We start from the raw sequence: 144,179 nt of genomic DNA, 5'->3' as shown, positions 1-144,179 counted from the left end.
GTCTGATGGCGTTCACAGCCTGGCAGCTGAACAGATTCTTTAATCATCACACTAAAGAGACATGTTCCCCATCCACAAAGCAATGGTACAGGACCAAACAACAGTAATGTGGTAGCTGGTAGTGTCTTTGGCGAGGAAAATAATACAGCAGTTATATGCAGAATATCTTACTTACTCTTCATCATATTTCTGCCTGAAAAACAGCATCTGTCCCAGGCAAAAAAAAAACTGACCATAACTCACCATGTGTATTTCCTTCTGCTCTTGTGTTGTTGTAATTACTGTCTTGAAAAAAATCCCAGCAACAATCATCTCTCAAAAAACAGCATTCCTCCCTGCGAGTGAGAGTTAGACAGGGTCTGCTGATGGCGATTATATCATTGTGTAATTTTGAGTGAAAAACTTAACCGCGTCACTTTCCAGGATGTATGATGGGTCAGGATCTCAATCATAACATAACTGCATCCATATGATCATAAACATTCAGAGGGTACATGTTTAGATTAACAGACGCAGGGGAAATACCTTGAAAAAGATTAACAGATATCAACGCCATCATGTGTACTGTCACACCTCTTTTGGATATGCAGCGCCAGTGGCTGTATGAAGTGGCAAACTGATGCGGCTTTATGCGGGAGCTGCTTGGTTCAGTGTGAACAAACAAAAGCAGAGAATTGGTTAGCCTTCGCTGCAGACACAATGCAGAGTCTCTGTATGAAAAGGGCTATTGTAACCTATCCTCTGTGCCCACTTCGAGGACCCCAGCTTCTTCTACCCCTACCTCTCCTGACTCTAGTTCGTCCTGAGCATCATGATCTCACCAGAGTTTTCAGCAAGGTGCTAGCCTTGTCACTTCGCCCACACAGACCCTACAAATGGTTTCCAGGTGCTTCACTAACTTCCAGCCATCTGTACCACCTGTCACGTCCAGAGAGAGAGTACATGGAGACATGCATCAGTGACTTGCTAACTGCTAGATTCATCCGACCATCTTCCTCTCTGTATCCTCAGCAGATACAGTATGCTCTGACCTTTCTTACAGGTTGCTGCAGTGTGATCAGTCCAATACAGTTTATTTTTCAGGTGAGCTCACAGGTACAGGTACTTGTTGATGTTTGATGTCACCATCTAAATGTCCATTCCCCGGATGTTCACCTGTGCGCAGGGTTGTCTGTGCCTGCACATCCTCCTCTCTACTGGGTGCAGGGTTTTTCTATGTGAAACAGAAGGACAAGACCCTACACCCATGCATTGACTACCGTAGACTAAATGACATCACAGTTAAAAACAAGTATCCTCTTCTCCTCATTGACCCCTTCTTTAAGCCTCTGTGTCATGCCTGTTTCTTCACCCAGTTCAGAATCAGAATTTCTTTATTTGTCTGTGTTTAATTTCTGTCACATCAGCCAAAAGACAGTAATATCACAATACATGATAATAATAGTAAAAAATAAATATAATAAAAAGTTACGAAATAGAAATCCATCCATCCATTTTCTTCCGCTTATCCGGGGCTGGGTCGCGGGGGCACATGAGAGTTCTCCTGGGATCAGTGCTGGTTGAACAGTCTGACAGCAGCAGGAAGGAAGGACCTGCGATACCTCTCCACACACTTCAGTCTATCACTGAAGGAGATGTCAAGTGCTGTGACAGTGACCTGCAAGGGGTTGGACTTCTTCACCAGTAGCAATGACAGCTTATCCATCATCCTATTCTCTCCCGCCACCTGCACTGGGTCAAAAGGGCATCCCAGTGAGCTGCACCTGTGTGCAGGGTTGTCTGTGTCTGCAGAAATCTACGACCAGCTCATTGGTCTTCCCGGCGTTGAGCCGGAGATGGTTCCGCTGGCACCAGTCTACAAAGTCATTAATAAGTTCTCTGTAGGCTCTGTCAATCCGTCCCTGATGAGGCAGACGATCGCAGAGTTGTCAGAGAACTTTTGTAGATGGCAGTGAGGAATTGTTGGGAGAAATCTGCGCTGTACAGGGTGAACAGGAAAGGTGCCAGGACTGTTCCCTGTGGGGCCCCTGTACTGCAGATAACCGTGTCTGGCACACAGTCCTGAGTCCTCACATACTGTGGCTGTGAGGTAGTCAAGGATCCAGGACGTGAGGTGTTGGTCCACCCCTATGAGCTCCAGCTTGTCTACCTGAAGTTCAGGCTGTACGGTGTCGAAAGCACTGGAGAAACCAAAGAACATAATCTTCACAGTGCTTCCAGGCTTCTCCGGGTGAGACAGCGATGTGTCCAGGAGGAAGATGATGGCATCGTCCACTCTGATGCCAAGTTGGTAGGCAAGAGGAGTGGGTCCATAAAAATACCCACCAGAGGGCGAGGATGGACGAGGACCAGCCACTCCAGGGTCTTCATCAGATGTGAAGTCAAACCTATTGAAGAATAGGTTCAGGTCGTACACCCACGTCTGATTCCCGGGAGCACAAGAGTCTGGTTTCTTCTGCCCTGAGATTGTTTTAAGGCTTTTCCAGACTCCACTGATGTTTCTCTGCTGCAGCTGGTCCTCCATCTTCCTCCTGTAGCTGTTCTTCCACTCTCAGATCTTCTTCCTCAGCTCCATCTGCACAGCCTTCAGCTCCTCTTTGTTGCCTGACCTAAAGGCCCAATTTTTCTCCTTCAGGAGAGCCTTTATGTCAGGATTAATCAAGGGCTTGTTGTTTGAAAAACACTGTACAGTCCTGGTGGATACAGAGTTATCCTGCACAGTTTATGTAGTCTGCTATGTAGCCTTTTAAACTGTCGATGTCCTCCCCATGAGAAACACACAGTTGGTCCCACACAGTTGAGTCAACGCAGTCCCTCAGAGCCTCCTCAGACTCCTCAGTCCATGCTTTAACTGTGCGGGTTTCCACTGGTTGCCTGTTAACAAAGGGCTTGTAAACAGGTAGGAGATGCACCAGATTGTGGTCATCTTAGCCGAAACATCCACTAGGGACAGGGGGGACATGTCTACCCCACTTTCCAAAATCCTGTTTTTGTCCCTCCCACTTTTATTTAATCCAGCGGAACGCAGTAGCTCTCAAGCATCCGATACTGGACATTAGGTCCACTTGATTAATCTACCCCGGCGTATACTGATGTGCTTATTTTACATTCATTTGATAGCAAACTCCACCCGGCTGATGCAACTCCAGCCTATGCCAGGTTAGTAATCAAGTAGACCCACTCTCGCTATGAGTTGCAGACAGTTTATGTAATGATGCTGCCTTCCAGTTGGAATTTCTGACCTTCTACTAGAAAAACTTCACTGGAACGCCACTTAAAGTCAGAGTTCCTACTCCATCTTCCCTCGACATCACAGAGAATCAGATGTCTCACGTCACGCAACTATGGTCAATGCCATGCACCTGGAATGCTTGGAGTTCGGAAATCGTAAATTTCAACTGGGAGATTCCAACCTCCAACTTTTCTGGAGTGCAGCATTAGAGTGGTAACGTCGTTGTAGAGTTTTGTGATGAAAAAACAAAGCATCGTCAACAACAGCAAAATGTGATGCTTTTCTTTAAAAGGAAGAAAGGAGATGTGAGTTGGTTGATGAAAATGCTATAGTCACTGAGCCAGAATAACGTCCTGTCTCGTTAACTGTTACCTTGATGTGAACTAGCTAATAGCCTGCCTAACTTGTCACTGTCACTTTGAAAAAACTGGTAGAATTTGGAAATCTACCTGCCACCTACCGCTCAAAAAGTTAATTTCCCACCTGATTCTTATATCAGCATTGATTAATTAAAGTTTCATGTTGCTGCTTTCATATCAGAGACCAGATGAGATGCCTGAGAAAGACAGGGAGGATGAGGCAGGGAGAAGCACTGAGCTGCAGGTGGGTTTTAGACTCTGTATAAAGGATTGGGTGATTCATGTTTATCCGTAATGAGGGTAAGAAGTTAACGTGATAAGAAGTGAACACAGTTTAATCCAAAACTCATTCTTAACTGTCACATACTGTCAGTGATGCTACAAATGAATTAAATTATTAATCAATTTCAAGGTGAAAAATGTAAATGTTTTCTAATCAGTAACATTGAACAAAGCTACTCTCTATTTTCATTTAAGATGCAGGTGGGGAGAGACCTGAGGGAGCAGGCACAGGCAGACACAGGAAGAGTCAATATAATTAGTTATATTATTATTATAATTAATAGTTGTATAATATATATACATTTACATGATATACATAAACTGTATATATGTCATATTTTGATAAATCTTTTATATGTTGTGACTGAAGTTACAAATGGAGCATTATCTGTTGATAGTTTCATAAATAATGTGCTATATAGATCTATCAGTCCTATTTTTCAAAGTATAGCTTATATCCCACAGCATGTGATGTTCACTAGGTATGTGCCTGCCTTTTTTCCCAAGCATTTTTACTGACAGAGATGAAAACTAAGCATGATAGCAATGTTCATCATAATGTGTTGCTTTTAAGTAGCTGGGAATATGATTAAAAGCATGTAGAAATGTGTAAAATGGTAAAATGGCCAATGTTACACCCTTGGTGGTCAGATCTTCCCAGGGGGGGTGGAGGTGGGTGAGTTGTATGCCTCCTTGCTGTTGGCATAAAATAAATCCAGTGAATTACTGTCTCTGGTGTGGCAGGTGACATACTGCATGAATGTAGGCTGGGTGGAGGACAGAGAGGCATAATTGAATTCAGAATATTTTAATATGTAAATATTCTTATGTCACTAGTTTAACTGCTGGTAACAAGAAGATCCATTCTCACTGTATGTGTACTGGTGGCTTTGCGTTTCAAGTACACACCTGTGTATGCTGAATATTGGACCAGGATTGGCTTCCAGACTATTTGTGAGGTCACAAATCATGCTCATATGCCAGCCTCTAAAGCCTCAGCTGTTCAGTGAGCACATAGAAAATTTACCTTAGAGCTAGGAATTTTAAACCAGCCCTTAGTTTCAAACTCTGTACATACTTCATTCCACATATTCAAACCTCAAACATTAAACTGGAGGAACATTAGGAAAATCCTAATTCCAAAAGATTGTAAAAGCCCTACAGCCATTTAACAGGACATTCAGATGTAATGCAATCCGTTAAGTTTGAATGGGAGAAATATAACAGATCACAATTGAATATTGCTAAGTGAAGTCTTTTTAACCACAGCTGTCACTCTCATATTTCCTCATTTGAAATATTTGCATTTCATAAAGGTGAAAAGGAGTACTGAACAGCCATTTTTCATGTTTGATGTGTATTGTCATTTACTGTAATGCATTTTCAAGCATGTAGTTGATGGTGAACCAGCAGACTGATGAGTCTGTGGACTTGTTCCTGCTGAGAGTGAAAGCTTTTCTGCATGGGAGAGTTGCTTTCTTGTCTCTTAGAGCCCTTTTCCTCACCTCCGTCCCTCCTCTTTCTGCTCCTTCACTCTCCCTTTTCTCTCCCTACATACTGGCTTAGAAATGAGGAGTAAGTCTCTCTGTTACAAGAGGTTTGGAATTAGTTTGTCTCCTAGCAACACCCCGTACAATACAACATGGTTTTGTGTGAGACAGAGACACAGTGTGAGAGTGATGTGTGTGTAAGAAGTGTGAGAGACTTTGGGAATGGGTTGATCTGTGTGTGTGTGTGTGTGTGTGCGTGTGTGCGTGTGTGTGTGTGACCATGCATTAATCAACTGAGCACACTTTTTCCACTGCAGTGCATGTTTCGTGGGTTTACGCTCATGTGGAAACCTGTTCCACTCCACGCGCTATCTCACTGTTCTCGTCTTCCTCCGTACTCCAACACACACACACACACACACACACACACACACACACACACACACACACACACACACACACACACACACACGGATACATTCTTCATTCACAGCAGACAGCTCTTCCTCCCTGGGTTGATGTTACATAAGCACTAAGAAGCTGAATGGAAACTGGTGATAAGCTGGTGTTTTATCACGAGGACAGAGGCACTGACCATGAGTGTCTGGGTGGGACACACTGTCTGTGGGTGTATAAGTGCAAGAGAATATCCTCTAAACAACCTAACCACTAGCACCACCCACATGGCCACCATGATGTCACTACCCCTTGCTTACAGCTACAATGTAGGTCATAGAAGGGAACTCCTCCAATAAGACCAACATTTTGTCTTGATTGGGAGAAATGTAGACTGATTTACCAATGGCAATATATAAGCAAAACCTTTCTGTTTTAGGCCTCACTGTTATCACTTCCCCCTTCCCCTGAGTGACATACTGCTCTCTGATGTAGTTAAAACCAAGGGCTATTTTTTTCTACCGGATAGGAAAGAGTTAAGTTGCCCAAGCTGGAACTGTGAAATCTGAGAAGTGATGATGGGAGAGGGAGAAGGAAGGGGAGATTTCTGGGGACCAAAAGGAAAAGAGGAAGACCCAGAGCACTCCCCTATGCCCTCCTCCTCTCTGACAGCTCATTGCCGCTCTCCCGGTAGCCCAAGCTTTCTTCTCCTTTCTCTGTCTTAAGTGTATTTTTGAGTGGCAGCCACCTCTTGATGTTGTTCGCTGAGCTTCTCTCCCTGTGAGCTGTTTTATGATCAGATTATGGGTAAACACCTGTGACAATATGTGTTTGTTTGCCTGTGTTTTTTTTTTTTTTGTTTGTTTTTTTGCTGGGGGACTCTTTTTACAGTTACACCACTCCAGACAAGGTTCTTTCCCTCCTGGTGTCAAAGCTTAGCAGTAAGCGTTTCCCACTTCCTGTGCAGCGCTGAATCAGCCTGCAAGAATGTACGAGCACTGACTCACACTTCCTCCTGGATATGACAGAGCTTCCTCTTCTCCACCAACTGATTTAGCCTTTCTCTCCTCCCTCCCTCCACCCATCTTCCTTTCACTCCCACCACCACCACCACCACCACCCCAACCACCCGACCTCCTTCCTCTAACAGTTGAAGGTTTGGGAGGCAACACAGAGTGGAATAAGTGAGTCCCGACTCAGTGTGCATGTATGTTTGCTAAAAGGCAGAACACTGACCGAGTAAAGCCGGGCACTGAGGAGGATAAGTCACCCGTCTCAGTCATCAAGCATCTGAGTCATTTGAATTTAATTTGTCCCGTCTATATTTAGATGCGTCAGTCTGGCCTTATGAACATTCATAGGAGCACAACAGATGGGTCTCTGTTGCATCGCTCAAGCTAACAACAGGACACCATTAATGTCTCCTGGGCAGGTTGAATGGCAGTTTAGCTCTTATTAAAACACTTAAGTATGATTATCATCAATGATCAAATTATAAAACAGTTTAATAATGTGGATACTTTAAATAAGGTACTTGCGGTGATGTCATGCCAGTTTTGGTAGAACAATATATTTGTCCAAGTTTTGAGACATTGGCTTGTATGCCATTACATTTGAAGGTGAATAGGATTTACTTGCTGTACCTCGTTGCACTAAAAGATTACATTTGAAGGATTCAACACCATTCCCACTTTACTCTGTAATCCACAGAACACACTGGCATCATTTTTTATAAAGTCGATGTCGTCTGTTAAAGTATAGGACCCTTTACACTAAAGTCAAGATTTCTTTTTCAGGGGGACACAAACTTCCTGACAACTCAGATATTTATAAAACTATCTGTATGGCACTGTGCCACTATGACCAAGAGAGAAAATCATTCAGTTTTCATTAAGTTATCGTTCACTTTTTTAGCAGTGAGTAGCCATGTGTATAACCATTGAATTTTTTTGATTGTTTCTGGAAGATATAATCTTAACATATTCATGCCAAAGTCAGTGATGATTAGCAACTTTTGCCAAACAAGACTACAGAGTGCCACACATGGGGCAACACAACTTGTCATCGAAAAAAAAAAATAGCAACAAAAGCTTCCTCTTTCATTTTGGAAAACCAAGTTCCCCTTTAAAGTTGAATTTAATTTTGCAATTCAATGCACCACCTTCGGCTGGTACTGTTTTCACTGTGTTTGTGTATGTGTGTGTCCGTGTGTGTCATCATGACAAAATGTGGTCCTATTTGAGTATTTTGCCTGCCTGCCTGCCAGCCTGCCAGCCTGCCAGCCTGCCTGCCTGCCTGCCTGCCTTCCCGCCCGTCTGCCTGCCCGTCTGCCTGCCTGCCTGCCTGCCTGCCTGCCTGCCTGCCTGCCTGCCTGCCTGCCTGCCTGCCTTCCCGCCCGTCTGCCTGCCCGTCTGCCTGCCCGCCTGCCTGCCTGCCTGCCTGCCTGCCTGCCTGCCTGCCTGCCTGCCTGCCTGCCTGCCTGCCTGCCTGTCTGACATGGACAGATTTAGTAAATTTACCAACTTCACAACTGTGCAAGACAAAGTCCTGACACAGGTGTGAAGCTAGAATCAAAATTGAGACTTTTTTTAAGATTACTCAATCAGTTTTAATATCCATACATTATATTTAAATCTATTTTGGTTTTTTGCATGTATTACTCTACTTTATGTTCACTTATTAAATATCCACCTAGAGGTCCAGATGCGTACAGCAACAAAATGAAGCATTCGCCATATTAAACCAAATTATCAAAACAAAATAAATTTGACTTTGAAAAGTGCATTGAGCTTATGGAGCTCTCAATGCCCCCAGCACCACCCACCAACCCAGCCACCAAGTTTAATTAACTCAACCTTTTACCTTTTACTTTTACTTTACTTGGGGCTGCAATGAACAATTATTTTGGTTGTCGACTAATCTATTGATAATTTTATCGATTAGACGATCAGTCATGATTATTTTGGCAGCATCTATTTTGACTTTGGTTTTACCCCATATTCTCAGAGCAAATTAAAAACCCATGAAACAGGCATTTGAAAAAAATAATATTTTGAAACACAACTAGATTTTTAATATATCATTTGAACTAATACTAATTATTACAGTTTTTAATTTTTTACACATCGTACAAATGAATTATTATTATCATGTTATAAACCATTGCATTAAGTGGAGGTTTACTATTCAGTGTTTTATCCAATTTATATCATTACTGTTTTCTACTGATTTAATATCCTACACATGAATTATTACTGATATCGTTGCTGTCAGACAGAAACCTCTTATTTGCAAATTTGACTTATTTTTTCATGATGGATTTTACTGGCCACCCTTCACGTCTGTACACATTATTAACCCATGACTGTGTTCAGAGAGCTCGTCTCTAGCTGGCCTCTTGTCTGATGACACATGGGAGCATGGGTTCACAACAACCGCACTTGTTGTTGTCATTCGAGATCTGTTGCATTTTTGATAACTATGAATTTTAATAAATCACTTTTTGGTTGTACACTATTAGATGAACATAATGAAGTAATGAAGTGTAGCGCAGTATTAGAGAAGTATAATGTTGTGTAGTGTAGTGTATTGTTGTGTAGTGAAGTGTATTGATGTGTAGTGTAGTGCATTGATGTGTAGTGTAGTGTAGTGTATTGATGTGTAGTGTAGTGTATTGTTGTGTAGTGCAGTGTATTGGTGTGTAGTGTAGTGTAGTGTAGTGTAGTGTAGTGTAGTATATTGGTGTGTAGTGTATTGTTGTGTAGTGTAGTGTAGTGTAGCATATTGGTGTGTAGTGTAGTGTAGTATATTGGTGTGTAGTGTATTGTTGTGTAGTGTAGTGTAGTGTAGTATATTGGTGTGTAGTGTATTGTTGTGTAGTGTAGTGTAGTATATTGGTGTGTAGTGTATTGTTGTGTATTGACGTGTAGTGTAGTGTCTTGTTGTGTAGTGTAGTGTAGTGTATTGTTGTGTAGTGTAGTGTATTGGTATGTAGTGAACTGTAGTGTAGTGTATTGTTGTGTAGTGTAGTGTATTGATGTGTAGTGTAGTGTATTGTTGTGTAGTGTAGTGTAGTATATTGGTGTGTAGTGTATTGTTGTGTAGTGTAGTGTATTGTTGTGTAGTATATTGGTGTGTAGTGTATTGTTGTGTATTGACGTGTAGTGTAGTGTATTGGTATGTAGTGAACTGTAGTGTAGTGTATTGTTGTGTAGTGTAGTGTAGTGTATTGTTGTGTAGTGCAGTGTATTGGTGTGTAGTGTAGTGTATTGATGTGTAGTGTAGTGTAGTGTAGTGTATTGTTGTGAAGTGTAGTGTATTGGTATGTAGTGAACTGTAGTGTAGTGTATTGTTGTGTAGTGTAGTGTAGTGTATTGTTGTGTAGTGTAGTGTATTGATGTGTAGTATATTGGTGTGTAGTGTATTGATGTGTAGTGTAGTGTATTGTTGTGTAGTGTAGTGTAGTATATTGGTGTGTAGTGTATTGTTGTGTAGTGTAGTGTAGTGTAGTGTATTGATGAGCAGTGTAGTGTAGTGTAGTGTATTGTTGTGTAGTGTAGTGTATTGATGTGTTGTGTAGTGTAGTGTATTGTTGTGTAGTGTATTGGTATGTAGTGAACTGTAGTGTAGTGTATTGTTGTGTAGTGTAGTGTAGTGTATTGTTGTGTAGTGCAGTGTATTGGTGTGTAGTGTAGTGCAGTGTATTGTTGTGTAGTGTAGTGTATTGTTGTGTTGTGTAGTGTAGTGTAGTGTAGTGTAGCATATTGGTGTGTAGTGGATTGTTGTGTAGTGTAGTGTATTGTAGTGTAGTATATTGGTGTGTAGTGTATTGTTGTGTAGTGTAGTGTAGTGTAGTATATTGGTGTGTAGTGTATTGTTGTGTAGTGTAGTGTGGTGTAGTATATTGGTGTGTAGTGTATTGTTGTGTATTGACGTGTAGTGTAGTGTCTTGTTGTGTAGTGTAGTGTATTGTTGTGTAGTGTAGTGTATTGTTGTGTAGTGTAGTGTATTGGTATGTAGTGAACTGTAGTGTAGTGTATTGTTGTGTAGTGTAGTGTAGTGTAGTGTATTGTTGTGTAGTGCAGTGTATTGGTGTGTAGTGTAGTGTAGTGTATTGTTGTGTAGTGCAGTGTATTGGTGTGTAGTGTAGTGTAGTGTAGTGTAGTATATTGGTGTGTAGTGTATTGTTGTGTAGTGTAGTGTAGTGTAGTGTAGTGTAGCATATTGGTGTGTAGTGTATTGTTGTGTAGTGTAGTGTATTGGTATGTAGTGAACTGTTGTGTAGTGTAGTGTATTGATGTGTAGTGTAGTGTATTGTTGTGTAGTGCAGTGTATTGGTGTGTAGTGTAGTGTAGTGTAGTGTATTGTTGTGTAGTGCAGTGTATTGGTGTGTAGTGTAGTGTAGTGTAGTGTAGTATATTGGTGTGTAGTGTATTGTTGTGTAGTGTAGTGTAGTGTAGTGTAGTGTAGCATATTGGTGTGTAGTGTATTGTTGTGTAGTGTAGTGTATTGGTATGTAGTGAACTGTTGTGTAGTGTAGTGTATTGATGTGTAGTGTAGTGTATTGTTGTGTAGTGTAGTGTATTGTTGTGTAATGTAGTGTAGTATATTGGTGTGTAGTGTATTGTTGTGTATTGACGTGTAGTGTAGTGTCTTGTTGTGTAGTGTAGTGTAGTGTAGTGTATTGTTGTGTAGTGTAGTGTATTGGTATGTAGTGAACTGTAGTGTAGTGTATTGTTGTGTAGTGTAGTGTAGTGTAGTGTAGTGTAGCATATTGGTGTGTAGTGTATTGTTGTGTAGTGTAGTGTATTGGTATGTAGTGAACTGTTGTGTAGTGTTGTGTAGTGTAGTGTAGTGTAGTGTATTGTTGTGTAGTGCAGTGTATTGGTGTGTAGTGTAGTGTAGTGTATTGTTGTGTAGTGCAGTGTATTGGTGTGTAGTGTAGTGTAGTGTAGTGTAGTATATTGGTGTGTAGTGTATTGTTGTGTAGTGTAGTGTAGTGTAGTGTAGTGTAGCATATTGGTGTGTAGTGTATTGTTGTGTAGTGTAGTGTATTGGTATGTAGTGAACTGTTGTGTAGTGTAGTGTATTGATGTGTAGTGTAGTGTATTGTTGTGTAGTGTAGTGTATTGTTGTGTAATGTAGTGTAGTATATTGGTGTGTAGTGTATTGTTGTGTATTGACGTGTAGTGTAGTGTCTTGTTGTGTAGTGTAGTGTAGTGTAGTGTATTGTTGTGTAGTGTAGTGTATTGGTATGTAGTGAACTGTAGTGTAGTGTATTGTTGTGTAGTGTAGTGTAGTGTAGTGTATTGTTGTGTAGTGCAGTGTATTGGTGTGTAGTGTAGTGTAGTGTATTGTTGTGTAGTGCAGTGTATTGGTGTGTAGTGTAGTGTAGTGTAGTGTAGTATATTGGTGTGTAGTGTATTGTTGTGTAGTGTAGTGTATTGTAGTGTAGTATATTGGTGTGTAGTGTATTGTTGTGTAGTGTAGTGTAGTGTAGTGTAGTATATTGGTGTGTAGTGTATTGTTGTGTAGTGTAGTGTATTGTTGTGTAGTGTAGTGTATTGGTATGTAGTGAACTGTTGTGTAGTGTAGTGTATTGATGTGTAGTGTAGTGTATTGTTGTGTAGTGTAGTGTATTGTTGTGTAGTGTAGTGTAGTGTAGTGTAGTGTATTGTTGTGTAGTGTAGTGTATTGGTATGTAGTGAACTGTAGTGTAGTGTATTGTTGTGTAGTGTAGTGTAGTGTAGTGTATTGTTGTGTAGTGTAGTGTATTGGTATGTAGTGAACTGTAGTGTAGTGTATTGTTGTGTATTGCTGTGTAGTGTAGTGTAGTGTAGTGTATTGTTGTGTAGTGTAGTGTAGTGATGTGTAGTGTAGTGTTGTGTAGTGTAGTGTATTGGTATGTAGTGAACTGTAGTGTAGTGTATTTATGTGTATTGTTGTGTAGTGTATTGGTATGTAGTGAACTGTAGTGTAGTGTATTTATATGTATTGTTGTGTAGTGTAGTGTAGTGTATTGTTGTTTAGTGTAGAGTATAGTAGTGTAGTTGACCCCAAAGCTGTGGAACACTCAACAATTTTCAACCAAATTGCCAAACGAAAGGCCTATTCAGGCCCTGTCCACACCAGACCAGGTTATTTTGCAACCAAGGTTTTGTTAAATAAAATTACGCGTCCACACGAGTGGCGAATAACTCCATACACACAACCATAAAATCCGCCACCAAGTGATGCAATATACGTGTAATACATTTTATTTGTAATACTTTATAATACATTATTTTTGGATAGGGACAATGCATATTGATGAATATCGAAAATATCTCTGTAAATATGCTGGATTATAGGAGAGCTGCTAATTTGCATCCGTAGTCCCTAAAAAATAAAAAGATAAATAAATAATACAAATAAAAGAGACAGCAAATAAATAGATAAAATACAAATAGGAGAGATGACACGCACACATACCACAACATATTACTCTGTTTTACTTTTAGTATGTGGGGCATTCCCTTATTGTGGTGTGAAGGCTATTCCAAATAGCCCCCCACACACACACACACACACACACACAACTGACAACACGTTCCTCCCATATGTAGTCCTCCTGTAGGAAATCTCACAGTCTCCTCTTTCACAGGCCCTGGTGCTCAAACCTCCCAGAGTCCTTTCCTTTATGAATTCCTTAAGCAGTGGTGGAGCAAGGCCATGGAGACTCTTACATATAAAACAAGCAAATCTAAAAGTTCTGAAATTATGAAAACTTAAAAAAATATGTTTTTTAAGGGCCTTGCAGATATGTGAGGAGCAGGATTTTTTTTATGTAGAGTCTTTGAGGCTTTATTATAGAGAGATTCCATCGGTTTGAGTGCTGTTGTACAAGTCAGTGACCAGCTCTACCAGCATATACCACAGCAATAGGTGGGGGTGTAAGGTAAAACGGGAAGGCTGTTTAAATAGTTTGAAACCGGAAAGGGGAAGCATGGCAAATACCAAAACACAAACAACAATGGCGACTCGCAAGGATGCATCATTTGTTTGCTAGCAAGAGGAGCAGTCTCCTTCGTTGCCCATCCAGGCGCCATCATTGTAGCGTTAGGATGAGCAGCTGGACATGACAGCCGAGTACAGCTGACAAGCAAGCCAATAAACAACAATTTGTCACGTCCATTTTTGCCAAGTTATCAAGCGAAGCGAGTTAACAACCTCTAACCACCTTCTAACTGTCATTACTCTCTGTGTTTACATTGTTGCACGTGCAATATTCACAAAGGCACACGCTCAGCTCTGAGGTAACCAGTGGAAATATTCGCGGTTGTCATATCCACACGCAACCGCTGAAACCCAATCGGCCAAAAACCTCACCCTGGACTCCGGCTTCAAACGACCACGGTTTCAGTGTTCCGAAAGCATGGTTGCATGTGGACAGAACAGTAAAACCGGGAACATAACTTCACGGTTGCAAAATTAACCGGGCTGGTGTGGACAGCTCCTCATGCTTTTGAGTAATCCTAATGTTTCCCTTCTCAGAGTTCTCTGTTTTGTTTTTGTTATTATCTGCTCTTTTACTTATTTATCTGTGTGTGTGATATTTTATTGTAACGCATGTAAATTAACACTGCTTGTTTTAAAATGTGGTTTAAAAAAACTTGATTTGCTACATATAATTAGGCAATAACAGTATAAATGTGTTCTAATCTAGACTTCTTGTCAATTCTTTCCTCAATAAAATGAGCGAATCAACTCGAGAGTTAGAGCACTGGAGCTACATCCTGGGAAAATACATTTATTAGCTTTCTAGGTGGGTGTCAGATCAGAAAAGCAATACTTTCATAACCCTCCATAAAACCAATACCTGCTGCCTGAACACACATTTTTTGTACTGTTCAAACAAACCAGAGTTAGCATGTTTTTTAGTAACCTTAAGATGTGCTTCGAGGCAGATTTTGGATATAACCAAGCCAGCTGTTTCCCTGGTCTGAACCTTTTCTTGAAAGAGACTTAACTATTAATATTGAGAATTTACTGACAAAAGTACATGCAGTAGGTTTGAGTTAAAACCCAACAACTACACATACTATAAATGTGAAGAACAGAAGAGGACCTTGAATAGGAAATCTGCCACATTTTACCACCGATCATGTCCCTCTGTAAAAGTAGGCCATTCCCTGACTACTCAAGTGTGAAACGGACCTTTTTTTCTCTGAGCACAGTGGAAAGTTTACCTTGTGACCAAGGTGTGCTGCTGTGCTGATTATGCAAACATCCCACAGCCAGCAAAAGCCTGTACACACACCCACACGCTTGCATGCATGCATTCACCTGACTCATATATGACGTCACGTGTGACAGGTGCCTCCGTGGATACAGCGAGCCTGAGGCGGTGAAGGTGAACTGGTGTGTGTGTGTGTATGCATGCGTTCTTTGAGTTGTTTGCGGTGTTTACACATAACAGTGCGATCGTTAGAGTGTATCACGCGTCAGGGGAACTGGGAAACAGCGAGCGCTAAGAGGAGCCAGTGATGTCACACAGTCATAACCAAGGAAAATGTTGTGCAATACCTGCGTCATTCTGCACCGGGACAACAGCAGGTCGAAGCTGGGAGCCGGCTGGTCAACCTCTAAACAACATCTGTCATGTAGGGCCTGCAAGCAGCTCAGAGGCAGTCGTGTAGTGCTGCTGGTTAGTCAAGGGCCAGTGACTTATACTGCATTAGTAGGTGGAAAGCACCGTACTGCACTTCTGATGACCAAATATTGTGGTATGTTTGTAAAAGGAAGTAACACAACCCCAAATTCATTTGGCTTTCCTGTATCTGCTTGTTACACATATGAACGCACTCATTCACTTGTCCCACTTAAAAAGAGACACATGATCAATTCTGTGCAGTAAAGTCAAAGTAAAACCAGTCTATATGTTCATTTTCCTCCTCTTTGGATGAGGAGAATAAGGCCAGGTCAGTAGTGAGTCACCCAGGAAGCATGCCCTACAGCAGGGGTAGGAGAGGAAATGATAGCCTTCTGGCCCAGTGTCTTGGACAGGTGAAATGATGTAATGAGATTATGTTGTGTCAACATTGTCTATAAAGAGAGCTTCTTCATTCACATCCATTGGAGCAATGGAGTTTCCCTCAGTTCCCAGGTAGTGAAGCACCTGTCAGGAAGAACGTTGGTTTATGACTTAAACAAACAAGCATCAAATCCACCTGTTTTTTCTTGCTGCCTGTACACAATTTTTTATTCATTTTTTTTTAATCTGCCCCTCAATCAAGTCATCATTACTCATCTTTATCATTCATATTGAGAGTGCTGACCTATAACCTAGTTTACTTTGTGTAATAATCCATCTATTCATGGCACCCAAATGTGACACAAAAATGACTAAACGGCGCCACTGTGGGCTGATTTCTCCACTGTTTCAAATTAGCAACGTGAACTATCAAATGGCTGTTATATTGACCTCTCTGCTGATTGATGATTGTCGGAATAGTCATGGCGACTCAAGCATAACATGGGAAAGAATTTCAAAATTTTGGACACTTGCCTAGAGTGCCAGTTGGGTTGCCATCTGCATTTTGCAGAGGCCTCCTTTCAAATTCTGCATATATGAGACTGATTTCACAGCTAACAGACATATTCGTTCAGGGACTGCTGTCTGGGAAGTGGGGAAGCCAACTTCAAGGCAGGGCTTGTTTTAATGTGGACATGGAAAACAAGCTAACAGTATTTGTGGACACTGCCACCATGTGGCTCCCCTCCAACCTGAGAGCTCCATTACAACCAACTGTGAACAAAGATGGGTGGTCCTTGCTTCTCCATTTCAGCAAAGAACTCTGATAAGATTCAACTGTACAAGGTAAATCTTAAATTATAACAGCTGGTAAATTCCTTCTGAAAAGGTATGTGTGATAGCAAAGCCAAAGTGTTTTTAAAAAAAGGGACAAATCAAGTCTTATGCAGTAACTTTCAGCAATTATGTAGTTGGTATAGTGCAAAGATTACCAACAGGTTAACACAGAAATACCAACAATTTAAACTAGGTAAGCATTGCACAACTTTGTCATTAAGCTAATAAATGAAAACAAACAGTTCCTATTAATATATAACTTTTTTCAGGTTGGGCACTTCAGAGCTGTCATGGAGAACATGAACAGTGCATATCGCAGTGATCTAAGGTTAGAATGGCTATGAGAGAATTTAATAAGGTAACACTTTACAGTAAGGTACACAATAATGTGAGTAGTTACTAAGACATTCATAAGGAATTAATTAGTAATGATTTGATATTTTCTGAATATTTAATAAGTAACAGAAAGGTACATACTATATTGATGAATCATTAGGTAATGACTAATTCTTAAATATCTCTCAGATGACATAATAACTACTTATTTCATAAGTTGTTTGAGTTGTGACTGTCAACCAGCCACTGTTGAGTGTCACAAATTGGACGACTCATTAATTGATAATTACTTAATCATAAGTAACTCATGTCAAATGAAACATATCATATCAGTTTCTAAGCAGTCCCTGATTGCTTCACGATTATGGAAATTATCATCCTGCAGAGTTCATTAATCTCTGAATGACAGACAGGATTCTCAAAAAATATTTTAATAATTATATCGGCACTACATGAACATTCATTTGCAAATGCAAGTCATATTCTCTAACACTAGTGATGATGACAGAGAACCTTATTTGGACATGCTGCTTAAACTACTTACTATTATGTTTCACTTGAAGGTGCACAAAAATTGGAACTTGTGATTAAGTAATAAATGATTAATGAATTGTCTTTAGTCTGCACCTCTCAGGTGCTGGTCATTTTAAATTAAGAACAACTCATGAAGAAACTCATGATCAGTATTGCTCTTCCACTTTCATCCCCCACTGGAGCACAAGCTGGGGGTCATCAGAGCTCTAAACCATCAGGCTGAGACTGTGCCCACAGAGAAGGAGAAGGAACAGAGGGGCACATCAGGGGAGCACTTAAAACCTGTGGTTACCCAAACGGGACCTTTGTCAAAACCTCTAAAAGATCCAGAGCACACAGGAGAGGAGGAGACAGGAAAAAGTAACACCATCATCATTCCTTATGAACATCTGAGAAACTCAGGAGGATCTTGGTAAATCGTGATAAACATCACATAACGATTGATTTTAAACCTACCAACACACTGATGCAGAAACTTGCTCCTCCTAAGGATAAAACACCCAGGCATAAACAGAGTAATGTAGTTTATGCTGTTCAATACAGTCAGGACTGCACAGATTTGTACGTCGGGGAGACAAAACAACCTCTCTATAAACAAATAACACAACACAGGAAGGCCAGCTCCTCAGGTCAAGACTCTGCTGTTCACTTACATCTGAAATAGACCAATCATTCCTTTGAGAACAATAATGTACATATTGGCCAAAGAAGACAGATGGTTGAAAGAGGTGTAAGAATCCATCTATGTCAAACTGTAATGACAGTCTTTGAACAGAGGAGGTGGCCTACGCCATTATTTATCATCCACCTGCAATGCAGTACTGAGTTCCCTCCCCAGACAGCTAAGCATTCACACCTGGGCTCACCTAGCCCTAGCATCCCGCATGAAGGCTGGTTGGATCCACGACCCACAAGTGGCCCTAACCACTGTGAAACTCAGAGCTCACACTTGTCCTTAACAACTCTCTAAGGACACTCCCACACTGAGTTTAGAAAACCGGCAACTCCCTCAAGCCTCTTGGATGAGAGTTGAAATGTCTTCGAGAACCTGAAACATATTCAGCTGCCTACAATACAGCACTAAGAACTTCTGAAGACAGCGGTCAATATGTTGATTCACAGATATTTATCATAAACTAATGAGTCACTATTATTATATCTCACAGTCTGTTCTCTATTTACTCATCATTATCAACTATTTAGTCCTCGAATCACAGTTATTCAAGAATTACTCAGTTGTTACCAATTAATTCTTTACTCATGCCTTTGTCACATTATTGTGTACCTTAATGTAAGGTGTCATCTTTGATTACTTCATGAAAATTCATATTAAATATTATACTGTTTTCATCAATTTCACACAGCTCTCAGAGGTCCAACAACACTGTATTCAATATGCACTGCCCCAAACCCATCCGTGGTCCTGAATTTCAGCTGTCTAAAAGTCAAGCACAAGTGAAAGCTGGTGACACAAATTGTGAATCGTGGTACTAAATTAACCTCATGTTTATCATTATCACACAACGTTAGCCAGTTGTTTAATTTTACCTGCTGTGCTAGTGTTAGCACTGGTGCTGCTAAGTGCATCAAACACACGGCACTGGTGAAGTATAATGCCGTGTTGTGTGGACAAATGCTTGGACATGCTAGTTGTATTACCGCCTCAGATCCCTCTTACAGGTATTTCAGGTGACGATCCCCGAGGTGTCGTCCTTCTTTGTGAAATGCTGCCAGACTTTGGATCGTTTTTGCTGGGATGACATTTCTCCACAGTGCATCGCATGTAGCAGCTCAGCTCACCTCTGCTCTGCAGCAGCTTGTGTGTGTGACGTCATCGCAAATTTGCGTGTGGGGTACGTTTGTTTACAGTGGCGGTGCAGCCCGGGAAGAATAGATAGCGGAATTGTAAAGGGTTTTTGTTAACGATTCCAAAGGATTGTTTGACTCAGAACAGGTTCCCAAATGAAACCGGTTAACGATGCGCATCCCTAGCTACACGTCCCTCTCAGGAAGACGGTGCCGCTTGCACTAGTGGTAGCATGCGCTAATGTTTTACGGTGTATGTATCGCTATGGCTCATGGAGGTGCTGTCGTTCAACCATACTGGTTATAGGGTTAGGGTTAGGCTAACCAGAATCAGACCCAGAAGGAGAGCCTCCTGAAGAAGTACAGACTCTGCAGCTGCAGCAGGACGTTTCAGAATGGTTAGTGTGTCTGAATAATGTTAGTTTGTTCTATGTGTTGTTACAGTTACCACCATGTAGCTAATGGCTAACAGCTAGTGAAAGCTGTGTTTGTGTCCAACACTTGGACACTGTTCACTTCGTCTCTTTTTTCTGTGACAACCACGCTCCCTCGTAATATTATTGACATCAAAATCGCTTAAAACGCCATTGCATATCGGACTGAAGCAGAGCTAACTAGTTAGTCAATTTCAAGCTGACTTCACCATACTCATAGGCAACTGTAAATACTATCAAACCGCGGTGACACTTACCTGTGGCTCGGGTGCAGTTGCTGGATCCGGTATGGTTGGGACTGATCCTTTCACGAGGGTCAGTGTTGAGGCAAAGCCAGCTTTGTACTGACCCTCGTTACTGAAGCAGTCCGATGTGAAGTGGTTAGCACATACACACAAGCTAACACGAACTGTAGCCGGCACGTTGTTTTTAAAAATTTAACACAATCACTGTCTCTTCTGTTGTTCTGTTGCTGGGACAGAATAAAGGCACTTATGTTGATTTTTACAACCAACAACAGAGCTATTTGCTTGTCTAACTCTGAGTGACAACTCTGCTATCTTACTTCCGACACGCCGAACTTCACCTCGGGGATGAACGCCCTCCTCTCAGATATCTCCTATCTCCCATCAGAGGAGGCCGGCCTATGATAATGATTCCTTTTGTTACGTAATGAAAGGAGCAGAATCTGAACAGCCTGTAGGAGCTCCGTGTTACCAGTGGGTGGGCTGCAGAGACCATGCAGGAATCACTTGTTTTCCCCATTCTGGGAGTTGACAGGCTCAGGTAGGACCAGCTTATATATGTAGAGACCTGAGGAAATGTCTTTTTCATAATATGGGACCTTTAATGTATTTATGTTCAGGACCAAACCAACAATAACTTGTCACACTGTCAAACTGTTTTACTTTTACATTTACTATTATTTTACATTAATTATTTAATGTCAGATTTAGAGATTCAGTTCTGTGCTAATTCTATTAATATTACGATAGTGTAATTAATATGTTATTAACTGACTGTAGCCTTCTCACTGGGAAAACCACATCCCTAAAAAAATGAACTGCTAAATAATTTCCCTTGTACATTTTAAACTATGACTCAACACCCAACACGCTGAACACCCACTAATTCAACCTCCTGTTGGAAATGGTTGATCATTTACAACAGAACATAAAAAGTCTCTAAGAGAAATGTATTTTTGTTATAAGTAAAGAGCTTCTGGAAGTGAAAGGATAGGAATGACTTAAAATTGTAAAGATATCTTTATGCCAGAGGAAGTCTAAATACATTAAGACAATTTGACTGTGTAGTTTTTCTTTCAGCAGAAAACTGTGTGATCGTATTGCTCTCTCTGTAAAAGTGATCAGAAGATCAGTTGCCTTTGACTGTGTATGGTCCTTACTGCTTCACAAGTTATACATGTGTTTTTGAGCACTTTCATTTCTTCCATCATTCCAGGCAGCTAGTTGTTTCAATTTCTTTGATCAAATAGCAGCCTCTGGAAATGTCCTTGTTAGTAGCTACAATTAGTTGTCATAACAATGCAAAAACAACACAAAACTGGTTGCTTTTAGTGATAACCAACAGAGAATAATCATCTGTATCTGCTCCTCCTCTCTGCTTTACCTCTAAAAATCAATTTTTCACTACCTGTTCAGCCTGAGACAGCAGACAGACACAGTTAGCGACTAACTGGGGATTATAGTGGCGCATTTAGCAGCTAAAGAACCAGATATTTCCCTTGGGAGGTAGTAAACACCAGAAACAGCACAAAGAGGTATAGGACTCATCATGTGTCCAGAAGAAACACTCTAAATTGCTCTGTAACAACCAGATATGTTAATAAGATGACAAGTCCACTGTATCAGTTTCAAAGCTGTTGAGAGTCAATGTTGCGATAACAACTTTTCTTCTTTCTCCCAAGTGGCCAAAAAAAAGAAAAATCTGTATCAGTTTTTGAAAAATGCATTTTCATTTGCTGGTACTAAGTTAAAGTGTAGAATGATTTGAATAATATCTGTTGACTTTCAGAAATTGTCATTCTACTCAGAGGCCGATGGATAGTTAATCAAGAACAACTCATGAAAGCGGTCAGTATGTTTATTCACAGATATTATGAACTGATCATTACCTAATTATTCATCAGTATATCATATCCCAGTCGGTTCTCCAGTAACTCATCATCATATACTACATTACTACAATACAGTTATTCAGGAATTACTCATTAATTAATCAAATCGTTCCTGGTTCATTCTTACTTGCTTCTCAGTTATTAAACATATTTTTGTGTATTGTATTGTGAAGTGTTACAAACATAAGTAAGATGCTCATTTCTAAATTGAAACGTTTTCTCAATTCAGAACTTCAGCTGAAGTTAATGTAAGGCTTCAGCAGTCGGGGTTATTCAGTTTAATTAGGTATCCTCCTGAGCTGTGGTGGAGGAATAGTAACAGAAAGACGGAATTTGGTACTAGAAAGACTAGAAGATTTTTGTGAGACAGATTCTGCCTCCCATAATTTACTTTTGAAATGCATTAGGAAGAGATCTGTTAAGAACAGCACTGGTTCTCTAGTTTAGTACTTTGACTTTGTGCAACTGACTATGTCTACTACATTTCCAAGAAAAAACTTTTTTTTTTTATTGTTTGACCAAAAAGTCCCCCTTATGATAAAACATATTTGCACCTTAGAGTAGTTAACGCATGGTTAATAGACAACATAGAGCACAATAAGAAACAACCTTGGATGCATGTCTTCATAAATGTTTTAAATGTGGTGTTTGAATGCCTGGTATGAGTGCAGCACTTCCAAATACAGTTTAAATTATTATTATGACTTTACCAATCCAGGGAGCAAAGGGCAAAACTGCAGTTTTCACAAGTTCAGAAGGAACATTGTGGATGATGAATCGAGATCTATGTCTGCCCATCCTGTATGGTAACTGTTAAAAACAACACCTCGCTGAGTGTGTGCATGTGTGTGTTCAAAATCACAAGACACTCATCAAGTTAACCCGGAGCTTCCTGTGAGTCACAGCTCCAAATCCCTCAGACTCATCCGGGAGGAATCCAGGGGACTTCTACCACATGGAGACCTTGTAGATGCCTTTGCAAATAGACGAAGGATGCTTCTTGAAAACATAATGGGGAGTTAGCTGTGTGCTTGATGTTGTGTGCACTTAGCAGACGAGACAGATGAATGTCCTCTGTACCCCTTTCAGTGATATAGCAGGAGTTTCATACAGAAGAAACATCCAGTCCACCTGTTTATTAAGATGGATGTGCCCCTTCGCTCCATAGCTTCCTTTTAGAGTGACATTAATTTTAATGGTCAACAGTCGTGGGAAGTAGAGCACAACCAACACCAACATCAAGGAATACGAAATACCTATGACCATATACCCCCTGATATGCACCAGTTTTTCCAGTGATCTCTCAAATGTGGTTGTCAAACACTTGTGGCAAAAACATGTAACAGAGGCAGGATATTTTACAGTTTAACAATAAACTGCATTGTTTAAATGACATCTGTGCACTGAAACAGTACATTTCACTGGGAATCTGATGAATTATTCCAAGAATATTTTTCTGTATTATAATCTAATAAAAAAACAAAAAACAAAACAAAAAAAAAAAAACAAGATTTCATATAGGAGCATATCAGACAACATATATGCTGGTACTGATATACTATCAGCCAAAAGATACAGGCCGGCCAATACCGGTCAGGCTCTGGTAGTACTGTACTTAACAAAAATTTTCAGGTATATGTACTTTGCTGGAAATATCTCAATTTTTTCTACTTTAAACCTCTACTCTATTGCAATGTAGAGGGAAATATTTCACTTTTTGAATGGAATAGCCATAGTTAAGAAAGATTAAGATTTTTAAAACAAATTGTATGACCAACCTAAAAAATATAATGCATTAGATTAAACTGCACAGGAGTTTATAGCTGTCATTAACTCCACCTCAGCCACCCACAATACCAACAAATTGCTTACGCTTTAATGCATGAATGAAAATGATCACATTTTAAAATACATAACAGATAGTAATGTGACACTTAGGGAGACAGACCATTCTGTATCAGCAGTACTAATACTGTTGGTGTTACATTTTCTACAGATACTAAGTACTCTGACCTGACCACATTTTTGATTGAAGAAGAGGTATTTGTAAGAGAGTATTTTTATCTTGTGGTATGTTTCACTTTTAGCTCTAAAGAAGTAGCCTTCTTATTATCAGCAGATGACAATTATCTAGTTGACAGTTGTATAAAGCAACAGTGAAAAGAGAGCTGTAGTAATAATTCCAGTTAGTCCTGTAAGGTTGGGAGTAGCTCAGTACGTTTCAATAAGTGCTAGTCTGTGTTTCCTTCCAATATAATAATAATAGACCAAGTTTTACTACACTACTTGATCTGAGTACTATGGTTACTGGTTACTTGTTGGCTACCTCATTTTCCCAGTTTTCTTCTGCCTGACAGGATGGAGCATCAAATCTTAGGGGGATTTTTACATTTTAACTAACTCTTTTTATTTAATTATAATTTAACATTTTAACCATTTTCAACACAGTATGCAGTGTTTTTCCATTGTTTATACATGGATCTAAATACTGAACAGTTCCACCAGCTATTTATCACATGGACTTCAAAAATAACTAATAACTTCCACAGGAAATTAGTCACTATTATGGTTACTCCTCATATGGGAACTTTTTCCGCACTTAATAATTTCATGAATGGACGTCTTAATGTGGTCACCTCAGATCATTTCGGGCATTTCTGGAAAGATTCTTTCTATATTTACATTTAAAGTTCCCGTGTCTCCTGCCTTACAGACAAGTTCAACTGTTTGTGGTAGTTCATTCATCTCAACAATAAACTCTGCTGTTTCCTCACGCCCCGGGAGATGCACGCAACGGCGCTGAGTCTATGATGAGTCACTGCCTGTTTGTGTGTAAGGAGTTGAGCAGGGCTGAGCCTCATCACAGCCATGCAACATCCACACACTTAAACGTAAGGGACAGTCTATATAGGGACTGATAATATGTCTGAAACAGACCGACAGTGGAAAACAGTTATTATTTATACAAAGAATCCTGCAAACAATATGTATAATGGTACATAAAAAGCTTTGAAAAAAATGGCTTATTTACCAATTTATAAAGAGTTAAATAAGAGGAGTAGAGTGAGTAAAAATAACCATCATTAATAAATGGTACATGTGAAGCTAATTAAAAATGTGTTAATTAATAGTATCCACTAATTATTGGTTAATAACAATTTACAAAAAATATTAATTCATAATAATTATTGTACATGTTTGACTTGTGTTTATAAAAAATACAATTGCTTAATAAATGTTTTATAAAAATATCATTGTTTGTTGACAGTCCATCCATCCAAGTTATTTTGCATCAATATGGCACTACTACCAGTACAATTTTTTTTATTTTTTTATTTCATGAGCTCATCAAGTATTTTTGATATCTTTTTGTATGAATTTGTAAGAATTGTGTATGAATTTCCTACAGGTGCCAAATACAAAAATTTAAATGTGACAGTGAGAGTGAAATTCACGAACTCTTTCTCTGATATGGAGTGGAGTACAGTTGTTGCAGGTTCACTAAAGAATGAATGAAATGGAAACACCTGAGTTCCAAAATCCTTACCATAACATTAATCTGAAGAGCAGCACTTCTCACATCTGTATTTTCATTCGAAACCTTCCCTACTTTTACATTTTATCTTCGTGTCACATAAAATTATCTTTTGGTATTTATAAGTGTGCTCATAGCTTTTCTGTGATATTTTACATTTCACTAAGACTTTTCTAAAGATTTTTTTCTTTTGTAAAGCACCTTTTTTACCTTTAGAATGAACTTTTTATTTTAATACACACAAGCAGTGACATGACCTTGATTATTATTATTATTATTATTGTTGTTGTTGTTGTTGTTGTTGTTGTTTATTCCATTATTATTCACCAAGAATATGACGTCATTCCTACTTTGATTCCTGGGTCATGTGGGAATATTATGAGCTGATGCAAACTGTAGCAGCTGGAGAAAACCGGAAGTTTGTCTGCTTTATAAATCTACAAGACAAGATTAATACAGGCTAATGTCAATCAGTCTGTCACTGACTTGTCAGACTTTAACTGTGTGCATTAACGGTAGTTGGTTCAGAGACATTCCTCACAAAGCCAGCTCTTCCACAAATGACTATGATTTTCTCTTGGCTGCTGAAAGCACTTGACCCACACAGTCTAAGAAATACAATTTTGCCCTTCTGTACATCTATTTCCTGTTCTAAAATACTTGCATATGTTTTCACTGTCAACTTGTGTGAGTCACTTGGTTTAGAGTTAAAACAAATATGAACAGAACAAATACATGCTGACTCACATCAGTGACTAAGACATCTGGAATACACCTTTAGGATTAAGGAGCAACCTTGATCCTCTTTAATAACGTGTGTGTGTGTGTGTGTGTGTGTGTGTGTGTGTGTGTGTGTGTGTGTGTGTGTGTGTGTGTGTGTGTGTGTGTGTGTGTGTGTGTGTGTCGGGGGGTGGCACATATGTACGTCTGTGTTTTCCAGGCACAAGTAAGCATCCATCTCCTTCATAACAACAGTGACATCTGCTGGCTCCAGACTACACTGGCTCCGATTACAATTCTGAGCTTCCTGTCTACAGTATATGAGGTGCAGATTGCCATCAGTATTTGGAACTGCATGTAATAAGAAATTCTTTCTGTATTTGGCACCAGTATGTGTAGATTGGTGCATGGCCTTTCATGACTTCCACTTCAAGTGGCTTCATCATTCTGCAGCTTGATGGGAGTCTCAGTTCATCATTGTCTTTCTCTGAATTATGTACAAAAACTACATTGTGCATTTAGCTTAGCAGGTGAAACTGGACTACTTTTACTGTAAGCCTCTACTTAAATACTTGTTTTACGGATCGCTACTTAACTTGGATGTTTGAACTTCAACTGTGCAGAATGGTGTCAGTGTACAATAAATGGGAACCATTCATGGATTTTTTTGTAACAATGTAACCCCCCCACCCTCCCTCCCATACACACACCTTTTTTTCTTTTTTTTCCCTTCTTCCCTTCTTCTTCCTTTCCTTTTTCTCTTTCTTTTACTATTATTTATTTATCTTTTCTATGTGCTTATGTGATTAGTTCAATTATTAGGTACAAACTATGTCTAAATACTATTTTTTTTTTCATTGTAGGTGTTCATTTGGTTTTTGTTTTTGTAAATGTTGTTTGTTCTTAATATACCTAATTATCTAAAATCTAAGGGTATACGCAAACATGTTCGAAGCCGACACCGATGTGTCCTGTTATAAGTGCCTTTGCTGCTTTTGTATACACATCAATAAAAATATAAAACAGAGAATGGTGTCAGTGTAGAGTTAAGTGGTGTGGAAAGTTCTGAAAATACAGTGAACTAAAGACATCCTGTGTTCAACCAAAGATACATACAAGATGCATTTTTTGTTGGAATGGGATTTCTCGATAATGATATAGATTACTGATAAAATACAGTAAAATAATAATTTTCAGCTTTTTTCTTACTAACTTTACCTTCCTGTCTATTGACTACTGTCCACTCTGGTATGATCAGTTCCAGTTCTTCACCCAGTGGTTATGGTGTTGTTGCTGCTATGGCTGCTGTCTTCCCTGTGGCCCACAACAAGACAAAATCATTGATAACTTCAATTATTTAAGACTTATCTTCTATAAAAGTAACAGTAACACTCCAGAGAGCTAACAGGAAATGAAAGCAGACTGTGATTGTGGATCATATGGACCAAAGGTCACACTGAAATCCCAGGTACCAAAAACCTTATGAGGAACTCAGGAACTAAACCTGCACTTTGATAGAAGCAACCAGGGACTGAATTTCGTTCCTGTTCAACCAAGAAAACGTCCCAAACCCTCATGCATACGTCCAATGTGTGTACCGCTGAATTCATACAATTTAAGTTATTTTAAACCCCTAGGTCGAGCGGACGCCTCATGAATTCATACATTTCCAGCATCAACAGGAAGAAAACATTTTAAACTAGCAAACTTGAATATTTTAGCAAGAGAAGTGTTTTCACAGCAAGCAGACGTGTTCACTTTGAACAAAAAAAAATATTTTTTAAAAAACAAGCTTACATGAGTTTGGGCTGTAAGTCACATGAGTGCAGTACTGTGCCCATTCTCATCTAAATGGTCTTACCAAATATACATCTTTAATGATATTAAAGCTAAATCATATGTAATTATGCCTAAAAATAACAGCTTTAAATCATTTAAATATTACAGTGATATGTGATAGGGTGAGTGGTGGCTCTGTCTCAGCCACTCTGGCCCCTGTCACTTGTTTGAGCACTATGTAACTCCAGCGAGGTGTTAGGCTATACAACAGTACATCACACACAGCACCAGCAATCTCTGAAGTCGGATTAGCTGTCTTCCTAGGTAATATGTCTTGTGTTGTTGCACATGCTTGATGTCTGGCTGTGTTGGCCAACTTGGACAAGTGACTCACTAGTTTTTGATCATAAGCCAAGTCAGCACATTTCAACTGAGGTTTAGCTGGAAGCATGTGACAGCCAGGTGTAATTGTCTCTGGTTCAGGTCACATAAGCTTGGCGTGCTGATATCTCTCAGAGTTTTATGTAACACTGCAAACTTTGACTGCCACATGGGGAAAAAAAATCCCTGAGAATGCACGATTACCACAAGACATGCCATGTTTTGTTTTAAGTTAGCACATAACAATTCATAAAATAATACATGGATTAATACATTACATAGAAGAAATTGTTATGAAACCCTGTGATTTGTGTTTCCGACAGTTGTGATGCACTCAGAATCTGTGGGGGGGGCATCAAATCACACAAAATACACATTTCTGCCTAATGTTTGATTTCATAGAATAATAAGAATAATAATGACGCTTCTTTTACATCTTATTCCAGTCTCTTCCAACACAGAGAAAAAGAAAACATTTCAGATTTTTTCTCCATCTACCTGATGCTAAAAATTTTTTTTACTAGTACATCAACACACTTTTGTTACAAATAGAACCTTATAAATACATCCAGATGTAAAACGCAAAGGATCAAAAAGACATGTCTAACTGCATCTTTCTTCTCAGTGATGGAAACTGTGTCCCACAGATAACCTAGAAATTTGTGCAAGACCAATCTCAGCTTTCAGCTTTGATATTTTCTTAAATGTCAATGTCCTCCCCTGCTCACTTTTGAAGGTAAGTGGAAACGGTGAAAAAAGCACAGCCTGCCAGTGCTGTTTTTAGAACCAAAAATTCAAAAGGGATCATGAATAAATTAAAGGGGTATTGGCTGAAATGGCTGTCAGGCCATCAGACCAATGGAGCCACCTGTGGTTGTGATAATGAAATAACTGTCATGCAAAATGCCTACAGGCCTCGGAACAGATGAATGATCCCACACTTCTGACTAATTTTGTTACAGCATAATGACTGTCATCTAGTGAGAACAATGAACACCATCTTATATCTGCTACAGTTATGTGGAAAAGGTGAGGGTGAGGGTTATATTGTTAAGTGATTCTGACACCATAAAAGACCATTTTAGAGTTATTATTATAAGCTAATTATTCATGCATTTCAAAGTCAATGACTAAGTGTTCATGTAAAAGATTGTCACATAGACTCAATCTACACTTGTGCTTGCCAGATTTTTTTTTTTTTGGGATTTGAGCCTTTTCCACCCAAATGCAGAGTAAAAAGGACATTGGTGACCAGAAGCCTAATGAACCAGCCATAGTTATTCGATCTGTACACTGCAGTGTTAATGCAATAGTGAAACAAAAACTGACTGATGTGAGGGAAAACTCAGGATATGTTTTCTCATATGCCTTGGTTTGATTCATTGGTATCTCCAGGAGAGGCTGTAATATTGGATGAATTGCTCTGTGGGTACATCTTAGAGCTGAGATCCTCCTGGGCCACAGGCATGCAGGGGTGCTGAAACACACAGGCTCCTGAAACTTCATCTTTCTTTTGGATCCTGGTTCAAACCCTTTACATAGGTGTAGATGAGCTGCTTTGGCAATGGGATGATAAAGGGATACATACACCCGTAACATTTATAGTAGGGCTAATCAATTACAAATTCAACTTGGCATGATTTTGAACCAGAAAATTAATATGGGCCAGAGCGTTTATTTGCAAACTACTGAAAAACGTGACTCTGCACTTCACTGCATCTATCTCCTGTGATCCACCAGGAAATTTTGCTGCAATGTTTTGATTTTTCTGCATTCTTCACATTTTAATTACCTTCACACCCTAACTGCAAATTAAACACACTGGCTTGAGATGGTTCCAAAGTTACCAGTCAAGGTACACAATCTGACCAGTTGGTCAGTGCTGCACTTGTGCAACACTCAACAGGGATGAGAAGAAACAATTTGAAACATTTCCTGGATGCAGTCATGTGATGTGTATTATGTGAGAATAGGTGACTTATACTGTATGTACATCTCATCTATAAACTAATGTGTGTGAGACATACATGGACATATACACTATATAGTGTATTTCGTTTACATATTTTTTGTCATGTGTCAGATTTATTCATGATGGCCCACTAGGAAGCCACTGCTAGGCCAGATGTGGCCTGCAGGTTGCCAACTAAATAGACTGGATTTATAGACCTCTGATGACTCGGCAGTGTTTGGATTGTAAAAGAAAAACTTAAACAGCTACATGAGAAATCAGACAGAACTAGGCTCTCAGGTTTCATGTTTTAGTTCAATATAAAGGACATGGTGGGTGCAATTCTGTATCGTTATCCACAAATACCATTAGCCAAATTCTGCTGCACCAAACCCAATCTCCATTTGTTCCTATACCGAAGATGTACATCTATAAAAATGCATTATAATTATATTGTCTTTACAAAAAAGGCTAAATAACGTTGTAAATCAGCTAGATATTGGGGCTGATTTGATTGATCTGTTGATTATTCACAGCAGCATGAAGATGTTTATCATACTGGTCACCCAGTGCAATAGTATTCATTTATATGATATCATATATTTAGAATATTTGGAACAATTTCATTTTGTTTGTTTCTGTCATACCACCTAATATATAAAGCAAAAAAAATGCTTTGTGGCATGAATACAAATTAACAGATTAGCAAACTAAGTTTATGGAGAAGTAGCCCTTATTTGAATACAAACATAGTTATTAAATCCAGTCATCTGCATTTTAAGAGATTGCAGCAGCATGTCTGATATGAACCCGCATCTTGGGGCTGAGAAATTTCCCCCTGCTGGGTTGAGCGATGGCCAAGATGCATTAATAGCTTTAATGGAAAGCACCTTTCACACACAATAATCAGAAACAATATCATGAAAACATTTCTGTAAGCCAAGCTTTTTACAGCACTTTTTAACAAAATTACGAAGAGCCTTACATGGATAAACACAAAACTAACCCAGGAGAGGGCCAAAGGAAAAATGTCAAATTGTATCATATATGCAATACTAAAATATATCATAATATTTAGAGTGTTAACAATGATGCAGGAAGGGGCTTTAGATTACAGATGTAAACAATAGCTGCAAAGAGCCACATACACACTTGCTACCATGTTCAAAACCTCACAAACACTCAATGTCCATAGCCAGTTTTAGCCTCATAGATAGAAAGCTGATGCTGCTTTCAGGACACTTCATTATGGACCACTGAAGTGAAGGACCAACAGAAGACCAGAGCTGTGCATTCGTCTTCGGCATCAGGTTATTATACACTTCCAGACACATCATAAATGTGACATTGGTGTAGAAATACACTGCTTCTTGCTCCAATAAGATATTGTGTGTGTGACTTTAGCTACATGCTGTGTCCATAGAAACTTGTCATATATGTTGTGGAATTCAGGACTCAGCTCCTTTGCCAAAGATTTGAGTAGATAGCTGCAGATCTTGTCTGGATATATATATATATATATATATATATATATATATACACTATATATATATATATATATATATATATATATATATATATATATATATATATATATATATATATATATATATATATATATATATATATATATATATATATATCCAGACAAGATCTGTGACACAGTTTGTGCAAAAGGCTATGTGCTTTAAAAAATTTTGTAGCACTCTGTTCCATGTTGAGTATAATAAGCCATATAAATAATAAACATTTGATGTATGTTTTGTACATTAGTAATTCATTTTACACATCATTTTTCATTATTTTTGGTAATAAATTAATTTAAGCAAAAAAAAAAAAATCTGACGAGCCACTTGGGAGCCGAAAGAGCCGGTTCTTTTTAGTGAGCCGAGCCATAAGAACCGTCTGTCCTAAAAGAGGCAGAATTCCCATCACTAGTGTTAGCCAGAATATTTGAATGATCCAGCTCCCAGGTCCCTCCTCCTTCCTCTCTGCTGGCTGCAGCCCTGCCTTCAAAGCCCCTCCCCACAGAGGAGTAACCACGGTAACAGAGGACATCAGATAACCAAGATGGCACATTCAAAATTACAACAACAACAACACTGATTGTTCTCTTTCTGACCAAAACAACTAAATTACAATGACGAGTGCCTCATGCAGATCACTGTAGATATCCTGAGGAACAACCAATATTCCTCACATCACGGTAGATGGAGTTACCAGCTAATCATTACCCGCTGCAACGCCATGCTTCCTCTCTGAAGCATGAGTAACATTATTTCTCTAAACCAGTTCAACCACTTCAGAGTGTCCTGAACACAAACATTATAACTGCCTGGTCACTTGAAAGACATTTTGCGAACCAGTAGCCAGAAATACAAAGCGAAACACCGGAGTTAGCATACAAGCTAATAAGCTAACAAGCTACGTAGCTGGACTGCAACATCAGCAATATGCGCTATAGCAAGTATTACTGTAACCGCCACCACCATAGCCTTGTGGTTAAAACATAGAATGAAACATATATCAAACAGGGGTCCTTACTTGTCCAGCAGAAAAGCCGCTAACTCTGCGTTGCTCTTGAGTCCTTACAAATCCCACAGCTCCCTCCACCTCTGAAATGACGCTCCGATATTTATCCTAGTTTCCTTTCTGGCTTGGTCCAATTCTTTTTTTTTTCACTGCTTTTCTTCATCAGTCTTGTTATTTCCGCTCTTTGACATGGGCAGTGGTGGGGCATTTTTCTGCTGTTGCCTCTCCTCCATTGTTTACACTTTGAGTTTGCGCTTGAAAGTATCTGACCAGGTGAGAGCAGACACTGCGCCTGTGTTGGGGAGGGTCACTGCCCAGTACCTGCTGCGCAAGGGAGGGGCATTAGAATGATTGACACTTCTCAGACACTCCCCTTAGCTCTGATTGGTTGTGTTGTTCCAGGAGCCTTAGATTATTGCAAATCAAATTACAGCCACAGTGTGGAGCCACAGACAGTGGATTATTACACAGCTGACCTGTATCTTATTCTACTGTCAGATCATAATGACAATTTTAGCAAATATAACACAAAATAGTTACAGGCTACAGCTTTAAGCACAGAATGATTAAGATGGTGTAAAGTGTGTTAAAAGAAGGGTAAAGGGATAGAAAGTAGGGAAGAATAAGATAGACTGACAAGTTTTTCAAAATCAGTAGTGGAAATGAAAAATAGTGAGAAAAAGAAAGTTCAGTAAGAGGAAGGAGATAAAAAGAATTAGGAATCAACCTTTTCCATATGCTGTCTCCACACCTACAGCCCTTCCTTCAACGACACCTCACCCACATGAGGTCAAGCAACCCAAGGGAGACTCTGAAAGGGAGGGGGGAGGGTACCCAATATATGATGACCTGAGTGGGCCACAGAATCCTGGACAGAGGTGGCAGCCTCAACAGAACAGCAAGAGGAGAAAGAGACGGGGTCCACATCTGATGCTTCAAGGACAGTGAAACAGAAGTGACTAGAGGAGCAGCCATGTTGATGCTGCAGATGGAAGGCGAAAGGACCCCTGAGCTTCATCAAGAAGGGAGATACAGAAGAATCCTAGTCACATGCACCACCTAAAGGTGTCTGTTCATTCTCCAGCATTCCCCTTGACTCAGCCATAGGAGACAGCAGAGGAAGGTCAGAGCGTTGAGCAGCACATAGACAAAAGCACAATTAGAGAGAAAAAAAAATGACGATTAAACACACACACACACACACACACACACACACACACACACACACACTGACATATTGCTGCTACCAAAGACGTTAGGACCACAGCTGACATCCTTATGTTATGCATGCTGTCTACTACTTTAACCCTCAGAAAAGCTCCAGTCACCTGATCACAGCATGAATATTGCACTAATAAATGTGTTACTAACAATGTCTCATTTCACCCTAAAATGTTGTACTGGCCTTAACCCATCAACTTTGCTCCTTACAGCTCAAGATATAGATCCACATCCATGTCTGGAAGTGGTTGACACTGTGTCAAACCCACAGCCAAGATGCATTATTTGACACACCCCTTATTAACCCTGACTCTGTCTTCTTTATAGATGGTTCTGTGATGAGAAATCCAACTGATGGGTCCCCTTGTGTCTCCTATGCAATATGTATTGAGCATGCCATAGTTGAAAATGCTAAACTTCCTGTCTGCTCAGGCAGTTGAATTTTTGTGATAACTGCTTTCATTCTAGGAACAGGGGAGAATGTCACAGTTTACACTGCTCTTTCACCTGCCTCCCCCTCTCTACAGATGCCCTTGTCTGTCCAACAGCCATGTTTTTTTTTTCCCATTGAAGATGTCTCTTTGGTTCAAACAGGAGCTGATGCTGAAGCAAAAAAGCACTGGCCTCTGGGTAGCCTCCCATTACTGCCGAAAGCCATATTCCCTTTTTGGCAAAAATGACTCATGGTCTTGACCATGTATCAAAAGGGAGGATGTTGGATATTGTAAGCTAACCAGACCCTGACAACAAAATTAACAAACTGAATGGCTGAAACAGATTTTTGTCTCCTTATGGGATACTCAAAACAGGATAACTCTGACAGGAATGGATGATGACATGCAAAGATATTGTTATCTTCCCTAAGGTGAAAGCTGCCCTCCCTGAGCCTATGTTGGTACAACTCCACAACATCCGGCCTGGGGATTGGATAGTGGTCAGGCCTGCAACATATACTCATACCTAACCCTCCACCCACTGATTCACTTGCAATCGCCAGTCAAACTGATGTCATTTATACTGATACTAAGTCACCCCATCCACCACAGAAGGATGGCAGTGGACAGTTATCAATAAGGGGGCAAGAAGACACAGAGGAGAAAAGTGGCATTGGCATGCCGACTACATAGTGCCAGGTGACCCCAAAAGAAGATCAGAACAGCCACAATAATGCAGTTGATCAAGGAATGCAACAAAAAGCAGCACTAGTTTGAACAAAATGATTAAGGATCTTTGGGGTTCAATACTGATGACCTAATTGATTTATTTTGTTGTATTTTTCTATTGACTGTAATGAAGAGTTATCATTTTGAGGTCAAATCAAATGATTTCTTGTTGTTGCTGTTATTGTTAATGGTTTTGTTTTATTTGCATGTTGAATGTAATTCCCTGAAATGTTATGTTGACACTTGTGTGGGAAATTAAATAGGTTTGAATTCAGTAATCAATGTATGGTAGAGAACATATCAGGATGTGAGAGGAGGGGAAATTCCCTTCCCCTAAGGAGCTTTGTTAGTATCAGAACAGGTCAGAAAGTCATATGAGGGGCAATTCTCTTTGCCTGCAGTATTTACAGGAAGGTAGATAGGATGACATTTACATTAAAATAAAAAAGAATATGGTCACTGCCCTGGGAAAGGCAGTATCAAAACAAACATCAGGGGGTCATTGAGTTTGGAAAGAGTAACTATCAACTGCCATAAAGCTTGTAACCACTGTATTTAAGGCAGAAACTTTTGAAAGACAGGCAAGAACACTTCCGGGCTTCCCTCCATGCCGCATATGTTAAAGAGATCTGATTCATCACACTGAGTTTAAAATTCTTTGGAGAATTAGCAACTCTCTACCTCAACAAGGAGAATTTCCCTTACAGGCTTTTTTGATACACCCATTAGACTCAGCCAAACACTACAACAGGAAAGTCTAAGCAGCCCATCTAAGAGCCCATTATCAATCTGAACAAGTCAGGAAAGTCACTTGGAGCCCTCTCAAAGCAGTTACAGGTATGAAGAAAAAATGGACAAGAAGTGTTTTTAAGTATAAAGTGAATGCAACAGCTGTGTCACTGCCACGATCAGGAAGACAACACAAACTATAACCTGCTGCTGACATCAAGGGTCAACAAAAACCCACCAAGAAGCAAGTCTGCAATGAATCCAGCAGTTGTTGAGATAATCGAGTCTGGACCGATCAACACCACCATACCAGGAGCCAAACACTTCATCATGACTGATGACTGAATTCATGTAGCGCTGCTATGCACTTGAGCTTTTCCATCACAACAGGATGATATGGTCTTATTATCCAGTGTCAGAGTGAATCAGTGCTGAAGACTGTTCTACCCTACTCCCAAACTTGTCATTCAACAAAACAAATAAACAAACACATAATTATTCATCAGGTGTGTTGCCTCATTTTTAACCATTCATTTGGGGAGGAGAAAATGCTTTCTGTCCCTCTTTTAATGTCACAGTTCCTCGTTTCATCTCCTGTAAATCGTAGCATCATCAGGTCTTTTAGCATGTGGTAAATGTCTGATCCAAAAACTGAGCTGCACACTGTTTAATTACCACACAAAATATCCTACTGAGGGGGGAAAAAAGATAGACACAAGATACACAAAACCTTGACTGATCTCACAGAAACATCAGAAAAGCTTTTGATTTCCCTCAGCTTCTTTGTTCTGATTCATTATTTTCTCCCAAGATTTTTTTTCCTTCACTGCTCTTAGACTTCATTCAGATAAACACAGCTCCCTACTGGAGCCGGTCAACTGGATGCACCATGGGGACATTTAATGAGGCATCATGTCTTTGTTATGTTGCAGGGTTCTGACTGTGGTATATTTGCAGTGGACTGTATATGGTGTAAATTCAGGACACAATTTTTAGGGATAACAGGCTCCCCATAATGGTGTGCACATGACCAGCAGCAGTAAACAAGACCTCAGCTGAGCTGAAAAAACAAATAATACAAGACTGAGTTTGTTTCTCTTTGAATTGCATACTGACTGTCTGCATTTGAAACTATGTCTTTAAATAAGGTTAACATTCATGGAAATGTCATCCAACACATTGTCCCTCTGTCTACAGCCATCATTAACTCATTAACACATCAGCAGGGAGCAGAATCTTTGGTAAACCTTACATGACTACTGAACATGTAAAACTGCTTGAGTGATCTGACTTCTGTATTGTTGTTACTTGCTCAGTAGTCCAAAACTGTTCTTTCTTTGCTTTTGGTTCTGATCCAAAGCAGCAGTAACTTGTTTTGACATTCCAACCTGAAAGTTGAACGGTTTAGAATCTGAATTTCAGTGCATTTCCAATTTGAAACTGTATATTTAATGCCATACTCAATCCAAGATATTGTCAAGATAGTAGTGACTGAAGACAGATGTAGTGCCGTACGTGAGAGACGGTTTTAATGGTCCTCCCCGTAATCCATTTGGCAAAGCCTGCTGTAGACGAGAAGACCAACAGAGATGGACAAAAGCCATGAACTTACCACTGGGTCTGCGTGTTCTTCATGCCACACACTGCAGAAGCAAGCCGTCAAACCTGATAAAAACATTGTTTTCAAAAATGTTATTATGTTATGTTATTGAAAACACAACTGAATGGCAAGATAGATTAAACTTTGAGTCAGAAGTTAAATATCAGTAGCTGCTTCCAGGTGGCGCTTTGCTTAACTTTTGCAAAGCTCATCATTCTTGCTTTATCAGTGAGTGCCTAAAGGTAGAAAACGGGTACATGCCTGTTAGAACACAGGTAACTCACAGCTAAACAGAAACATGTGCCTACAGTATATTCCACGATTCAAAAGAGGATCAGAAATGCCATTTCTGCTGACAGTTTCTTTTGGCTATTTTGAAGTGTGGAGGAGGAAGGATATTTCATGTGGAATGTACACACAGGCTACTTATTTCATACTTTCGTGAGGTTGGCTCTTATTTTCTTGTTACATACATTTACTAATAATTTTCATTTTGAATTCACACACTTATTGAATTTCTCATTCAATCATCTACAAATCCCCCCATTAACAATCTCTCAAAGACAGATTAGTAAGATTACACCTGCACAATTACTGAAATATTATCAAAATTGCAATATTGCTAGGTTCAACATCCATGTTACAGAAGCTACAATTAAAATGTGCAACAAAACAGCATCAAAATGAAGTACTGCAGTGCTGAAGAGAATCCCTGGTCTTCAAATCTTGTTCTCCGGATGTAATAAAACGTTTGGTACACACGCCAAAGATGAAAATCTGGATGCAAAATTTGTCACTTCACATGAATTATGTGGCAATTGCAGTATCTGTCAAAATAATTTTAACATTTTTTTTTAAAACCACATCATGCATCTCATCATAATAACAGCACTGACTAAGCCTGGAACAGACTGTTTACATCTGTACTTGCGGTGTTCCCAATTTTACTAAGAGGGTCAACTTCTACAGAGGAGCAGTAAGAAGCATCCTGACTGGAAACATCACAAACTGACATAGTTCATGCATGGCCCAGGACAGGGAGGCTCTGCAGCGAGTGACATGATGCTGTTCACAGACACAAAGGACACTAACAACACCTATCCCAGGTCAGTCTGCACACCCTGTTGTCATCTCACAAAAGATACACAAGTATCCACTGCCATACCACCAGACTATAGTGCAGCTTCTTTCCTTTGTGACGCTCCTGATTTCGTCCCCATGACTCAAGCACAAAATAATTGCTTTTTCAGTGTAAGATATTAAACCACAGCCTACATATTTCTGTACAACCATGTGCTGCATAATGACCATGGAAATAAACTTTGAGAAACTATAATAATGCTGAAAAACACAACAAAGCTGCAGATATAAATAAAGACAGTTTTTGTTTATTGACCCATAAAACATCCTTCAAACAATAATCCCATTTCAAGGTAAGGTCTCTGTACAATGCTTACTAAGCAGTTTTATTTATATAGAAAACTTATGAGGGACCGTGCTTAAAATCACAAGGCTCCTTCAAATTTAATGGCAGGTACTCCAGAAAAAATTACAGCATTCCATCAACAAATATTTTCAAGCAATAAATATGCATTTATAAATAGTGTAAATTTACATCAAAATAAAAAACACAAATTAAAGTTCACTCTTTTGTCTATGTGCAACCCCTTTTCTCTTTGACTTGGCTGTTTGTCTACAAATGATTTCCTCTCCCTCACCTCTGAGTAACCAGACTCATTGTAGTTCCAGCAAAATGAATCTGATGAATCATAACTGATTTTTAAAAAAATTGGGGAACGTGTTGCAAAGAACGTGTCACTCAGCTTTTCACATTACAAAAAACAGTTTCTTCTCTTGTTTTCTGGATCAAGGAGGTGTCTAACATACAAAAGACCAGCTATGCTAATTACTCATCTCATGGAGGGGAACAAAGCTCTTGTGTCAACTCACAAACATAATACAAAAATGGAAAAAGGAAACCATCAAGTCAGTAGTCTTTGTGTGACCATGTTGCCAGTTAAAACAGAATATGTACAAAACTTTAATTCATAATTTTTATGTGTTTTTGTGTATTTTCTAGATTAGTCCAGCTGGGCCAGCATTAGAACAGTCTGGTCATGATGACAGGAGGAGCTGCCTTCCCCCTCCAGTCCACTGGGGGGAGGCACACCACTCTGGGCAGGTTGCATAGACACACAGCTTTCACGCAGCTGCCTTATGGGATAGCTACAGAATGCTGTTTGAGGACTGCCGGCTTACTTCCTGAATATCAGAAAAAAAAAGTTTCCGGAGAGTTTCCAATTAAGTCCATTGTGGTTCCAACCGTCTTCAGAACAGCAGTGTTACCATCAAGAGGAGGAAGGCAGGGGACTTGCCTGGAGAGATACAGGAAGAGCAAACACACTGAGCTCTGCAGACACAACTTACATGGAGACACTTTAATATGAGCATGAGAAGCACCATTAGGAGTCTCCTTTACATTTAAAATTCACCCAGAGGTGAAAATTCAGTCATTGTCTACTCAACCGCATGGCACTGGAAAGTTGGGTCGAGTATTTGTCCATAAAACTTTTCTGGAGCATAAAACAGCATTGCATCATTCTCCAAAACAACTGAAGTAGCTGCATTTGTTTTAAACCTTAAAAAACAACACAACAACAAAACATTACATTTGTAGCTTAGCAGATACAGTGATGACTCTGTCTTACAAAAGGATGTAAATATTATCTTTCTATGAAAGCAAGGAATCTGCGTGTGTGTGTGTGTGTGTGTGCGCGCGTTCCTCAAATATCTCTGCGGATCAGGATCAGACTGACCTGAGAGTTTCAACATGGCTGCTGTTTGGTTCAAGGGTGTGCAACGTCGCATTTGTTTGGACTGCAATGATACCGTTAATAAATGATTTCATAAATGCTTTACAAATTCGCAAGCGTCCACCGGAGCCACCACAGTCACATGCGCACCAGAGCCAATCACTGCAGAGCTCAAACCCACAACATACCTTAAGAAACAAGCGGATTTAGAGCTGCAATGGCGCGAGCTGGACCGGGATTTTGCTGGTGGTTCGGTCCTGTTCTGTTCTGTGCATCTAAACTGACTGTTGTGAATTAATGAGACTAAACAAGTCCGGACTGAGTTTGTTCCGGTCTGAGGAGATCCGGAGACGCACGGACAACAAAGTGAAATCGGAATCCGTGGATGTTTGTGTGTAGCTAGCTGCTAGCCGCTAGGCCACCCACTCGGCCCACCTCCCAAGTCGATGGACTCACCAGCGTGTCCAAAACTGGACTTAGGGTAAATAATATCCGCCACGCTTTTTCGCGAACATTGCCGTCACATTTGCTTTGAGTCTGGTGCAGGAAGAAACGGTACAGAAACGGCCTTTTGTCACGAAAGTGTCCAAGCAGCAAGTTTGGTTGATGAGGAACGGGAAGTTGTGGGAGGGACGGAGGCGGATGAATGACAGGCAGCGACTGTCGGTGTAGAGACAGCCAGAGATATTGAGAGTTGAAAGATTTGTGACATTTAGCGTGTTTGGAGTGTGTAGTTAGTGTGTTATGTAGTGTTTGGTGTAGTGTGTTTAGTGTGTAGTGGAGTTGGTTTTTTGTTTAATGAGTCAAAACAATGAGGAGATGATGAATGTGGAGCAGGCAGTACAGCTCCTCATTCAGCTGGAAGGACCTCAGGCAGACCTGAGCATTGCCTGCATTTAAACGTAAATAGTTACATATAACTTTGTACATTTTTAAAATGTATGCACATATTTAGCAAACAACAATTTATATTTGCATTATAAGCAGTAAAAATGGTTTGTTAAACATATTTGTGGTTTTCAAAGATTTTATGTTTGTGATTTTAGGTCCATTGTGTTAATACAGTATCTCAAAATAAAAAAAATAACTGTACAGTCACACATGTGAGGTTGTGCTGAAAATAATGACACCAAGTAAATAGTTTTTAAGGTGAAATATAATGGCAAAATCAAAAATAGTCAAAAACGGCCAATTATACCCTGGAATGTCGGATTTCACAACAAACCTAAATATCCCTGATGTCCCACCTTCAAACACAGCCTCATTTGGCCATCCATGAAAAAGCTACTTAACCTCCCACTTTTCTATAGGAATACATACTTCCTACAGGCACTGCACTAGTCTCTTTAAATTATGTGCACTCTGGAAAACTTCTGGAGGCTTGAATTATAGAGGATGAGCTGAAGGCGGCCACTTTTGTTTTTGTTAAAAACAAGTATGCAGCCACTTCAGTTGCCTGTGATGCTGCTGCCTGTTACATAATGACCAAATTAACAATTTGGGTGCACTGTTCTGTTAAACTGATCTACTGAAAGTCTACACTCAGACATGTGCTGCTGGTAAGTCCCTGAGAACTCAGCTCTCTCATAGTGTTGTCACATTAAACAAGGTTAACATGATTTATGAAGAAAAAAAAAAAAAGGCTGGCATTCTTCAAACTTAAAAACAGTCCAAGCCCAGAAGGTAAAGTGATACCTCACAAATTCCTGCCCATTGCTATTTTTTATTTCAGACCCTTGCAGCCTCTCTCACTCAAACACAGAGGATGTCCACTAAGACAGGGCTTGAGGCCTTTGGGGGGGACATTGGGATTGCGTAGAACACTTCTAATGATTTTTTTACCCGATACTTACGAGTGTGAACTGGTCGTAAACCTGCATGAGGTCCTCAATCTTGTACTGCTCTAGCACCACGAAGTTGTCCAGGTTGGTGCTCCCCCTACGAGCACAGTCCTGGCAGTGCACCACATATGTTTTTCTGCTGTTGCTCTCACTGGTTACAAACAGCAGGTCAAAAACCTCCACCTAGGCACAAGTAAACAAAGAGTCAATAAAGTTGAAAAGTGTCATTAACACAAAAGAGGTGCAGCAGAAAGGATTTCGGTGTCGTTTAGGATGCTGTTTACTTCACAAATGCTGCAGTAATGTGCCGGCTCATTTTGGGTCCTCCCGTGCCACACCAGCTCTTTCCCAGCAGCCAACAGCAGCTCCCGCTGCATCTGACATTGCTTCAGAGTCCGTAATAAACAGTACCTGACACAGAGAAACACACGGGTTAGGAAACACACCCAATATTAGTCATTTCATAAACCGGTTTTAAAAAAATAAGAGGAACAGTGAACAGTCTCACTTGATCATCTCGAAGAGCTTGTGGTCAGACACTTTGATGTTTCTGGCCATGTTCCAGGAGAGGTGGATCATGGGCACAATGGATTTGACACTCTGCAGTTTGTTCCACTCGTAACGCTCCACTGCCAGCTTGTACTGATGGGCTGAGGACAAAGAACCAGACGCACTCTTCATTTTTATCTGTACAGTGCTGAAAACTTGTGCTTTCAATCTGCATTCATGCAGCTGTCCTAAAGCCTGGAGGGATCTAAATGTGTGCCCCAGGCTGTGCTCTATGCCAGCAGACATCAAGACCATTACCATCCGTAAACACATTTGGAACTGCATATTAATTTATTTTACTGACCTGTGAGGGGTCCAACATTCCATGCAATATTGTTGCACCAGCCAATGGCCTGAACCCAGTGAATGGTGCCTGTGTTAAGCCACACCAAGTCCCCAGGACGCTGGATGAAGCGATAAACAGGCACATTGGTCTCGTAAAGGTCCTCCAGGTTGGGCCACCAGGATCCCATCAGGAAGTTAATGTTGTTCCTGTAAGAGGAGGTCAAACAAAAACATATGTGGTTATCGGTGTCAACTCTGGGGACTGAAACTGGGGAAGAAACTATAAACTCATCATTCACGTGACCTACTTTTCACAGAAGTCGTTGATGACACCCCAGTACGTTTCAGGTACAGCAAACCACTCACAGTCTCCAGGACCAATGTTGATGTTCACTGAACAGAAATTGTTGTTTTCTTGGTGACCTACCAAAGAAAAAGTTTATGGTAACTAAAAGAGTAAGAAAAATGACAATGCCAACCACAGTGGTATTGATTTTGTGTATGTATACCTGGTGTCCTGCTCCCTGGCACCTTCATGTAGAGCTGGACAGTGTTCATGCCCAGGATAGTGTGTCCTACGTGACTGAGCAGGTTACCGGCTGACACCACCCTGGCAAAAGCTGGCAGTTTAGACAACTCCTGAAGCTGCTGTTTCCACCTGTTAAGAGCAAAGTATGACAGTAAAGGCGCTTTATTCCCTTTTCCCATCAATCAACATGATGTGAGGAGAAGATGTTTATAGTTCATGCCACCAGATATTTTGAGTGAAATTCAGTCATATGTATGCAACAGTTCACTCACTTCTTTTCATCGGACAGGTCGATGTTGGTGCCAAACTTTATGTGTTTGAAGGACCCTTTCCTACGCCGCATTGCACTGAGAGAGCATAAGGGTATAATGTAGATAATAACAGAAGACAAATGAATACACTGACAATTTCATCTGAGGAGGCAGAATGGCAGAGAAAACTCACCTATCTGAAGAACCTGCTTCTGTTTCCATCTCCTTCTTCTTCTCATTCTCTTCCTGTTAGAACAAAAGCATTTGATATATGATTAACTTTTAGAAATAGCGAGACCTCTGTTATTACAGCTGTACACTTTCATTTTCACCTCTGAAAGCAACACACACTACATTTGCACCATTCTTACATCAATAACAAAAATGGCTGGTAACATATACCATATTTACACCAAAATTGACAGGTGTATGCAGGGTTTTTTTTAAACATGGGTAAACCAGCTAAAAATAGCTGATTGACACCTTCCCTATTCCAAGTGAGCCAGTTTGCCTTGACAACGTTTGTCATTCTAAACACATTGGAAAACCATGAAGTAGTAAAAAGCAGCAGTGTGCATTGGATCAGGGATATAATATATCATTATTCAAAGGTTTATGGGTTCGTTATAAACGCACTGTTTCAACTCAGTTTCAGTATCAGTATCTACAGTATTACGTGTGTGTATGGTGTGTAACCATGTCCAACTGACCCGCAGAGACTCCTGGAACGAGGATGCCTGGTACTGAGCGTATTTGATGATGGTGGTGTGGGAGCGGCTGCTCTCACAGCGCCACATCTTCTTACTGCCACTGGGGTCCCAGTTCTCATCGGTGGGCTGAGCTAACTGGGTTCGCACCTCCACCAGATGGTCTGGATTGGCCTCCACCAATGTCTTAGTGGAGAATAGGCCCAGATCTGCATATGTACAATGGAAAGGAAAAAAAAGCCAAGTAGGAAGAGAGCAAGGTAAAAATTTATTTAAAAAATTACTTAAAATCTAAAAACAATCATAAGATTTATGTCAATTACTTTATTTTTTAGTCATAAACGAAACAAATTTCTAATATTTTGTTATTGTCATCTTCCAGCTGAGGGAGAACAAGCTCAGAGGTGATTTCATCTCACTGCAGCCCTGCAGTGGGGTTAGAGAGCAGGGCAGGTGGTTGTAGGCTGTGTGGTTCTTTCAATTTTGTCTTATTAGAATTGTGGCTTTATAACTTAAGAAAATAAAGAGAACAATCTGTCAGATTAGCACATTACATAAGAGGGCAGCAAGTCATTGTACCAGATGTTAGTAAAATCTTGGCAAAGCCAACTAGTTTTCTCTACAGCAAACACGTGCAATAACAGATTTCACTTGCAGGTGGTGCTGTTGTCATATATGTCAAATGTATCCACATACTTCCTTCTGTGATTACAAAGACACACCCACAGAGCCACGTGAGACTGGAAAAAACAGAAACATCCAGCTGCCCATGCTCACAGCGGCTAGCGCCATCACCGGCAAAATCAAACATCAGCTACATTAACTCATTTAGATGCTTGAAACTGAAAAATATCTTTGGTGCACTTCAGAGTGAGTATGTTTCTTGCATCTCTGGAACAGCCTCGTACCAAGCTTAAGTGCCCCAGCCAGTCCTCTGATGACGGTGACCGGGTTGGCAGGGTTGGTGCAGAATTGATGGAGGGGAGGGTAGAAGGCGTCCCTCTTGTTTTCTAGCTGTATGTTAGAGAGGAGACATGGGAGTGATCAGGGAACGTGGACTAAATCTACACATTAAAGACGAGTTGACTACGTGCGTTTGTATTTAGTGCTTACTGCTGCCAAAATACTGTTGCTCAAACATTACACACAAAAACATCATGAATGCTTCTCCTTCTATGGTGTGGCTGCACGCACATAAATACTGGGTGTCGGGGGATTGAGTTTGTCCTTTGGCAGTGGAGGAGAGGGCGCGCGAGGAGGCCGTGGTGGAGGGCACTTATCCAGGAGAATGCTGCTGGTCGACAGGCCGTTCTTCCCGAGGTTCCTGCGGGTAAGAGGTAACAGTCAGTTTATCAGCTCAGGTAAAAGTGACATATGCACAGAAAAGTACAACACATCAGAATGTGTAGAATTAAACCAAACTATGCATCTGCAAGCAAACACAGCATGTGTACAGCGCACTTTTTACCCCATGTAACCTTGTTCTGTCCACACAACACCAAATTGTGTTACATCATTTCAATGAACTTACAAACCTTATAACACAGAACAGACAGACTGATAAAACTCAGCTTTTGGACAGGTGGTTAAGTTAGTTGACAGTATCAGAACACCCCCCTCCCGCAAATTTTTTTCTCATTGGTTGTAGTATGACTACGTTTTTTCTACCTGCATGCTTTGAGCACTTCACTGGAGCTTGGGTAGATGGAAACCGAGGACCAGGGTGCCAGACCAGCAGGGACAGTGCATCTCTGAGCTCCTCCAGAAGACTGTACCTTCAGAGGGCTATATGAGTCCTCCAGCCCCTTCCCATTGACTGTGGGCCCCTGGCTGTCTGTGCTGGACAGGCTGTTAAGGCAGGAGAGGCTGTTGGAGCTGTGAGGGTCTGCAGAGTGTGGCGAGGATGTAGCGGTGGCTGAAAGTGGCGAGGATGCCACTGTCTGCTCTGACACTGGCTTGGCGGCACTGTGAAGACCCGGGTGGACGTTGTTGATTTTCTCTGAGGAAGGACCGCCGTTACTGTAGTTATTGTTATCATCATTACTGCTAGCATTGGCTTTTCCCTTTAGCAAGGCTGAGAGCTGAGGATTGTCTGAACTGAGCACGCCGGGGGCAGGAGAACCAGGCTGAGACAGGCTAGCAGAGCTGTCAGCCACCCGCTGCTGGACGTGATTAGTCAATCCCTGCGTGGGGGTGGAGCTGGGACTTAGGGCTGTCCCTGTGGGATGCCTGATGGCGACTTCCGGTCCTGATGGCAAGGTGGCAGCTGCATTGCTGCTGCCATTTTTGCCCCCTGAAAGCGTGGTGTCTTTGGTGTGGACCCCTGAGGTAGTAGCGGAGTGGGGAGGTGAGGACAAGTGGTTGGGTGTGGTTTGGGGAGAGGTGGGAGATAAAGAGGAGGCTGAGGAGGAGGCAGTGCAGGGCCCAGAGGAATGTCCAACCTGATTCAGAATGCCAGAGGAAGAAAATGAGGTCTGAGGGGAGGAGGAGGAAGAGAAAGGGGGTTCTCCATTGGGACCTGCCGAATGTGAACCTGGACCTTTTTGAAGCCCCTGGACAGAAAGAAAGAGCAAAAAATACACATTGAGAAACACATACTAAGTTATACTTCCTAGAACAAAAACGGGAGAATTTTACACTTCTACACCAACAGCGTTTAAACGACACTGACTTAAACTAAACCTCTTCTATGTTAACAAAAATAGAATGGCAGGACATCCAGAGCCTGTGGAGGCACAGAGAGGCAGATGTGAAGCCATATGACTGACAGCACGAACCCTGAAACACTAAAGTTACCCAAGGGATACCTGAGTGGTAGTGTTGCGTTGTTGGCTCCTCCAGGTCTCGTCTGCATGACTGGGACTACTGGTAGTGCTGCTGGTGCTGGGGTGACTGGCGGCTGTGCAGTTGTGAGGTAGAGTGTTCTGCTGCAGGTAAGGCACGTTTCCATTGCTCGCGCCACCGCCTCCCAGTCCCAGGGCGTGATTTTTGTCATGATGTCCCAACAGCCCTGCTGAAGGACTCGAAGAGCAGGATCCATTGGCTGTGGGCTGGGTGACACACGGGGGCCGTATGGCTGTGTGATTGAGGGGGGAGGTGCGGGAGAGGCCTGCATGGTGGTTAGAGGACTCAGCCAAAGGACCATTGGGAAGGCCGGGCCGCGGCTGGCCACCCGCTGCCGCCTGCTGCCTCATCTGACACAGAGAAGAGAAGCAGAAAAGATTAAAAGCAAACAGTAAAGCTGACCAAGTTTTAATAACTGCCTGTGCTGCATGTGTGTACCAAGGTTACAAAATAAAATCTAGGGCTGGGCGATAAATCGGCAAAATCGATTAATTTTAGTTTTTGGTTTAGGACGATTTTAAAAAATGAAAATCGATTTTTTATTTAACTTGCTCCGCCGCCGCTCCTTATGGGCTCCTGTAGTTCATAGTGAGCTCCACCCTCCCCTCCGCATTGCCTTTCCACAGAGAAACAAACACAACATGCAGCGAGGAAAGGGTTTGTTCCTGAAAAGCCACTGTCACGTTAGTAGCTTGGTTTTGTGGCGGCGGACCTCAAACAAACCACCGTCCGCTGCAAAGTTTGTTTAAAGACTGTTGTAACTAAAAGCAGTGGACCAAACCATTTGTTTCACCATGTCAAACAGACGCAGATCACAGTGGGACACTTGTTGTTCACTACGAGATGTACAGACCGTGGCAGCCCACAAATATCTGCTAAAAAGCAGCCAACATTAGCGTAATCACTTTATCATTGTGTCCCATATGAGAAGGAGTCCCGGGGACAGCTGTTACGGATGCAGTCACGTTGCATATTGCTAAAGACATGCTGCTCATATATACAGTGGAAAAGCCGGAGGTTCATCCACATGCTGAAAATGTTAAACCCAGGTTTGTCTTACGAAGCCACAACGGGGCATAATGTCTAAAGCCAGAGGAAGCAGACAGGCTCGTCTACTTGGCCAAAAATAAAGTAAACAGACAGCGAGCACACACCTCATGTCCTGTACATCTACCAACATGTCATGTTTACTACGCAATGCATGCAGATGTTTAATCTACTTCACATAGCTTCAGGGATATAAAATACTTTTTGTAAACAAAAGGCACCTTTTGATAAATAACATATTTAATGAAGGTTATATTAACACTTTATCAATACCAATATGGAGACTGATCTGTGTTTATAATAGCAAGCAATCTGACATGTTAAATTTGCTTGCAAAAGCATTTTTATTAAATAGGGGCAGTCTTTTCAAAAGGATGCACTTTTATTTATTTTTTCAAGTGAGTTTGAAGCTGCACTGTTTACAATGGCAGGGCAAATTTGTTGTAAATTATAGGATTAAAATAAAAGCAATTCTTTTAATAATTTTTTTGTAATTTAAGTTTGTTCTTGAGAAGAAAGAAAAAAATCTATTACAATCGTAAATCGAGTTTGGTGTGAAAAAATCAGAGATTCAATATTCAGGCCATATGGCCCAGCCACAGTCACATGGGTTTAATAAACAAAACTATGTTTTTTGAGTCCTTGTGCTACATGTATTAAAAAAACAAAACAGTTTGTACCTGCTGCTGATGCTGCTGCATGAGAGAGAACTGGTTCTCCAGCTGCTCCAGCATCTGCACCTGGGGGGGCTTGAGGTTTGCTTGGTTGGTCCGCAAGTGATCCAGGTGCTATATATTTCACAACAGTGTTAATGAATTAAAATATATATGTATAGGTATCATGTATTAATGCAGCAGCTCACCGACCATGAACCACCACATCTATGATTTAACTGAAGCTAGACACCTTTGTTGCATCTCTCTTCCTCATTTCCTCCTCACAGATGTATAGTATGCCTCAGAACACAAGTCAAGTTTTAGTTTATTTCCATGTCTGTCCTGACTGATGATATATGGAGTGACGACTTTGAAAGAAATGTATTTAAAGGTAATAAGTGTGATTCCTTGTGAGGTGGAAGATTAGTGTCACCAAGTCAGTATCTGACAAATGTAAAATATGGCCACCATCTCCCCTTTTGTTCCCGAGTTATGGCGTTGAATAATGTCCAGAAACATGTTTTAGAGGAACATTATGATGCCACAGTGAAGTTGTCCTTTAAGTTTTTTGATAGCAACTTCCATCACTCCATCATTTTAACCTGTGAGACATGTGTGTGGATATTTGTGTCAAATTTAAAGGGCAGACTAGCAGCGCCAAAAAAGATTATGCCTCAAGCAACGATTATTACCACACGGAGGGATAAAAAGACTATATGTGCCTTAATCACTGATCCACAACTGTCACAATTCTAACTGTGAAACTTTGACAATATAACTGCGCTCCTGACATCCCAAAGAAGACCTTTAAGTTATTCAGCTTCTCAATTATCAGCTCATGGAATTATCTGATAACACTGTCTTTTCTCTTCTCATGTGGAAATATATTTAGATGCATTTTGGAGGAGGTTTAGGAGCTATGAGCTCCTGTTAAGCCACAGACACAACATGCTTTGGCTACTTGACATATGCCATAACCTGGTTAGACGTGAGTATGTATCTAGGCTCGGGCATGAAGTACAAGTTCAACGCAATACTCAAAAACACATCTGACTCATCAAGGAAAGTTTCTGTGTATCATGGGTCTTTCAAAAGACCATTAATATTACACATGCAAAAAAATGCACTTGAGACATTTCCCACCTGTAGCTTCTGTGGCGTTAGGTACCAACTTGGGATCTGCTGTTGACTGGGGCTGTTTGCCCACGAGTCTGTAGCACCCTGTAAGTAAGACAGAACAATGAGTTACATGGCTTCTCACTTGTCATGCAGAACAGCCATGTTAATGTTTTTAGATGTACCTTGGCTGGGCTGGTAGTGCGTTTCTTCTTGGCAGGACTGGCCTGTGGATCTGTGTGATTGCTGGCAGACTGGGCTCCCTCTCCCTTACAGGCCTAGAAAGCCATCGCAGAGACACAGCTTGTAAGGTAGTGCACTAACAATAAAAACAAAGAATTCTACTCTTCATGTTAACTACAATTCAATATTAGGACTAACAGTGTTTCAGAGAAGGGCCAAGACACAGACATAAAGGCAAATTCTCTACACAGTGACAGAGGACGCACTTGATGCTACATTTATGGGCACAACCATTTGAGCATTTAAATACTGCATGTACCTGTATGAAAATACTCCGATATATGGTTTGTGTTATCACCTTAATCTAAGTGACGGAGGTTGATTAAGGTCATATTCACAGGATTCATGCTATGATTAAGATATGGGACAATGCAACATTAGTTGCATTAGTAGAGGGTTGTTTGAGCATGCAGACAATATTCTTCTCTCTTAAGAGTTTCATTGCTTTTTGACACTTTCTCAAAACTCTGCAATGGGTTGGAACATCAATAATGTGTACATGTTAAACATTTGGTTACATCTACTCAATCACACTTCAAGCAATACACTGGAGCAAGTAAAAATGACCTAAAAAATAATCTGTTCAATTCAAATTTACATTACTCCCATTCCTCTGTGTTTGTTAATGCTGCAGATCAAACAAGTGTGTATGATGGAAATTATGTTATTTGTAGCCAAAAGAGGATGATGTCAATGTTAAAGATTATGATGGACAACATGACTGAAAACACATCAGAATGTGGAAAACACGAGGACTAAATAAAACTGATGTGTTGGTGGTAGGGTCCGCCCTCAGATCACATAGCTAACAGTAGTTTCAAAGAGGGATGTGACAAGTAATAACTATTTATGCCAATTCTACAACTTATTTTAAGAAAAAATAAAAGATGGTGTCAAATACATGACACAAAAATAACAAGCATTTATACTACCTGTTATATACTGTCTTTATAAAGCATGCATTTTCACCCTGACCATTTGCAAAAGTATACTACATTGACTGCACAAGATTTTCATTAAAGATAAGAGTTGTGGGACGTAATGATTCTTTGTAACAGTGGCTCATAATTGTAACTCCAGTCATGTTACAGAGAGACACTGTGAAGGTCAACTACAGGCTAGTCAACAGATTATTGAAATATGGGCCTTGCTCTAATTCTTACAGATTGCATCCCCTTTTGTATTTAGTCCAGAGGTCCATATCGATGTTAACCAGAATTTGAGAAACTTCAGTATTGTCTGAAGTGGATAAAACATCTGAAAGCATCAGAGCAAGGCCTCAGCATTCATAATCCTCATAAATTTATTGTTCAAGTAATTTCCGGAAAGTTGGAGCCTCTAGTATAAGCTGGATCTCACCTGCTGTGCCTGTGCAGTGTTCAAGGCCCCCTGCCTGGACGTGAGTTCAGCAGGAATGGGTAGGCTCCACGCCTCCTCAATACTAGGAAGCATTTTACTCTTATTCTGCAGACTACCTGGCTGTAGGTTACACAACTGAGCCTAGGAGAAATTATGTAAGACACAAACTTTAGTGCTGAACCTGGGTTTAACAAGAAAGGCACTACAAAGACTACTGCTTACTTGTACATGGTGTTTTAGTTCACCATATGCAGAACAGAAATGTCAAATGCCATGAAGGTATGCTTTACAATTGCACGTGAGAAAAAAATATGTTTAAACACAACAATATGAATAATTATTCATATCTCAGTGGTCAGAAATCAAAATGACAAAACACAATCTGCATTTTAAAACGCCGATTGCCTTGGTAATAAACACTTATATAAGTGTACATACATACATATCCACCCACCCACCCACACCCACACACACAACAACATCTACCAAACAGGGTTGGTTGAAGGGTGTAAACAATCGAAATGCCAACCATACCTGCAGCAGTTTGATGCGTTGTGTGAGTGCAGCAGTGTTAAGGCAGGCCTTGCTGCGTGTAGCATTGATGTAGCACTTGATAGCGTCATGCGGCTGGCCGCAAGATTCGTAGAGGGTGCCCAGATCCATCCAGGCAGCTGCGTGGCTGTGGTCCAGTTGAACAGCACAGATGTAGGCCTGCAGTGCATCCATAGGCTGGTTCTGCTGCTGGTAGAGCACCCTGAAGACAGAGGCAAAGAGGGGAGATCATTCTCTTCCAGGATAGAGGTTATTTGTCTGAGCTATCCCATCTCTCATCGAGTCCCAGAGGACATCTATCATCCATCCATCCATCCATCCATCCATCCATCCATCACCCACTCCCTATGTCGCCCTGCAGTTGGTATGTCTCCATGAGGTGTTCGGAGAGCCACCTCAAACCACTGAAAGAAACTTAATTGATGGTAGCATCCCCATGTTTCTGACCTTTACTATGCCTCTCAGTATATCAATATATTACAAGTCCTGCCCTTACCCTATGGAGCACCATGTGTCTGCACTGGCCTCTGACTTGTCAATGGACTGACGGTAAGAGATGAAGGCATCCTGCACCTTCCCAATACTGGAGTAGCACCTGGAGATGAAAAAGTTAATAAAGAACATAAAGGCATGAGATATGAGAGACACAGGGATTGTCAACATCTGCTCATATGAACAAATACAAAGTTCAAGGACAGCACATTAACTTTTGTTGCATAAAAACGAATTTCTACTTTTGCTAACAATTCAAGTCACTTAGGCTGATGGCCTTGCATTTGCTTGAATCTATGAGTCCTTTTACACGATTATAACTTAGAATACATTTATTCTTGGCTTTCCAGTTCATGTCATGGATTCTCAGCCTCTACAACTGCATTTGTTTTACTGGTTTAAGTTGAGACCTCCACTAGTTTTCACAGTTATTTGGTCCTGCATAAAGAGCCGAGTGTCAAAAGTCTTTGTAAATATAGCTCCAGAGCTGAAAAAACAATTTTTCAAGTATTGTTTTAAAATCCTTGAAAGTGATCAATGCTTAGTGTTAATATGCATTGCGTACATACATTCGTACAATAGAACCAAATCAAAGCTATTATATTACCCCTTGTTCATTAAATAATTTCTGAAAATACCTATTTTTGACTCACTGTATTATCACATCTAGTGGATTTAATGTATTGGTTCATATTGTTACTGTGCTGACTTCAAGGTTTTCTATCTTTTATCACTTTTCCACCAAAATTAGCAGGTCTACAAAGGTTGTTGTTGTTGTTTTTTTTCCTTTAATGTAGGTCAAAAACAGACCCACTGTTTAAGTGTCTGTAAAACGGTGGATACATTTGTTTGAGCGTGACAACCTCTGCAAATGACTTGTTTCACTGTCATAATTTTAAGCCACTCAACATCTAGAAAATCTAGAAGAGTTGCATGTTTTAATCATCTGATCCCCCTTCAAGTTAGCCAGGCACCTAAACTGGAAGTTATTCGGGTCAGTTTGTGAACCAGGTATTTTCATAGCTGAAAGGTCAAGCTTCTTTGGCTTCAAAACACCACTGAGCAGCATTCATAGGAATGAACAGAGCTCCATCTCCAACACTGTGTCCAGTGATAAAACGTCCTCAATAGACCGCATCTTAAATTCCTTCCTTATTTACGTGGCACCACCAGATAACCACCATGAGAATGGGTCATCACTATACGCAGCAGAATTTAGTGTGTTCACCTGGGTCTTCCATTTAGGTCAAAGGTAAGCTGAGCCTAGGCGAAACCTGTGTCTACAGCAGGGTCAGTTAACCCAGGTGTAAATGCAGTTTTTACACAAAAAGGCTGATATTAGCAGGTTTAGGTGGAATTTCTGACCTGTGGAAAAGGGGTATTTGTTAAAAACCCACCGAGACAGTTTTTAATCGGGCTCAGGAAATGTGCAAGTTAAAGCTTGATTTGTTGCATACTGGATGATGTCATCCTGTTCTGTGACCAAAATATGAATCTCGATTAATAAGCTCAGTACACATACTATATATCATTTCACAATTTCAAAGTTTTTGTACAAACTTCTGGCAATGTGGGACGGCATTTGTTCTTGTGAGGGTAATATAGGGCCCTATGATTCTGCGATTACGGAATTGCGAACGGAATGGTGGAATTGGCTGATTAAAACAGAATCTATTTTTGAAACGGAGAATATCGCGGAATTTGACATAATTTCACTGAAATAATGTTTTCATGCGGAAGAGGAATGTATGTCTGGGCAAAACTGGGAGGTACAACAAGGCTCCTCCACAGACTGAGCTCCCCCGTCAAAACAATTATAAGCATCGCGAAGCGGCTGCCCACGGCTCTGTCTTCATCGGCAAAAAAAACTGATAAACTTGACATTTACCCATCAGTACAGAGCTGAGCAGTTCCCGAACGACATATATGTGGCAGGTGAACTGTTGTTTTGCAAAGAAGCAGCATCATAATTAAAGATGTTATGCGTGAGAGTTAGCCACCTGTCAGATTCATGTTATCCCCATTTGTTTTCAATGCTAGCTGGTTTTGCTAACTTGACATAATGTCACAAGTATAATTCTCATTTTTTTGGGTCATCTTTGCTATTCTTTTTTTCATTTACAACTTAAATTTTCAGAACAATTTTGGTATGCAAACATTTACTGGATCTGCCTGAGAGCTGACCATGTTTTTATTCAATGAAACCATGACGAAGTCAAAATGTTTTTGATGCACTTCAATGTACTGTACAGTACAGTCTTGAGGAAACGTGTTTGTCACCTCAATACATTTAGGGTGATTTCTATTTAATAGAGTCATCTCTCTATAAAAGCAAGGAATCTCTCGCTCTGTGTGTGTGTGTGTGTGTGTGTGTGCGTGTGTGTGTGTGTGTTCCTCAAATACCTCTGTGGATCAGGATCAGACTGACCTTAGAGTTTACACATGGCTGCTGCTTGGTTCAAGGGTGTGCAACGTCGCATTTGTTTGGACTTCAGTGATACCATTAATAATTTATTTCATAAATGCTTTACCAATTCCGCTAGTATTGCTAACCATAGCCACCACAGTCATGTGCGCACCAGAGCCAATCACTGCACACCGTAGCCACGTGTGCACCAGAGCCAATCACTGCACACCGTAGCCACGTGTGCACTAGAGCCAATCACTGCAGAGCTCAAACCCAAGACATACCTTAAGAAACATGCAGATTTAGACCTGTAGCGGCGCGAGCTGGACCGGGATTTTGCCGGCGGTTCAGTCCTGTTCTGTTCTGTGCATCTAAATTGACCATTGTGGATTAATGAGACTAAATGAGACCGGACCAAGTCTGTTCGGGTCTGAGGAGATCTGGAGACGCGGACAACAAAGTGGAATCGGAATCTGTGGATGTTCGTGTGTAGCTAGCTGCTTTTTTGCGAACATTGGCGTCATGTTTGTTTTCTGTCAGGTGCAGGAAGAAATGGTACAGACGGGCTTTTGTCACAAAAGTGTCCAAGCAGCAAGTTTGGTTGATGAGGAAGGGGAAGTTGTGGGAGGGACGGAGGCGGATGAATGACAGGCAACGACTGTCGTGTAGAGACAGCCAGCAATATTGAGAGTTGAGAGATTTGTGACATTTAGCGTGTTTGGAGTGTGTAGTTAATGTGTTATCTAGTGTTTGGTGTAGTGTGTTAAGTGTGTAGTGGAGTTGGTTTTTTGTTTAATGAGTCAAAACAATGAGGAGATGATGAATGTGGAGCAGGCAGTGCAGCTCTTCATTCAGCTGGAAGGAGCTCAGGCAGACCTGAGCATTGCCTGCATTTAAATGTAAATAGTTACATATAACTTTGTAGATTTTTAAAATGTATGCACATATTTAGCAAACACCAATTTATATTTGCATTATAAGTAACAAAAAATGGTTTGTTAATCATATTTGTGGTTTTCACAGTAAAAAAAAAATCAAACTATTTCTACTCTGATTTAATGTTTTTTTTTCTTTTTTTGTGACTTTAGGTCCATTGTGTTAATACTAGGGATGGATATCGTTAGGATTCCTAATCGGTACCGATACTTATCAATACTCTTATCAATACTACAACATGTAATGAGTTAAAAAAATAAAGACTTTACAAGATGTGAAAAGATTCAACCTTCTTTTTATTACCACAAGGTAATAAAGCTTCAACAGAGCAGAAACTATGCAATTACAAATAATCCTGAATGTATAACCAGGACCAGAAATAAAATCTGGTGGATGCCAGAGTACAACGCAGCAAGTCAGCTGAATTTAGCACCCAGCAGACAGGAAGTCAAGCACAGAAATAACCATATAACATCTGGTTACTTTTCAAAATAAAATACTCCTTGTTGACACCAGCACACAAATCCCAAAAAAAGAGACAAACAAGTTCTTCGAATGCCCTTCGGTTGGAAACACTTCCCGTTGTTGATTTTAAAACATATACCTATAACTGCGGTCACGAGTGATTATGCGATTATCGCGGAAACTCCTCGGCCTCGACAGCAGCTGTCTGCCGTAACGTTACTGCGGTATCAAAACCAACCCGTGGGGTTTAGCAGATGGCGGCGCAAAGTCGGATCGAAGCCGTAATGCAGCGGACAGTATCCAGTGAAAATTTGGGGTAAGCAACATCACCAAACACTTGGAGAGCATGCATAGCATGAAGCTAAAGTAGAGCAGTGTGTACTGATTACAGTTCCATTTGTCCAGAATCTTAACGGTGCTGTACCAAAAAGTACCGGTCCACCGTATACATCCCTAGTTAATACAGTATGTCAAAATAAAAAATAACTGTACAGTCACACATGTGAGGTTGTGCTGAAAATAATGACACCAAGTTAAGGTGAATTATAATGGCAAAATCAAAAATAGTCAAATCAGCCAATTATATCCTGGAATATCAGATTTCACAACAAACCTTATATCCCTGATGTCTCACCTTGAAACACAGCGTCATTTGGCCATCCATGAAAAAGCTACTTAACCTCCCACTTTTCTTCCTACGGGCACTGCGCTAGTTTACATTGAAACACACCGTTTTTGGCAGTGTAACAACAGTAAAAGTTAAAAAAATGGAAAAAACGGAATTCCTAAAAATTTTACCAAAAAAAAAACCAAAAAAAAAAAACGGAATTTGGGAAAAAACAAACAAACAAAAGTGTGGCTGTCACAGCCAATTGTGTTGTTTCTTTTTTCTTTATGTTTACGCTTCAGCAGTCGCTTATTTTTTCATTGGATTGGACTAAAATTTGTCAGGAAACATCCATGACACCTTAAAGATAATTTGCAACATGTACTCATTTGAAAAGTCTTTGCAGAATATTCAAAGTAATCGAACATATGATGCAATAAAAATAATGTCAAGTAAGCTTGAATGGCTCTCACAGATTAGGAAAATAATAGCTGTTGCAGGCCCGCTACACTATTCCATGTACCTCAAACATTATTTTCAGGACATCAATGTGATGCTGCACTAAAACTGATAAAAGTCATTAATTTAAATATGCTGTGGCTGAGTAGTCGAGCCCGGGTTATAAACTTATCAACTCCAACACCTACGAGCATTCAGCCTGCTCATTTGCCCCCAGTAGAAGCCCAGCTGAAGAGAACAGGAACAAGAGAATTTGCTGTGAGGCACATGCCTCAGTTGGGTCTATGGAGCATTACTAACTATGAACTTTATTCAACCAGCAAAAAGCCCATGCAGATGTATTTTCACAGCTAACTGACAGATGGCTTCTCAATTAAACACACATTCTAATCAGGACTCACATAATGTAACCAGTGAGAGCACAGGGAAGAGGCTACGCCTACAAAATACATGCATGCACACATGTTGTTCTTACCTGCCGAGAAAGTACCAGGACTGGCCAGAATTTGGGTCTGCTTCTAAAGACTTCTGCAGACACTGGATGGCATAGCTGTCCTTGGTGCCTTTATCCCCAAGCTGCTCCACTGTGTGATGCATCCAGCCTGTAAGAGCAGAGGCAAGAGATCGGGGTGAGTTTTCAAGATTCAGCTCCAGCTCCTAAGAAAACCCACTGGCTGTGGTCTTGCTCTGCATTAAGCACTGGTGTGCCGATTACAGAACCATATAAAGATGAAATGTATGAAGCTCATTCAATTAGACTCATAAACAAAACAAATGTTTTTTTGATTCCAAAGCTCTGTAATCAAAGAGAGAGGGCATAACAGGCAAACACAAACACCAAGCAAACAGGCAGTGATGGGCAACTTCCAACAAACACACAGACACAAGCACAGCCCTGCCTAGTTCTTCTTCTATACACCTGTGGTAAACTCCACAGGTCACCATGACAACATTAACAGGCTATACTGGAAATGTTTTTTACAAGTGGGTAAGCGGGTGTGGGGTGGCTATCTACACATACGGGGGGAAATGGAAAATCTCAGTTTGCACAGACGAATGTCTGAAAGGGTGTTTGTCTGGTTTACTGATGGTCAATTTCAGAGCTGGATCTTTGAGGGTGACATTAAGCTTAACTAATCATTTGTCATAAAGAGTATTGGGCAAGTTACTTTCAAAATGCAATATATTACACATTACTAGTTACCCTAATTTTAAAGAAATGTATTATGTTACAATACTAATGTCTGCATAAAGTAATGATTTATTACACTACTTTTTCGTTATTTAAAAATGCTATATCTATCTATCTATCTATCTATCTATCTATCTATCTATCTATCTATCTAAATTCAATAGCCTAGATTTTCTCAAATAAACAAATGTCCTTGGACTCAGGAATGAGCAAGCAGACAAAGGATCAAAGTTTGATATATCATGAGATCCAACTAAATATTCTTAATTGTAGGCTCTGCCATATGAAACGCAACAGACCTATACCTTCTATAGTGTAGCCAAAAAACAAAAATCACTATTGCTATGCCTTTGTATTTTAGTTCACACAACAAGGAATGCATGGACATATGTGATTCAAGAGTGTAAGTTAAAGTGTGCTCGGAGGATCAGGCTTCATCATTGGACCTACTAAATATAGCTAATTTCAGTCACACAGAGTCTTAACAAAGAGCTTAAAAGCTCAAATATTTACCCCAAAAGAGCCTTTATTAATATGGTCACATTAGTGTGGATAGATTCTTAAAAAAACAAGTCTTTACTTTGGTCGGTTAACGAGGATCGTAACGCTTTATGCAACATAACGCAACATTTTTTGTATGTCAGAAACCTTGGTATGAAACTGATAGTATGTGAATTGCATACTTTGTGTGAGTAAATATTGCTGTTTGTATTCTTTGATCCCTATATGAAATTCTACAACCATTTGTGCGATGCTAAAACATAATAGGAACTCCCATTTAAAATTTACATACTTGAGTGAAGCGATATGTTTGCTCATATATGCATTTAATATGCTCTGTAAAATAACTTTTACAGAATAGCTCACATCTGCAGCTTCAATATTGAGCCGCAATACCAAGCTCAAACGGGTCAAAAGTCGATGACTCAAAATTCCCAATGGGTTGAAATACAGCCCCCACAAAAGGACACAACATGTGAAAGGAGAGGACAGCACATGTAGAGTATATGTTTGGATGTTTCCTATTACATTTATTTTCATCGCACTTGCTTTAAGGGCAGAAACAGCTAAATGTAGCAGTTTACTTCAAGAATTATTTTATTTACCACTTTTATATGCAGAATGGCAGCAATGCTGTGAAACAGAACTCAGAAGAAACAACATTTTGCAAATGTGACTACGGTCAATTGTCTCTAGAAGTTTATGATTTGACTTCTTTCCATCATTCCTTCAGTTTGAACTGAAAATGCAAGAACTGGCTTTAAAAGATCTATTCATCTGAATTGTCTTGACTACATGTATAACACATCAATATCAACATTTCTCAGAATGTTTTGTTGCATCACCTGTCACTGTGGAACTGGGTCTTTGTGTTGCATGCTGTCTCTGAAAAAAACCTTTCCAAGTAATCTGATGAGTCAACCTTACAGCCATGTAGCTTGAAACAGCCAATCATAGATGGATAAGATGGACACAACTGATTCTATGATATGATTGGTCTTTCGTCCTCACTGTCTGACCCACAAATTCAGCATCATCAGTTTCGTAGTGTTTCTTAGTGTTATATTCAAACACATTTGTCATGCACCGATCAACAAATAATAATAAATAATTACCACAACAACATTATATATTTGAGTGCACATGGGTGTCTTCACCCAGTGTGGGGGAAGGGATCAAGAGAAAACAATGCTCTGCACAAACACAAACCACACACAGAGTAGCAGAAAACTATTGTGTGTAATATAGAGAAAGATTTTATTCATGTAAATATCGGCCAAAAAAGGGAAATCTCAAAAGCACACAACATAATGCAATCCAATCCAAAAGAGAATAAAGCAGTTCATAATACAGTATGCCATGACATTATGGGACATTTCAGCAAGTGTGGGCTTAACATGCGTAGATGAGAGTATTAAGAAACACTCACCAAGTTGTTGCAGTGTGGTTGCCTTCACCTGCACAGGAAGATTTTCTGTCTGCAACAGACTTTCATACGCTTCTTTCGCCGCTCTGTACTTCTTCTGCAGGCAGAATGAGAGTGGGAGGAAAATGAAGACAGAGAGACAGAGAGGTTGTTTAAGCCAGACAGGAGGGTAAGTGTGTTTTATGGTTCTATCTGGACAGACACAAAGAGTCTTAAGACCTCCTCACACTTGTAATGACCAGCTAGACGTGCACATGGGGGAGGGTCAGTGTGGAAGAGGACAGGCCAGACTCAACACGTCTGGCAGCTTTGTGTGTGTGTGTGTGTGTGTGTGTGTGCGTGCGTGTCTGCGCTTAGATGTACATGCATTTCCACTGCAGTGTGTGCTTTGTATTTTAGGAAACCTGAGCTGAATGGTCTGAGGTGAGCCCAGTGTTTGTTTTAACTTGCGACCTTAGCGACCTTGAGTCTGAACCCATATGAAGAGGCTGGATGTTCTCTTACCAGCTCAAGCACAGTCTTCCTAAGAGCAACCCGCCCCCATCTCCTCAGACCCTAAAACTCCAAATCTCTGCGATTGTGTGACTATATATGCGTACACAAACACACACGCTGTCTGGTCCTGGACTCTTCCTGTCTGCTCACAATAAAGACACCTCGGGGTAAACACTGACACTTGTGGCATATAAATGAGCAAGGCTCTTAGTGGTTCCTTCCTGCTTGGACTAATGGTTGTCATCAACCCTGGCCCAGGCCAGACAACAAACAGGACATAATATCCGAATAGCCGTTTGATTCCTATGATCAATTAACAGCATTTAACTCAAGACTCACTGAAATAAAGAGCTGAAATCTGCTAGCAGAGAAAATCAGCTTTCAGTTGTGTTTTGGGTTTCATGCGGACACTAGAATTTTGAGTGAAATGCTGTTTAGCAGCAGACTGTAACTCTCATCAATATCAAACTTTCCATTAAGTGTAGAATCCAGTGCCACAGTAAACGCAGTAAGTGAAAAGGAGTGAAAAGATGTTTCAATAAGGGAAAATGGACAAGGGGCAGGCAAATAATCCCTGCTGTGTCTGGTATTTCTTCATATTGGGTAGTGCTGGGCGGTTATCGGTTCACACCAAATACGGTGTATATTTTTGTTATGATATGTATTTTTAATATACCCCCATACCAGTGTTTCTCATTACACAACGTTTGGAACACTTCGCTGCGCCACGCGACACTGTTTCAGACCGGACCCTTTTCAATGTTGCGCTTCTAAACAGGCATGGTGCGACTGTGAGGCGTGGCGAGGGTAAACAGTAGTGCTCTGGTGTTAAGTTACAGTGAAGCAAAATGAGCAACTGGAGAGTCGATGCGATCCAGGAGAGACTTGCGTCTCCTCATTCTCTAGCTGTCAGCTTGTTGTTGAAGTGGCAAGCTATTAATGGTCGCTACGTTCAAATTAAAAGCCCCCGCTAGAAACCCAAATGGGGTGCAATGTAAAGCTCTTATTTTGAAGACAAATACAACCTGGTTCCTGTTAGCTGTCTGTTGCTTGAGGCAGCTAACACGAGGCACTGCACTGCACGCTTCCTTTAATAGCGAGGGTTTAACATTGGTGTGTGTTTGACTGAGGAGGTGGGAATGTGGGCCACGGGTCTATCAAGTATCGGCACATTTCTTCTGATGCATATGTTGTATGTCACTGTTCACACCCAACTTTGTGCTTCAAGTCACATCACGTTTATGCCTACACCGGTGGCGACTTTCTGGGAGAGAAGGAATATTAAACCTCCCTTTTAGATAGACAGGGTGGCAGAGTGCAGAGTCCCTTTACCTTACTGTGATATACATTTTTGGTCATACCGCCCAGCACTAATATTGGGGCACTTTTTCTTCTTCTCCGCCCACCTACTACTTTAAAGACCACACAGCTAGCTAACCGGTAGCCTGCAGCTGCACGCTCAGTTGATATTCTTCATTTACACGTGATATGTTTCTGATTGGTGCTTAAGGAAACTCTGACAGTGTATGAGGAGATGCATTTATTTTCTGTTTAGGATATCCGTTAATGATTTGTGTAGGAAGAGGGTTTACTCCTGACAGATTTGTAACAAACTAAATTTCTATCTTTTGTTGTTCATTTTGAAGCACAAAATAAAAACAAAGATGGAACTGGTTTCAAAGCCGAATGCAACAGCTGCAGTGTGGGAGCACTTGGTATTCAAACCGAATGACGGTGGTATGTCGCATTTGTTGAAAAACAGTATCAACTAAAAAGCAACAATACAACAAACATGCATCTGCACCTAAAGCATAATCATCCGATGCAGTTTTCCTAGCTGGAAAAAAAAACTACAACTAAAGCTACAGAGGGGATATCCCTGTCTTCCCAACAGTCCACAATCACTGGGGCGTTTAGTTGATAAACTACATTGCTAAAGAGATGCAGCCACATTATTATTGTTTATCGCAATAATTTCTGGGACAATTGTCGTCCAGCAAAATTCGTTATCGTGACAGACCCACAGCTGGTGATGAACAATTCTGTATTACATCTTTACACAAAAACTTGTTTGTAAAACATCTTAGGAGAGAAACAGAAAATTAAAAGGATCCCAATTCATATCTGATCAGCACCACATTGTTTTATAGTTTCAGAGTTTTTTTCAGCCTCCATTTTCACAATACAGGACCAACACAGAGGCCTCTATTAGTTCACAAAATGTCACTATTGCAGCTAAACCGTGAATAAAATACAGTTTATGGGCCCTGCTGAAAAACATGTAATCATGACAACTCTTTTTTGAAGTGCATTGTTATATTCAAACAATGGTCACACGAATCTGAATGGGAACCTATGTGTACTTAAGGGTTGCCATGAATAAGAGTGGGTTGGTGTAAAACTTGAGCCGGGCTGGTACAACGCGTTGACTTATTACATAATTGCGTTTATTTAAAGTAAATATGAACCATGACAGCTATAAGTCTGCAAATTATTCTTGCAATTAAAAACTGACTGGAGTAAATAATGTCAGAATTTGGAAAAATGCTAATCTCAATTTCCCAGATTTCAAAGACACGGTTTCAAATTACTCCAGGGTTAACCAACAATGCAAAAAACAAAGACTCTTCATTTATGTTCATAAATAGCAAAGAAAAGTAGCAACTCCTCAAATTTAACTAACCAACCAAATTTCAACTGCTAGAACCATCTGTACAACAGTTAGTACAAGTAATAATTTTAACCTGCCTGAATTGGGAAACAGAAATGATAAAATAATTGCTTACCTGGATCTCATATAAATGAGCAATGTGGAACTGGACTGTAGAAACAAACAGAAAAGAAGAATTACTGAGATTACTGCCATATATTACAGAGTCACCTTATCAACCTTAGTGGGTACAGATTGCAAACAGTGTGGAGCACAGATGGGAGGGGGAGTAGGACAGTTTCCCCAGAGTGTACATGTAATCTGAAATCACATTGTGTGTGTGTGTGTGTGTGTGTGTGCAATGCGCTTGCAAGCACTTCCAGTTCTCTCTACATGTGCTGTCTCCTAGGCAACCCCAGTCTTGGGCAGAGTCAGCAGGGAAACGGCAGCAGAGAGGAAAAATTGCTCTGTAGAAATATTCCTGTGCCCTTTCAAAGTGTGCCATCTACCATTGACAAGCTGGTACTGGCCAAATACTACATTACACAGCAGCCTACAGCTGGCTTAAATGTGGCTAATTATAACAATACTACTTACTTTCAGCTTTGGACAAAGTGCAGAGATTGGAGTCGATCAAAGCAAGTTGAAAATGCTGCAAAGAAGAAAACAGGCATTTCATTAGCGACAGATATACCAATATATTAACTGTTAGATTAAAGCAGTATAAAAATAGTTTTGATTGCTGAAAGCCCCAACAGATCTACAAAAAACATGAATGAACCCTGCTGACTATAGATGAGAGGACATTGATAGCTGGAGGAGCTGAACCATAGATATTCTTCACTGGATCACTCTTGTTTCAGCCCCGCCTCTTTCCTCCTGCCCCAACAGAAGTCCTCAAAATGAGCCATGATATTCAGTTTTTATGATGGCATTTAATTCCATTTATCTGAACTAAAGACAGCATTGCTGGGAAAAGCAGATGTCTGAAGAGGGTTAGCCCAGCTGCCAAGGCGTGGCACAGTACTGACCAGTTTCACCATCCAGGGTCATTGAGCAGATTAGCCTATGAGCACATCACACAGCTACAGAGACAACTCCATGGGCTCGTTCTTCTCTGGCTTTCCAGCTTAGGATGTCCAGGTAACTCTTTCACTTCCCTCATGTGGACATGTTGGTTAGCCACCACTATCTCACCCTAAGGTTTACTTAAGTCATGTGTTCTGTAGACTGTAAATGGACTATACTTACAGAGTCTTTCTAGTGTTTGCACCTAGCCAATTCACACACATTCATACACTGGTGACCAAGGCTAATATGCAAGGTGCCACCTGCTCATCAGGAGCAATGCCCATTACTACACTCACACACCAATAGAAAAGCCACCAGAAGTTCAGTTCAGTATCTTGTTCAAGGACCCTTTGACATGTAGACAGCGGGGGCTGGGAATCGACCCAACGGGTGTCAGAACTCAGCAGAAAACTTGGTGGATGGTATATACAATATGAAATAATAAAGTGTGGTTCTCATTGCAGTTACTAAACTGCACAATGGCCAAATGCAGACACAGTTTCATGCCTATAAAAGTTGCCACCATTGTCTCTTAGGCGAGTCAGGGAAAACTCGCATCTCTTAAAGACGAGAGCCTCCTGAAACCAGGAAGTGCATACAAGAAACTAGCACACAGAGAACAGACTGTACTGTACTGCCCTACTTCACAGGTCAGCTGCATTGGATTTCTTAGAAGAAAAAACAAAGGTTGTAACCTTAAAGTAAATTATCAGTATGTGTCATCTAGGCTAGGCCAAACAATTGCTGTAACCACACACTCTCTCTTTAAGAAGAAACCTGTAGCCTTGGAGCAGGAGCTACACTGACAGTCAATGTCAGACAGATAAAAATGAAGTGCTGTCCAGCTGGATCATTTTTTCCATGCTTCACCCTGAGCCGGTGGAGCTTCACACACTCACACGTGCCCATGCAAGAGAAACCCAGGACAATGCATAGAATAAACTCCTTTAAGCAGAGCTATGAGCCACCAAACATTAGACACATGCATAAGTGACAGATGACTTAATGTTAAGAGTATATACTTTATGAATGTGCCACACACACACACACACACACACACACGTACGTTACCTAGATTACTGGCAGCACATCACCCTCGTCTTGGAACACCACTGCATCCCCCTGTAGATCTCTCCCCTGTCTCTTCTAGCTTTCCCTTCCTTCTCTTTCACACTTGCTCTACCACCAGGCAGATAATGCAGCAGGATTGTCAGCTTGGCATTCCACCTCCCTCCCCATGTCTCGCCTTCCTCTCTCTCTCTCTCTCTCTTGCCATCTCTCTGCTTTCATTCTTTCTCTCTCGCTCCCTCTCTTCCCCTCCTTCCCCCTCTTCTATCCTGGTGTCACTGATTACTATTCAGCAGACGGCTGCAGTGGAGAGTGCAGAGAGATGACACACAATACCTCAAAGCTGGAACAGGCAGCACACACCAAGTCTCCCCCTCCCTCTATCTCACCTACTTTCTCAGCTCAGAGCTCCTCTCTATGGCTACAAGCTCTATTTAGACAGCCAACTCATTACCTTACAGATTGACAGTGAAATCTCATTTCCCCTTCTCTTATTGGCTAAATTAGCAGCCACTAACAGAATGAAGTTAATGTGTCTATGCATTCTAAATTGATAAAGAATATGAGCAAGGTGCAGTTATATCCAAAAGGGCGGTGGCCAGCTTCTATTTTGATTACAATGCATTTTTGCATCAACTTTCCATCACTTGATGCCTCTATCTATTCTTATATCCATGTGCTCAAAGAGGAAGAGGGATGGATGAACAGAGGGCCCTATGAAACAGGCATCCTTCATAAAAAAAATCTCTACATTCCCTTCTTCCTCACACACATGATCTGAGGCACACTGTCATTTCTAATAATTTCCAGTTTTCCCTTTCCCCATCTCTCCCTACCTTTATTCAATCTCCCTACAGATAACTGGGGCAGTCGTGTGTGTATGGTGTGTAAAAAAATTCTGTCAGTTTGTGTGTGTGTGCATATGTGTGTTGCTGGCAATGAGCCAGGACTAGGAGGAGGGAGGGGTGCGACCAAGACTGTGTGAGGACGTGCAGCACGTGCAGCCTACTTAACTCAATACTGTAGCACCAGAAGCATCAAGACACAGATGTGTATACAGTACATCATCCCACTATTCAGCATTATAGTAGAATTAAGGCTCCACAGTGAACAGATATTTGCTTAGGACCCACCCCACACTTCAAAAATCTGCCCTGAACCCTACATCCAAGGAAGTTACAAAGCAGCCCAAGTGGCTGTCTGGTCACAAACATTCTTGTTTTACAGATAAACAGTACACTAAAATATGATTCAAAAACATGTGAAGCAACAAATGCAATGCAGGAAGCTTGATTGATATTTGATCACCACTGCCTAATTTTACTGTGTAATCTGAGTTTAATGAGCTGTGTGTGTTCACATGCTACATTCTTTGGGCTAATGGCAGTGAATGCCATAGTGAAGTTATCAATTTCAAAATAGCGTATTACACAGACACAACCACCAGATATAACCACTGTGGTGAGCACTGATTGAGCTGACTATGCTGTCAAGCAATAGTAAATCTTCCTTGTAGCCCTTGAGGCTAACATTAGCTAGCATACCAAGTTGACAGAAACTTTTTTTTTCTCTCAATGCAATGGGTTTGTATAGCAAGTTGTTAATCTCATTTTTTTTTTTTTACAACTGCTACCCCATGAGATCACGTGAGCCCAGATTCAGTCTGCAGAGCCATGAACTATAGCACTGAGATCACATCCCTGCAGCTGCACAGAGCATTGTTTGGAGTTTGTTCAAGATTAACAAAATTGAACGTGCCGTGTGTCCAAATGGTATAAAATTCAGCACTACACCTTGTGTCTTCTGTAGAAGAACTGCCAAGTGTGAAGCAGGCAGGCTGAACAGTTGAATGCAGATGACATGCAGACAGAGGTGCCTTGCTTTATAGTAAGACCAGAATTGGAGAAGTAACAGGAATTATCCATTATTACAAAGCTTCTTAAGCAGGGGTATACAATAAGGGAAATTTGCCAGTGGCTTTTGAAGATCACTGGCCCCTCCATTCTAACCACTGGCCCAGGACAATGTCAGGTATCAATCCCCATAAAAACGAAAAAGAACATATCCCAGCCAATTCCTGCGGTCTAGCCACCAAGGCTGGAACTTTCGACGATACCAATACTAGTAAATTTCCATGATTCTCGATACTTATTCCATACCACGATTTAAGAAAAAAAAAAAAATCATTAGGCTACTTTACTAAATAAATAAATGAATAAATAAATAAATAACTGTTTCACATCAAACTTGTATTTAAGCCCCACTGTGCTTTAACAATTAAGTAAACAGAGTTAAAATGGTAAATAAGTTTCAGCACAAATGGAAAGTCATGTAGAAATTACTTTTATCTTCCAGTAGTTAAATGATGGAACTGTTGCTCTCATTCATTCACTTTTACCAAAAGCGATAAAATCGCCTGCGTTCGCTCTGGTCACTCACATCACGTCACTGCAGTCACCTGTGTGGCAGCAACTGCAGCAACTGAAGCGACCAAAGCAACCGAAGGGCGGGTCTTTCAAGCAGCAGGCATTTCCACCTTTTTCCGCCTTCGGAATCCAGATCAGCCCCCAACTGGCTGTCGCCGCGGTTGTGCCGCTGCTCATTTGCATAAAGTTGGGCGTCTGTCAACTTTCGTCGCTCACGCCGACGGTCGCTCCAGTCGCTCCTCGTTGCCATTGTACATTGAAAATGAATGGCAGTTGGTCGCTCAGGTCACTTTTGGTGTGAGCGCCCGGTTAAGCTGCTTCCACAGACTGATGGAAAACTCCTTGTTTCATTATTCAGCTCTATTTAGTATTTACACACGTTTGTTTTTCTCTGCTCCAAACCATGGATGTATTATGGTCTAAACGCGCACCACCACTGTAGCACACACCGAGCAGCTGGAGCTCGAGGATCAGCCGCGTTCCCATAAACGGACCACGAACTCGACTGTAGCCACACCGAGACCCAGCTTGTGCTCTGGCCCCTGTGCATGCTGCAGCTGCTTGCAGGTGGTGTGCTGACGTCCCAGGGCACAGCGCTCGCTACGCACACAAAGTAGATGTCTCTGTCTTTGACCGGGTCTGGATCTTGTAACACTATTGGCGGTAATTAGCTACCGAGACGATTTCACAGAAATCATTTCAAACCACAGGGAATTAACATGAAATTAGATTTATTATTACATTTTTTTCTTATCTTTTTTCAAGGCATTATTTCTCACTGGCCCCACTGGGCCAGTGCTTGGAGCATTCTGGTGGCCCTGACAGTTTTAAAAGTTCATCCAGGCCACCGGCCATTTGTATTGTCAACCCCTGCTCTTAAGTGTGCATTTAAAACAATGCTCTGCTAATGCACTGAAATGCATCATGAAAACCCCAGTCACAGAATGTCTAGAGTGAGACAAAAACCCAGGATCAAGTAGCAGTCTGTCCCCGAAGGAAAACATGGACTTCCAGACAACAATAGATCCATAGGCTTGAGTCAGAAAGCCCTTCAGTACTGCCTGCCTTCTGGACATCTATGGCTCACAGATGCCAGGAGACAAGACAGGGTTAAACTCATGGGACAGATGACCCACCTGTCTTTGTTAATCTGGGGACTAGGCATGAATGGAAAATGATTCCACTGCATTAATGTTGATATCACTCAATTAACACAGTTTGAAGCATGAAAAGCGGTGAATCTATAAACATTCTGTGTTGGCAGGACAATTTTAGATTTTGTAAAACTAAGTCTGCAGTATCAACTATGAAATATGATTACTAACTAACACAAATAGATAAAATAAGTGCATTTCTTTGTGTATCTGTTCACAATTACAGCATGGTACTGCACGTAATACTAACCCTAACCCACAGGAAATTATATTTTGCAATCCTTTAACTTTTGTGGAAACTTAAGGAAAAACGTGACAGTGATTATTTCAGGAAGGTATTACAATTTAACTTATCGATTTACAAATCTACAATGCAATCTCAATTTCCATTCTCTCTAAATTATCAGCCACTAATGGAATGAAATCTATGTCTCTGTACTTTGTTGACAAAGAATATGAGCATGTTGCAGTTAGATCCAAAAATGAATGCCTTTTTTCCTTAGTTCACTAATCTAGTTTAAATACTCTTCACATTGCTTGTTGCTGAAAGCCCAAGACAGTTCAATCCAAATATATTATTCTAACAGAGCAGAACAGTTGCAAATTATTCATGATCAATGTATCACTGCAAAGACTAGCTGCACTCCTGCCATTGCAATTTAAACTAAAAAACACTGTAAAAATAGCCTTGAAAAGATGTAAGATGCAGAGTTGAATATAAAATCCAACCTGACCATGACCATGGCAAAATAAACAGTTTAGATTTACCTTTAAGCTTGACTCGTAGTCAGTGTTGACTTTAAACATGAGTCCCAGTCTCAGATGAATCTCTTTAGCTCTTGAAAAACTGGGGTCAATGTAAAGCACCTCCTGGAACGCCTTGATTGCACTGAAAAATGAACACAGAAACAGAGTATGTTTAATAAAAACAGAAATTCATAAAAATATTTGGATTAAGACTAATAGGAAATCTGTAAACAGAGTTATAGTAATGACATCCCCATGACTCATTGTTCTAACCCCTAAATCAGCTGACCTTCAATCAGCAGGAATCAGTAGTAGTTTCACAAGCTTCCACCAGAGATGTGCAATGGTGCAAACTCAAGCATCACAACATGACTCACTAACAACATTGATAATATTGTGATTTAGGTATGACTAGGGTTAGGCGATATGACAGTGTATACTGTGCAGGGGTCACTGGCTGGCTACACAGCATGAAGTCTACCAAATTTATGAAAATTCTGAAACGTTTCTGTGGCACCGGGTCCATCCATGTCCTCTGTCACAAATGGCGTACAGACAGCACCTCACAAATATTCTCCATCTACCAGGAGAGGTAGGGACATGTGAGACATAGCAGCAATGATACTCTGATTGGTTGAATTAATTTATCATTTGTACCTGTTTAGCTTAAAACCTGTAATACTTGAGTTCATTTGGGGGAAAAAAACAACTTGTAAAGTGCTATCATGTTTGTCCTTTTCTGTTGATTTTGTAGTTAAAAACGGAGCTACAGGTGCATTACCACCAATGTCAGAGCTTAAGTTGGGCCAACACACATTGGCACATGAATTGTAAGACACACCCCATCAGATCTGTTTACAGGCTAACAGTTGTACATGTGGTCTGCAATACAAGAGTAAATGGGGTCTACCTGTTTTGCAGTATTACAATAACAATATTAAGTCTTAATGGGTGGGTGACATTGTAAAGACCTATACAAACTGAAAGCAATAATTCACATTGACTGACATTTCTCCTATGGCAAAGTGCAGGCATCAGATCTTAAATGCCAACACCACAGAATCAGCACGACATTTTGGGTAAAAGTTGCTCTTTATATGTAGAATTCATATTCCTTCATAGTGTCCTCAGTTGTGCCCTAAAAAACCCCAACACATGCAGTATGTCAAACAAAAAACCCACCTCTGTCAATCTGACTCTTTTTTTCTCCTGCCTCCTCACACTCTCAACAGGAAATTGTTAAATTTACCTGAGTGTTACGGAACTGGGATAAGTATTTCACAATAGCTGAGTTAGGTCATTACTGATGAGAGATCTCACAGCAGTGTGTCCACACAAGGCACAGCAGTGCGTAACACCTCAGCTGTGATCTCTCTGCCCCTCCTCATGTTTTTTCAGCTCTCTCCAAATGGGTATTACGGCTGCAGAAATGCAGCTATGGTCACTGCGTCCTGATTTGAAGCTCCAAAATAAAAACAAGGTTGAACTTAAGGTGTCATACCAGCAGTCTGATACGCCTAATAATGCTTTTAATGCATGCCATTTTAAGCAATGGGTATACTTCAAAAACACGTACATCAGACACTTTCAGTGCATCTGGCCATTAACACAGAAAAATACAACATAATACTGCAATGATATTGTCTTCAAGAAAGAGGGATTTTTTTTAACTTAATTTTAAAAAGCCAACAAGTTCAGAAAAAAACAGCTCAGTTGCTTACATCTTGAGAAAAGCTGAGACTGAGCAGTTTACTTTTCTTATACTGTACCTGTTAATATTTAGTATTAATACCACAAACTGTTAATTGGGATGAGCTCTTCACCCCATTTAATGGCAATTATGGCATCTGATCTTGAGCCTTTGCATGAACACCTTGTATTTAAGTGTTATTTCAATTTTGTTTGTACTGCAGTTCAGTCTCAATATGCAGATTAGCTAGATGGGGGATGGCTAACTTTACAGCAACCATGGTTGACCTGGTTGACCTGGTTGACTATGCAGGACAAGGGGATTGGCTGTTATATAGCTCAGGTAACAAGAAGACCAGGAATGTGCTGATGAAAGTTTTTCTCTCCATATATTGATAACAAGTATTACTGATGTAATACCAGTACTTTTTTCCTCCAAAATTAATCTGTATTTATTCCAGTCACTGGAATTATTTATCCAAGTAATAATTGGAAGTAACCATTGGAAAAATAATGGAAACATACATGTTTTAACTACATAACTTTGGCTGACTTTATAAGAGGCACTGACAAAGACATCAATTTGACGGAAGCCACTGCTCATCTGAAATATTTTTAAAAAAATATGATCCACTGACAAAAAGGAAACACAATGTCTAAAACCAGAATGAGAAAAAAAATCTCTAGTTTTCCTTTTTTTTTTTTTTTTTTAAAGAGAAAAACTTTTGCTGCCTGTGCCAAACTGTGCACCCTAGTCCAAATGGACAATTACTTCACAGTCCCAAATCCCTGAGGTCTTGATTCAAGGCTTTTAAAGATGATAAGCTTCTAACAATGACGTGCTTAAAGGTTTAACTAGATGACTTCCACATCCTGTCCACTATTGACCAGCTGTCAGTCATTCACATTCTGAAGGGAAGCAGAAATAGCCCCAACACTCTATCACAGAGCCAGCACTTATTTTTGAAAACATCACATAATGCAGAGCTGTGTTTTTCTTTTTCTATTTATCTGAGTCATCAAATTATTGTCAATATCATAAGTTAAATTAATTTAGTATGAGTCGCAATTTTAGTAGGGACTTACATTTTCCCAAGATTTGCAGTGACTATGATGATTCTTTACAGAAAGGCAAGTTTCTTTGCATATCACAAATCAGACACAAAGCAACTCCAAGTGCTTTAGAAGTGCATAAAATTACGATCAAGGGCATTAAAGCTGCATTTAAAATACATTAATATATATGTAATTGGATATATCCCGGTGAAGGATTATGTCAAGTAGTTGGGAATATTCTTAATTTAATATCTCACTAGTGCAGTGCCCATAGGAAATTTGTATTCCTATAGAAAAGTGGGAGGTTAAGTAGCTATTTCATGGATGGCCAAATGAGGTTGTGTTTGAAGGTGGGATGTCAGGAATATTTAGGTTTGTTGTGAAATCCGATATTCCTAAGTATAATTGGCTATTTTTGACTATTTTTGATTTTGCCATTATATTTCACCTTAAAATCTGTTTTCTTGGTGTCATTATTTTCAGCACAACCTCACGTCTGTACATTTTTTTTTATTTTGACATACTGCATTAACACAATGGACCTAAAATCACAAAATAACATAAAATCTGAGTAGAAAAAGTTTTTTTACTGTGAAAACCACAAATATCAAACAAACCATAACAAATCACGTTTTATTACTTATAATGCAAATATAAATTGTTGTTTGCTAAATACGTGCATACATTTTACAAATTTAAAAAGTTATATGTAACTATTTACATTTGAATGCAGGCAATGCTCAGGTCTGCCTGAGCTCCTTCCAGCTGAATGAGGAGCTGAACAAAAACCGACTCCACTACACACTAAACACACTACACCAAACACTACATAACACACTAACTACACACTCCAAACACGCTAAATGTCACAAATCTTTCAACTCTCAATATCTCTGGCTGTCTCTACACCGACAGTCGTTGCCTGTCATTCATCCGCCTCCGTCCCTCCCACAACTTCCCGTTCCTCATCAACCAAACTTGCTGCTTGGACACTTTCGTGACAAAAGCCCGTTTGTACCGTTTCTTCCTGCACCAGACACAAAGCAAATGTGACGGCAATGTTCGCGAAAAAGCGTGGCGGATATTATTTACCCTAAGTCCGGTTTTGGAAACGCTGGTGAGTCCATCGACTCGGGAGGTGGGCCGAGTGGGTGGCCTAGCGGCTAGCAGCTAGCTACACACAAACATCCACGGATTCCGATTTCACTTTGTTGTCCGTGCGTCTCCGGATCTCCTCAGACCGGAACAAACTCAGTCCGGACTTGTTTAGTCTCATTAATTCACAACAGTCAGTTTAGATGCACAGAACAGAGCGGGACCGAACCACCAGCAAAATCCCGGTCCAGCTCGCGCCATTGCAGCTCTAAATCTGCTTGTTTCTTAAGGTATGTCATGGGTTTGAGCTCTGCAGTGATTGGCTCTGGTGCGCGTGTGACTGTGGTGGCTCCGGCAAACAATGCTCACGGAATTTGTAAAGCATTTATGAAATCATTTATTTTACGGTATCATTGTAGTCCAAACAAATCCAATGTTGCACACCTTTGAACCAAGCAGCAGCCATGATGGAACTCTCTGATCCGCAGAGACATTTGAGGAACACACACACAGACTGAGATTCCTTGCTTTTATAGAGAGATATGCATTTTTATCTCCATTTCATGTGCTTGATATAGCTTAGTTTTTGCTGACAATTGTGTGTGTGCAACTGTTCTCATTACTTTTTAATAGTGTTTTTTGAAGAAAAAGCAAACACCAGCTTCCAATTGAACCAACTCACTGTGTAGCTATGACAACAATGGCAAGAGCATGTCAGCATGAAGCCCTTCTCCTGTGTCAAACAGCAGAGCAGTGAGCTCACTGCTGACTGGGTGCCACACTCACATTGAACTCATTGCCCCCATTCCCTCCTCCTCTTGGTTTATCTGGTCCCTCCCTCCATCGCTTACCTCTGTGCAATTCCCTCGCCCCCCTTACTAACGGAATCCAAAGTGAATGCTTTGAGAGCTTAGCTCTTCTAGAGAATAGTTTGTGACACAGTGTAAGGCACACTTCAGCAAAAGATGAGCAAAGAACCTCCTTTAAATATTTTCCTAATAAGTAAGGCAAATCATACAATTCACTCCATTATATGGAAGCCATTTTTATATGCATTTATCTAGATTAATTTTCTTGGTCTGAAATTAGTTTTCATTGGATTTTGCAATGATCATGGAACATATTAATCTTAATTAAATATACTACTTCAGACCTGTGAAATAACATTCACCAATTGGCAGCTCAGCATTCCTTTGGGCCATGGGCTCAGGGTGACGTAATCCTTCCTCGGGAGCCCAACATGGCACCCTCCCTTCCCCCACAAACACATTCCACAGGCCTCAAAGATGGGGACATTTAAATTGTTAGGGCAATAACATTAGAGACCTTGAAGGTCTTTGATGAGATAGAGTGGCAGCAGCTGGTAGCAGAGGAGAAAGAGCATACAAGCCAGCAGAGGTGAAGGATTGTCAGTGTGGACTAGGGTTGGGTACCATATACATTTATCATTTGATATTAGCACCCAACAGGACCTTCTTCCTGGTACATCACACCGAACGTGATAACAGATTAATTTCACATTTAACTGGGGAAAATATACATTTTACATACAGTATTTCATGAGTATGATTAAGCCTCCTTTCAGCATTATTGTTGCTATACTGCATATAAAACTGGTAAATAAAATATTCTTTTTATTCCTCATTTAGCTGTTACTGCAGCCTGAAGAAAATATATACATAAGATGAAATTTCAAAACTGCACACAGCATGACATGTGAACCTTTAAATTGACATCTTTCACAAATAAAATCAATCCCTAGACCTCACAAAAGGTGGACAATAACATGTAGAATAAATAAATATGTACTTTATGATGTTCACTGCTATATTAGGCTTCCCTGTCAATAAATATAACAAAAAACATATGGATGTATGCTACCCATTAGCATATTGAGCTAATAATGTGAAGTCCGTAGTTATAAGTGTGTCTCCAGCGCATATTAGACACTGTACATGCCTGCAAAGATGAGTACACTTTGTTTTATGTTAACTATATGAGGATCGTTTGTAAATGAACTTCTACTGCAGTTTCAAGGCTAACCTCCATTGGCATATAGATGCAAATCCCCACTATGTGTTAGCATAAAGCTAATGGTCAAGCTTTTTTTTTGTTTAAGAAAAAAATCGATTCAGGAATCAAAGAATGCATATTGTAAAATTCCCTTGTAGAAAGTAAGCAATTCATAACGTATTTGTTTCATAAGTAGGTTTGAGACAATACCAAAGAGCATAATGTTTTAGAATACTGAACAGTATGTTGGTTTTGGGCACAACCAGCCTCTGCATTTGGGAGACATCTCATTCTCTATCTACGCTGTAAGGTATGGAAATTTGGCACTCTGTAGTAAAGACTTAATTCGGCTGGTAGTACAGATGGATACTCATTAGTGATCAAGGTGATCTATAACCAATAATTGTAACTAGGGCTAGGCAATATATTTACAACACATATTGTTATGGCGATATGACACTATATATAGTCTTAGATTTTGGGTATGATTATATCAAGATATCACAGTAGAGTTGTCTTATCTTGGTTTTAAGGGCTGCATCGAAGTAAAGTGATTTCATTTTCTGAAATTCAGACTGGTATACTTGCTATAATACTTGTCTTAAACCAATTAACCACTATTATCCACTTCACTAATAATTATTTATCCAATCACATGGTGTTTGTTGTGAAATTACCAATAGTCTCCCCCCTACAATATCGTGGCAACATCTATATCAAATTGGGGCCAACTACTTGATCAAAAATATTCTCATGTTTGATTTTGTTGGCCCATCCTAGCATTAAATGAAGGGCTTTTGAGGAGATTTCAAAATATCAAGGTATAGATTGTGTAACGAGATATGGCCTAAAAACATCATGTCATGACACATCTGGGTGATGTCTTCTAATATGCATTTGCCAGTTTGAGGTGTTTGCACTTGCATACATCCATAGAACAAAGATGACACACTGTCCCCATCATTAGGGCCCTATAAAATCTGTTTTATTTTTTCACAAATTCTGTTTTATTTTTTCCAAATTTCGTTTTTTTCCATTTTAATTTTTGGGAATTCTGTTTTAAGTTTTGGGAATCCCTATTTTTTTCACCTTTTATCACAGTACAGTGAAGTGCATCAAAAACATTTTGACGTCATAATGTCTTCATACAGTAGTATATTTTGTGTTTTTATGGGTTTCATTGATTAAAAAAATGGTCAGCTCTCAGGCAGATCCAGAAAATGTTTGCAAAGCAAAATTTTTCTGAAAATAAAAATAGCAAAGATGACAAACAAAATGATAAATTATACGCATGACGGTATGTCAATACCATACTGACCAGCTAGCAGTGAAAACACCAACCCTCCCCCTGTCCTCTGAGCTCCCATCCCAGGCAGCGTCAGCTAAGAGGGCTGTGGCTAACGGGGCTAGCTAGCTAACAGCAGCTACTGTTAGCAGCAGTTAACAATCACTGTGTTATATGCTGACAATATGAATCTGACAGGCAGCGAACTCTGACGCATTACACCTTAAATTATGATTTCTCAGGTCTGCAAGTGGGTCCTCTAGCCAAGACGTCTGGTTTGACGAGCTAGGCGATGGCAGCATAGGAAAGTTGCTCCCGACATTTCGAAGTAAAAACTGCCCACAACAACTGAAAAAAATTAAAAAATGTGAGTACAGCTGAATTTAGGACTATGGGCTTCGAGAATGCCTATATATCAGCCGAAAAAGTTCAGGCAGTCGGAGTTAATCGAGAGAGACGAAGTTAGCCAGGAGCTCCGGGCTAGCAACGAAATGGAGGATACGGACTCAGACCATGGCCAAGAGCAGATGGGAGAGGCAGGTCTGAGCCTTATACTGAAAGAACTAAGGGAGTTTAGGAAGGACAACTGTCAGCAGCTGAAAGAGATCCGTGAAGAAATAAAAAAAACTAACACTAGAATAGAGGAGGTGGAAAAGAGGATCGACACGGCCGAAACTCAGATACAAGGGACAGAAGAGGCGGTTATGGAGCTGCTGAAACTGCAGATACACCTGGATGCAAAGCTGACGGATTTAGAGGGTCGCTCCAGAAGAGAGAACATCAGAATCCACGGAGTTGAAGAGGGAGCGGACAAATACTGTACATTACAGGAACATTTTACAGGCTATAACTAAGAACATACTGTAATGTCGGGAGTTTTGTTTTCCTGTGTCAGTTAGCCAGATGGACACTAGAATAAAACTGCAAATGGCTGAGAGCCCTCTCACACCGGCCGGTGGGGGAGGATTTCCCTCGAGGCCCTCTTACCATTAGGGCCTAATAAGGGTCGAGATGAAGACCTCATTATTGGAAGCTTTTTTTTCATGTGTTACTGTTTGTGTTGTTCTGCATTAAGAGGCATGTTTTGCTGCCGTTCCATGCAGCTTTTGGGGTGCTGCCTGTGATACATTCAGTTAATGGTGAATACTTGGGTTGGTACGAGAGGGTTTTCTTTTTTTTTTTTTTTTTATTTCTTTTCAATATTGGACAGTAAGTGCAAGCAATTAAAATAGCAACTTATAATGTGAATGGTCTAGTCAACCCTATCAAAAGAAGTAAGATTTTGACAAAACTAAAAAGAGAAAAAGTTAAGACACAGAGCACGTGAAATTAAAAAGAATGGGCTATAAGTATCAGTTCTCATCTATGCAAATTAGCATAGTAGAGGGGTGGCAATATTAATTTCCAGTAAAATTTGTTTTGAGTCCCTATTTGGAAAGAAAGAGGCAGAAGGAAGATATGTGTCTTTGAGAGGGAACTTAAATGGCTCATTGATAACTTTGCTGAATATATATGCCCCCCCTAATTCTGATTGGGTTTTTTGGTTAAATATTTGAATTGATTATGGCAGAATCTCAAGGTGTATTAATTTGGGGGGGGGGGGGTCCTCAATATTAGATGATGCCCTAAACTGGATTAATCAAAAATACAGGAAGCTCAGTCCAGACACCTGAACAAAAGGATCAATTTGGCAATAAAGGATATTGGTTTAGTAGATGTGTGGAGAGAATTAAATCCCTTAAAGAGAGACTATACATAGTTTTCTAATCCACACTTCTTGTATTCAAGTATTGAGTACTGTTTAATCTTTGGTAAAGATTTACACAGGGTTGGTGACTGCAGCATGGGGATTATGGACCTTTCGGACCAAAGCCCTCTGTATTTAACACTAAATCTTGAACAGTCCCAGAGAAACACCTTATGGATATTAAACATACATATACTGAAGCATATGAAGGACCAAATTAAGGAGGATATTACCGGCTTTTTGGAACAGGACAGTGGTGAGTTTACGCCTCTGATATTGTTGGATGCATGTAAAGCAGTGCTGAGGGGTAAGATAAGTGGATACAGTTCCCACTTAAAAAGAGCTAGGCTAAAGGAGCTAAACCAGGAACAGAACTGAAACAAAGCACTTAGGAAGAAAAAGAATGAAAAAGATGAGATCTATACAAGAGATATACAAAAAAAGTTAATATTTACAAAACAGCAGTATTGTGAGGGAGGTGGGAAAGCCAGAAAATTGTTGGCTTATAGGCTAAAAAAGCAACAAGTAGAGAATTTAATTCATAAGATTAAAAACCCGATGACTTAATTTAATACACTATAAATTGGAAGAGATACAGAATAGCTTTGAAACATATTTTCAAAGACTATACTCTCAACCCAATGTTGATAGAGGGAAAATGGAAGAATTTTTTGAGAAAATTAATCTTCCTAAATTGACGGGTGAGCAGAGTAACCAACTTGCAGTAGAAATGACAAAGAAAGAATAAGAGCAGCCATAGCCCATCTCAAATCAGGGAAAGCCCCTGGCCCTGATGGATTTCCGTCAGAGTGGTTCCTGGAGGGAAGCAGTAATTTCACTTGCTCCAAAAGAGGGGAAGGATAGATCTCAATGCGGTAACTATAGTCCGGTTAGCGTGTTAAATCAGGACTAAGATCTTTACACATATACTGGCCAAACGAATAGAAGGAATGTTACCACAAATTAGCCTTGACCAGACGGGTTTTGTTCGTCAGAGACAAACCCAAGATAATATCAGACGGACTCTACGTGTAGTAAGTTATATAACAGAACAGGATGTGGTATGTGGTATCTGTGCGTTAATATACCAGCAGACTTGTCAAAACTGCTCTCACTGAATGTTCTCCCCCGAACAACAAAATTAGAGAAGACATTAGGAGATGGTATTATTCTGCTGAGGTTACTGTATCTCTTTCAATCTCTATCACTAGATATACCTGATCAACAGCTCCCAGGAGTTGGATAAACTCAGGAGACATTACTTTTGAGTTTGTATCATTATATTTAGGAGTTTTACCATAAGAAAATGTCTCCTCTAATGTCAAATAGTGCTGCTTCTAGAAAAGCTATAAAAAGCAAGTGGCTAAAATGAGAAAAACCTACAGTGGATGAGTGGTTTGACATAATTTATAACATTTTTAAGATGGAAAGAATTACTTTTGCTAAGACTAAAACAGGGTCTGTTTTTGAAAAGATGGGAAAGATGGATTAGATATGTTACTCCGGTTCGTCCATCGTTTGTCTAATCAGGTCTATTTTTTTTCCTTTTCAACCGTTATGCATCAGTATTTTTTTCTCTAGTATAACAGATGTGCACCCCAGCGTTCTTGTTCTAAGTTCCCAATTTTTGTATTTTACTAATTTCATCTTTTATGTGACTGGTCCTCCCTCAATCATCCCTATCTGTATTGTCAGTGGAATCATGGATGTATTACTGTGCATTTCAGTGGTAATATACTGATGAATTGATATGTGAATGAACATGTGAGCCATGAAAATCACAATAAAAACAGAACTGAAAAAAACAAAAAACAAAAACCCAATCACACCAAAAGGGAGTATTCCTATTATTCTAATGTACACAAGTCATTTTCCAGGAAAGATTTATTTTTATTTTTTTGGTTGACCCCTATTTGCTTAGTGTTATTACAGATTGTAAATATGACCCAATCATTAGTTCTGATCATGCCCTGGTGAATATTAAGGTAACGCTTCCGACTTCAGACTTTGTGAAGTTCGTTACAGAACAAATAGATTTCTTCCTGCAGGTAAATAGGACTGAGGGCACCTCAGCCTAAACTCTCTGAGAAACACAACGCACGTTAGCAGTTGTATCTTGGGCGCGCCGCCGTCATGGCAGACAAAGTGTTGATCCCAGAATGCGACCTAACAGGAAGGAGAGTAATGGTGGACCGCTCCTTGAGCTACAGCTGCTAACGTGAGTTGTTCAAAAAAACTTCTTTTTAGTAAACTCTGTGTACACAAACAATGTTCTCAATGCTCTTGTTCACGTGTAGAGACCCTGGTGATACTACGAGCAAAGTTTCATGTTGTGCAGAGCCTTCTTAATGTTTTAAAAATAGCGATTTTGATGCTAGTATAAGAGTGCCCATGCACTCCACTCCACTCTCTTTTTCTTTTGGGATAATATGGTTGATATGGTTATTTGTAAAACAGAATATGATTGCTTTACATGATAACTGGAATATTACAAATAAAGTGTTGGGTTTTGTTGTTGGTTTTTTTTTTTTAAAGAAAAAGGGTAATGTTTGAGTGATCAAGCAAGGGTAGGAGAGATGGCACAAACACAACCAGAAACATAACCTCCTTGGTGCAGACAACTATGACAGCTTTAGAGTAACTAGGAGGAGGCCGTTTTAAAAAACACTGTAAATGGTTAGAAACAGCTAAGAAATACTAAACTCGTTCTGAACCGTAATGAACATAAGAAATGCACTGATGATATCAATGTTGTCATCCTACTCAAGGAAAGGAACAAATGTATATTCCAAAATGTGAGTATTTCTTGAACAAAGTATGAAGCTTTGTTCAAACACCATGGTTTTTAATATACAAGAAAAACATCACATTAAAAAAGAGTCATACCATGCATGCACTGGAATATTTATTAAGTACTTACCACTGAAATGCGTTGTAATGGAAGTAAACCATGCCAAGGCCATATAAAAAGGCAGCATTCTGGAAAAAAAAAGAAAAAAACAGTGTTGGAAAATGTGTTAGGTGTTAGGTAGGTACAGGCGGTAGATCGGACGGGGCGGCTACAGTTAGTCGCTATCTTCGGACGGACGGACGGGGGGTGGTCGCAATCATCGGACCAGGGGGTGGGCGGACGGATGGACGCTCGCTCGCCACCCTCACCCGTTACAAGGCAGCTAATATTGAAAATTAGTATAGTGGCGCTGAGCTAGCAGTATAGCGGCGCTGCGCCATCGTTCCATGAGAGTTTAAAAGTATTTTGAGAGAGATTTTCTCAGAAATAATTTTAAAAATTTCAAATTTATATTCTTTTATGTTCTATGGGAAAACACTTTCTCTCAAAACTTCTTTTAGTCTCAAATATTTTTTGCTATTGGTATGAAAACTTTTTCTCTCAATTTTTTTTTCTCTCATAAAATGCTTCTTGCTGTCAGTGTGATAACTTTTTCTCTCAAACATTTTTTTTCTCTCAGATCACTTGTTTTCTTGCATGTAATGAAGATGCAAATCTAACTCCATACCCCTACTGCCATCTGGCAAAAGAAAAAACGTAGTCTGGTACCATATAATCAGACTACAGAGAAGTTTCATTCTTCAGGCTAAGACTCCTCAATTCATTATTAACACTCCATTTTATACACTAGATGGCACAAGCCTTGCAAGCCTAGGTTTTTTTGGTTGTGTTTTTACTTTGTAAACTACAAATAAAAAAATACGAATAATGAAATAAAATCAAGTAAAAAAAAACAACACATTTTACCTGGTAATTCAGCCAGTCACACAGACTGACCGAGTATAAATCCATGCATTTCTATCACCAATACTTTTATGCTGACAAGTCTATTTGATCAAGCACACTATGGCCAATAAAGCCCTGCTTCTGGCCTCCAAACTCAGCTATTCACATCATTACTGCTACAAAGAAAAGTTTGCCCTACACCATTATCTAACAGAGGGTGGGTTCTCAAGCTCTCACTTCACTGTAGAGATCTGTAATCCCGAGGAGCCCCAGAGCTGTCAGGTCTGATCACAATCAAACTCTCGGCACCTCTGCTTAATGGGCACTCCAAACAGTGAAACATCAAACAAAATGGGACTATTCATCCACACATAGAGCAAGGAGAGTACAGGCTGGATGTCATCATATCACAGCTGATTGGACAAGTTAGGTCTAGGTTATGAGCAGGAAGTGTAGGCAATCTAAACTGAGGCAAATATCTCAGCCCTCAGTCCTTGGCTGTGTCCTGTGTGTAGTGGGTGTGGCTGTGTCTGTGTGCTGCAGGTTGCAGTAGATAGCTGATTGGGAGCACCTGTGCCTGGCTCTGCAGCTGATTTAAGCTGGCTGGTTTAAGTCCTCGCTCTCTCTCTTCCTCAGGATCAACACCCTGCTGCTGCTGTTTTGTTGTACACCGGACAACATGCACCCCATATTTGACATTGCATACAAGCAGTGTTGTTTTCATCAACGATGACGAAATTATTTTGTTGACGCTTCGTTGTCCGCTTGTTGTTGTAGCAGCAAGCTAGGAACCGTCGCTACTTTCAAATTAAAAGCCCCCTGCTAAGAACCCAGTTCTAAACTCCAATGGAGTGCAATGTAAAGCACTTATTTTGAGAACAAATTCGTTGTCACTGTTCACTGCCCAACTTCGTATTTTAAATATAATCCATAAGTTTTGGAGATGGCTGTTGGACAGAAACCTTTCATCTCCATGTTTCAACTTTTTCCAACATATTTCAACTGTTTTTCTCATGAATTGATACCCTAATTCATCATACAAGAGTGTCACACATAAGTTGTGAAAACAGCAGATCTAGAAGTTCGACACATTGCAACACATTGTGAGCTTGTAGATATTATGTACTTATTGACCTAAATTAATTCCTTAAAAGACTATAATTCTTTTGTTTTTTAACTAAAACTGAATAAAACTAGACGTGTTTGAGTTTTCGTCGACAAGAACTTGACTAAAACTATCTATAGAGCTATAGAACTATAGAAATGACTAAAAGGGTCTCTACACATGAACACGAGCATTGAAAACAGTTTACTAAAAAGGTTTTTGAACGACTCATGGTTGTTGCTGCACCTCCGGCGTGCCGCCATTATGGCAGAGAAACCGAGTCGGCGGTGTGCCGGAGATGCAGCTACTAACGTGGTTGTCAAAAACTTTTTTAGTAAACTCTGTGCACACAGACAATGTTCTCAATGCTCGTATTCGTGTGTAGAGACCCTGGTGATACTTTTTGGCATGAGTTTCACTCTAAAAGTAACAAAGTGCTGTCACACTTTAAAAACTCAACGTCAAATTCAAAGAAACATTTGGAGTCACAGCACAGCACAATTAAGTTCACAGAGCAAGTCCCACCAGGTGGTGTGAAGCAGAGAGCTGCTAGCAAAACCACGGCCTCAACTTCTGCAGGAGGTCCCCCAGCACCCACACAACAGAAGCTGGACTTCGGTGTATAACAAGTAAGCGGGGGAGATTTGAAGGAGTTGGTGGGCCGGTATGTTGTAGAGGAAATTCTGCCTTTAAACCCAGTTGACTCACCCTCCTTTCATGGCATAATTGAAAGATCGTTACTACTATCAATGCCGTGCTGCCTCACAGAACATATTTTTCTTCCTACCTGGAGAAGGAGTATGCAGAGATCGAGAGAAATCTGAAGGCTGCGCTGAATGAGGTCGACTTTGTGTCAACTACCACAGACATTTGGACTGCTAACAACAGAAGCTTTATGGGAGTAATGCTCCACTGGATCAGTAGATCCACAGCAACAAAGCTGCATTGGCATGTAGGAGAATTTGTGGTAGGCAGACATATGTTGTTGCTGGTACAGAAATCGAAAACATTCACTCATCACATGGACTCCTCAACAAAGTAATAGCAACAGTGACTGATAACGGATCCAAATTTGTCAAGGTGTTTGAAGTTTATCAGCCTGTGGCGGAGTCAGATGATGACACAGAGGAGGAAGATTGCCTTCATCAGTCTCCCACAGATGATGTCACTTTTTTAGATCTGTCAGAAATCCTCTCGGCTGAGAATGAAGGTGATGGCCAGCTGTCTCTTCACCCGCACCACAGGTGTGCTTCACACACCATCAACATCATTTCCACAAGTGATGTAGAGAAATATTTAACTCCCAATGCAGAGGGCAAGGCTGTATATAGGAGCAGCACAGCAAAATGCACAGCTCTTTGGACCAAATCAAGCAGATCTACCCTTGCACAGAAAGAGTGGAGGAAGTCACCAAAAGAATTCCTTTTTTGACGCTGTAAAGAGAACTGCAGAAATCCCCATGAGTGAGCTTAATACTCTGCGCACCAAGCTGGGAGTTAAGTGCTTCAAAGACAAAGAGTACCAGTTCCTACATGAGTGCTGCACCGCCATGAGGCCTCTGACTGCAGCCCTGGACATTTTACAAGGTGACCGTCCTTATGGAACTTTACTACCCATATAGTTCTGATGCAGAAGACCCTGGATGTGAAAGATGCCCTCTCCAGCATGACTGTGGGCCTTCCAGATGCCAAAGTGCAGGTATGTTCCATCTTTCCAAATTTCTTGCATCACATTATTCATTAACATGGAAGAGAATATTCATTATCATTGCTAAGGAACATTAAAGCAAATACAAATATCAGCAAGTAACCTAAAACAAATTCAAATCCATAATATTGATACCACATTAAGAATGGTTTGCAAGTAATTCAATGACATAATAAATAGTAGGCCTTGTAGGCATAAACACATCAATTATATTTTTCAGGCTATCCAGACTTGTTTTGCTGGTGTGCTGGACAACAAAGATGCCCTTCTTGCAGCTGTCAGTTTTCCAAAATTCAAACTCCAATGGCTGAGCGATGAAGGTAGGAGGGAGCAAGTAAAGGGGCTTCTGACAGCAGAGTGCCACACAACTGCTCCTGCAGCACAGAGCCCTGCCAGTGTGCCCATCGCCTTTGCCAGCCAAGGTGAGTTGGACTTTTTCCCTTTTGAGACAGACCCAGAGGAGACCTTCTCGGCAGAACAGGAAGTCATGGACTACCTGAGGTCAGCCTATGCAGATTCTGCATCAGTTTGCAAACATAAAGAACATTTTCTTTAAGTATAACACTCCAACCCCATCGAGTGCTCCTGCGGAGCAGCTTTTCAGTCTGAGAGGTTTGGTGCTCACATCTAGAAGAAATAGACTTTCTGACAAGAGGTTTGAAACGCTTCTGTTAATGAGGTACAACCAGTGGTTTACTCGCCCCACTCCACTGTTTCACTCATAACATACGATTACAACATGCTGTTACTTAGGCCAAAGTAACAAAAATAGACATGATATCAGCCTACATGTATGGAGAACTGAAAGTGCCATAATTAAATAAATACACCATTAAATAATTAATCAAATGTATCATTAATTAATTAAAATACTAAAGCATTTTATGTAAAAAACAATCATTTCACTATTTAATTAATTATTTCATGGTCCTGTGTTGCAGTGCTTCATAAATTCATTTTATCTGTCAAACTCACCCATCAAAGTCAGTGGGCAGGGCTATCACAAATTTAGTCTAATCCATTGTTTTGGTCTGAAGTCTTGAAACCGGAAGAAGAACATGACCTTGAGCTTTCTAGTGAGCTCAAGTTTTTGACATTTTGCCCTTCGTAAATGACCTTTAATGTGATTATTTGTAAGAACATCTTGTTTTCATTTGGTTTAGTGATATTCTTTGAAGCCAGGTTATTATTTCATTAATTATTAGACGCTAAATGCGGGACTTTTATTTTGAAAGCGTCTCGCTGTGCCCTGAAAACATCTGTGTTCTTGTGAATCGTGTGTGCCTGCATGTTGGAAGTGTGCCTGCATGGTCTTTGCTGAACGTGATGAAAATAATTTACTTAGTGCCTGGCTGATAAAAGGCACAGGGTCTGTTGTTATATGGTTTCATGACATGTTTAATGTTTAATTCAGATTGTAACTTTTAAAGATTTGTACAGTTTGATATAGCATGTTAGAACTAGCGGGAACGCTAATTAGCATTAGCTCAGCTATCCTGTCGGTACAGAGAAACAGTGATGAGGTTTTCGAAGGTGTGTTTGAGAGTGTACAAGGTTCTTGTGATAAACACATTGGACCATCAGTTAGAAAGTCTGACCATCATTCATCCGGGGATGCTACATCCTGCACCTCGCACTCTGTATCAACAGTGGGGCTAGCAGGGGACCGAGCCTTCCACAGTGGTTGCCAATAAAGTTTTGTTTGATTGCATAAATCCATTATCTGGAATCAATTTACCTTGAGTTGATGTGCAGGGTAACCAATGACATGTTAGGAACTGCCCATCGACTTTGATGGGCGAGTTTGACAGATAAAATAAATTCAGGAAGCACTGCAACACAGGACCATGAAATAATTAAATCGTGAAATTATCATATATGTTTTTTTTTCAAATGAATTGATATGTTAATGAATTCATGACACATTAAATTCCAATTTTAATTAATTATTAACACATTTAATTAATGACATTTAATTAATTTAATGGTGTATTTATTTATTTAACTGTGGCACTTTCAGTCCTCCATATACATGTGGTGTTATACACCGTTTTGTTTTGTAAAACCACTCACGTGCTGCTTTAATGCTGTTAACATCAGGTTCAACATTCATAAAACATGTTAAAAAGAACGTAATAGTTACATTTATAAACAATGTAAATTATAAATGGTAAGTTTTACCATTACAGTGTTGACAGTTACATATGTTAGGTCAAGTATTTGTATTAAATGAAGTCAAGAAAGACTGGCTTTATTTTATTTTCCATTTTTAAAAAAAGTCAGGTCAAGTATTTATGATTTATGATTACTCTTTCAAGCTGTGCCAACACTGGTCAGACTTCAATGGCGTCCAACACTTCAGACAAATTTTTCTCTTCAGGAATGCGCCCCCGTTTCCTCTGTGCCACACAGATGGCATACAAAGTTGTGTTGGTATGCAGTCTATTAATGTCAACACTGTGAAAAGAGTACCCCATGTTGGTCGTGGGATCATGGTATAGGTTGGCATGAGCTATGAGCAACGGTTACACGGCTCTGTACAGTCGTGGACTGTTGCCAACACAACGACCCCAGCTCGATGCCGGGAAGACCAAAGAATGGTGGTGATGGATTTCTGCAAGCACAGACAACCCTGCACAAAGGTGAACATCCAGGGAATGGACAGTACCTGCGAGTTCACCTGAACAATAAACTGGACGGGACTGATCACATTGCAGCAACATGTAGGAAAGGTCAGAGCAGACTATATGTGCTGAGGAAGCTCAGGTCCTTTTGAGTGCAGGGGGCACTCCTGACCTCTTTCTATGCCCCTCTGGTGGCATCAGCCATGTTCTATTGAGTAGTCTGCTGGTGCAGCAGCATCTCGGCAGCATATAGGAAGAGACTTGATAAACTAATCAAGAAGGCCAGCTACATCCTGGGATGCCCTCTTGACCCAGTGCAGGTGGTGGGAGAGAGCAGCATCATGGATAAGCCATCATTGCTGCTGGTGAAGGAGTCCCACCTCCTGCAGTTCACGGTCACAGCACTGGACAGCTCCTTCAGCGAAAGACTGATACTGGGATTCCATCATAAACATATCTGCAGCGTTATGTCTCCACCACACCGGCGGAGCTGATAGGTTTTACTTTAGTCTATGTGTTAACTTCCACCAGGTCCGGAGCATTGCGTATCTGCTCTGGCAGTCCAAAGCTCTCCAGCATAAATACGCAGAACTTCTATTTCTGGGGGTTGCTGGAGCATAACGCAGCAATTCAGCTGAATTTAGCACAGAGCAGACAGGAAGTCATGCACTGAAATAACATGACATCCAGTTACCTTTCAAAATAAAACACCAGCACACAAATCTCAAAAAAGAGACAAGCTTTTCTGCTGATCCTCCAGTCGGGAACACTTTGCGTTGTTTTTATAAAACATACCTATAACTGTAGCCAGGAGTGATTACGTGATTATCACGGGAAGTCCTCGGTCTCGCAGCGTGAGCTGTCAACCACAACCGGTGGGGGTTACCGGACAGCAGAGGAAAACCGCATTGGAGCCGTACCACAGCAGACACGTATTTGGTGGAATCTTGGGGTGATACACCACAAGTGTATGAAGGAGAGGTATCACAGGTCCTTCACCCCCCGCTGCTGTCAGACTCTATAGTCAGCACTTTACTCAGTTCAGCACCAAACTAAACTTCCCTATCATTATATTTTAACTGCAAGCCCATTCACACTGCCTTCCAGTGTGGGAATCATGTGGCAATACTCCACCCCACCCTGTGTGACAGTGTAAGATGCGGAGAGGGGGGACAGTTTCGCTGCAGCTTTGATGCTCCTTGCAAGGTAGTATCAGAGCTGCAACTTAGGCGGGCCAGCATCTGTGTGAATAGAAAAGCCAGGGGCACGGATCAGGGGTGTGTTGGTCTGATGGTGTTCATAGGCCGACAGCTAAACAGATCCTTCACTCATCAAATAAAAGAGAAATGACGCACACTTTACCAGTTATCACATCACTGTTGTTTGGTCTGTACAGTTGCTTTGTGGGTTAGTGTCTTTGACAACTTATTTGAAGGAAAAAAATACACAGTGACACGTGGAAAAGTCTGTTGTTGCTAGGGATGGATATCGTTAGGATTTTATCGATACCAATACTCCTTATCGGTACCGATACTTATTGATACTCTTATAGATACTACAACATGTAATTTGAGTTAAAAAAATAAAGACTTTCCAAGATGTCAAAAGATTCAACCTTATCTTTATTACAACAAGGTAATAATAAAGCTTCAATAGAACAGAAACTATGCACTTACAAATACTCCTGAATAAATAACCAGGACCAGGACCAGATATAAAAATCTGGTGGATGTCGGAGCACAATGCAGCAAGTCAGCTGAATTTAGCACCCAGCAGACAGGAAGTCAAGCACAGAAATAAATCCACATAACATCTGGTTACTTTTCAAAATAAAACACTCCATGTTGACACCAGCACACAAATCTCAAAAAAGAGACAAACACAAGTTCTTCTAATGTCCTTCGGTCGGAACACTTCCCATTGTTGATTTTAAAACACATACCTATAACTGCGGTTTACTAGGGTTTAGCAGACGGCGGACCACAAAGCAAAGCCGTATCGGAGCTGTAATGCAGCGGACAGTATCCAGTGGAAATTCGGGGTAAGCAACATCATCAAACACTCGTGGATAGCATGAAGCTAAAGGAGTGTAGTGTGTTTGATTGCTGTAACAAAGCCGGTAATGTTAGCAGCCCGGCTAACGCTAAAGCCTGCAGAGCTGAAGCAGCAGCACCCAGTTTTGTTTCTGCAAAGTCAAGTCACGGAGTTTGTTGTTAAATTTATAGTCATTAAAGTTGGGTAGACATTCAAAAACCACCCATGTCAAAAATCAGTTAAAAATCCTAAAAAATAATAATTTAAAAAAAGAATAAATAAAAATAAAAAGTACCGATAACCGTACTGTTTGTCCAGAATCTTAACGGTACACTGGTACCGACCCAATTAGGAGTCAGTACCAAAAAGTACCGGTCCATGGTAAACATCCCTAGTTGTCGCATTGCTGACCAAAAAGCAGTGTCTCTGGCAGCAGGGCCAGGTGTAGGGCCCTATGATTTCCGGAATCGTAGATGGAATCGCAGAATTTGACATAATTTCACTGACACGCCGTTTTCGTGTGGAAGTGGAATGTATGTGTAGGGAAAACTACACGGAGGGAAGCAAATGTGGGTGGCACAACAAGTCGCCGCCGCTCCCCCTCCTAAGTCAGAGTCCTGCACGGGTGAAAAATAATGCACTGTGTCGGACACAGATGCGGATTGATCAGACACCTGGAGAGACGGGTTGGGTTTTACGATTGCCATTTTCAAGGCGTCACTTATCATCAGTCATTGTTAGCGACACAAATGATAAGCATTTATATTTCATATGAGCTCATTCATGCGTGCTTGCGCCCTCCCAGAACTCCCATTGCCCACGCTGGCTTACTTTCATTTTTAAAACTTGCGCCCGTCCAATTTTCCTTCGGGCGTCGATATCAACTTATAGCGGGTCGGCTTGGGTACGGAATGTAATTTGTGCTACTGTCGGAAAACGGGTTGGATGCGGTTTTAAGCATGGCGGGTTCGGGCGGGTGCGGGTTTGCAAAATAAGACCCGTGCAGGACTCTGATCCAAGTGCCCATTTTAACCATCTAGCTAAATATCAAGCTAAATATCCATCATGCTAGTTAATGTCAAGGACTACGGTGGAAGACGACGGTAAAATATTTACTTTCTCTAACACTGGATTTATTTATGCCAACGGTTCTACATGAAATCGGATTTTTTTTGTGAGCAAACTAGATGTTTCTGATACTCTTCAACTCACCGCAACAGTCAGTCATAGGCGACTTTGTCACTTTGTAACTAATTCACGGCTGCTTTGGAGCGACACACAGACCCATTATCTGTCACCGTGTGTGTGTGTTTGTGTGTGTGGAGGAGCCTCCAAGCGCGTGAAGCGCACTGCTCCAGGTTCGAAAACAGCTTCATAGTATTATTTTTTTCACCAATGCAGCCCTGAATTAGCAGTACTGAAGTCATTAAAAGTAATGAAAACAAAAGAGACTGACTGAAACGTCGGTATGTGCTAGAAAGGCAGAAATATTAATCAATGTATGGGAAACACTGAATTTTTAAGGTGTGGCGGCTTTTATTTTGCCGTGGCGGTGTGCCACAGTTAATTACATGTAGAGGAAACCCTAGGTCATCTCAGTTTCCTGACCTCGGTATCATTGAGCCACTTTGGGGAAATCTCAAACATGCAGTTCAGGCAAGCCAGCCCATGAATTTATAGGAATTGGGGTGGGGCCAGGACGATGCATCGACGTAATCAACGACATAAATTTGTTGACATGAATAATTTGCATCGACATCTTGTCCCAGGTGTCCCCCCATCAATCTAAACCCGCGGACCATTTATAATATGTAGTGATTGACAACCCGGCCCCCTAAATATCCTGGAAAGTGAAAGAGTTACGTTTTTCTTGCTAAATTACATTATTACATATCGCCATCAGTAAACTGGTTGCTGCAGGGTTGGAGGCTGTTTTCTGGGGGAAAGTTCACATAAGTCTCGTTCGGGAGGGCTGACCATCGTGGTGATTTCTATCAACATAACCACTTCAGTGAGTTAAAGGTTTTTGCCGGTGACATTTTTCGGGCAGAAATGTGACGAGGAGTCGGTAGGACAGTCAGTAGGACAGTCGGGAGGACAGACGCTGCTCCGCCTACAACTGCAGTATTTTTTCCTCATATAAGTTATCAATGACAGTTACAGTTACTATGTTACTTTTGTTTGGTCATGTAACGTTAAATTAGTTGACTAATCGAAAAAATAATCGCTAGATTAATCATTTGAAAAATAATCGTTTGGGACAGCTCCCAAATTGGAGGCTTTTTGCCAAGAAGAATGGCCAGCATTACCAACTGAGAAAAGAAAGTGACTCATCCAAAACTATCACAAAAGACTTCAAGCTGTCATTGATGTTAAAGGGGGCAATACACAGTATCAAGAACTAGGGTATGTAAACTTTTGATCAGAGTCATTTGGGTAGTTTCTGTTGTCATTGTGATTAAAACAAGTAAACACGATTGTTTGATAATAAATGGTGTCACCTAACCACTAACCACGAGTGACACAAGTTTTTGAATAATCATTCATATACATCTCTGAAAAAAAACCCAAAAATTCAAATTCTGCCAGGTTATGTAAATTTATGAGCACAGCTGTAATTTCAACATAAATTCAGAAATTGTTTTTCTAGTCTGTACATGGGAGGTGTGTGGACCTGATGATCATGATAATGGATTTAACACAGGATTGAGGGCACAGTTCAAGTGCCCTCACATTATAAGGTTACCACTCAAGAACAGATGATTTGAAAACTGGGGGTTGTCATTACTTGGCCATATACTGATCAAATTCAAATGTTCACCAAATAAAGTTGGGAACTTTACTGTATCCTCAGTCTCCCCAAATGAGACCCGGCCCCCTTATACTGCCCATCCACCTCGCAGTCTGTCACACCTCTCTTTTAAGACATCTGGGTTACTATAGCTAATCCTCCAAAAGAGGAGCAGCTACAATGGACTAAGTAAACAGCACACAGTATATCTCATATCCACTGAGCAAAGAAAGTAATAGTAAATGATATTCAAACCGTATTGGATGTGTCATAGTGGGCTATAAACTACCCCTTTACGTTAGTACCTGGGCGTCCGACATCTCACTATCACAACTGGTGGCACATCTGTCCATTCATGTCTCACCAGAACTGCACGTCAAACTCCCACTCCATTCGACTATGAGCTGCATTTACTGAAGGGGAATGCTCAGTCATCTTAAATGATCAAATTGATTAAACTATGTACTGCCAATTTATGTCTTTTTGAGGGTTGTATCATCTGTTTTATTCCTCAAAACTCTAACCAGGGACTGCAAATCATAGGATTATTCTGAATGTGCCACATGTCATGGGCCTGACACAAAAGTGACCATCAGCCACTCATCTATCTACCATCAGTGCTCTAGAGCATAAACCAGGCAAGAAAATGGGTCAGGGGTGAAAAAGGTGACAAGGATACAGCCCCTCTTGGGGGGTCCGGGGACATGCTCCCCCGTAAGAAAATTTTGAATATTTCATATTTAAAAGCGTCAATCTGATGCATTTTGAGAGAAAAATCAAGAGACTGAATCAAATGAGACTGACAACTTCTCTCATGACATGCACAACAGCACAACCTTACTAGCGCAATCTGCCGCAGAATGAAAAAAGCAAGTCCTTAAAGAGTGTGTTTTGACAAGACCAACATGGGTTTTGAAAAAGTCTGATTACCGAGTGCTGTAGAGTTCCGCAGCTCAAGGATGAAAATGTATGATTATTACTCCATGGAAATGCAATCAAAGTTCATATATGTCTGGTCTACCAGTTTATAACAGTTATCATCTAGAGCGGACAGGGAAAAGAGCGGAATTGAGCATTTCTACCCGCACTCGGTAATTGACTCACAGGGTTTCCCCACAACAAGCTAGCTGCTGCAGGAGAGTGCTGAGCTGCGTTCTCTTTTCAGTAGAAATCCGGCTAAGCTAGCAGAGGTTTGATGCCTCGAATTATGCGCTGGGACCCTATTTGTACTGTTGCTGAAGTTTGGTGCTTTTCTGAGCATTATTTGTGGCTATGAATGGCTTTTTGGTGGCGTTTTTTTGGTTGGAGTCATAGACTGCAATATTGTTATTGTGCAGTGTTTTCTGAGGTTGCTAAAACTATTTAAGATAGCGGTCAGAAAACTTGATCTCTCGAGGGGTCAGTGTCACGGTGTGTTAGACCATGGATTAAATTTACACCGGAATATCCCTTTAAGCCGCTGACTAGAAGAGGCTGGACACAGATGCAGTGCTGTTACATAGTGTTATCGCTCACTTTTCATTTCGGTGTCCATGATAACAGGTTAGACTGGCCACACTGAGTGTATTAGGTGCACTTCTCACGCGCTTGTCAAGTGTGGCTGCTGTTTCACTGCTGTGTTTCACGATCTGTAGACTTGCATATTTATAATGTAACACATGCAGTTATCTGCAAAAACTGACCTAAAAACAATCTGTAGACAGTCATTTCTACATCATACCAGTTTTAATGTCTGTACCTGTACAATATGTCAGACATTTACTTTCTCTCCCTCCCGCTCTTATCCCCTTTTGAATGAGCGAGAAAGCACGAGGGGGAAAGGGTCATTTATATTGTTGTATTCATTGATAATCATCAAAGGCAAATTCCATGTAAACATATGCTGCAGCAAGCAGCAGCAACACAGCCTATATTAACACAGACACGCAAGTGAGCTGCAGCAGCTCAGCAAGGCAGCTGCCACACACTATGCAGGCATCCAGTGTGTCCAGCCTGGTAGTGTCTCCAGGGTGACGAAATGTTCCCCACAGACTACTGAGCTTGTGCCAACATTGGTACATTGGAACCCAGTACACTGGCTTCATCAATGACCGTCATATTTAGAGCACTGTGTTAATTTACTATTAATGTAACTGAACCTTTTGTACTGAAGTAGCTTGACATTAAAAGCACTGAACCAGATACTGATTTCACACAAGGTGACATTTATTTTGAAGTAGGTTAGAAACACAAAACCCAATGTGTTTAGTTAACGGCGCTATCATTCATTTCGTAACAGAACAAGAAGGAGCAGTTGGATAAAGCACTGCAGGCAACTAGCTGGAACTTCTGAAACAACTTTGTTTCCCTCATTAACATTATCAGGTTCAGTATTTGCATTGGGTTTAAATCTGATGACAGTTCCTTCACGTTGCAATTTTAAAACAAATCCTCTGGCTTCATCTTCATCAGTCTACTCCTTACTCTTGTAATATTATATGGGAAATGCAACTTTGCTGCCGGCCCCGCTGTTACTTTAAGTATCCACTGTCTGAATAAGTATTGATTTCTAAAAAGCAAAATTATGGTACTGGCAGTGGGCAAGTAATGTAATTGGTGTATGCCACTATGTTACATTGGGAACACCAACTACCACAGCAAGCCCAATATGTATAAAGAGACAATACATCATTGACCCAGCATGTTCTGACTGTTCTCGCATCGGACTATTCAGTGCATGCTGCAACAGTCTGTCTTTAAATGAGGACTACATGGACTCCAGTACTACTACAAGAACAGCTGTTAAGGAAGTCTGGGAGAATAGTGGCTTCTCAGCAAATAATGCCTGTTAGAGCGCTACAAAAGTAGATTAAATATTGGACTAACACAATATGGAGTGTTGTTCAAACTCACCTTCCAGTAGTCTGACTGTAAACTGAAGTACCTCTGGTATGCAGATAACGCTGAGGAAAATGGTGAGATGGATTAAAAAAAACACGATAAAAGAAAAGAGACAGTGAAGGGTATTATCAACAGATGGTGGCCATTTTTAATGCACATTCAACACAACAAGCACAAAATGTCTAATGATATATGTCTATCTAAAAATAGTTGTTTTCCAACCAGTTTTAGCAGTGTAACCCAAAATAATGACTACACAAAATCAAAGTACCATAGCAAACATCTGATTACTCCTCATGAAAAACAACCCCACAATTCTTTATTTTGTTACTTATTTGGACCGCCAGTGTGTTCCATAAAGTGTTTGCTTGTCTTTCTGGGGGCCACAGACTAACAATACAAATTAATAATATAAAAACAATATCAAAACAGAAAAAGGCACAACATGTCGAGACTCACCTTTTGGATAGTCCTCCAGCAGGAGGTTGAAGTGGCCCAGCTGACAGAAAATGTCAGGATCCACTTTCCCCTCTGCTTTCAGGATGAGGGCGTCATAGCAGTTAACAGCCTGAATAAAAGAACAAAAGCAGTGTTGAGCTAAAAGGGTGTTACAAAGGTGCAGTGAAGTATACAGATTTAAATGGTTGGTAAATCTATGCATGTTACACAAAAATGGTCAAATGTTAGCTTGACCCCAAGTCTTTGGCAAATACTTCATTGAGTTTAGAGGTTATTAACCAACAAACTGATGTACTACCAAAGAGTTTCATTTTCCCTTGTCCTTTAACCTGTAAATTTGTGCTGCAGAAGCTTGCTAAGGCCCAGCAGAGCTACCTGCAGAGACAGCAAACAAAACAACACGCTAACACATGCATCCCCCACTTGTGAAAACTATGGATGGCTCTGGACCACTGCAAACCTTCATCAACATATTGTGGGATGGCACCACAATGAATTTATCTTTCCTTTATTTAGGTGTGTCGACTGTCAGTTTAAACAGTACCTCATTCTGAACCAATATTCTCCCTTCCCCCACATTTTAAAGTGGTAAAGTCCAGAGAAAGGATAAAAAGGAACCTGGTATCGATATGGATACCTTCCACCAGAGAAAATACAATGTACTTTAATGTGGCACAGCCTTATATGTGCAATGTTATTACAAAGAAAGAGCGCTCTTCGATTTTGTAAGTTAAATGATATGATGTGGATAGGCCTGACTGGTTGGCCAGGTATCCACTATCCAGCATCATATGGTGGACAGCGACAAAAAGGCAATAACTGAGGTCATGGCTCGACCTAATCTGAAAGTATACTGACGAAACAGTGTTAACAGCCAGCCCTCCAACAAGAAAACCAGAAGCCACATGTTGAAGACACACATCAAACCCAGGCAGCATAACGGTGTTAACATGGACTGCATGGACAAAATTACCATGTGTGCAGCGGGCACTCAATTGTCAGTTTAGTGGGTGTCCCTGGCCTTTGCTTTAACATCAATCATCGTTGTTACAAACACTGAACGCCATCGTCGTAATATGGGTTTTGCGAATGGTGATTAGCCTGCTAGTAAGCTAGCAAACGCTGTTGCTAGTAAGCTAGCAAACGTTTGCTAGATATTTTTCTACCCATCACCGCCATCTTGGGCCAAGTCAAGCAGCCATCATTTTGAAACCTTACACTAACACTATGTATTTGTTTATCCGTCAATAATGTCAGCTACACTGAGCCGTTGTAACCTTCGCTAATCGTGTAAGTTAAAGAGGGAAAAAATTGTAGGACAGTTAGCCGCTACATGCTACCAGGCTGAGCTGACGCACAACCCAAACTCTGGCTGCCGTTACTGATGATGGGACAGACGGTTTAGGGGGGCTAGAAACATATCTGTCGACTTAATGACTATTTTCTCGATAAACCGTTAAGGAAGTGAGCATCTCCCCCCTTCGGAGACTCGCTGTCATACTTTTGCAAGTCACAACAGTTAGGTTCGTGGCAAGGTGGTTTACATTTGTTAACCTCACGGTAGAGCCCCTAGTTTAGCTTGACTATAGCATATGGCGTAAGCAAAGTAACGGCAAGTGTAGTATTCGTGAGTTTTCTTTACGCATTCCCGTCTTTATTTAAGGATCACTGTATAAATGTATCTAACGGTCCGGATTTGAAAACCGTTTTCAACAGCCAACACGCCGCTATCACTTAGCATGGTACCTATTCTTACGACCGATGACACCAGTGCTCGTAGCAGGGTGGAGAATCTTACCGTCCTGCAATTTTTCTGTGGCGATTGTGTGCCAACTCAGGCCAGTTTATAATTCAAGTATCAAGCAGGACTGCTCTCGAGTAGTTTTATCATGTGCTCGGCAGTGCAAAAAATGCTTGGTAAATTTAACATTAATGTCCATAATTGAAATGAGCTTTTCCAGTCAGACACAGCTTCAACGTCAAAGTTGGGAAAATCGAGACTTGTGTATGTCGCGGCTAGCCATGTAGCAAGAGTGGCACTGGGAGGTCCGTACCATTTATTTCAGGTTGGATATTCACTAATCGGAGGAGATAACTGTGAGAGGCGACTGTGTTCCTATTCTGTGGCATACCTTTAACAGCAAGGCCTTCGTTCTGGCGCCATCTTCTTGAAGCCTATGAAATCCAAACAGTGAACTGCAAGTGGAGGACAGACAACACACAGGCGGTTCCGTATTACTTGGAGGCAATTATATTTGCTGTTTCAAACTGAGCCAAGTATGATTACATTACAGTAAAGAAGCGGGTGAAACAGTTCACACAACAGATCCTCTAACCTGTCAGTTCCGCCCAAGCTCTCTTTTTCTTGCGCTGTTAGCTTCGGAAAGTCCTCTTCTATTTCAGTCGCTGTTCCCGACGCCATTTTCTCCTCGTCATTACCAGCAACGCCGAGACTCCGGGCAGCAGCAGATGCAGCGGCTGTGAGCGACACTCCACACGATTTCATGGAAAAGAAATGGGAAGATTGACGGGACCGAGAAACTCCGGCAAAACGCAATTACATGAAAGTGTTGCACAGCTATCCACGACTTAAACGGGGCGTAGCGTAATTCTTGCCAAATCCTCAAGGAAATGATCCCTTCAAGTTACCTTCCACTTTCCTCATTGTACATCAAAACAGAGCGTGTATTCCAGTGGCAAATTATGCATGAAGTTGGTGTAATGTTGGGTTTTACGAATGAGTGTTACTTCATAGTATCGCAAACTTCCCCAATCATCGGCTCAAAGTTGTTGTAATTGTGTCACATAGGCAAACGCACGCCGCCACCGTCGACACGCCCTCCGCTCAACCTGGCCTATCAGTAGCCAGCGTGTACAGTCACCTGACTGTCTCTAGTTGATGTGTTGCGAACACGCGGACGAACACGCTCACGCACACATCAGATGGGCTTCCAAGACCCACCTCAAGAACTGTGATTGGTTCCTCACGGTATATTATGATTACGTAACTGCAATTTAAAGCAAGTTATTGGTGAAAATAGCTGTCTTTTTTGTCATTGGGGGACCGCTGCCAAGGATGTTTGTTGCAACGTTGCACATGTAGGATAGATAGATAGATAGATAGATAGATAGATAGATAGATAGATAGATAGATAGATAGATAGATAGATAGATACTATTGTTTATACCTATTATTACATACCATATATTGTATATGAAATATGTATATGTATATATTTATACAGTGAAATGATCCCGTTCAATCCAAGTCGCTGTGCAATTACTTATTTTTTGTGTGTGTGAAACACTGCACTCTAAATGTGCACAACAATTATGGGTGCACTCATTGCACCTGTATATGACAAGGGTGCATATAGGCCCATAGTCTTTGTTTTTATACTGTATCATCTTACTTTTGTTCTTTATCGATCTATCTATTCAATCACATTTTTTCTTCTGCTTCTGACGGCTGTCATTATGAATGACAAATTAATTTCATATGAAATCAATAAAGTATTATCTTGTCTCATCTAAGCGTAGCAAAGACATTCTACACACTTTGCATTGCACATGAATGCATGTGAGACTCTGTATAATGATTTGGATACTCTGAAAATATCCCCACATTATTGTCCCAGACACCACAATGTATGATGGGAAGGAATTCAAATTGACTACAAAACTTAACAAAAGGCATGTAAGGTCAAATGTGTCTATAACAAAAAGCTACCATAAATGTGTTTAAAACAGGCTGCTTTTTGTATCATTTGATCTATCATGTTTTGAAAGTCTCTCCTCACTTCCTCCTTTCTTTTGTATAAGCATATTTGACAGGTGCTACCCCACTGATGGTACCAACCTACTTAATTTTAGACACGGCAGTCAGTTTTGGTAAACATTTCCCACCCAAGTTTTGCTACCATTTTAAAGTTATACATTTGTTTTGTTGATTGGAACTCTGCCACCAGCAATCGCCTCACCTGGGAGGGAAAACTCCATGATTTAATAACTTAAACTTTGGCTGTCCATAAAACATTTGATGGAGTAGGCAGGGTGGCATCCTGCCATTTAAACTGTTTTTCTTTTGTTCTTTTTAAAATTTTAAAATTTTTAAAATTCCATTGTTTGTTAGTAGCAGTAGGGGATGTACTGTTTTGCTTGATCTCATTTCTATTCTCTTAAATAAATAGTAATAACTTTACTTACACAATACATTATGATTATGATTATTATTATTGTTGTTGTTGTTGTTGTTGCTGTTAGTACAGGCAGACCTGCCCCGGTTTCTGCTTTACTTTTACCGTCAAAATTATGCAAATGACGCCGAACGTGCAGGCAGCTGAGGACAGATCTATGGGACAGAGTAGACCTGCGCAGTCCAAAATGGCGAACCGCGACAAGGGTAAGCAGGCCCTCAAACTCATTACCGTTTTACCTGAACTACGTGAACTAGGACACCGGTTATTCTAAGCTTGAATTGCTTTGCTTTTGATTTACAATTTACATTCTGGTGTCCTCAAAACTGCTCTGCCCCCTCCCTCCTACAGCGAGATTTCGTCAGACATAGCATTAACAGCTAACTTTTCAAGTGTCGCTTAGCTCTAGTTGTCCGATCATGCTAACTTATTGTCTGGCCTAAGAACTTCACCAAGTTCTCAAGGAAGCCATTAATGGTTGTCGTTAGCTTTGTCGAAACCTCTGTGTCATTAACAGAGGTCTATACGGATGAAGTTCATCATTAAGTTGTGCCATTACGTTATACCGATCAAAATGTTGTGTTAAATGTGTTAACAACTGTGTTACTCTACACAGGTTAAGTTATTATGGTATCACTGTCCTTGTAGCCAGTCACTACTGTAGGACATCCATTCTCTGCTATTGTATGCCGACTGCTTGTATTTTTCCATGTATTTAAAGAGCTGGAAGAGGAGATCTACGACAAAGTCGTAGACCTAACAGAATATGCCAAACGTCAACGATGGTGGAATCGCCTTTTTGGGAAAAACTCTGGCCCTGTTGCAGAGAAATACTCCGTGGCCACACAGATAGCCATAGGGGGAGTGAGTGGATGGTAAATATTGTGTTTGGAAATATATTGTGCCAAGTCTTCCACATTAATGGATAACTATGCGTAAAAGAAAAGTGTGTGAATGGCTCGGAACAGGCCAGCACCAAGTAAAGTATAATGTATGGCCCTTGGGGTCTCAGATTATGTTCTGAACTTCCTTTCTCTAATCTTGTCCCATGTTTTAGAAATACAGAACTCTTTATGTCATCCATAATGAATACACATTCCCTGCTCCTTACTTTTATATTTATTTCTGACTGTGCATTAGGTTTATCAGTCATTCCACACTTTTTGTCTGTCTGTTTGTTTGTTTGTTTATATTGTATATATTATTGTCACTGTTTATTGTTTATTGTCTTCATTGTATGCACCTTATACACCAAGACAAATTCCTCATTGGTGTAAAATTGTTGTTGACAATAAATCTGTTTCTGATTCTGATACCAAAATGTTACAGTGGTTATTAGTCATTTATGTGACGCCTCTGTCTTCATTTATTTTAGGTGTGTAGGGTATCTCTTCCAGAAGGTTGGTAAAGTTGCTGCAACATCTGTAGGAGGAGGTCTTCTGCTGTTGCAGGTATTCTTGCATCACTACTCACAATCAGGCATAAGTTAAGCCTTGGTACAGTATAAACAGCATTTTTGTGAATCTGCATTTTTTTTTCTTTTTTCTTTTTTGTTTTTGTCTGACTCTAGATTGCCAACCATACTGGCTATATCCAAGTGGACTGGAAAAGAGTAGAGAAGGATGTCAACAAAGCAAAGAAGCAGTTAAAAAAGGGCACCAAACAAGCAGGCCCGGAGCTGAACACATTTGTTGAGAGGGTAAGATGCTTTGTATGTTGTTTTGTTTTAAGTGTCAGATAAAGTCTTGAAGAATATTTGTTATACTTCCATCACATTTGTCTGGCAATCTTGTGGTTAAAATGCAAACCATTTAACTGCAATGTCCCTGGTTTGATTTTGAGACTGTAGCTTCATGTCATACCACCCTGTTTCTGTCAGTATTTAGACTGTCACCATCTAAAATGTAAAAAGTTTGTACTCACCTTCAAACTAGATATGAGTTACAGAATCATGCAGCAACCTAGTCAGACTTGCATGTTTTCAGCTATTCTGTATTAACTATTCTGTATTCTGAAAGGTTCAGTTTGATTAAGCTGTCAGTAACAACATGTCAGCAAAGCAGTTAACTGCAATCACTGCAAGCTTACAATTCTAATGATATTTTTAAAGTGTTCTTAGTGTGATTTAGGGAGTGTTTAAAAAAATGTTGGAGTAAGTCAAAAGCTCTACAACTAAAAAAGGCAATTCTGCTGTGTTACATGTCAATGAGAGTTGATGAAAATAGATTTAAGCTACTTTTATATACTGAAACATATTTGTTTTCTTTTCAGTCCACCGAGTTTGTGAAGAAAAACATTGTTGTCACAAGTGGTTTTATTGGAGGATTCCTGCTCGGCCTGGCATCTTAGGGTCTGCCAAATGACAAGAGTCTGTGTCCCTTTGATGTCATGAAAAACTAGGGAAGCAATATAAATCACTGCTGGATGGTTTTTAAGTGTTTAAATGGCAGCAACCAACCAATTTCATATTAGTTCTACATAGGCTGCACTTCCTTTTGTCCTCTTAAATACTGTACCTCCACATGATGAGCACTGTCCATATAATGTGGGCCACCTTGTTATAATGCCCTTGAAAGTGAACTTTTTTAAAAGGGTCATTCAGGCATGACCCTTTCAAAATACTCTACTTTCTAGGGCAAAAAAATATAAACATATCATATAAAAATACTTGTAAAGGCCCTCAGAAAGTTGCATTTTTTATTTATTTATTTGTAGCAAACTAAGATTGCACCAAAAAGAAAGATAATGCATTGTAATAGCTGCCTTGTTGTGCACAGTTAAGCCAAGTTAAGAGCAGGTTGATTGAAATTCACCTTTACATGGCAGCCCATAGGACTCCAACAATGCCGGTTCTGTTTTTTTAATTTCCAGACATAGTACTCTGTCATCTTCAGGGTAAGGAAAGATATGGGATTGATATGCCTTTAGAGGTGCTACATGATTGCCGGGTTATGTCAGCCTCCCTTGCATCTCTCTTTTTGTATGTATTTTGTTTAGCAGTAAATTGATGCTTTAGGTCCTGAAGATTTTGGTTTGTCTACAATGTAAGCTTGATGAAGAAATAAAATAAAACATGACTTTAATTTAATTGAGTATGTCTTTTTACTTCTGATGTATACCATGACCATTGAATGTTATACGTTTGTTACCTAGACTTGGTTTTACTTTGACTTACAGTGTACTATAAATTTCTGCCCATAATTATGAAGCACCAAGCTGAATTTGGCATGCCAGGTGTTTGTAGTGTCAAATAAATAATAATGAAAAAATATATAATATTTGTTTCTCTTTTATACTGGGTGTGATAAACAAGCCTTTTTAAAGTGTTGGATCCCTAATTATTAATTAAGACAATATTAGGTGGCTGGTGCTGTCCGTCAGTGTCCGTTGGGCTCTGTGCAGACACCTCACTTCACTCCACCTTCACCTGACTGACGCTCTGTACCATGTGTACCAGTGGCGTTTTGGGTGGTTTTAAACAATAGCCGTATCCAAGAGATACCCCCAACAAACAGCGTCCATGGTAACCAATAACAGCACAGCAGCGGACTTCTATGAAGAAACAATCAACCTGTTTTAGTTTACAGCTATGGCTTTACCATTCCTACCTGGCTACTGTCCCAATAAACAAGTAAGTCACTGCACCGAAGTTCAGGTTAGCTAAATCTGTTTTAGTTTACAGCCATGGCTTTACCAGTCCTGCCTGGTTACTAGCTAGTCTTAATTGAGCTAACTATAGTCTCGTATGTGAGCAGGTTCCCGACTGAACATACAGGCTACTCTGTCAATGCGTGTTTAACAAACCAACGAGACGTCATTACGTGCGTGGGTACATAAGAGTTACAACAAATGTATTTTAGATATAAGTTAAAGAGACAAATTAAACCCGTTCAGTAAACAGAGCGTTTAGTGTTTTATTTCGCCTACCTTTTGTTAAATGCACCATATAGTAAGCTAGTTCAACCACAGAACAGCAAGTGTGTTGGAAAGATTCATAATGGAGACTGATTACAGACAGCATGTACCCTGTTTTCTTTCATTGTGTTATACAGAGGGGTGTTTGGGCGTTTGGCTTGTTTCTGAGAGAGAAACTTAAGAAGAATGTTTAAAAAATAAATGTGTGTTGCAGCGTGTCTAGTGCACTTTAGTCAAGAAAGTGTTGGAAACAAGACGTTGTTCGTTTTTAAGGGGAAATTCATTCCTCATAAGACAGACAGGACCCAAGCCAACTCTCTTAATGAAATTAAACGGTAGCAGTTGCACCACCATATGTTAAAAACAAGAAAATCTTTAAGTTGTTAAATGAATATAGTTGGAAAGCATGTAAGATGAAGTGAATGTGTTTGTTCTGTATCGACTATGTGTTTGTAGGGTTAGGGTTAGCCTTTGCATTTGAACAGGTGTTAATTAAAAAAGTGGAAGGAAATTAATAAGAGAAATTTTAATCACCAACATTTATTAAGATTTAATTTTTTTGATAAGGCAACAGAAATGGTCAGAACTGGCTGATTACAGGTTATTTTATGGTTGAACTAAGTTGTCTTTAATATCACCACAAGACTTTCAAAGATCTTTTCAGTTTTTAGAAGCCTAATATAACTGAATGACATGTCATTTCCAGGTAAATGACCTATGTCTTAACAGGCAAATATTTTTTTTATTGTAATTTCATGACTACTTGCTTTGTATGCACAAATTATTAATACATAAATAACTGATTTTATGATTGTGTGCCATACCAAACTGATATCACAGTAGTATTTCCATAGAAAGTGGTCATTCTGTCTAGGCTGGCAGTTGAGTAGTTGCTTCCTCTCTTCTCTCCGACAGCTGGGGATGGAAAGATTTCACAAATCCCAGCATTTCAGCGATTCCCATGGAATCCCTATGTTTGTGGGATCTGCAAAGCCAGGCATTGGAGGAGAGCTGCTAGCTGGCCAGGAGATTAAACCAAAGTATTCTGTTAACCCCAAAGGACAGGGCAGTGATTTACCATCCTGGATAGTCTTTGACAAACAGGTGAACTGTCTTAAAATTGTTTTTACCCTCCAGGATATACACACATTTTCTCCATACCAGTTGGTATGTAGTACTGATCTTGTGAAAAATCTAACTGATATTTAGCAATGGCTTTAAAAATGTATGTTTTGAATACAGTACAGTAAATGCTCCATTTATTCTGTCACTGAATACGATACAACATTTCTGATGTTAAAAGCTTTTTTAAAAAACACTGTTCTGCATTAACATGAGCATGTTTCTCTCGAGTCATTAAAAAGATCTTTAAACCCAGTGATCGGTTATGTAAGTAAATGCCATCATTTGACGGACTGCCTTTTTGCATGCCAACTCTCCACCCCCACCCCCAGGTTTTGTGTTTTGAAGCTTACTTTCAGGAGGCTGTGCCTGACGCCCGGGATGAGACGTACAGAATCAGGAGGTGTAAGATCTACTTCTACCTGGAAGATGACACCATACAGGTGGTGGAGCCAGAGTACAAGAACAGTGGCATCCCTCAAGGTGCCTGTGATATGACAGAAAATATCTTGTGAATGTAGCTCAGATTTAAATGTTTTCTTGTTCATGTACTTTTACTGCATTCAAGATTCCAACCAGCTAAATAATACAAAAGTCTACAGACGATACCCTTCACTGAGATAGGATGAGCAGATTCATACTTGTAGCTCACATTGCTCTGTTGTTGTTCCTTGTGACAGGAACACTTATTCGACGCCAGCGTGTCCCACTACCTCCCCCAGATGATGACCAGTTTTACAATATTTTCCATTTCAACATCAACCAGCAGATGGTGCTGTACTCACGTTCATTCACGTTGACCAACTGTGACTCTTTTACAAGGAATTTTCTCACAAAACTCGGGGTGCGGCTCAATGACTGTGTCACTATACCTGATGACCCCTACAGCAACCTCCGGGAACAGGTAGGCATCAGATAAAAGATCAAATAAAAGATAAAAGGTTTTGTAAATCAATAAACTATAAAGATGACTGATCATTAAATTAATATTAAAACAGAATGTGGAATTCTCAAAGTGAAAGCAGTGGAACCGGCAAATATTTTGATTTTATTATTTTGGGGGACAATGTATTTTAATCATTATAGGATTATGTTTCCATTTTTTGACTCATTTATATATTTTTTGATCATTTAATCAACTAATTAACTCTGCTAATGGGAATGATGCCCAACGAAAAAATGCTGATGCCTACCCTTGAAGAAATGATTATCAGAACAATAATGTACTTCTCTCATGCATTTGACACGAGATGTATTGATTCTTCTTGGTCCCTCATCCAGATTGAGAAAAATATGAAGCCACTTCGGCCGTATGAGAGGTGTGACACACTGAAGCAGTACCTGGAACATGACCGTAAAGTCCTGTGCTTCAACTGCTTTTGGGACGACACAGAGAGTGTGTTTGGGGACGTCCGGGAGCTCATACTGCATTACTTCCTGGCTGATGACACCATAGAGATCTGTGAGGTTATTCCGCCAAACTCTGGGAGAGATGTGTCCAAGTTCTTACGCCGTAGCAAACTACTGAAGGTGAGACACCATGATCGAATCTGTTTAAAGTTGTGTCAGAGGCTATGGGGCTATTGAAGTTATATGAAATAGCGATGAAATAACTGTAAGCGTAATATGTCTCAGATTTAGTTCATTATGAAAGTTGCTGTTGATTTACATCACAGTAATAATAATAATATATTTCTTTGTCTCTTTTGTCTGTGTTAAAACAGTTTATGCTAGTGTTGCTATGCTTCCCACCCTTTTTTTTTATCTGGATGGTTTAAAAGTATCTTTGTCTCTCTTTAAAACTTAATTCCTGTGAAAGTTTATCAAATTGTAGGTGAACATTGTCATTTCCTGAAGTGTTGAATGTGATGTCTGAAATACATTCAATTAAATGTTTTTAACCTTTCACTATAGGGCTTCAATTTTACACTTCTCATCTCGGTTTTAAGCAGTTCCCAATACTTCCCATGGTTATTGATAAAATGCAAATTTCCAGTAGTGTACTACACTACATTTATAGATAGTTATTCCAAACTGAAGGCTTAAAGCAGCCTCTCTTTCTGGTTGGGTGACTTCTTTTCATCCTTTTCCCAACATCCCTCCCCTCACCAAGACCTCATTCAGTCTGACAGGACTGCTGGAGCATCCAGTTCCCCTCAAGCATTTTGGCTTTCTCCTCCAGTTACTGACTCAAGCCTAATTCATCTTGAAAGACACGCTGGTCTCAATCATGTGTGTTTGTGTGTCTATTTGTGTTTTCAGTCTAGTAAATTTGTTTCCTCTGTTGCCTTTTTATTTAATGTCAGCCCTAAAGGTCGACCAGCATCCACCACCCAATGGGAAATTGGCTTGTCCTGAGGAGAGATTATTTATTTTTTGGTCTGTCTCTCCAGGTTTGGGATTGCATGCAGAATGGTGCTCAGTTCTGTGAAGATCTTGTACAGCGTGTTTCATGTAACAGTTTCTGCCCTCTCCTTCCCATGGTTGCTTGTTATGTCTCTGTAGTGTGCACCAGCCCAATTGAAGCAGCCTGGAGAGATCACGGACCGCACTGTGCTGAATGTGTTTGATTCTTCGACTCAGGGAAAACGCTACATACTGGACAGCCTCAAAGTATGTCCTAAGCCATGCTCACGCTACAAACATGCTGAACATGACAACAATAAAAATATGAATGAAAAATAAGATGTTGGAGAGACATCCATGTAATAGGGGTTGCAGTACCATCAGTTGGCCTAAAATAAACTATTCTTTATGGCCAAGTGGAAGGGGACACCAGTCAAGGTAAATGTTCTTTCCAATTCCCAATCTTAATGCTACAACATATAATGACATTTTAGACAGTAATGTGCTCCCAACTGAGTGACAGTTTGGGGAAAAGCTCTTTCCTGTTTCAGTAAATGGTTGTCCCTGTGCAAAATCATGGATCCCTAAAGTAATGATTTTCTGAGTTGAGTGTGGAAGAATTTGACTTTACTGCTTGGAGCCCTGCCCTCAACCCCATCTATCACTTCTGGAAAGTTCATCACTCACTTGCATATAACGTTTGGGTGTCTGCATACTTTTGTTCATATAGTGCATTAGTGCATCACAGTGGCCTTCTTCATGAACACCATTTTGACTAAAACTTGACTGTAGAGAGGGTGACCATTCCGGGTTAATATCAGCACTGCAGTATAAATGTAGCTAAATGTACAATTCATGTCCATCTAATTATATTCACTCAATGTCAGAATTCCACAGGTGTGGTCTTTCACACATCTGATTTCCTTCTCTGCCCTTTTCTCTCTGTGTTTTGCAGACAGGAGCAGTCCATGAAGACTTCTATAAGGACTGTGATCTGACTGTGGGCGGGGAGGTAAATGTGTGGGGAAGGAAAGTGATCATTGCTGATTGTGATGAGTTCACCAAAGACTATTACCGCACCAAATACGGAATAGGTAACCAAATACTATTATGTTATTGATTTTTGGGGAAATCACTATTGCTACAAATGTGTTTTGATGTATTATTGACTGAATAATTAATCCAAAAATGTTTGATTTACAGTTATGTGATTTATCTATGCAACAAAAGTCAAAAATGATATTATATAATGTTATTGATATTTTAACCATCTGTTGTCAATTTAAGAAAGACTACGCCAACTCCAGTCACAGTCACCGGTCATGTTCACCCTGCTTTTGTTTGAAAAAAAATCTTAAGTATCTGCTGCTTTACCACCAGACTACAGAGCAGATTCTTTCCACAGACTGACTCATCCTCAGTTCCTCTGGCAGGAATAGTTATTTTTTCTGCCTTGTTTAAATTCATGAATTAATGTGTGTAGTTTTGTGTGTGTATGTAGCTCAGAGAATTACAAAAAAATGTCATTATGAAATCTTTTATTGCAATATTATGCTCAGTTAATCATGAATCTTGCTCATGCCTGCAATACACTAATCTGAACACAAAGTGGCAGTAAAAGCAAGCGTCAGCAACAGATATAAAGTACCTTCCTGCAAAACGCATTCCTGAGACTAATGGCACATGATAACTTTGTTTTTATTATACCGTTAAAAATGAAAATAAGTTCTATGTTCTGAGTATATATATATATGTATATATGTGTGTGTGTGTGTGTGTATGTATATATATATGTGTGTGTGTGTGTATATGTATATAATTTATATATTTATTTATTTCAAACAAAACAATATAAAATCTATATGATGTTGTGGTTCTCTTGATTACTTGGTCAGTGGATAGGAGAACCAGGGAGAGGCCAGTGTGATACTCTGGCCTCTAGCACTGCTATTTCTCCATGCCCCCAAAGTTAAAGGCACTAGGGACCACAAGACGTACAGCATTCCGCAGCAGGAGAAATCCAAGCTGGTCATGGATGTGTCTGCCACCCTGGGCAGGTTTTGGGGCTCATAGCATTAGTCACAGTAGTAAACCAGGCAGAGCCCCTAGTGACAGGCCACTGTGATGGAGGGTCTTGTCTAACTCTAAGCAGTCAGAGGTCAGCTTAGGGTTATAGTCAGACCCAGGCTGCTGTGCTCTTGCATGGATTGATTACCTGCTGCCCTATGATCGCTTCAGCTCTCCTCCTGGGTTTCTTTCTTCTTTTAAGTGTTTTGTCTGTTCTTCCTCCTTCTCAGACGACTTCACCTCAGTGCAGTACAAAGCTCCCCCAGTCCCTAAGCCCTCAAGGACTGTCCCCCCCTACAATGGCTTTGGCTCAGAGGAAGACTCGCTAAGCTCCTGCCAGGGCCTGCTGCCCAAGCCCCCACAGAAAGACCTCCGCAAATTTATGGAGAAAGACAGGTTGAATTGTAGTCATAATCACAATCACAATCACATGACACTGAAATGGTTGTGTGTCAGTGAAAGCCCCAAGCTCTAGTATGTGTGTATCTCCCTAGATGTGGCCTGGACAGTAATGTGCTGAATTTCCATGCCAAGATGGTGACCACTGATCCAGTTGACAGCAACAGGGCATTCATCATCTCCTTCTACCTCTGTGATGACTCCATCAGTGTGTTTGAACGGCCACAGAGGAACTCAGGTAAAAGCAACACAGCTCCCCCTCGGACCTGAGATACAAATGTAGGACTCTCATGCCAAACATTAGGTTTGTCAGATTCACTGTTCATTTCCAGATTTTTTTTTAAAACAGATGGAACAGATGACTGTTAGTGCATACATCTACTTTTTTAGGGATGGCGATATCAATTCAGAGCAATATTTGACAGTATTTTTTGATAGTACATGTTAGGTTCATGAAAAATAATAAAATCATGTAAAAAAAAAAAAAAAAGGCAGCACTTTTAAACTGTGGTCCAAGGACCTTGATTTTCAGGTAAATTGAAAAAATGTGTTCAAATAGGATGAGTGAAATTAAGAATTACTTTCATTTTATCCTTCCCTCTGTCACACTCGTGTATCAGGTGTGCTTGGTGGTAAGTTTCTGGCACGAGGCCGTGTGAAGAAGCCAGGCCAGGAGCTGTTTAAGAGAGAGCTGCCTAAGTACTTTGCCGCTCAGGATTTATACGTTGGAGCTACACTCTGCCTCAACAATAAGAACTTCCAACTTCTGCATGCTGATGAATACACCTTCAACTACATGGAGCAGCATCCCGAGGAGGTAGTTAGGGAAATGAATGAGGAATATTTGTTTCTTGTGGTTTTCTGAGATTTATGTGGGGTTTAATATTGAAGGTTTTATTATCACAAGCTTGTATTATTGTGGTGGTTTCAGTGAGTTGGTTGCTAGAGGCTGCCCAGCCTGGTTCAAGAGATATTGACTCCAAACCATCAGCTGTTAGATGTACATTACTGTGAAGCAGTTATTTGTCATTTGTGTAACTTCATGGTGTGTGTGATATAATATTGCACGTTTGTGTGTTACTGTCTGAGTTCCCCAAAGCCAATGTGGGCAACATCCTCGGTAAGCTACGTTCCATTCCAGAGGAGAAACAGAGGGAGATCGGGAAGTTTCTGGCTCTCTGTGACCCCAACAACACTGGCTTCATCCCCTATGAGTCATTCAGGTACAGTAATGCTGCAACAAAATAAGTATAGCTCAATCTGTCCAGCGTTCCCATGGTATGACCTATATGTACTGGCTCTAAAGAAGCAATTCGTAAGATATGGCCAGAATTTTAACTTAGAACATCTAAAAAAAATACCTAACATTATCAACAGAGTGTGAAGAAACGACAGTGTTGACATTATGTCGCAGATGTCTTTGTTCTGTGTTGCAGTGATGTCTACTGAAGCAAGCATGCTAACCATCTAGCCCCGGCCCGTCCTATCTCATTATCCCTCTTTACCACTGTACCAGCATGAGACAATATCATGGTAGCCCCTGTAGTTTTAGATGGGAGATACAGTATATGCCAGCTGGTAGCATCATACAACATAAAGTAACGAAATGTCAAGGAATAAAATATTCTTATTCGTATTTTCCTTACTGAACTCACTTTTACTGAACAAAGACATAAACTAAATTGAATTAACCAACACACAACTGGTTTGTCTTTCCACAATCACCTCTGGTTTGGTTGAAATAAATCCTCAATTCACAGAGCAACATGTGATAATGTTCAAGCTCTACACACCATTTTCATCCACTACTGATGTCTTACTCTCTTCTTTTCACTTCACTTCTCGTCCCCGAAGTCATAGTCTTGGTCAGAGCTGTTGTAAATCACCTCCGTACTGTATCCCCTGTTGTCAAACTGACCTCTGTCTTGGGTCTTGGAGGCTGTATTCAGACCCAGTTTCTCATATCAGGCTACCAAATCCAGTTGAGCTAAGCTCTGTTGGCTGTGGTGACTCCTCCAGTGATCCAAGGTCCTGGTCCAGAGAAACACTACAGCTGCTAGTTCCACAACTAACTGAGTCATGAGCTGGTTAGCTAATGACTACATTGGCTACAGCCAAGAATGACTAGCAAAGAGCAGCATTTCCATTCTGACCATATTCTTCAAATTACACCTATAAAGTTACAACTGTCAGATGTGGTGTCTGTATGTCTTGTTAGTTTGGCTCTGTTATTTTTATGTGTATGCATGTGTGCATGTGTATATGCTCCATAGGGGCCTACTGATGGGCCTGGAGTGCGGTCTGACAGAGCATGAGGTGCTGGTGCTCGGCCGAAGTTGCTCAGAGCATGAGCAGCCTGGGGTGGATGTGGGCCTGATGCTGGCTGTGGCCCAGGACTTCCTCAAGAAAAACGTCTTTGAAGAGCTCCCTGACATGGCCAGAGCCTTCACATACCACGACCGTCACAAGTAGGCGGCGGGTGCACACACACACACACACACACACACACACACACACACACACACACACACACACACACACACAGATGTTTTGCTTAAAACCCTGTTGCAGCAGAAACACACAGGCAGATAGCGTCACAACAACACATCAATCGTGCAGCCAGTGGACCCATATCTCAGAGTAACAATTAGTTCCAGCAGTGTGAGAGTGGAGCATTGGAACCAGATGGACCTTACAGACCTGTATGGCATGTAGCTCTGCTGGCCAGAGAACACACACATACAAGGTCTGTGTCTTTCTCCCTATTGTCACCTTCATTGTCTTTTTGTGCATAAAATTACATATTTAATGCATGTGTCTTACACAGAAGCACCCATCCATATGTAGTAGATCTTTGACATGGGAAGGTTAGCTGAAATGGATAGTCAATGTTCAATGAGTTCCCCAAGGTTAAGCTGACTCTTCTTTTTACATTGCTTTATTAGTGACAGATATAATGAGATTAATATCCTTCTACTGAAGATAGCATTACAAGAATGAGCCTGTGGACCTTCTGGCATCACAGTAGAAAACAACTCTGGTCTTAGAGGGCAAGCATCCTCTGTTAGGAGGGCAAGCATCCTCTTAAGATTTGAAATTATATAATGTGATGCGTCCATGAAATTGTGGCCGCAATAAATGTGATAGTACATTGTTATGTTAGTATTGAACAAATGCAGGCATCTTTGATGTTTTCCGCTAATGGTCGTACTCACAGCATAATCACCTTTTCACATCAGACAAATTTGACTTAACGGTTTTGGGGACAGAATAAACAAAATGCCTTCCACACATTCAAGGTATCGAGGTACAGGTGCAGGTCCCACAGCAACATCTTTAAGCCATCTTCTTAACTTATATTTCTAACATAGACAAACCTCACACATAACATATATAAATTTAACATGAAATGGATGACAGGAGGTTCATCTCGATACTAAGCTTGGTCAGCTGTTATTGGAACATGGAGGGAAAATGGGTGGGACTTAAGAATGGTGAATTTAATGAATATGAATTACACCAAGCATTGTTCTCTTAATTTTAATCATAAAAAAACATATGAGATAATCATATCCCAATCAACATATACACAGAGACTGATATATCTGCCAATAATATTGGCCAAGTGAAAGGCCAGTGAAAGTTTTAACCCTCAAGCAGAGCTTGGTCTGCTCAAAATTGAAGACCAGCAAAAATGTCCTCGATGTCTTCGCACAAATTCAGTTTGAGACATTTTAAATACTATTTATAGTATACATAACAGTGGTAGCTTTAAGTATGAGAAAGGCTAACTTATTAATTGCTGATGGCATATTTCCTCTGATCTTACACTATGTATCCAACATCCGGTTCAGTGTTCCTTATTACGTTTCAAAAAAATCCTATAATTGTGGATTATTTTTAAGGTTAGTGTATATTCTAGCCTTGAAGGAGCATGTAAAATCACATACGTAGCCTTGTGTGGGTCCAAATACAAAGTTACACAACTAGAGCTTCTTGTTTTCTTACATTAGAAACCTTTGTCACTGCTGTCCTTTGTGCCTCCAGGACGGGCCGTCTTTCCACCAAAGAGACATGGACCATCTGCAAGGCCTTCCGGCTTCCTCTGCCTGAGAACCTGCTGGGAGGTCTGCTCAACAAGTAAGAACCCACTAATCACTGAACAGCTCTGGATAGAACAGTTCCGAGATCACATTGCGTTTTCAGACTGGTTTTGAATGATTCATGTAATTTATTGTAAAATGTAGCCCAGTCCCACTTCTTTGCCCAGAAATATTTCTTGGCATGGTTAAATATTATCTGAAGCAGCATTTAGACTGACATCCACTGTCCACTACAATCATGCATTGCATTGCACAAAATAGCTTCATTTAAATCAAGTGAGGGATGTTGGATTTGTTATTTTTGGCTTTGTTATTTTCAAAATAGGTTTCTACATAGTATGTTCCTGTTTCTAATCTTGATGCATGTCTGCTGTAGGTTTGCAGATAGGGACACGATTGACTACCATGCTCTCCTGGCTGGTATTAACTGGATGGAGCACCCTGCTCCCCCAGTAATGCCTGAAGACATCTTAAAGGTAAAAAGAGGAATGGCAGTAATTTATATATACGAAACAAAAGAAGCAAACAAGTGGGAAGTGGAAGAGGGAGACTTTTTTCCCTTTTTAGGTGGGTTAGGGTTATCTGAATAGGACACCAAGTAATTTCACAGAGTGTGCCAAGATTTCTAAATAGTTGTAATTGAAAATCAATCTGCATTTTTGCCCCTATCTGGGATGACTCAGTGCATATGTGAGCCAAAAGCAGAAAGTGAGTGGAAAGAAATAGTCAAAGGGACGAAACGACAATTTATTGTGCACAGAAGATGACTCAAAAGAGAAACACACACACACACACACACACACACAGAGACAGGTGGTCAAAAAGGAAGGAAGGAAGTAGCTCCTTTGTTCTTCTTTCTTGCATTTGTACCTTTCCTATGTAATGCCGATTTAGTATGCTTTGCCACAGCCAAGTCTAAGCAGAAACAGGTGAGCAGGAGAGATATACACTGTGGCATGGCAAGAGGCTTGCATGGACAGAATGAGAATGGACTTACTCTGTGTGTGTGTGTGTGTGTGTGTGAGTGTGTGTATGCTGATGTAGTTCTTGCCAATTTCTCCATTTTCCTCTGTCACTGTTTCAAGCTGCTCTTTGCCTCTCCGGATTTTCAGCCTGACCTAGTCGTACAGTCTCTGCTAAACTCCTCTGTCATCCTTTAAAAGCTCCAGAAAGACATAAAATGGCCACTGAATCTTGTGCACCCCTGATGGTGTCACAAGTGTATCTCACAGTGTGGACAAAACAGGAATGTCATGTCGACAGATGCAGTTTGATTATCTACTTCCCATTTGCCTTTTTGGTCTTTGTTTCAATCCTCATGTTCAGTATCACCAACTTTCTTATACTCTTTCTTTCTTTCTTTCTTTCTTTCTTTCTTTCTTTCTTTCTTTCTTTCTTTCTTTCTTTCTTTTCATCCATTATATTTAACAATCTTGGGACCATTTAAAAAACTTTGCTTAAACTTTTTTGTTTGTTCAAATAGCTAAATAAGTTATTTTGTTTTCTGTCCTCTTGGTTTAATCATTTTAGAGGAATTTAAGTACATCTCTAAGTTTTAAAGCTTTAAACAAGGCGGCAATACTTAAACAGCACTTTTAATACACACTGATGGTGATTTTCAGCTTGTATAACGTATTGAACAGATTAATTGAAATAAAGGAGAGATCTATCACAAAGAGCCAATAACAAAGTTAAAATATTAAAAGGACAACAACTAATAATAAAAACAAAGAGGAGACTAACATAATCAGTTATTGCAACACTGAACAATGAAGCATTTATGCTGTCAGAGTTGTGTAGTGACTTGTGTATTCCTGTCATCTCCAGTTTGCTGTGAAAGCGAGGTTTGACGCCGGTGGACCGACAGTGAATAACGTAAAGTACCCCTCACTTCTGGGGGATTTATTCAACTTTCCCTCCAACAACAGTGACCCAACAACTGCAGTCTCAACATAGACACAATGTGCCTGTCAAACACTCACAATACTTGTTCCTCAATTAAAGAACATCAGCTAAACAGCATCTGAGTTTTCATTGTGTGTCATGATGGTAGTGTGTAAAACAACAGGGGGTATGATTTATGTGCTTAATTTGAAAGTTTGTTGTCTTGTATATGAATAATTTGGCACCAGTGGTCCGTTCAGGTATAAATTAACACCAACCAGTTAATTGGGAAATTGATGCTTTAGGGTGAACATTTCTGAGATCAGGGATGCTTTTTGATGTGCTTGTGTGTTGGTGCTTATGTGTTTGCATGAGTTTGTGTGAATTCTTCCAAGACATGGTAAAAGACACAAGGCATTAAATCAGAACCATATTTAATCTCTGGGCAGCGTGCACTCACACACATTACGACAACAGGGCGTGGATGTTACACTGTATCCTCCCTCACTTTTTAAGAAGAGGGAATTGTCCTTGGAATGCATGATGTGCGTAGTATGTAGGCTGTACAGTAGCTACATCTACCAACAAGACAGAAACCATCCATACTGTCAGCTCATAGCTGTTGGGACTACAGATAAAGATTAAAGGCTGTAATGACTTCAAAAGTCAAAAGTGTATCCATGCCACAAAGACCTCACATGTTTATCTTCTGGGCTAAATATAATTTTAAGGGTAGAAAAGAAAGAAATGGCAAACCAAATGCCAGAATAAATGCTGGAAATGTATGTTGCAACTTTACATATGATGTGTCAGGCTAAAAATATCTGGTTCTATCACCACAAACACAATACTGTCACCATCGCCCCCTCCACATTCTGAAATGACAGTCAGGTCATAACCATCTAATATGACTGTGATATGACAGGTATTGTAGAACTGTCATTATAATACGTAGTCTATGAGCAATGTTAACTGCCAACATTTTATCCTGGCAACGGGGCAGCAAAACTGAATCAGATTAGAACCATTTGTTTGTCATCTGTCTTCAGCACCTGACTGAGCTTCTTTGAGGCTTATCGCAGCATCAGTGGTTTATTGTTGATGATAAAATATACTTTTCCTTATAATAAATGCACAAAACTACACAGAGGAGAATATTGTTAGAGATTAGGTGGAACTACATCCTCACTATATGTTTGGCTGTCTTTGTGTGGCACTGTTACGCTATAAAAAGACTCACAGGTTGCTCAGGTTGAGGCGCCACTGTAATCAGAGCCTGCATTGCAAATTTTAGTAAGGGGATAAGTCAAACATTAGGTAATGAAACACCCAACCCCCCTTTATGTAGCTAGCAGCCCCCCCACCTCCGTCACACTGAGCACAGAAACAGGACATTACATCACCCCAGGCATTATCTGGTCCTCTCTGTTTTCACACATACCAAAATATTAGCTTCTCTAGTCACCCGCCCGCAAAACACAAAGGATGACGTTGATGCGGTCAGTACTGGCAGGGAGCTTCCTGGGTACACACATGGCTTTTTTTGTCTTCTGTGGCACAGTGTGAGAGATGGAGGACAGTGAAACCCCTCGACACCCCTCCCTCCATAGCCATCTCTTCTTCTCCTCCTGTCAATTTCTGACTCATTTTCTGCCCCCTCATGTTTTGTGGCACAAAAACAGCAAACTGAATGAGTTAGAATGAGCATCCTCATCTTAGCTGAACTGCTGCAAAAACAGTTGTTTCCTAATTCATTGGTAAGGTCCATTCACAGTGTATGTGTACTGAAGGATTTCCACAAGTTCAATATTGGAGCAGGATGGGATTCAAAATGAGCACACAGACATGTTCCACCTTCAGCAGATGAATATGATATATGAATAGACTTTTAGTGTCAAACTTTGCACATACTTCATTATGCACACTGACACTCAAACATGAACTGTATTATCAAGGAGAAAAACGTTTTAGACTGGAGGGGAACTTAAGATATGATGAGTCACTAAATCCCATGAATAGACTAACAATGTAGTAGGAACAGTTCAGTGTAAATGTTGGTGTTTTCAGGCGATTTGTTGATAATAAGAATATCACCAGCCTTATCTCCTTAGTATTTCTTATTATCTTCACCAAGGATTACATAAAAACTACTGAATGGATTTCCTCAAATCTTGAATGGAGGATGGGTCACAGCTCAGAATAGATTTATTTCTCTCTTTCTTTTACATTGCAAGATAGGAATTGATATTGGATTAGGCTTGATTGAATTGGGGGACTGTTGGCCTTTGCAGAGGTATATGCTCTACTGAATGTCCATTTATTTGACTATAAGATACAAGGGGTGTTATCTCATCCCAATTTGATTCTTAACGGTGAATATCTTTTAAGACAATCCTAACCCACAAATATTTTTAAAAAGACACAGTGGTCTTAAGCCATCATGAATCACCCTCCCCGATGACGTCTCCACTCAGCACGCAATATTTTGTTGATGGGGTTTCAGCGTCTGCCCTCTGTTGTCTCTGTCTCTACTCAGCAGAACATGGAGGTTGCTGTAAAAGATCTGGTTCTCTTGTTTTGTCCTGGTTCCACTTTACTGCCGTTCTGCTCAGGAGCAGTGCACTGTAAAAATTGATATACAGGAAGGTCATAAATGTCTCTGGGGTTAAGAGGATCGGTGTGTTTGTGTGCAGGCATATGAATGTGCGTGATGGGCTTAATGCAAGTCTGATGGAGTCATGGCTAATCTATGAAGTCTAAACAGATATTTGAGAACAAGAGGGGGAAAGTTTCTGTTTACTGGCTGCATGCCTTTCTTTTCTCCTGACAACAAATCCTAAACCTGGAAGCACACAGACACACACACATCACAGAGCACCTGCATTCAGATGTTTCTCAGAACTCTTCCCCCAGAGCAGCAACTTTTGGCTCTACAGTTTACTCTGAATAAACTTCTAGTAAATGATATCATTGTGTAAGTTTGAATGTGGTTGCTTAATTTAATAAAAAAAAAAAAAAAACAGTAAAACCCTTCTTTGGGATTGGAATCCGAGTACCTATATTCTGTATTATGTATTAACCCATTCAAAACTGAGAGGTCGAGCATTCAAAGGAGCAATTAGTAAGACACTGTATGGCCTGAACAGTAGTTTAAAACATAATATATATATATATATATATATATATATATATATATATATATATATATATATATATATATATATATATATATATATATACACACATATATATATTTTAGCGATGTATTAGCGATTAGCGATCTTCCTGCTCTCTCCCACCACCTGCACTGAGTGAAGAAGGCATCCCAGGATGGAGTCTTCTCCTGTCAACGCTGATGTTCATTCACATTCTCTTGAAAGAAAGTCTGACAGCAGCAGAGAGGAAGGACCTGGGTTACCTCTCCTTCACACACTTAGGGTGAATCAGTCTGTTGCTGAAGCAGCTGCCCAGTGCTGAGATAGTGTCCTGCAGGGGGCGGGACTCCTGCAGCAGCAGCGATGACAGCTTGTCCATCATCCTGCTCTCTCCCACCACCTGCAGTGAGTCGAGAGGGCATCCCAGGATGGAGCTGGCCTTCTTGATAAGTTTATCAAGTCTCCTCCTGATGCTGCTGCTGAGATGTGATCAGTCCAGTCCGGTTTATTGTTCAGGTGAACTCCCAGGTACTTGTAAGATGTCACCATCTCAATGTCTGTTCCCAGGATGTTCACCTTCAACAGAAACAGTGAACCGAACTAAGATGATTTTAAACACACAATCTATTAACACATATAGTATATATATTGTGTATGTTATTAAATAGCTGTGAATTAACATGATAATGTGTATCGGTTGAAAGAATACTGACAGTAAATATATAGCCATTTAAACATGCACTTACTATCAGAATATGATTAAAATGAAAAGGTTAGCAACAATGCAACATGTTTTCAGTTGAAACACGATTTGGCATTAACTCCAGCAATACTGTAGACTAACAGTATTACAATGGTGTTTTCTAGGCAAGGAGGAAAAGGGAGAAATGAAGAGAAAGCAAAAAGACAAGGTGGTCTATGTGTCAGGGTAATAGCTGATCGCAAAGCTATATTTTATTTATGAGAATATACTCACATTGTAGGAACAGGTGAAAGAACTGTTTTGGGAAAACTCCTTTTAAATCACACAAAACATTCATGGTGTTACTTTGTAGATAGTATAAAACTTCTGTCAATGATAGCAAAAATGTTGGGTTTCAAAAGCAGTATGAGGGAATATTTTGAGTTCGTGTATTAGGCTGTTTTTTTGGGGCTGTTTTATTCAGTGTCTGGCTGGTTTTGGGCCAGTTTTGGCACACAGATCTGGCAACGCTGCTGGTTGAGCTGAGCTCTGTTGCCTCAGTCCTCCTTGTTATCCAAGGTTGCGGTGCAGACAGACTCTCGTCAGCTAACAGGGCCAGTAAGCCCCATGGCTATTTGAGCTACATGCAAATGGCAGCTAGTTGCTACAGCCAAAGATAGCTACAGTGAAGATACTGAGCAGCAGTGAGTGGTATTGCTGCCCACTGTAGTTCAGCCTACACTTTTAATTGAACAAGGTAGAGAATCTCCTATCAGGCTAGCAGCTCTTATTCAATGTTGCATACTCACCCTTTTAGATGAGCATGATAGCATGCTAACATTTATTAACTGATACTAGATACAAAGTACAGCTGAGGCTGAAATCATATAATAGTCATAAAATGTATAAAATATTGTACAATTTAAAATTTTGGCTTGACGATGGAGCTACATGAACAATTAAGGTATAAGCAAACTAATTATACATCATGTGGCAACAGTGCGTTTCTTCATAAAATTTTGTAGACAGATCTGATACCTCAGCGTGGAACAAAATGATGGATCATTGCCAGAGCTCACTGAGTCACTGTCCCAGACAGGCTGGAGCAAAGATGCAGCAGCCTGTAAGTGTCTGGGTCAAACTGGAGGCCTTCTGTAACAGCACTACAACTTAGATAATGAAAGTGTAGCGGACTGTTTTTGGACACTCTCCTTCATTCCAGCGATTCCTCGGTGCCTATGGGCATTGGCACTGAGAGAGGGGGTGGAGAGAGGGAGGGAGGGCTAAGGCTTAGACCCTGCTTTACAGGGTCAGCAACTGCCCCAGGTGCACATGGGGAAACACTTAGCTGCTCTCTCACTATTCCACGTCTCCCTCTATCTCTGTCTCAGAATATTTCACCCTTTCTATTTTGTTCCATCTTTGTCCACGAACCTCTCACCCTGGGCTGTGGTTCCCATCCTGCGATATCATGTGACTGTGTATTTGTGTGTAAATGAGTGTTAAGATCATTAGCTGCGCTGTGGTCTGCACTCACCGTGTCCTCAACTCCGTCTTAGATGACTCTTTGATACCAGTGTTTTATTCCTGTATGGGACATTCTACCTTGATTCTGAGCACTTGCACTGGCTAACTGTGTTTTCTCCTGAAGTGCAAAACCAGACCTGGTACACTCATCAAATATCAGTTGTCTTTGGCAGCTGCTGTGACATTACTTTACCTGGTCAAGAGAAGAAAAAGTTATTCTACACCAGCTGTAAATTATAACTATGGGACTATTTTTTGTCAGGCTTTTGGCTCCCTACGGAGACAGTTTTTCTGTTGCACAGCGGTCCACATAAATCTCCCAAAATTATTGCTCCTTTCCATTTTTTTCATGTAGCTTAAAATAAGCCTGGAAATCAATCTTTCAAATGAAGACTGAAAATGTTTGTACACCATCAGTCAGTCTACAGCTTTGGGCCCCACACACATAATACGAAACCAGCTTGAAATAGGCTTCCTGCACTAAAAGAAAGAACGGAGAGCTTTGTTTGAAAACTGAGCGAGAATATTTTTAACTCTTTACAACAGCAAAGACAAACGTTGCTAGTGTTAGGACACCATGCCCATAGGCCAGTGAATGTGTGACTCTGGTGTGATTGGGCTGTGATGTGACCCTGCCCTGCTAACAGGATTAGCGGAGATGGAGGTTGAGATGACACATGTCATGTCAAGTCCAGTCACATCTCAGCAGCTGGTGCTCATGGGGACAGAATGTGGACTGCCTTCAGCACAAGGTGGGACTTCATCAAAGCAACTGCCATGTGACACTCTTAAAGGAGCAATTTGTGAGATATGGCTGGAATTTGTAATGTCAAAAAACATCTATGTTCTGTTCTAAAGAGATGCCTGCTTAAGATGCCAGCTAGCTCCTGCCCTCCTGCCTCCTACTTCCCAATTTTTTATGAAAACAGGTGACAGTTTGATTTCCCCCGTAGTTTCAACTGTGAGATGTAAGCTAGCAATAAGTATGGCACCCATTCTCCTAATTAAATGAAATAAACTCACAAAGTGTCAAGACGAAAGACAACATTTTTACAACCACTTTCCTTAATTAACAGAAAAATACACCAACTGAATTCAAGTTTCTCTCTTTCATACTAAGATGAGAGTGTTAACACACTTCATTCAAACTCTACACAATGTTGTTGCTTGCTTCTGATGCCCGACTCTCCTTCTCCCTCCTCTGCCACTTCATACCTCTCATGTCTCCACCTGCTGTGTCCTCTCATCCCTGGAGTCACAGTCCTGGTCAAAGCCGCTGTAAATCACCTCTGTACTGTATCCCCTGGCCCCCTGAGGCTGTGATCTAAAACACTGTCTAATGCATTGGCTAACAATGGCTAACCTGACTAGACACATTTTTTCCAATGTGCTTTACTGGATTGTGTCAACTTGGGTATAAATTCCAAGTTTCGACTGAAGTAAATGGAATGCACCATTAGCCCCATAGTTTAACTGTGTCAATTGCTAATTGCAACTAGTTGCTACAGACAAAAATAGCTGAAGTAGTTCTGGAGCCACCTTCAAATTCTGTCCAATCTTGACAAATTAAACCTTTAATGGTAGCTTATACAGTGATACAACACGGGTAGTGCCTGACCTGCAGCCTAATCGCTAATGTGAGCAGCCACAGGGTATGGGCCAGAATGGTCCAGGCTGTTGCACATTAGTAAGATGGACTTGGATCCAAGTTGAAATTTCAATAAATATTGGTGGGAGTAAAGAGTTTATCATTATCTTAAAAAGTAGGTTACCTGTCATCAGCTGTCACATAGGGACAACATCACTGTAATTACATTACTGTCCATTTACCCTCAATTGCTACAGAAAGTGAAAGTTTTTACAAGTTGTCACAAAGCTGCTTTTGCAGTGGTATGTCATCTCAATATATCCCCTCCTTTTGCTCAATATATCTTCTGGCTTCTGGCTTTCCCCCGCTCTCTGCCTCTTACCCCACCCTCCTCTCTCCACATATGGGATTCACATTTGGCTTTGCTGAACATTTTCTTAATGTGATATTATGATACATTATCTGAAGTCATTCACTCCCTGTCACCACCGCTCATGTGGACACAAGCTGAGTAAGCCAAGGAGAGGCAGTCAGATGCTGTTCAGGTGAGTTATGGCCATTTAATTTGATACTGTTCACAGTGGTGATCATTTACAGTGCTTGAAAGTGTAATCAAAATACAAACTATTCTTACATGGCTCTCATGCTCTATTTTTCTCTAGGAGCCTGTTAGTGGTGTTTAAGTTTTCACCCTCTCCTGCTGCTGGCTGTAAATCACCTCTGTCAAAGGTGTGTGTGTGCATGTGTCAGGGAACAGAAGGTGAGAAATTCTGGGGTTAGCTGAGGTCTTTCAGGTAATTGTGCTTCTTAAACTTTTGACCCACTAAGCCCTACTTAGTGTGGTGCTGCTTGCTCCCCTTATTTCCCCAGAGAGTTTGGACTCTGCATACCATGAAGTGGTTGTGTGTGTGTGTGTGTGTGTGTGTGTGTGTGTGTGTGTGTGTGTGTGTGTGTGTGTGTGTGTGTGTGTGTGTGTGTGTGTGTGAGTGTGTGTGAGAGAGAGAGAGAGAGAGAGAGAGAGAATGACTATCTAAACATATGCTGCCAGCCTCACACAGCTCTTGTTATTTATTTATTTATTTTTTGCCTTTTTGGCATTGCACCTATTCCCATACTGTGTGACTGCTTTTCTACTTAAACCAGGCTATGTTGTGCCCTCTCCAACCTGCTCTCACCCTCTGTGAAACCTGTTGAAGGAATGCCTCCTCAGTACTTCAGCATTAGACGATGTGACTTGGTTATCTGGCTCTGTGTCCTTCTTTTCCTCTGAATTCCTTCCACACCTAAATTACAGGACCTACACCTTTGCCATAAGTGCATTTCTTAAATTGCAGTTCTCAGCTACCAAATGCTGAGAAAGAAGCAGAGTAACTGTTGTAATATAAAGCAATATCCTGGCAGCAGTTATGTGGAAAGCCTTGGTGAAGGTATGATTGCCCTTGTCTCAGGGTAACAGTGATGCCTTCCTCATTATTAGCTTTCCATTCATCATAGTTTGTCCCATTTATAACTTCAGGGTGTCTGTCGTCATGTTGAGCCTTGTGAGAATACAGATGGCACCGTCACAGTTTGGATCTGCTCCGTGCCATGCTCTGTTGCTGTTGTTTTTATCATTTCCAAACCTACAGGCACAGCACCATTATATTATTGTTTACAGATGAAAACAAATCATTCAAAAAGAAATGTCTACTGACCCACTGGGTCCTGTACAAGTATGATGAATGCATTGGTTGTTTTTTTTTATTCAAATCCATGCAGAGTGTAAATTTAGAGAAATGACATCTTTATTTGGTCATTTGAACATTTGCAAACTTGCTTTTTGAGTGAGTTATCTAATCTCCCATTTAACTCCTCTTCGCTTGATCACCTCCTCCCCCTTACCCACCCCACCTGCACACCCCCTCCCCTCATGTCATGGTAGGGGAAAGCGCGTGAAGAGGAGGGCCACAGGGGCCAGTTGTTTTTAAATAAACTCAATCTGCTAACAGTTTTATAACCCTGACCTCATAAAACTGGCTGCAGCTTTTGGTCAGCTCTGTGTTGATGGGGCCAGCAGAGCCGTCCAGGGCTGGTATTCCCATTTGCCACTGTGAAGCGTGTCAGTGCGTCAGCTGGTGTGTGTGTGTGATAGAGGGAAAGAGAGAGAGGAGGAAAGGGCGTATGATATACGATTGCTGTGTCACGATCCACATGTGACGATCGTCCTCGCAGACAGAGCATCCAGGCTGCTCCCTCCTTCTGGTGATTTCCCTCCTAAAGAAAAGTGAGAGAGTGTGAGTGTTGGACAGGAGAGAGAGAGAGAGGGAGAGAGAGAGAGAGAGAGAGAGAGAGAGAGAGAGAGAGAGAGAGAGGAAGAGAGAGAGAGAGGGAGAGAGAGAGAGAGAGAGGGAGAGAGAGAGAGGGAGAGGAGGTGAGAGAGACAGTAAGACAGAGGAGGATAAAATAGCGTACAGACAATCTGTGTGTGTGAGAGAGAGAGAGACAGAGAGATAGAGAGAGAGGTAGAAGCAGGAGTAGAGAGGAGCTGGCTGGTAAATAACAGCTGAACAACAAACCAGTGTTGCGTACAGGATCTCAGCCTCTGTCTGGATACCTCTTCTGTCTTTCTGCTGCTGGGAGCTGAAGGTAAGACAACCAGCCTGGGTGTCAAACCAGCACACTACTGTGGAGATCTGTCTTTCTTTTTTGACTACCTGAAGATCTGTTCTATCAAAACCTAAGTGACTTTTTGACAGATGTTGCACAGTTGTGTAATTAGGATTAACTGCTATGGGCTGGATGTGAGATAACACTATGCATTTTCATTTTACATGCATGAGTTAAACTTGGGCTGACTCTTTCTCTGCTGCACATCCCGAAGCTCAGGTGCACATTCCTCTTTTATTGCAGGTATTTTCTGCCCCACGTGTCCAGAATCTGCAAGTGGTTCTGATTAGGAAACAGTGACAGTGTGACATGATGTGTAATAGGAATCAACATGTTTGTGTTGATGCTGGCGGATTTGCTTATCAGGCACTGACAGTGAAGCTGGAGGGATAGTGCAACTCACAGAGCTTGTAGGGAGTGTGTATGCTGGAGCATGAGGTTAATAGCGGTGTGAATAACTTATGGGTATGTGTTTTACAGGTGTGTGCGTTTATGTTCGTGAGTGTGTGATTGACTTGGCCTGTCCTGTGGGTCCCGGGCTGCTGGCTTATGCTAGAAGGAGATGATGACAGATATAATAGACTCTGTGGTAGGTAGGAGGAGGAGGAGATGAGCTACCACTTCCATCGAACTGAGAACGAGAGGCGTGTGTGTGGGAGAAAGAGAGAGGGAGAAGGTGTTTAAATGAAAAATGAAGTGACTGCAAAAGACTAGGGGATAATGAGAGGGGTGAGAGAAAAACTCTAAGTCGGAGGAAAAACATTTGAGAAAGAGACAGGAATAGTGAACCCCTCAGAGGACAGGCAGTGCCTGAGAAGGACACAATAAATAGAATAAACAGAATGAAACTGAAGGAGAGCCGAAGGAGGTGAGAGTGACAGAGTCTGACACAAGAGGAGGAAAAGAGAAAGAGATGTGTGAAGCAAACATCCCTGCAGACATCCCTCTCCATGTCCAGTGACACCAGATGAGAAACCGTTTCTATTGTAAGGAAATGTCTGTGTTTTTTCTCTGCATTGATTGAGTCTGCGTCCTCGCCTCAAACTCTAAATCACCTTTGAACTGTTTGGAGAAGAGAAAGGTGAGGAAGAGGAGTAGGAGGTGTGTTTGAAAGATTGCACATTCAGGTGCAGATAGACGGCAATGCTCTGGCAGAGCAGCACATGGATGGCTTTGTGTCTGTGATCTCATGTTTCATATTCTCACACATGCATTGCAAACACACACGCACACACACAGGGGCCCATTGTGAGTGTATTTATTTGGACAGTGTTGAAGCTGTGATAGGCAGTCTCACTGCCGCAGGAATGTGCTCCTGACAAATGGATCCTCTGCACGAACTGCAGGCCATTGACAAGTTCCTTAACACTGTCCTGTAAGACAAGCATGTGACGGATCTGTGCTGCCCCAAGAAGCCTGGTCCAAAGGGATAAAACAAACACGCCTACAACTCCTTCGCTTGCTCTTTTTGAGAGCGCCTCAGGCTTGGAGCTGAATGGAGGATTGATCCAGTTTTATGCAATGGCTTTAGACTGCAGATCACTACGTTCTCAGTGTTTCTTTCTTACTGACGAGGATGCAGAGAACAGAGGAGGCAGATATAGAAACTGACGTGCACGTTTTTTTGAACCAGCAGGAGTAGGAGTTCTGTTTTCTGTTCTATTAAATTACATCAAATTTAACTCCACGTTCTGATCAGCTCCCACATCATGATACACTAACCAGCAGCCAGAAAGCAATAGAAATCTGTGAATATTCATACATATGTCCCCTGTCTCTTTCATTTCTCTCTCTGGCTCTCTGCTGTTTCTGAGAAGCCTAAATTGTAAAGCTAACACAAGCTTAGCTCCAGCTCACATGGCTGTCTGTCATTGGCTGTACCCTGCTCTCAAATCCACACTGTTTGTCTTATCTTTACTGTGGGGGATATATTTAGTGAGGAGCTTAGCTTTTAGGGGGGTTAGCACATGGGGAGGGTAAGAGAGGGTGTGTGTGGTGTGAGACAGAGAGGAAAGAGTAAGTTTGTGTGTGTGTGTGTTTCAGGAGCTGGCGTCAGTAGACAGTGGAAGAGCTTGGCACTCTGCATGCCAAACTGCATGTGTGTGTGTGTGTGTGTGTGTGTGTGTGGCTGGAGGACAGGTCTGTTGGTCTGCCCACCCCCCTTGCTTCAGTCAGGAATCTGCCCTTTAGTTTATTAAAAGCTGGTGAAACAATGGAGGGAGGTGAGGTTTTTTTTTGGGGGGGGGGGGTTGAAGCACAAGATCAAATCAGATAGGAGTGTGATGATGTAATTGGAAAGCCGCTTCCCCCACTCTACCTGTCAATTTCCCTCACTCCTCTGCTGTGCACCTGTTTTCTGTGCATGGCATCAATGGCTCTATAACTGAGCAGCCCATTGCCACTTCACAACCCCGTCCCTCGATAACAACTGTGTACTCAGCTGCCTGCTGGCCGCAGTGAAAAGGTGGAGGATCCCTCTGAAGTTCTGGCTCCTCAGCCCCGCCTGTGTGCCATCATACACCAACATCTGAGCAATATTTAGAGCCCCAGAGCAGCAGCACAAAACCAAACAGCCCCCTTGTAAACCTAATGTAGGTGTTTGTGCCGGTTTGCTTGTCTGAGAACAAAACCCATAAGAAAGGTGGGCAGGGGTTTATTCATATATCCACCCCACTGCTAAGACCAAAAGGTAGAAAATTCTGTTCTACAGAGCATATGGCCAGAACAGTTGGGAGGCTTTCTCTAAAAAGCACTCAGTATGCAGAAGAATGGCCCTTTTCATTGTTACATTATAAAGTGTCGTATTCATATCTAGGATTATAATGGAAATTCTTATTCATCAAACTAAGTAAGTACTATAGCGGTCTAATAATTGTATTGGAGTAAAACATTTTAAAAATAAAGATATTTCCCTTCATGTTTGTGAGTAGGAAGTATGAAGTAGCACAACGTTTAATTACTCAAGTAAAGAACATTACAAGTACTTCATAGAAGAACAACAAAGTATAAAACTACAGCACTTGAGTAAATTAGCACTCCACCACTACATCAGTGGCATGTCAAGCCCTGCATGTGTGCGTGTGTGTGTGGGGAAGGAGACATTTTTCCCACTGTAGCCTCTGAGAGAGACATCACAATGTCTGCACTCATAACTCCCAAAGTCCTAAAGCTTCAAACCAGGGGGATTGTTGAATATAAGGAGGGATTGTGTTGTGGTTTTGGATCCCCAGATATTCTTCACCACCATCTTTTTGCATATACTGGGCCCTCCTTAAACAATCTGCCCTTTACTGCTAAAGCCATAGCGACGAAAATGAAGTGGAATTTGCAAAATTTGATTTGCTGAATGACATCTGATACGTCTTTCAACAAGCAGTAAACGCACACTCAGAGAAAAGGTCTCCACACTAGTAACATACAATGCATGCTGTTTAAGATATTCTTCTGCTTGTGGGTCTTCAGCTGTGGCTCTCTAATTAGTTTTTGAGTGCGGGGAATTCCACATCGGTCAGTTAAAGAATTTGTTTGATAATTTGTTTAAGGAAAAACTGAACAGACTAGACAGACTTTGCTGATGTATTAATGACACTTACCTGGAATGTAAAAACAGGATAGATATATGGGGTTATTCTAGAGCTGAAACAGTTGACAGTTTATTAAATCCCCACTCTGAACTAAGCTTAGCAACCTACAGTAGGGGTGTCCAGGACTTAGTCTTTTACTGGATCTGTACAACATACCTTACTCCCTCCTTCTTTGCAAGGCCAGAATATCTCTTTACCCACCCTACCCCACTGTTTTTTCAGTGTTTTACCCCAAGCACAGCATTCTCATTCTGCTTAGCTTTGAACACAGATTAATGCCACTGTTGTCAGGTCAGTGGCTAAAGGATGACAGAACTAGAGAGCTAGACTGGACCCATTTAGGACTAGTGTAGCTAAGACACCAGCCATGCCCATGACCTCACTGTGTTTCCTGTACCAGCCCACATGATTTTCCTCAAGCTCAAATGTGTCGCATTCTGTCAAAGATAAGATGGATTTGTAGTCCAAAAAATCCATTGCCTCGTCAAATGGAAAATTTGACTTTCTTGGTGAAGTTTTCCTGGCTTTGCAGCAGTTTTACTACAATTGTCATCAAGTGAAGTTGTTTATTTTAATTGAGTGGAAATTTCATGGGTAATTTCAGAATGAGTGACTTGTTGTATTTTGTGGAGCTGTGTGCCAACAAGGACCCAAGGTGAGTTTTGATCCAACCACTCCTCAAAAAACATGATGACAGTACATCAGACCTGTGCTTTACAACAGAATGGAATGAGAATGGATGATTGGGTCGATTCCCAACAACAAACGTTACGGACGTTACGGACGTTACGGACATTACGGACGAACAGACATTATGTGTACACTGATCGTTATACTCAGAAAATATATAAGTGGCCCGGACCCTGTTTACTTCTGCTTCAGCCTATAGTATCGACAGGCTGGGAGGCAGCAAGCATCACACACACGGCTAGGTGCTTAGTTTGCACACTCAGTGTAGTAATGAACTCACTCACACAGATTCTAGCTCCATATCATCCTGAAAGCCCCTTTATATCTGACCCCACTGCCATTCTTAGCTATGTATTGATATTTTTTGAAAGCTTAAGCTTGTGTCTCCAAAAGAGAGAGTAATTTTGATGTGCAGTCACCTTGTGGTGAGGGTTGCCCCTGTAAGCATAGCAAGGCAGTTAGAGTAAGGCTGCCTCCTATGGCAGCCAAAAGGCAGATGACAATCAATAAAAAATCTCTGTACCTCTTTGCTGCACATACAAAGTGAATATGGTGGGAATGTCTGGCTAGCTCTACTAATTGTTAATCAGAGTGGACAGATGTTTTTTGTGTGTGACCAGAACAGTTTCATTTCATGTTTTAATCTGAATAAATTGAACATGTTTTCACTTTCTAAAATCCCCTGTTCACCCTCCATGTTCACCATTTAGTTGGTAACCTTGTCAAGCATTTGGTGCTGAACAGTGTGCAGTAGATTTTTAGAGCTTTTCAAAAAGCAGCTGCCTATGGCAACAACACCACAAGAGCGAAGAGAGTTGACTGAAAGTGTGGAGTTGTGGAACATATAACCAAAACAATAACCTGACAAACCCTGAAAAAAGCTGAAATCCCAGAGCTCAGGGGAATGACCAGAGTCCAGAAATGATCTGGGTTCATCTTCATGAGCAACCCTATTCACATTACAAATAGTCATTTGATCAACTGTGACAACATTGATCATAGCAATGTTAAGAATGCAATGTTTTGCAATAACAGCTATTATTGTGGCCCTTTTATTAGCCTATTAACCTTATTATAACGACTCTTGTTGTAACAAGGTGCATATGCATATCTTCAAAAGAAAAGCTGTGTACTACAGACTTAACTGACAAGCAGAAAACCTGGGGCCAATTAGTCCTGAGTACTGGCTGTTCTCTGCATCTCTGGGCTTATAATGAGGCTGCCATGTGCAGCATGCTGTATGAATGGTATTTAGTGGGAACACAGAGGGTGGTATTGATATACAGTTTATTTAAATCAGTTCCAACATAGATCTTTATTTAATCTGGTCATAGCATGTCCCTGCTTGTCCTCTCTCACATGTGAAGCCTCTTATTGATTTAATCCATTAAATGATCCTATAGCCAACACTATCCTACTTGCCTTGAGTGTGTAATGCCCCAATGATATGGGTAGTGATAGCAGCAGCAGAGATGGGGATAACAGTCACCAATGTAACACTCGACCAGGTACGGCTGGCAGAGCTGGAGGTGCTGATGGGTGTTGGCTGTATAAGGCAGCGTGCTGCTCTGAGAGGACTGGGCCATCTGCTATGTAAACCCTGCAGCACATGCTCGATGGGCCAACAAAACATCTCAGGGAGTATTTATTTTAACAGGCCAAATGATACTTCTATTTCTCTCAAGAGGAATGTTAAGGTTAAATGATTCCCCTTAGAAAGAAAAACATTGGGGTTGGAATGGGGAGGTTGGGGACGGCACATAAGTGAAGAGGCGTATAAAGGTTTTGAGTTAGCTGGTTGCATTTTTTACTTCACTAAAACAAATCAGTAATGTCATGTAGAAATGAAGATGGCTGGTAAAGAGGGAGTCTTGATAGAATGCTGTTGATTACTGTTTTAACTGTACCAAACACTCCTACTCAGGAGTGTAATTACAGTCAATTACACACATGCAAGTACACACATTCTTTATTCAAGCAAGAGTACAGATACTTGTTTGTAAAAAGATTCTGGTAAAAGTAGAAGTACTGATTCAACTTCCTTACTAAAATTAATAAAGTACAGGCCCTGAAATGTAATCAAAGTATAAAAGTAAAAGTGTCGCTCTGAAGGACATTTCTACCAGCCATTTCTGTGCAAAGCTAGCTGAAGCTCACATCAGTTTAATATAATTCAAAGACTATTGAACTTAAAGGTAGAATCAATAGGATTTGTCCCAGCTGTTCCTAAATGCACCACAAAGATGGCTCATATTGAGTCTCATTCTCAGACGTAAAAGAGCCACATGTTTGGTTGGTAGTGTCCTGAACAACAAAGTGAGAAAATAAGAAAATCCAGGCAGAGGGCTGCAGGGTCTCTGCAGATGCGAGACACTAACATACCTTTCCTCCCTGTACCAGTGTCCCTCCCTGTCTGTTTCCTCTTCTTATGTCTTCTTACGTCTTTGTCTCGTCTGGCTACGTCTGCCGCGCATGATGTGCACTGATCAATCTTGTGATTTTGGGAAGGTGGCATGAATATTCGTCTGTTCGCTCCTGTTTTACCTCAGCCTCCATCACTCTCCCTCTTCACCTCCTCTGCCTCCTCCATCAGTGTGGTTCTTCTTCTTTTGCAGTGTAGAGTTTCCACAGTTATTCCAGTTGTTCCACCGTTACCTGGGGAAAGGGACCGGGGAAAACTATGTCTCCTGCTGTTTTGGTTGTGCAATGGTAGACACACTTTCTTTTAGTTGTAATTAGACCTGTGTTTATTCGTGATAGCAAAGTAAAGCGACATTTATATTGAACCAACCAATACTCAGATGATGTCATTTTTCTACAGCCATTACACTGTGCCATTGCAAGTTTAAGATTTAATGGTGTAACCAGGGTGAGTAAATTGCTGAAGTTGGCATATTTTTGAGAAGGCGCACCACAGCTAAGGCATAGCCTCAGAAGCATCATGGCGATCTCTGTAGTTTCACACTAAGTAGTCAAGTTACCCAAATTCCAGAACATTCATGCATTTACAGATGTCACACCATAAAAAGCCACACATCTATAAAGACCAGGTAAACAGTAATAGCAAGATTTTAAAAAACCTGAACCCCAGATCATTATGCTCCCTTCTCACTCCTTGACTTGACATATACACACACCTCTCCCTAATTCACAACACATTGCCTGTTAGCAAATCTGCCTCAGCCAGCACCAGGCTCGCTAACACGAACCCTATTGTCAAGAGGACAATAAAACTATGAAGTTGGAAACAGAAAAAACTACATAAATGCATGTGAAAATACGCTGCAGGACTGACAGAGGGTTTGCAGTCATAAGTGGGCTTGTTGGGAGAGCGATTTGTTTTAATGAAAAAGTCATTCCTAGGGAGAGGAAAGGGCCTGGCTGCAGGCTGTTTGTGCATAGCTTAAGTTTCTCCCCTGTAATAAAAGCACCAGGACTTATGTGTCTACATGTGTGTGCAGTGTGTGTGCAGTGTGTGTACAGGGGTGACCATGGAGTTAAGGAGATGAAGTAGGCAGCCAGGTTTGGAGACTCATCAAACAGTCACTACATTACCAAAACTGGCAAAAAATAAATGAGTACGGTAGCTGTCTGGAGGTATCTCCATCCACGACACACAAACATACAAAGGGTGTATGTGATCTTTTCCAACACTTATAGTAGTTCCCTTGGACAAACAGATGAGTAATAGACAAAACATACTGCCCACACACACAATATTGTTTCTTCTTGACCTTATCAGCCCATGTTCCCACTGATGCCTTCCTGTTTATCTCCTTTCTTCAACTTGCAGTGGATCCAGACATTGGGGGATGGAGCGAAACGAAGCGACCCTCCTTCTACTTTTTTTCCCTACAGCTCACAGACCTTGAACCTCTGCTGCACTTGCAGGAGCTATACAGGGACAAAGACGTCCCCTTTTTCCTATGTGGGACCCAGAAATACACCTTGGTTTGAGGAGCAAAACACTGTGAGAACATTAGAGAGAAGGAGACACAGAGGGGAACACAGAGGATCACAGAGACACTGTGACGTGTTGGACATCCCGGGAGGATCGAGGACCTTGGGGTGGTTCAGTCATGAAACCTTCAATATCTGTGGGTCCCCCTTCTGGCCTGCTGCTGGTCCTGATGTGCTGCCCCCTGCTGGGCTTGGTCCAGTCTGCCAGCAGCAACAAGGCCAGCGATAATGGACACCCACACCTGGGAGACACTGACCCAGATCAATGCATGAGGCACCACTTTGTGGAGACCATCACACACCCAATTTACAAGTGCAACTCAAAGGTAAGGCGGATACAGACCCACGCAAACACACTATAAACCAATCTGCTTCGTTGTGGTCACCTGCTCATTTTTGATAACATGATGTTCCAGGTTTAACAGTGCCAGTCCCCCTGACAATCTAAATTGTTAAGAATGTCAGGGAAACAAACCTCAGGACTCAGAAAACCCCAGAGCAGCGGCCAACAGAAATCCTCCAACACTAAGAGTAATTTATCTTAGACGCATTTTTTTTTGTCTTCCTTCTCCCTCTTTATCTCCATCTCTCTGTCATTTTGACAAGTCACACTGGGTTTCCTGGGGAGAGTGTTTGTGTGTGTGTGTGTGTGTGTGTGTGTGTGTGTGTGTGTGTGTGTGTGTGTGTGTGTGTGTGTAGTGCTGGACATGGGCCATGCTGCAGACATATTCTGCACCTCAGCCGCGACTCAATTTGGCTGTTCCAACCTGCTCTCTCCTGCCTCTGCCACTGTCTAAAGGGAGAGAGATGGGCAGAAGAAAGAAAAAGAAGAGGAAAAGTGTTTACTCTGTCAGATAACCACTTTATGTAAAGAGACTGATGATCCATTAAATCATGCCAAACATGTGAATGCTTTTGTGGAATGTAGCTATAAAATTCTGCCCTTTTGTTGTGCACCGGTGCAGTTGTTCAGCTAGCGTGAGTGATCAGTTCTTTGGTCTTTTTTTAATATTCTGACTCTGAGTCCAAAGAGCAGGTGGCCAAACCACAGCTCAACTCAGGGAACAAAGGGCTGAACACACTCACAGCATGAGTTGGGCTTTCTATTACAGTACACAGAGAACTGACAGTACACCTGGCTTAGTGACAGTTTTATACCTCACAAAGTATGTACAGTTAACACAGAATCACCTGCATCATGACTCAACACCGCTGACTGTAAATAATAGTGCACAGAGCCACCGTGATGTAGAATAGGTTTCTGAAGGGCAGGCACTGAACTCCTGATTAGCAAAAATGGCCAAAGAGGTGGAGTGTGGATGGTGCTGAGGCAAGTGAAATGAGGCCTAGTTAGTGGAACATGCTCACCTAGCTGGAAGCTACCGAGCTACCTGAGGCTTGCATGTACGCTGTGTTTACACAAAAATAACCTTATTCTTGTGACTTAATTAGCTGTAAGCTAGCGAGCAACAACAGGCACCAAGGGTGTTTGTGTGCATGTGTTCAGTTTAGCCTATGACCAAAGTTAGCACGCACCAGGGACTCAGTTCTATCCTCCAGTGTCTTTTCTTTGTCCTATTTCCTCTGTGTACATTTATGCATCACTCATCAACTAATTTTCCCTCCATTTATCAGTCAAGTAAAAGAGATTTACAGCACAGTTCAGTGGATTTCAGCACCTCTGTATCTCACTGCTGCAAAACAGTGAGACTGAAGATAAATCCACTTTCTAATCTCAAAAGTTTATAACATAAGCTATGTGCTATCCTCAGTTTGTATTCCTGCAGAAGCTTCAGGCACTGCCCACAGCTGTCTCCTCCAGAGCTCACTTACTAGCTGTCTGAGAGTTAACAGGGTCTGCTGCAGTTAACAGCACAGCAAACCATATTATTTGAACGATGTGTGCATTAAAAAGTCTCCCCTATGAGTAGGCAGATGGCAGCTAGCTGTAACTGAAAGTGGTCATTCCATTTCCACCTTTTCCACCTTCTGCCGGTCGCTCTCTTGCTTCACCACCCTCGCTACACATACACATTACACTTTGCTTCAATCTGCAGAGCATCAGTGACATCGGTGAAGTGAGATGTCTAACTGGCTCCAAAGGATACTAAAAGACGACACCCACCCCAGCTATAGTCACAGTGTTCACTCTGCTGCCATCTGGCAAAAGATACAGATGTATCTGCTGCTATACCACCAGACTACAGAGCAGCCTCTCTCCTCCCGCTGTGAAACTCCTGAACTCATCCTCAACACTCCATTGTAGAAATACTTCATTGTATAGCATAAAGGCACTACAACTTGCATTTCATTGTACAAGCCTGTGTTGTAGAATGACAAATAAACAAACCCTAAACCTCGAAACTATTACATCCAATATACATGCAACTGGGGCATACTACTCACTGGACCTTGAACTTTGACCCTCCACCCTCCTGTCATAGTACAGCATGTACTTATTGTAAGTAAGTAAGTAAGTAAGTTTTTATTTAAATAGCACTTCTTTCAAAACACGGTTTTGCAAAGTGCTATACAGGGTACAGTAAACATAAGTAAAACTTAATTAAAGACAAACATAAAAGTAAACAACAAGATAAAATAAAACAAACATACATGTACAGATATGTGCAAAGAATAATTAGAGTTCAATTGCTGATAGGTGAAAAGAGCATTACTGTAGTCGAAGGTGTGGATTAGAAGTTCAAGATGGCTGGTTTTAGCATGGCTTTGATTTTTGAGATGTTCCGGAGTTGGAAAAGGCAGGATTTTACAAGTTTGTTTATGTGTGAGTCAAAGTGTAAATTGTGGTCAAAGATTACACCTAGGTTTCTGGAGGAGGGTTTGAGATTGGCGGCTAGAGGGCCGATCGATGGATCCAGTGCAGGGATGAGATTATTAGGACCAAAGAAGAGAACTTAGGTTTTGTCTGGATTTAATTGAAGGAAGTTGAGAGACATCCAATCCTTGATGGCAGTCATGCAGTCATGGAGGGTACTGATACCCTACTGATACCATGTCCATTGTACACAAAAGCACAAATTATATGGGTAACACTTAACACTTCAGTGCACTATGATCCTTCATGGTGGATTCTGTCATCAGTCAGTGAAGGGACATCTGTCTGTGATCTCTTGGCGGCTCTCTCAATGTGATGTATTATCTGCTGTGCAGAGGTTTGTAGGTCAGGATATCCAGAAAAGCAGACTGGCTTGCACACTGTGAAATGGTTGCATTTGGACAACCTGGTATTTCATTTCCAGCATACTAAATAGCATGGTAGTATGGGTATTGGAACGCAGCCCCTGACACACCTCCCCCTCCAAATATCAATGTCTTCCCCTGTATCTCTAGTTTTCTCTGCCTCATCATGTTTTGAATGACACCACTAGTTAGTTCATCCCTATCCCAGCTAAGTAAATGCCTGAAGTGGTGAATGAAGATTAAATGAAATTGTATCTGCTTTTTTGATTAAGTTGGTCACGAAAGAGGAGGAGCAGGAAGGAGCTGACAGAGAGGAGGCAGGTAGAGGAGGAGAGTTGTGTCACAGAGGAGGAATATGCACTGTTAGAAAGTGTGATCCTCCACTGGGACAAAAGACAAATGGTCTTAAAGTGGCGACAACACTCCTGATGTATGTATGTGTGTGTGTGTGTGTGTGTGTGTGTGTATATATATATATGCATGAGTGTGCGTGTGTGTCACCCTGCCATGGCCCCAGACAGGCTTTTGTCAAAGTGGGAACATGGTTGGCGACACACAGCAGCTGACAGAAGGACATGACACAGGAGTCTGTTTAGGGAGGTGACAGGAATGTAGTGACCCACAGAGGAATGCTAGTCGGATGGTCGCAACACTAATCAGACCTTTGCTTTGTCTCTGCATGCATGTGCGAGTGTGAGCTTACATGCTCGGGGGAAAGCTTGGTACAGCAGTTTTGTTGCAGTTTAGTATCAGCACAGGATAGTTTGCCACTTGATCACTCTGGATGAAAAATGTGGGCTTCTGATGTAAAGCTTCAGATGGCTGTGTGTGAAACTGAGTGAGTCACTGGCCTTGTTGCTATCTTCCAGTTTGCAGGTGAAAGGCAGATGCTTCGAGAATTACGAGGCATTCTACAGCTGGCTTTATACCTCCCGATCCGGATGAAATCTGTCCGTCTGTACCAAATGTTCTCTCCACTACTGGCCTACATACCTCCGTCCGGTTTCAGCGTTTTTATGGACGTAACACAACCTCTAGAGGGCGGTGTCGTGTCATAAATGAACGAGCCATTGACATGGGTGCTGTTTGTCACAATGACCCAGCAGTGTGGCATCGTATAAATGTATGAACCCTCTCACCAACTCACATTTTTCTTCTCCAAATTTTGCCCCATTTTTAAATGTCCAATGTTGTAATCTCGTCTTCTTCTTCTTTGAATTTCCGGCAACTACTCTCTTCTTTGTCGATTTTCGCAATGGAGTGATTTCTGACTCTATACTGCCACCCTGATTTCCGGTGGTATTGCTCCGTTTCGTCTGGAGCACTCCGGATTCGTAAGCTCAGAGGCAACGGATCCTCTGACGGATGAAACGACCTCAGGATACAGACAGAAGGGTCTGTATCTGTTTTTACCGTAGAGTTTAAATGGGCCTTAAGCCTGAACAGACAGCTCACTTTTAGTCCAGATTCAAAAAAGGACTGATTGTAACCAGAGAACTTTTCATCACTTCACTTCATTTCACTTCCATCCCTGACAGAGCCTGAGCAGCTTTTAACCTGTGTAAATGACTTTTTTCTGTAATTTTTTAACCCTGTCTATTTGCCTGCTATGTTCCAGATGGTGTTGCTGGCACGCTGCGAAGGCCACTGCAGCCATACGACCCGCTCAGACCCCCTCATCTCCTTCAGCTCAGTGCTCAAACAGCCCTTCAAGAGCACCTGCTCCTGCTGCCGGCCGCACACCTCCAAGCTGAAAGCGGTGAGGCTGCGCTGTGCTGGCGGGACTCGCATTACAGCCACTTACAGATACATCCTAGCCTGCAACTGTGAGGAGTGCAGCTGAGCATGTAGCGGCCAAACCCTGAAGATTCTCAAGACCCAGGATCCTCTTGGCCTCAGGCCCTAATTCAGGCTATCCAGGGCATTTTGATTGATTTGAATGATTGATTTGGAGGACAGCAGCTCAAGATGCTTGTTGTTGCCCTGGGAGTGACAGTTTGGAGCAATCATACCACCCTCACTTGCAGCCCCTGGTGCCATACCCACTCCATAATGATGTATTTTATCAGGACAAACCATACAAAGTATATTTCTCCACCTTCAAGGCCAGACACCACAAACTGCTGCTCCAATGGGCTGGATGGAGACCCTCCTCACTGCCGAGACACACTGCAGTCATTACAGGCCTCTGTAATTCATAACACACATGCTCACAAACCACAGTATGAGAACTCGTTACAGATATCTGTTTCAGGTTTCTTCAGCTCCATAAAAACCCCACCATGCATTTGACAACAAAACAACACGGCTTGTGAAAAAGCAGCATGGGAAAGGATGAGGCTCGATGAGAAAGTGCAGGCCAACATGAGCCTAGACATGTGGTAATTCTATAGAAAGGCACCTGCGCCCTGCTTATTTACCCAATAACATTTTACACACTCTCTGCAGACTTTCATCGAGCTGTGTAAAACATGGGCGATGCTGACAATGTAAAAGGAGCTCTGAGGGTGAAAGAAGATTGAGGATGAAGGTTAAGCCAGCCTGGCTAATGGACTGTACTGTCAATAGACTATCAAGCCTATTAGTGTTAATTTTTCATGTGATCTGTTCTATTTGAATCTTTGTGATCTTCATGTCAACATTATTGAAATTGTAGCTACTATCATGCCAGATTTATCAAACTGCTGCTTCCGCCTGTTGTATAGTGTTACTAATGACACATCCAGTGGTCTGAATTTGAGGAAACATTGTTGTCAAATCAGTGCTATGGTTGCTCTGCAGATGTCTGTAATGCCTGCACACATGTTCCTGATAGTCCATCATTACTTTACAGTACTTCAAACTTAAGTCATTTGGTGTGTGTGCCAGGCTCTTAAATGTCACTGGGCATTAGTACCTGAGGTCAGTTCATCTGAAATCTGAAAAAAATAACAATGCAGAGCTATGTACCAATTGTGGTATTTTCCATCATAAAAACTCATATTTTAAATTAGAACAAACTAAGTGGAGGTTTATGAAAGCCATGATAATTTTTTATTATATAAATAACTGAATACAGTTACAATTACAGTTTTTTTTAACCAATGCAAAATATCTAATGTGGAAATCTAGATACCACTGAGTTTATAGCGTTGAAACCCTTTCATTTAAATCAATCATTCTGACTTCATGAGGTTGAAATCCCCCTATTTGACACTCAAATAAATAAGTCAAGCATCCAGAATTCAAACAAATCTATGAAAATTGTTCAAATTTAGTTCAATTCAATTTGATCTAAAACTTTATTACGCAACCAACATAGTGTGAAATTAACACTGAAGAGACTAAAACCTCCAGCGCACCATCTTCTGCTGAGCTGTACAAAGATGCTCTGATGCTTAGTCCTTACTGTTTAATCTGCTATGTAACTACTACAACATCACTAAAACAACTCTAGAATGAATGACAGAGGAGAGTAAAATAAGGGGCAAGTTGTTTCTATGCTACCCAGCATTACCATCAATTCATCTTTATTTGTAGAGGGACCTTTCAGTCTGCTTCTTTAATGACTGACCTAACTGCACTTCAGGTGGTTAGCTAGCTAACTAGATTTGTCATATAAGCATGAAAGATGTTTGGGATAGGGTTGTGGTTATATTTAAAAGGGAAAATGATGTGGGGTCATTGTTCATCAACTTTCTAGAATATGTTTCACTCACAAACCAGTTGGCAACTTACCGTGAGGGCTTCACCTCGCTGCATCCAAACTACTACCCACTCAGCCTCCATGCAGCCCGCTACATGAACAGCTTGCCCTGCTGAGTCTGACTGTTGCTAATAATGGAGTTGGAGCACTCTCTGCTGGACAAAGTACATCACAGCACCATTTTAAAGGACTCCAAGCACTGTTTTTCTGCGCTGTATGGTCTGTAAAATAAAGTTTTCATAGTGGTGCATATTGGAAAACACATTCGCTGATAACAGTATGTGTGTAACAGTCCCATTTAAGTTCCATTAAAATTCAAGATGGATATCTCAAACCATGGATAATCAGTTCAGCCTGAGGGAATCAAGCATGCCTTTGTCTTACTGTATCTTGCAATGTCATGTCATGTCCACCAAAGAACAATTCAGATTAATGACAACAAAGACATGCTCAGTTAGTAAAAGCAGGAACTTGATACAGTTTTTAACTGCTTGGAACATGAGTAAGCAGTAAATATGGAGGCTGATGTCATTTTACCTTGTGGTGCAGTTGGATTCACAAGCAGAAATTCATCTGCCTTCAAGCTTTGCTTGTGGCCAAACACACAAGTGTCAAAACCAAACAGCGTCCTATGAGAAACTACTGGCAGCTACAGGTTAGCATTGCTGCTACTAACATCTGAACTAGAGAGTATATGTAATTACCCCAAAGGAGCAAAGATTGGCTTATCCTAATGAAGAAGATGTTTGAACTTTCCTCTGGACTGACTTTTGTTGGAGCAAGATTTACAACTGAGCTTCGCTGGTGGTAGCTCTGTCATATTGTTGATCTCATTGGTTTAGGTTAGCAGTGATAAATGGTGATAGACACAAGGTATTTTTGAAACGGCCCACCCTCTTCCAAACATTTTTGAGCTGCGCCTTTTCAGATGGCTCTTTGTAACTAATGGTAGGCCACAGGCCAAAAGTAAATGCTTATTTTTAAGATGCATAAATGGAGCTAGTACCTGAAGTTCCCTTAAATGACTTCCAGTGCAAACTGTTACTCTAGCTGCCATGCCTAGTTTCTACAACATAATCATTAAATCAGTGTTCTATATTCAAAGAGCATTTCTTGCCTCACAAGAAATAAAACTGCATTGCGTTATTTATTTTTCTAATGAATTAATACATTTAAAAAAGAAAAAAAATCAACTGAAACATCTGGCAGGCCACCCTTGGCCACACCTCAAGCTCTGATATAGAAAATACTGAATGTAAATACATTGAATGGATGACTGTAAGAATTTGGATTTGAATTCAGTTGTGGTTAAAATTCACATAAAAGATAAAAATATATTTTGTCTGTTGTTTCCATCAGGGTTTAGCTGGAATACCAGTGTAACTGTAAATACAAAGCTATAACTTATCTTTGGTGACAAAATGTTGATCAGGTGACAGCAGGCTTAATATGTGGCATCTAGTTAATCAATGTAATCTTACTGAATTTTCTTATCCACTTACACAAGGGAAGACCAGCCTGTTATGGGCAAGGGCCCATGGTACAAGAAAGCTGAATGTTTAAGAAAAAAAATGAGAATAATAAAGACAGTGGCTTGATAAACCATCCTTTTAACAGTCATGTAGTGATTGATAGACCCATTCTGCTGTGGTGTCCATGAGCAAGATGCTGAATCCCTTCAGCTCCAGGGATGCTGTTGATCCTGAACAGGAATACTGAACAGAGTTGAATGACTCACACAATCTTTATGGTATTCACGCACAAATACAGTATATGCACCCTGTTCACATGTCTTACCGTCCCCTGTGAAACAGCGCAATATGCTGTTCTGTGGACATTTCAATTCCAACTACAACTGACATCATGGCCGGCTGCTTCGCACGTGAACCTAAGAAAAACATTTATCCTTTGACTCTGGAGATTGATCTGCCTTTCTCTGCTGTCTCCTCTCACTGTGTCTCTCCTTTCTCAACACACACACACGCACGCACGCACGCACGCACGCACGCACACACGCACGCACGCACGCATGCACGCACGCACACACACACACACACACACTTTGGAGGAGAGAAGGCATTTTGTGACATGAGGCAGGTAGTATGATTATTTGTGGGAACAGTGTGTCAGAATGACAGACATGCAAGATAATAACTGTCAAGTTGATGCTTACTGGGCCCTTATACACGTGTCCTAGCACAAACACACGAAGGTGATGGTTGGCATGTTCCATACTTTCTTAATAAAAGAAGCAAAAATATCATTCATCAAATACACTTTTTTCACCTGAGTCAATAAGCTTGTGTGAGGCAGGCAGACATGTGGTCATTTTATGTCCCTTCACATCAGTAGACATTACACACATTTCTTCATCCTCCATCCTAATCATAACCATCCAACTGCTTAGTAAAATTCATAGAAAAGAGGAATTTTGTTGGGCTTCGCTATAGTCACCTCCATGTTAAAGAAAAATTCACATCTGTGTGTTTAGCATTCCATTAAAATGCCAGACGTGAAACATGGACAACAGCCATGTGCTGGAGGGCTAACAATGTGACTATTCACTGACTACACATTAGTATGGTGCAGAGGTTTGTGATTGAGCTGTCAGCAAATATTTCATTAAGAAAATATGAATACAATAAGGACAGTTGTTCTGGAGCACTTTTGCATGTAAATAGTCTGAGCACCATTACTGATATGATTAATATCTTAAACATGATCATTCATATTATATGTAAGCGTGTAATGGTGCTTCATTTTGAACATAACTAGCAATAAAGGAAGGTGAGAGGACTGGCACCACAAGATTTAAATGATCATTCCATAACTAGAACATTTATGTCTGTGGTAC

General features: G+C 40.7%; 4 protein-coding genes across 8 annotated transcripts; 3 read left to right on the top strand and 1 right to left on the bottom strand.

The window, feature by feature from the left end:
- Positions 1-38,832: 38,832 nt before the first annotated feature.
- Positions 38,833-99,391, bottom strand: kdm6a (lysine (K)-specific demethylase 6A). Of its 4 annotated transcripts, none has more exons than XM_037110237.1 (31): positions 99,225-99,391; positions 98,912-99,065; positions 98,708-98,771; positions 96,576-96,684; positions 96,129-96,178; positions 82,160-82,218; positions 70,376-70,496; positions 64,486-64,540; positions 64,025-64,059; positions 60,747-60,840; positions 58,100-58,226; positions 52,755-52,853; positions 52,241-52,460; positions 51,707-51,847; positions 50,290-50,382; positions 50,132-50,209; positions 49,013-49,120; positions 47,249-47,635; positions 46,110-46,993; positions 45,636-45,765; positions 45,350-45,455; positions 44,445-44,650; positions 43,928-43,980; positions 43,756-43,830; positions 43,464-43,612; positions 43,263-43,377; positions 42,974-43,161; positions 42,629-42,770; positions 42,405-42,531; positions 42,133-42,303; positions 38,833-39,841 (listed from the first exon to the last, which is right to left on the bottom strand). In XM_037110237.1, the coding sequence occupies exons 1-31, from the start codon at positions 99,238-99,240 to the stop codon at positions 39,815-39,817; spliced, it is 4,383 nt and encodes a 1,460-aa protein (XP_036966132.1). In that variant the 5' UTR covers positions 99,241-99,391; the 3' UTR covers positions 38,833-39,814. The 4 variants fall into 4 exon arrangements, with proteins under 4 accessions (XP_036966132.1, XP_036966133.1, XP_036966131.1 ...); XM_037110238.1 differs by having other exon boundaries at positions 98,912-99,053; XM_037110236.1 differs by having other exon boundaries at positions 98,912-99,343.
- On the top strand, positions 98,300-103,859 carry fundc1 (FUN14 domain containing 1). 2 transcript variants are annotated; one of them, XM_037110270.1, is made up of 6 exons: positions 98,300-98,317; positions 100,839-100,977; positions 101,493-101,646; positions 102,147-102,222; positions 102,342-102,470; positions 103,043-103,859. In XM_037110270.1, exons 1-6 carry the CDS (start codon positions 98,315-98,317, stop codon positions 103,118-103,120), a joined length of 579 nt encoding a protein of 192 aa, XP_036966165.1. In that variant the 5' UTR covers positions 98,300-98,314; the 3' UTR covers positions 103,121-103,859. The 2 variants fall into 2 exon arrangements, with proteins under 2 accessions (XP_036966165.1, XP_036966164.1); XM_037110269.1 differs by lacking the exon at positions 98,300-98,317 and adding an exon at positions 99,460-99,564.
- Positions 103,860-104,243: 384 nt separating this feature from the next.
- On the top strand, positions 104,244-116,743 carry efhc2 (EF-hand domain (C-terminal) containing 2). Its single transcript, XM_037110261.1, has 15 exons — positions 104,244-104,402; positions 105,602-105,790; positions 106,141-106,291; positions 106,489-106,712; positions 107,090-107,338; positions 108,314-108,421; positions 109,110-109,248; positions 110,452-110,617; positions 110,716-110,858; positions 111,241-111,437; positions 111,710-111,843; positions 112,894-113,088; positions 114,668-114,760; positions 115,100-115,199; positions 116,551-116,743. The coding sequence occupies exons 1-15, from the start codon at positions 104,361-104,363 to the stop codon at positions 116,677-116,679; spliced, it is 2,259 nt and encodes a 752-aa protein (XP_036966156.1). The 5' UTR covers positions 104,244-104,360; the 3' UTR covers positions 116,680-116,743.
- Positions 116,744-125,985: 9,242 nt separating this feature from the next.
- Positions 125,986-143,435, top strand: LOC119026128 (norrin cystine knot growth factor NDP). Its single transcript, XM_037110271.1, has 3 exons — positions 125,986-126,184; positions 134,273-134,765; positions 139,259-143,435. The coding sequence occupies exons 2-3, from the start codon at positions 134,559-134,561 to the stop codon at positions 139,481-139,483; spliced, it is 432 nt and encodes a 143-aa protein (XP_036966166.1). The 5' UTR covers positions 125,986-126,184; positions 134,273-134,558; the 3' UTR covers positions 139,484-143,435.
- The last annotated feature ends 744 nt before the right edge of the window (positions 143,436-144,179 follow it).

This window comes from Acanthopagrus latus, chromosome 9, assembly GCF_904848185.1.
Source record: "Acanthopagrus latus isolate v.2019 chromosome 9, fAcaLat1.1, whole genome shotgun sequence".
Lineage (NCBI taxonomy): Eukaryota > Metazoa > Chordata > Actinopteri > Spariformes > Sparidae > Acanthopagrus > Acanthopagrus latus.
Note: the sequence above shows the minus strand (reverse complement) of the source record. Positions and strands in the feature narration are given on the sequence as shown.

Bases quoted from the DNA above. Each gene is read 5' to 3' on its own strand.
- fundc1 (XM_037110269.1), top strand. From the start codon at position 99,475: ATGTGTTGCGAACACGCGGACGAACACGCTCACGCACACATCAGATGG. The intron at 99,565-100,838 runs GTATATTATGAT...TGTTGCTGTTAG, and splicing joins ACTGTGATTGGTTCCTCACG to TACAGGCAGACCTGCCCCGG. The intron at 100,978-101,492 runs GTAAGCAGGCCC...ATGTATTTAAAG, and splicing joins AATGGCGAACCGCGACAAGG to AGCTGGAAGAGGAGATCTAC.
- efhc2 (XM_037110261.1), top strand. From the start codon at position 104,361: ATGGCTTTACCATTCCTACCTGGCTACTGTCCCAATAAACAA. The intron at 104,403-105,601 runs GTAAGTCACTGC...TCTCTCCGACAG, and splicing joins GCTACTGTCCCAATAAACAA to CTGGGGATGGAAAGATTTCA. The intron at 107,339-108,313 runs GTGAGACACCAT...ATGTCTCTGTAG, and splicing joins GCCGTAGCAAACTACTGAAG to TGTGCACCAGCCCAATTGAA.
- LOC119026128 (XM_037110271.1), top strand. From the start codon at position 134,559: ATGAAACCTTCAATATCTGTGGGTCCCCCTTCTGGCCTGCTGCTGGTC. The intron at 134,766-139,258 runs GTAAGGCGGATA...GCTATGTTCCAG, and splicing joins TTTACAAGTGCAACTCAAAG to ATGGTGTTGCTGGCACGCTG.
- kdm6a (XM_037110237.1), bottom strand. The intron at 64,541-70,375 runs GTAAATCTAAAC...TCTTCTTTGCAG, and splicing joins ACTACGAGTCAAGCTTAAAG to CATTTTCAACTTGCTTTGAT. The intron at 64,060-64,485 runs GTAAGTAGTATT...TTGTTTCTACAG, and splicing joins CACTTTGTCCAAAGCTGAAA to TCCAGTTCCACATTGCTCAT.